This window comes from Acanthochromis polyacanthus, chromosome 3 (genome assembly GCF_021347895.1).
Source record: "Acanthochromis polyacanthus isolate Apoly-LR-REF ecotype Palm Island chromosome 3, KAUST_Apoly_ChrSc, whole genome shotgun sequence".
NCBI classification, from domain to species: domain Eukaryota; kingdom Metazoa; phylum Chordata; class Actinopteri; family Pomacentridae; genus Acanthochromis; species Acanthochromis polyacanthus.
Genome location: NC_067115.1, coordinates 5,822,256 through 5,961,539, shown reverse-complemented (window position 1 = coordinate 5,961,539; position 139,284 = coordinate 5,822,256). Strand labels below are relative to the sequence as shown.

At 39.9% G+C, this 139,284-nt stretch overlaps 2 protein-coding genes across 2 annotated transcripts; both read right to left on the bottom strand.

Annotated features, from left to right (window-relative positions):
- Window positions 1–78,874: 78,874 nt before the first annotated feature.
- On the bottom strand, window positions 78,875–117,918 carry vasna (vasorin a). The gene is made up of 2 exons (XM_051945814.1): window positions 117,641–117,918; window positions 78,875–84,145 (listed from the first exon to the last, which is right to left on the bottom strand). Exon 2 carries the CDS (start codon window positions 84,122–84,124, stop codon window positions 82,013–82,015), a length of 2,112 nt encoding a protein of 703 aa, XP_051801774.1. The 5' UTR covers window positions 84,125–84,145; window positions 117,641–117,918; the 3' UTR covers window positions 78,875–82,012.
- A 19,210-nt stretch (window positions 117,919–137,128) lies between these two features.
- LOC110967101 (beta-1,3-galactosyltransferase 5-like) lies at window positions 137,129–139,073 on the bottom strand. Its single transcript, XM_022216612.2, has one exon. The coding sequence runs from the start codon at window positions 139,071–139,073 to the stop codon at window positions 138,063–138,065; it is 1,011 nt and encodes a 336-aa protein (XP_022072304.1). The 3' UTR covers window positions 137,129–138,062.
- Window positions 139,074–139,284: the final 211 nt, after the last annotated feature.

Genomic DNA, 139,284 nt, shown 5'->3' with positions numbered 1-139,284 from the left:
GGCGTTGAAACCAACAGGTGACGTCACGGTTAGTTCACGCCTGATTTTAATGTTATAACACTTTGGTTCAATTGCTCTTAAATGGTCTTTATGAGTAATTTGACTTCAATTTTGACTTACAGGAACCTCCAAAGTCACTAGGGACCATTATACTTTAATTTAGCCAACACGTTATGGTCATGCACCAGATGATTTCTTTGAATTATGTGGCACGTAAGCCCGTTGTTTCGGTGTTTGTACAGATTAAATAAATGTCACATGAAATGCTTTAGAGGTGCTGGAGAGCAGAATGTTTTTGTACATTTGGAAAAAGTCAGGACAAAAAAAGTCTCCTGCTGCCAAGCTTTCTGCTCTGCAAAGCTAAGCAGCTGTAATATATTATATAATGGCATATTTTTGGTGAATATGTGATGCTATTTAAGCTTCACACTATGTTATATATATCTGCTCATATTTTTTTGCTTTGACTGGATGTGGAGCAGCTTGCACACTGCTGGGAGACCTCACTATAATGCAAAAGGACACTTCATCACAACGGTTGCCCGCTTACATGGAGCTTCAACCTGGTTCTACTCATCCATCAAGGCCTCACTGGAGTTCTTCTGCCATGTTAAGGTCTGACCTTCTTATTTGTTGTGATTTCTCAGGATGAAAGTGTCAGCTCCTAAATTCTCCAAAAGGTTTGGGATGTGTTTTATGACACCAGTCATCTGTGTGCTTTGGGACTGCAGAAGCAAAGGCCAGAGTGAGTAATCCAAAGCAGATTAGTCAGTGATTCATTCTGTAATCACAGCCTGCAAACTCGCATTTTTTCAGACCAACGGATATTGGCATCCAGGGACTGGAGGCCATAATCACAGGGGATAGATGTGCACAAAGCAGTGGGCCAAGTCACAGATATTTCACTGCTGATCCAGAAACGATCATTCTGTGGGAGTGTGTGCGTGTGTGTGTGAGGGTAAAGGGTAACAGTGGTTCCAGCCTGTTTCCCATTTCCCCTCAATCAGAGGAACCTCTCATCTAATTTCACCCTCCCCTTCCTTCCACCCCCATCCTCAGCTAATTAGGGTTCCAGATCACTACCACATGCATGTGGGCTGACAGAAATATGTGTGTGTGTGTGTGTGTGTGTGTGTGTGTGTGTGTGTGTGTGTGTGTGTGTGTACATGTGCACGCATGTATATTTATGTCCATCTCGAGAGGTCAAGGAGATGTTCCTTACCTCTCCGACTATTAAAAAGCTGACCCCAGATTTGGTATCAGATTACTGGATTCCCAAATGTTTCCCATATGCTCTTTCCATGTCAATCCGGGGAGCTTTGGCTGATGTTGCTGCGTGGCTCCAGTCCTCCCGCTCGCACCCAACTCCAGAAACGTAGTGACATATAGCACACACACGGATGACCTCATGACTGGTAATGCTTTTCAGACATTTCCCTCAGATTTGTAATACTGACTGAGTAGCCTGTTTGCTCTCAACCCAGCTACCAATTTGCCTGCTTGAAAAAACATACATTTTGAGGTTTTGGGCTGATTTATAGGCCTGCTGTGAAAAAAAAGGGCGATATCAGGGTGAAACCACAGGTTCCCGTGGATGGATGGTTATTATAGAAAACGGCAGCTCTTTAAGCAGGTGGCCTCTGGGAGATGATCAGTTTAGCCGAAAACAAAATGTGCTGGAATGCAACTGCGTGCATGCACCTAAAATGTAGTGTATTTTCAGAACATACAGTGTTTTATACCCATAATTACATCAAAATGCATGAATGATGTAAGTGTTTTTGTTACCTAAATGATTCTACCAGTGCTGGAGCAAGTTTTAACTCTATAAATTACTGTATTTATGTAGAAGGAGCTGTACAGAATGAGGAGATTCTTTGTAATGTTGTGCAGCACAGAGCAGAAAGAAATGGGCTGCATGTTTACCAAATTTCAAACATGGATGCTTTTACCTAAAGTGGAGGTTATTTAAAGGTTTTCACTTGGATTTTGTTACTTTTTATTGATGATATTAGTAATAATAATTAATTAAAGAAAATATTCATTAGACCCGTGATTATTCGTGCTTTCATTTAAAGTGGTTTCAGCTCATGTTGAAGTAATTTGTTGAGCAGAAGTTAATATTTACTTCATTTTTTATCAGAGCCATTTACTTTAATTTGCTCCAGCACATAATGACAACAACAAAAACATACAAACAGAAAAATATATACATTCCTCACACTCAAGAAAATTGAATTCCCTTGTAATAACTCAGTTTTTATTAATGTTTAAGTTTGTGTATTTGACCATATTTAACAAATTCCCTCACATTTATCATTTATGCACCACATCCCTTCACTATATTTACTCACTATATTAACTCTTTGTGTCTAAATAAACTTCAATTCCATTAAAAACTAACACAAACCTAATGATAATTTGCAGGTTGTAGCTCTGATATCTCACTGGATACGTGTAGTCATATGTAAATCTGTATAGTTCATTCTCTTTAAAATGCACACACACATGCGTGTCCAGGTGTGCATGCACTCCTGCATGTGCAGCACCTAAACATCATCAGGGAGAAGCTGACCAGACTGCAGTGCACAGCCCACACTAATCACTCAGTTAAGCAAAATCTCCCCTGCCGTCTCTCCCACCCAACCACTCGCACCCCTCAGCCCGTCTCCTCTGGTGGGTTTTGTTGGCCTCACGGCAAACAACCCTCGCAATAAATCACACCGTGTTAGCAGCTCAGTCAGCAGCAAGCACAGCATGAAGTTTTATTCCTAACTGCAGCCACTTATGGTAAATCTCAGAAGTCTGTCTGCTGTTTGAAGATGGATTGGTGGCATTTAGGAGGATTGTGTGTATGTGGAGGAGAGAAGGAAGAAAGGAGAACTTCAAATGCAACATTGTTCGACAAACCTGATACCCGAGACATCCAGGGTTAAATGTGTTGCAGCTCTGACAATGTATTGCACTTTCATTTGGAAACACATAATGAGGCCCTGTTAGAGACACAGTTATCAAAACACAGTTTGATGGTGCAGACTGACAACACTTATCATTCTTGGAACATGTTGTTTTTCCTAATTGCACATGATGGAGTGGATTATTCATATTTCAAAGTCAGTAAACCTCCTGGTCCATTCTTGTCCTTTTATGCAGCAGATGATAAAAGCTCCACCGAGCTAGAGCTGGAGTCTGGAGCTTTGAGCATAAAACAAGATCTTCATAAGTATGGAGTGAACTCATAAATTCTAGACATCAAGTTTCCATATTCCTAATGACTGCAAAGTTCATTTCTGATTACAAAACGACAGAACAACCCCACTGCAAAGCTTATTTAGGGGTAGTAGTTACTGCTGCTGCTGCTGCTGATGATAAAAAACAAAAAACAAAACTCAAAGCAGCAAGTGGATAGTCTCTAGAACAGGGATGTCAAACTCATTCCACAAAGGGCCGGTGTGGCTGCAGGTTTTTGTTCCAACTAAGCAGCATCACACCAGACCTGACTCATTTAATCAACCGATCTCAGTCTCCAGACAGATGATTGGTCAGACTGTGTGCTGTAGATATGTTGGAACTAAATGCTGTAGCCTCGAGCACACAGTCTGACCAATCACCCGTCTGGAGACTGAGATCGGTTGATTAAATGAGTCAGGTCTGGTGTGATGCTGCTTAGTTGGAACAAAAACCTGCAGCCACGCCGACCCTTTGTGGAATGAGTTTGACATCCCTGCTCTAGAAGAACAGGTCAGGATTTGGGGGAAAACATTTGCTTTCCAGTTGTCAGGTTGCTTCCCTTAGCTTACCCCATGCTTTCTGTCTCCTTATGTAACTACTGGCAGAAAACACGATCATATTCCAAAGCTTAAAGCTGCTCCTTTAGGGGAAATTGTGCCACATCCTTTTTTGGAAAAGAATTCGTTTGAAAAAAGGAACAAAACAAAACTTTGTGTAGCCTTCCAGCTGTGTGCATTACACACAGCTGGAAGGCTGTGGAGAGGATGCAGTGATGTCAGCTGATCATTTATTCACAAATAATGCATACTTTCCAGGCAATTAGGGCTGAGAACTCCCTTGCAATGCTGCTGTTTATGCTCTGTGAAGCTCTAAAAACAGCATGTCTCTCTGAGGGTATAAGTTCATCTTGTTTCTTGCTCTGGCTGCGTTCTAAACATCTCCATTTGAGCAGATAGAAACTGTAATCACAGATTTGCAAACTTGAGAGAGCTTAACGTCTTTTGGCAACCATTTATGCCAGAGAAAAGGAAGACAGCGCACAGAAATGTTGCAGCAGACGGGGCGGGTGGGGTCTGTTTGATTTATCACCTCTGCACCGAGCCAGAACTGTTCTGTTGAGGCAGAAATGCAACCCAACCCAAACCAATTGTTCCCATGCTGCAGGTGTGGTTCTGCTCCAGTATTGATGGATTTTTTTTCCCCCCCAGAAATTTACTTAACCTTTGTTTTAACCAGTACAGAGAATTAGGAACTAATTATATTTAATGACAGTCTGGCAAAAAGCAGTTGCTCTTGCTGGACAAAGAAAATAGACAAAAAGATAACAAAAAGCAGATTGGAACAGCAAAAAGTCAGAGTAAAGCTGGAAGGATACTTTGGGATTTTGAGACAGAAAATATCATGCACATATACAAAGGCATGCAGAGAGAAAGTTAGAGTAGTTGTTTGCCAGAGAGATAGATGCCCGATTTGCTTTAAATGTCTCTGTTAGAATCTGTGATGGATGGGAGTGAAATGAAATTGTCTGCTTCAAGGTTTTCTTTTTGAAACTTACTGTATTTAGTTACAGCAGTGAGGTGAAACAAAGAAGGACCAAGGGAGATTTGAACTCTGCTGAACTTTAGAGCGATAGGACAAGAAAACCCATCACTGTCCCTTTTTGATTTGGAAGTCAGACATGGAGTATAAAAAGCATTTTTTAAACATTTTCAGTTCACGTGCTCCTGCTGCTTTATCACTGTGGCAGAAAGACATTTAAAAGAGCAAATGTAACACTCAGTGAGTATTGTTAAGCCTCCAGCAGCTGTTTGTGTTGGGGAGAAAAAAAACGATGAAATGTTACTCTGAATAAATTCACAGATTCCAACAATTGATTTGTGTACGTCGTACAATAAAGTAGCATTAGCATGTTGCAATGAAAACAGGAAGTTATTTAGTCATTTTTGAAGAGCACATTACCAAATTTATACAAACATGTTTCAGGAACAAAGCCAGAACTTTCAATATACAGAAACATCTTTGCATGTGTTTATCTCATCAGGTCTGTATTATTCTAACAGCCTTTTTACAGACCTAAACAATACAACTGTAGACTGATTGGAGACAGTACCGAATGCTGCTGCCAGGATTTTAATCAGAGTAAACAGATTTTGATTTGGCACCTTACACTGACTTGCACTTTATTTCAGAATGTAACACTTATTTAGCGCTGACAAAGTAAAAAAAAAAAAAAAAAAAAGGGGGGGGGGGGGGGGGGGGCAATTCTTCTGCAACTTGATGGCAACACCTTTGACCAATCGCACTTGAAGCACTTTTTGCACTTACTACAGGTTTTTCCTTATGTCTGAATTCTTGCTTGTGCTGTACGTCGCTTTGGACAAAAGCGTCTGATAAATGAAATTGTAGAATTGTAGAATTGTAAATGTAAAAAAAAAATGTAAAAGGAAAATGCAAGACACTACATGATGTGACTCCTCAGTATATCTCAGGTCTTTATCCTTGTTGCACACTGAGGTCCTCAGACAGGAGGCTGCTGTTTGTTTCAGACTCTCTGCTGAAGCCCAAGAAGGCTTTTGAAAAAGCCCAGAGGCAGAGGAATGCCCTGTCCATGGAACACAGCAGACTGGGTCACATATTTATTTATTCTTAAAGTCTAAGCTGAAAATGCATTTATACCTCCATTCCTTTTCTCCCCCTGATTCTAGTCATTATTTTCATGGGCTTTGTCATTGTTAAATTAAACACAAATATCAGGTGAATAGCACTGCCGCCTTGCAGCTAGAAAGTCCCCGGTTTGTGTCTAGGTCTGGGCCTGCGATCTTTCTGTGTGGAGCATGTTCTCTCTGTGCATGTGTTGGTTTTCTTCGGGTACTCTGGCTTCCTCCCACAGTCCAAAAATATGCAGAGAGAGAATTAATAATTCTAAATTGTCTGTAGACTGGTGTCCTGTCCAGAGTGTCCCCTGCCTTCACCCTAAGTCAGCTGGGATGGAGTCCAGCTCCCCGCGACCCTGATGAGGATTAAGTGTTGTATAGATAATGGATGGATGGATGTTTACAGCATTTATTCCCTTCTTACTGTGTTTTAGCTCTTATGTTTTGGCTGCTGTGTGGTCTTTGCTATGTGAAGCACTTGTAAATCTTGTTTTAATCAGTGCTCTATAAATAAATATATTACTTTTTGCTAATACTCAGATTTTCTGACATTGTAATGAGCATTGAGAGATGGCAATTCAGTATTTTGCTAATGCTAATGTCATCATATTGAATATCAGTCTTCAGTTTGGATTTCCATATGACCTGAAGTAAAGCCTTGGATTTCAGTAAAATGCTCAAAAGAAAACACTCAGGGTGCATAAAGGTCAAAAAACAGAGTGTTTTTCAGGAAGCGAAAGTTGTCTATCTATTTCAGTGACTGCATGGCTTTGCTTCAGGGCTTCCCTCCATGTTCATGTGATAATTACTGGATTTGGAATGAAGCAATGTGCCAGTCAAACCAACACTTTGCGGGTTTGCTTTCGGAACGGATGGGAATCTTCCTCAGTTTGCCCCCATTTTGTCTTTAATTACAGGAACACGCAAAGCGCAAAGACACAAGTGGTCTGTAATTACTGGGAGTGGAAATAGAGCCACTCTGTGTTATTCTGAACAGATTACTTAAGACAAAGGTGTCAGAATGCCCAGTAAAAATATGGTCCTGTTACTTTCTCATTTTGGGATCTGAACTCTGTCATTTGGTGGTCAGGCATGTATAAATGTTAAAGTTGCTGACAGGGAAACAAATTCAACTTGTCAATGCAGTTTTGGGAAGCGTCCATCTCCTTGTTCAGGCACACTGACCATGTTCTTATTGAGATGTGCGTAAAGTGTTTGTTTTTTTTCCAGCTCACCAAATATTATTGATCCAAACTCTCATTCTTCATTTTCGTCTTCCCCAAATTCACCGATACACTCGTATTTTATCGACCCCAGTAGAGAAAACTGTTTCTATTGTCAGCTGGGAAGATCCAAGACCAGTATAACTTCTCACCACAGTGCTGTGCTGTCCCTGGCAAAAAGGAAAAGTCTTGCTGATGTCTCTAATTTATCTTTCTTCACCAAGCAAAGCACATTTTGGGTTAGCTTTGAATAAATGCTGTCCTTATGGGCGTGGGAATCCTACTGGCTGTACTGGGCAGTGGGACCTTGTAGCCCCCAAAGTGACCTCTTACCTCTGACTTGTTGTGCCCACAGTCGTCGTACATCATGGGTTATGGCTAGTGGGAAAAACGAAGCTCAACAACACACGTCAGTCACTTCCAGCCGAGACATCAACTGCTGCTGGTTTATCATTAATGAATGTGTGCACGGCAATATTTCAACTTAAATCACACACAGAGGAGTGACTTTATGATTGAGGTTGTATTTCAAGTCATAACTTAGGACAAGACCTCACAGCAACAAATGCATTGTAACGACTAAAATAGCCTTACGGAAGACTAACGGTGAGCTGCAGGTCGGGTGAGAAAAAAAGGACAAATTGCTGACTTTTTTAACCTATTTTATGAAGGAGATATCTGGTCTTGGAAACATTGCCTACAGATAAAAGTGATATACTTGAACAATACAGCAAGGAAAATTTCAACTTTGCAATTATCCGTTCAACATATTTATGATGAGATGCATTTTTTTCCATGCCAAAAGTGAGCTAGTATTGCCAAAAACCAGTCTCCGAGGTCGTCTTGTTGAAACTTTTCACAACTCGTCCTTCAGTTGCGACAGATTTGAGGGTTTTCTTGCATGTATTGCACATTTCAAATCTTCCAACAACATTTCAGTGGGACTGCAATGTGAGCTTTGACTAGAACATTTCATAAACCTCTATTTCTTCTATTATTTTGCGTTTTGCTTTATTTGTTGTTTTTGTGTGTCGTTTTGTGTTTTTTTTTTTGGCTCGCTTGTGTTTGTGTTTTTGGCTCGTTTTGTCGTTTTGTTTTTCTCTTTTGTCATTTTTTGGTCTCATTTTTGTCATTTTTTGTCAATTTTATTGTTGCTTTGTAACTTTTTCTGTCCAATTTTTAGTCTTTTTTTGTTTTGCTTCCTGTCGTTTGTGTCATTTTTCATCATTTTGTTCCTCGTTTTTGTCGTTTTGTGTTTTTTGGCTCGCTTGTGTTAGCTTATTCTTTGTCATTTTGTTTTCTCTTTTGTCATTTTTTGGTCTCATTTTTGTCATTTTTTTCCATTATATTGTTGCTTTGTAACTTTTTCTGTCCAATTTTTTTGTCTTTTTTGTTTTGTTTCCTGTCGTTTGTGTCATTTTTCATCATTTTTTTCCTCGTTTTTGTCATTTTGTGTTTTTTGGCTCGCTTGTGTTAGCTTATTTTTTGTCGTTTTGTTTTCTCTCTTGTCATTTTTTGTACATTATATTGTTGCTTTGTAACTTTTTCTGTCCAATTTTCTGTCTTTTTTTGTTTTGCTTCCTGTCGTTTGTGTCATTTTTCATCATTTTGTTCCTCGTTTTTGTCATTTTGTGCCTCATTCATGTAATATCTTGTGTTGTTTTTGTTGTTTTTTTGTCTGTTTTTGGTCTGACTTTTGTCATTTTGATCATAAAAATAAAACACTATATCATTCAGATCCAGGTACCTGATAGATGTTTTGTGTCTTTGTAGAAACACTGATCTGTAAGCTGTACTGTGTAAATGATAAACTGAGACATAATGTTGTTAAAATTCAACTTATTTTTCTTAAGTAATTTCAGATTGTTCATAACGTTTTGTGAAAAGATAATTCCATAGATTTTTTTGCACTAAAACAAAGGAAAAATGTGAAATCGCTGTTATTTATTGGTTATTATGCTGGGATTTTACTGGTCACTTGAGATCAAATTGGGCTGGATGTGGACCCTGAAATAAAATGAGTTTACAACCCTGACTTTGATGAAACAGATGAAGCCTGAGCAGAGCAGCTCTCCAACAACACTACCTAGTACTGTTTGCTAAACAGTTCAGATGTCTAGAATGCATATGAATGTCAGTCAAATTTTTGGTATCTGCCTTCATTGACCATAATGTTTACACCGCGGTGTGACTACCAGCACACTGTGGTCTCTATAGAAACTATAGCTCAGAAAACACAAACACTCACAAAGCGCTTGTGGTTTCACTGTTGAACACCGAGTGTGTGTGCATGTTTATGTGAGCATGTGTGTGAGAGTTTCTTCTTCGAGTCCACTTTAAATGTCACCAGCTTAAATGGAGGGTGTGAGTGTTTCAAGCTTGCCGACTTCCTGCTGCAGAGTGTGTGTTTCTATCGGAGCAGTAAGAGCTGAGGTTAAGAGGGTCCTGCTCTCCTTCTCCCGTCCTGTCAGTTTTACAGCAGACGCCCGCCTTCATCTGGGCTCTGCGGAGCGCTCTGGGCAGATTCTGTTTGGGTGAAGTGTACACAGATGTTGACAACACGGTGTAAACACAACTGGACTGGAGGTTCACAGTGGGTCGAGCAAGGGAGGTTAGATGTGCTAGATGGATTGGTTTCCAGTTCAAACTGAGTGAACACAGATGGTGACATCCTACTTCACATTTATAGTTAAACCGTTCACACCTGGGGCCTGCTGTACTACTGTGGGTCACTGAGCAGCTCTACACCACAATTTTACAGTTAAGTGCCAACAGAGACACTCGTTCACTCAGCCAGCATTTTCCAGCCGGTATAAAAATTCTCTTCTAAAGAATATCTGTGTCATGTTAATTTGCAGCAGATTAAAAACACAATTACAACAGAAAAAAATGGAGCAAAATGACTTTACTTTCTGCTTTCTGCTTGCTCTTTTGGACTTTCCATATTGTGGCTCAGGTGGTAGAGCGGGTCGTCCAATGATCGAAGGGTCGGAGGTTCGATTCCCACTCTCGCCTAGTCATGTGCTGCATGCCGAAGTTTCCTTGGGCAAGATTCTGAACCCCGAATTGCCTACCAGTGACTGTTCCACTGGTGTATGAATGTATACTGACTGATGTTGCAGGCTGATTAGCAACCTGCACATTAGTGTGTGAATGTGTGTGTGTCTGGGTGAATGGGAGCAATTGTTGTAAAAGTGCTTTGAGTACTCTGATGAGTAGAAAAGCGCTATATAAGAGCAAGTCCATTTACCATTATAGTTGTGAAATGTTAAAGGTCCCATATTGTGCTATTTTCAGCAATTCAGTTAGTCTCACATGCTCCTAGAACATGCCTTTTTTCAGCTCAAGAAAGTGCAAACATGGTTCACTTCAACATGACTGTATAACCCCTGGTTTTATTTGTGCTGTGAATGAGGTGCTTCAGTGTTTGCAGCTTTAAATACAGTTGAGCTGCCTGTATTAACATCATTTGTCTTGGTATTATTGCCACATCGATGGGACCGCAGAGATAAGTAGGAGCTTCTACCGGATGCCAGTGTTCTTTTAACTGTTTCTCCAAATGTGCACCGTGTTCTTCACAAAGCGTATGACTTTAGACAAAGTCTTATGTTTCTCTGTTCTTCATAAATCACGTCCCCTTTAAATAAATAAACATGTTGGAACTGTTTCAAACTTTTTGAACTTTTCCACCATTCCCACCACTTTTTAACACGATAAGGAGACTTACCGGAAGACCAAGGAGGAATGCAAACACAACATAGCAGCGGTTAATCATTTTTATTCTATGTGCTTATTAACATCTAAAAACTTACAGTGGTAAATTCTATTTAAAAATATCTACAGTAACTGATGAATTTTAACGAATTAGTTTGCGTCAATTTGCGAGATTCAAGTTTAGCCATTTTTAATCTGTTGAAATAGTGGTTTTCATTGTATTTGTTGTATGTTGTTGACAACTTCAGAATAATTTTCAGTTTGTTGTATAGATGTTTCCTGAATTTTCTTAAATATCAGCCTGACTTCAATCATTTAACTGGTCGTCTTACTCGTGTCGTCTCTTTTCTTAGTGGGTCTGGGGTGCCCTTTGTTTGATTTTGGCCATGCAGTCTTTAGGAACATCCTGTTGACACTGGTATTGACCAACAGTCATTTGCACAATTAATAAAACTTATTCTCACTTTTCTGTCACTGTTTCTCCTAAATATTGAATATTAATGATATTATGATCAGACCTCAGCTTCTCCGGCTGTCTGAAATTGACGTCTCTTGACAAAATACCAGAACCACAAAACAAATCTCTGGAAAAAATACTCAGAGATTTGTGACTCTGGGCTGCTTTTGGACAGCAGGGCCATTGTTCACCAGCCTGACGGTCTCATTTGTTTATGAAAGATGTGATAATGTCAACAAGTTTTTCTTTTTATCCACAAGAGCAGCCCTCAGTTATGAAACTGTGAGAGCCAGCAAACATTAAATGAGCTGATTTCACTATTACCTCCCTCTCTTTTGTCTGCAATTTTAAATAAATGAAAATAGCTGCAGGGGTTTGGTGAAGATCTGCCATCTCTCGGGCCTCGACATCTTATTGTTGAGGACTGTTTGTTTAAAGTGTTTTTGTCTGCCTCGCTGTTTTGCCGGGTCTGGACTGGACGCCCACTGTCTGTGCTCTTTCTCCCCAGGCTTTGGTCAGTCCTGTGAGGTTCCAGACTTGCAGCCGGTCTTGGCTGGATAAGGTGAACTCAGTGTACCGCTGTTTCAGCAGGGGGAGGAAGAAGGCTCGCGACTGTCGTGTGTGTGCTGTGCACAAGCCTGTCTGCACTTTAGTGTGTATTTCAGGACATGAAATGACCACAGATTTCTAAAATTGCAAGCCGTGAGTGCGTCTTAGTTACAGACTCTGCTTGAAACATAGCTGTGATTCTGTGTTGGCAAGAGAGATGGGGTCAGGGTTGGAAGACAGAAGGTGGGAGGAGGGAGGCAGCCGGAGAATAAGTCCTGAAACCTGCCCAACATTTCAACATTTCTCCACCGCCTCTGCTGCGCCGCTTTGGGGCCTGTTTATTGAAACAAAAGAAGGTGGAGCTGGGGATAAGAAAAGAGAAATGTAAGAGTGCATGAGTGTCCGGTTGAGTAACTGTGTGAGATCAGTGAGTAAGAGGGAGAAAAGAGGCAAGTAGAGATAGGAGATAAATGTAGTGCATTTTCTTAACAGAACAGTGACAAAATGCTCAAACATTATTACAAGAGTTCATGTAGATGTACACATACAGTTGGTTGTATACAATCTTCTTCTAGATACTTTTAAAGAAAAAGTATCTCTTCAAAATTAGCAAAAACACCCACCTGAACATCTAAAGTTAAGTAATGAACATATTGTATCTTATTTGTTTCATCCATGCAAAATCCGAAGTATAAAAAGTATTTTGTATAAAGTATTTCTTGGCTAGCTATGCTAAGCTAACTGGCTCCTGGTGGGAGTTTAATGCTCACATGTGAGTGGTGTCTCATCAAGAAAGTAATAAGTGTTTTCTTAAATGTCAAATTCGACCTCTCAAGTAGCCAGATCTATCTCCATAGTGCTGTTTCATGCTGGAGTACGGTCTGGCTGCACCTCATTATCATCACCAGTTGCAGTAGTCTTGGGTGCTGCTCAGCCCAGGATGCAGCAGTGGTGCTGATGCAAAATAGAGATGGGATGATTGGTTGGTGGAACATCTAGATGCAAGGAGGCTGGCACTATCATTAAAACGGCTAATTCACCAAAAGAACCAAGAAGGCCAGCCATATCCCCGGATGAACTCGACATTTTCTGTATGTAGTTTGCATACATATAGAAAGTGGACACTGGACACAGCTACATACAGCTGTGTCAGACTATCTGACCTAACACAACCCTCTAGTAAGTACTGTGTGTGATGCAAAATGAAGTACACCAAACTATCCTGGAAGTGTTGCAAGCAAGCTTTTAAGATCTGACAGCATAGAGAGAAAAATGATTGAAGACAGACTGGTGTGTTTGCTAGCTCTGCAAAATGCAACTGAGAGCGAGTTGTGTTAACTTCTCACTAAAGTAATGCAGTGTAAGCATGACTGATGATTCATACTATGCAGACTGGTTTAATATTAGATTAAAGGTTGCCTTCTGCTGAGAAGAATGCTGGTATTAACCTTTTGGAAGTGAACTTTTGAAATGGTGAGTGCCTTGCTGTTGACCTTTTTGGTAGAGATTTCATAGCAAATCATCAGACTTGCATGGATATACATGAATATGACAAAGTAACCAAAACATGGATGTGGCAACAAGTCAAATGCACAAAAGTAAATAGCAGATGTAGAGATGTAAGAAAGAAAGAAAGAAAGCAGGATGAGAGAGGAAAAATGTGCTGCATACTGAACACAGAGGGGGTTTATTTTCTCCCGTGTTGTAACAGCTGTGGCCGAGCAGAGACAAAGTCATCACCACATATTAACATATTGCTGCTCTGGACATTCATAGGGTAAACGTGTTGATTATCACAAGTGCGCATGAGGAGGGGAGAGACTTTGTAATATGTTTATGCAGTGCACATTCCACCAACTCCCAGCAGTGGATGATTTTGTCTCTGTAAATGGAGTGTGCAAAGGCTACATGTTAATTACAGACCATGATGAAAGAAGGAATGAATGAGGAAGAAAGAAAGTAAGAAAAGAAAGGGAACAAGGGATTCAAAGCCCTCCATCTATGTCTGCAAGCTCCAGCTCTGACCCTGATGAAAAGCAATGCTGTCCATTTACACCCTCACTGCAGGGACCGTAGCCAAGTTCTGCCTTGAAACAGCTTGGATAAAGGTTTGTTGCTGCAATCAAGAGATGTGAATGTGAGATTTGGTTGGACCCTTGTCTCCCTCAAGTCATAACACAGATCTTTAGACAGGCAGTGGCTTTCCACTTTTGGAAAGTAACAAGAGCTTTGGTTCATAGCGCTACAACTTTTTTTTCCACTTGATTTTCTTCTGCCATACTTAATGCTGACTGTATTCTGCCGCTCCAAGTCTCCTGCTGCTTCATAGATCATTATGCTTACAAGACCTAGTTCATCATATATAATGAGAACCAGCTGTGTGTTGTGAAGGTTGTAAAAGTAGTCCTTGTTTTTATACTTTTACTTCTCAACTTTTGAAAAATGCGAGGCTTCATGCATAAGTACCCATAATCCTGCTGTGTCCAGTGTAAACCTCCAGGTACAGAGCATAGATTGATTTACTGGTCACAAGTCAGGCCTGGACTGTTTGTCTTTTGTTTCTTAAAAAACATCTGTTTAATGTGAAGCAACATCAGTTTTGGAGCAATTATAAGCTATGATCCACTAGACAAATTAAGGGGAAAAAAAGTCTGTACTTTTACTGGAATTTATATGAGTGTCTTGTTTTTATTTTAGCCATTTTTGAATTTATGTTAATGTAAAATAACACCAAAAATTTGGATCTGTAAATAAACAGAATTGTTTTAAAGATTTTTTTTCCCCATAGAAAGTACACTTGAAAATGTATTGGAATTTCACAAATATTTCTTTTTTTAATAAATGAAACTGCTAAATTTAACATTAATATTGTAAATGTGAGTTTTGAATATTTTTAAAATTCGCTATGAGTGGCTATGAGTTTGTGAAATGAGAGATATCTAAATTAATGCATTTTCCCCACTACATAACCTCTTTGAGCATTAGTGATGTGTCAAAATATATATTTTTTGTAAACAGTATTCTTTTATTATTCCACATTATAGGCATTTTTTTATTGTTTTTCATAATAAACATTAAAAAAGGAACAAAAGCAGCTTACACAAATGACCTTATATACAATTAAGACTGGGAACTGAATTAAAAAATTTTTAAATTACCGTTTGTAAAAAATTAGATGGTTATTTTGTAGTTTTTAAACAAAACGTCTATGGAAAAAGTGTCATCCACAGAGACAGCTCAGCCTTGCTCGTTGCCACAGTGACCAAACCGAGCCGCTTTACAGCCCACCTCGTCCTCCTGTTTGTGAGACGAACGTCTGCCCTTCCTCTTTCCAGTCAGCTATAAACACCAGGACACAACAGTTCTCACAGCTTTAAACTAAATCCCAGCGTACTGAGAAGTTTACAACCCCTCCTTCTTCTGTTTACCGAGCCGTCCCTCTGTTTGCTCTGATCACATAATCCAGGATTCATTTGATACCAGACCACACGCAGGTGGAATTCATAACACCGCCGTAATAGTGCCTATCTCAGGTGTCTGTGTTTGTTGATGAAGTTTTACGATTTTCTTTGAAGGACTTGCAGGTGTTTGGTTTGTGCACGGCTTGACAGTCAGACAGGAGGAGGTCGGCTGATGGGACTGTCTGAGTCTGAAAGAGGAACTAGTATAAAGAAACTTCTTCACCTCACCTTGCAGTAAAACATGTTCAAATCTGTGCGGAATTTTGTGTGTTTGTGTTGGCTGTTTTTGGGTTCACTGTTTAAAGTACGAGTTGAGTTGAATTTGTCGTTCTCTGACATGCATTACTTTCAATTTATAAAAAAGCCACGGAGAAATGCATTCTTGACTTTTTTTTTTTAGCTCAATATCTACTCAATACTGTAACACATACTGAGTATAAATGAGTGGATTATAAATGCACAAAAAAACATGCATATGCCATTTTCCACATGCAAACTGGTATACCTAAACTATACATGGCAGACATTTTTTTAGTAGTCTGGTTTTATCTTTCCTGAAAGCATCACTGAACCCCCACATTTTTGCATCAGCTCACTGTTAATATTTTTGAGAGTGGAAACCACAGTGAGTTCCAAAACAGCAACAGCATATGGGAAGAAATTTGGGGTTTTGAGGAGTTGACTCTGAGCTAAACAAAACCAGGCAGCCTATCCTCAACCTCTTCAACCTCACAGCTAGTCAGTAGAAGCTCTGCAACACTGATCATTTTAGGTATTTCCAAGGTTTCCAAGCATACTTAAGACATCAGGCTGAAATGTGGAAAATCTGTACGAAATTTTGCACTGGACATTTGGAACAATTTAATTTAATTTAATTTAATTTAATGGAGCTATAAAAGCATGGAGCTTGGATTTTAATAGTGAGTCAGTGCAGATGCATTTAACATCAATCAACAGTTGAAACAAGACGGACAGATTTAGTTCAACCCTAAAGTTTCTGGAGCTGTGCGCCATGTCTCAGTGGTGTAAATACATTTCTTTAGTCATAAAACCTTTCACAAGGCCCTCACACACACCAAAACAGAAGCCAAAACAGTAACAACCAAACAATAATCAGGGAATCCGCTGCTGTGCAGAGCTTGAAAAATCCCTTTGTCTTTATCCTGGCATTTCTCACAAGTTGTGACTAATTCGGATTTTAATGTTTCCTAGAATACACACAGAGACTTGACCTCGAGCTCTCTGTGAACTCCTGCTGAACTGAAATGTCCTTTGGGGATGTCTCAAATAACAGCACTTCATTTATTGTCATGGAGTTCTAACTGAACAATGGCTACGTGTTGAATTTACTGTTTTGACAGATAAATGTCTGTGTGCTTATGAATTGGAATATTTTAGAGAAGAGAGCAAAGTTATACAAGAACTGCAGTAAATACATATGTGCAGGTGTGTGTGTGTGCAGGTGTGTGTGTGTGTGTGTGTGTGTGTGTGTGTGTGTGTGTGTGTGTTAGACCTCTTGTTGGCCCATTCATTCTAGTCTTTCACACTAACTCTGGCCAGATGTGACCGTTGCCCTTCACCGTCGTTCATCTCATTCTTTCCTTCACTCTGCCCATCTTTCTTCCCTTCTTTGGTAAACCTTGGACTTTCACTCGCTCATCACCTTTCCCTCGCTTTAACCTTTCCTGCCAAGTCCAATCATTCTCAAATGGCTCATGGCAGAAAATGTGACATGTAGTAGTACATGGAGGCACACACACACACACACACACACAAAGAAAGCTGCATATCACAGCTCAGTAATAGATAATGAGAGGACTGTATCTGTAACCAAACTGAAAACTTCTGGGTTTAGATTTTGATTACAGGCTGAGTGTGTGTGTGTGTGTGTACTGTCGGTGTGTTTACAATGGGCGTTCACATGGTAACAGGCCCGTTGCTGCGACTAATCCAGCTAATTTCCTCTCCACAAAGACTCATCTGCTATCATCTGGTGGGGCGTGGGCTTCTTGTGTGTGTAAAGTTTAAACATGTGGTCTGTGTGTGCGTGTGTGTGTGTGTGTGTGTTTATGCATTAAATTGTGTTCATATCCATACAGATACAGTATGAGCAGGTCTGTGTTGTGAGAACTGCGTGGAGTCTCTGATGTCAGGTTAGTGTGCAAAATGTTCAGTATTTGGTTAAAGGGTGGTTTATTTTGGTTTTATTATGAAAAGGATTTTGAATGCATGTCATCATCGTTTCATGGTTAATTACAAAATAAAAGCCTCCGTAAACATAGGAGAACTTCCAGTTTATATATGACAACAACAGGCCCGATGTTTTTTAAACAAGAATTACACAGTGAAATGTTTATGTTGCCAGATTTCTCCTAAACTATCTGACAAAATCCATTTAGTAATAAACTGTAGAACCGAGCCTCCGTTTATATCACACAATTCTCTGTACATGCAGAAAGTGTAGGTTTAGCAGTTGTTTGAGAGATTCACACACTTCTAAGATGATTCTTAGTGGATGTTTTCCAGACAAACACATATATGTGCTGGTGTGTGTTTGTGTGTGTAATTCCTCTTGGTGTGTGTATTCTCTGGAAGGTTGAAGGGGTTTGGCCAACTAAATGCCTGGTGCTTTTCGGGATATATACAATAATCCTCAGTGATCAGCATGGATTTCCCCCATACCTGTGATGGGAACTCCCCTTTGGGTTTTGTTTGACTTTTGTTTTTTATTTCCATACTTTAATACACTTGACTACACTTTTCACACATGCATGCACATGCATACCCTCCTACACAAGGCAGGCACGTTAGTCAGTAGGTTATACAACTGATGCCACCTACTAGTTGACATTGTCACCACAAATCCTGTCTTAAAAGAGGTTTTACTCGTGCAGACCATGGAAGCCAACCAGTCCAACTTTCACTGGCTAAATGCCGACTTATTCGAAAGATTCCAAGAGCGACATGTGATAGAGAACAGAAGCACGCCAGGCTTATGCACTCAGAAATTAGGCCTTTTTCACCATTTGAGTTCGAGGAGGCATTATTTTGATGTTTTTAACTGATGTACCAATGTTTCAACCTTGTCCATGTGCAACTGCAACATTCACACTAATAATGTTCACTTACATTAATGCAAGCTGCTCAAAATCAGGTAGCACAGCATTCAGATCAACAGCACCTATTGTACACCGAACAGACAGAACATTATGACCACCTGTCTAATATCGTGTTGGTCCCCTTTATGCTGCTAAAGCTCCTCTGATCCAGTCGGGCATGGACACCTGGACCTCTGGGGATGTACTGTGGCACTGGGATGGTGGCAGTGAATTGTGTGGGTCCTGTGGGTTGCAGGGTGGGCCCTACCTAGATCAGACTTATCCTGATACATCCCACAGATGCTCAATAGGATTTGGATCTGGGGAGTGTGTTCACCCGGGTGAACATCTTATCTCTGTCGTGTTCCCCGGGCCACTCCTGAGCAGTTTTTGCGGCGTGCTAAGGTACTGAGGGTGGCAACTGGCATCAAGGACTGCAGTTGCCATGGGGGATTGGAGGTGTGACTTGACTGGTAATGTTTTAGTCGGTGGTACATGTCAGACATCCACATCAATGTCAGGACTCACGGTATCTTAGCAGAACATTGCATTACAAAATGACTGATGTTATTCACTTCACTGTCAGTGGTCATAATGCTCTTGCTAATCGGTGTAAATGATCAACTGAATTCCTGCAGAAACAGTGAATTCAGGGGTATTAAAATGTGCACTAAAGTACTGCTGCACTTTTTTCTACAAGCTTTGAAGCTTTTAAAAGCAGCAGTCTGGTGTGAAGGCGGACAGATGTGAACATGTAAAGCGCTAATCTTACTTCAGAGCTCCTCCCGTTCAGATTAAACATGAAAATTAAGAACTCAGAACAAAGTATTTAGATGAATGGTACGGGTTATAGTGACATCGACTTGAATGGCAGGACCCAACGTTTCCCAGATGGACATTGCATCTGTCAGTGGATTTATTATTGGGATGGCTGGCGATGAAACATTTGCATAGAAGAGTAAATTTGGACATTTAAGCTCCTCTGCATGACCGATCTCTGTCCAAGTAGCTGCTTGACTGTACACACATCAACACAAGTCTCCCAGCTCGCTTCCTAGACAAAATTAATGGAGCTCCAGTGACTTGTTGATCATCTTGCTCAGTGTGTGGCTTTTGGGAGTCGTTTGCTTGAGGAATGACGTGTAGGAGTACGGGATAAGTGGCTCGTCCTGTTGCTCAGCAGCAAACAGCAAAAGAGTTTGTGTACAGTGAAGCTCCCAGGAGTCAATGTGTGTAACTGTACAAGAGGAATTACACTCCTCATGCTCCTGGGAAAGTTTGTGCTTCCTCAGCAAGAATACCGATTCCTTGATGAATTAAGGCTAAATGCACCAAACTAGCATGGCTCAATTAGTGGCTTCACCAAAACAATGACAGCAGATCAGCAAGTCCTGTTTGGTACCGTAGTCGTGTAATTTACAGTGTTCCAGTCGAGGTGTTTACATCCCCAATGCGGGTCAGTGGTTGCATTACAAAGAGCTGAAAGACCTCTAATGACTTTACTGCATTTAATGCCCATTTGGATCTTGTTGAGGTTATGTTTTGTGGTTTCAAACATGAGACCACCCTTTCTCTCACTCAGCTCACAAATAGTCTCACTCTCCTCAGTGTTTTTTCCCTTTGTGCTTCTATCGCCCTTCTGTAATGGGTTGTTGGTTCATTTTTAAATGTTTCCGTCTCTGGCTTTTCTGATGTTGGTTGGGAAACATGAGATCTAACTTCTTCCATTACAGATGAGCTTAAAATTACAAATATATTCCAGATAATGAATGGTGACAGTCTCTCATTATGGCTCCCCTACATATAAATTTACAGCAGCATGATCAAACAATACATTAAAAAATTTCCATCATCTGTTATGTATAACACATTTCCTTGCGCTAAGCTTACCAAACTTTGCTTATAAATAAAAAATGAAATAAAAGCGGACAGTTTTATGTCAACACCTCGTAATATAAAGTCCCTGCCTGCTATGAGTAAATAAATAAAACATAAAAACAAACAATAAAACACACCATAGTCAGTACTGGATGACTAGTAGCCCTTTAAGCTGCAGTCAATTCCAGCCATTTTCAGTACAAAAAATCGCTAATATTTTATTTGTAAATAAAAATATGACGAGAAATACAGGGAATATTGGACGCGCATCGCGAGGTGCATTTCCTCGAAAACGACCGATTCGTGGAGTATATACCGACTTCAAGACATGTTTTGGACAAAATAGTTTACTGGCTTGTTTCGTCTGAATGTCCAAGGTTAGATTATGGCCGTTTTTTGTGGAATATTTTCATCTGTGTCTAATAATGAACCCGCAAATGTGAGTCGCGCTGTGTATGTTAAAGCCGTGTATAGAGAACGGATGGATGGATATTCGTTGTTTGTCGGACAAATGTGTTTATATTACCCGCTGTGGTAATCACATCTGAAAGTGGTTTATACCGGCGGATTCGTGAGAATCTAAGCTTTCGATCGGTGTATAGTGTTTCTATCATCAAGTTGGCAGTGTCGTTCTATTTCGAGAAATGCTTATGTAGATTTCAAAACGGCCCGCCCGCCCCACAGGTTAAAGACACTATGTGTACAATTTCCATGCAATCATTGCACATGCACATGATCTGACACCACCAGTAGGAGATGCCATATTTGATTTTTTTTTTTTTTGGCCTTTTTTCCTTTATTATTGTAAGTGTCGTGGGTGTTTGGGCTGCATAAAACAATCACTCTGGACACGTTCTGGATCTTCTCGTAACTTTTAGTGAGATCTTCACGTAACACCTCCAAGTCCGCTCTAGCCCCTGGTTACCGCTCTCCTCTCTTCTTCCCTCTTCCTTACACCAACCCTCTGCTATCTGCACAGCACCCCCAAGCCTCACTATCATTTCTGTAAACTCACCTGCTGCAAATGCAACCAACAGCACAAACATAATGAAGAATAAATATGTCTCCAGCATTGCAACATTTATATCTAACATTAATTACAGATTAACTCTCATTCTTACATCATGTTTAGGACAGTGGAGAGAGAAAGGAAACGTGGGTAGAAGAGTAGGGGAATGACATGCAGTAAACAACCATGGGCTGATTTTGAACTCATGACTGCTGCATCGGGGACTGTAGCCGATGTTTAAAGGTGACCCACTCAGCCAGTTGAGGTTTCTGGGCACCCGTTTGTGTTAGAAAACAAGAAAAAAGAAAAGCCAAAATTATGTAAAAGAGAAGAGAAAATCAAATGTGATCTGCAGTTCCATCAGGAAAAATGACCGAATCTAAGCTTAAAATCTATTTATTATTCGTGTCTCATCTAAAACCTTACAAATATTAAAATGCTGACACTAACCAGATTCTGTAAAATAAATAAATAAATAAATACAATCAATAAGAAAGACGTCAGTGCTCCTCTTCAAAACCATGGAGCCATTAGTGCCTCAGCTGTGACCAGAACTGTTCGGCTGAATTGCAGGCAGTGTTCACAGAGAGCAGACAGGAGACAATAACAGAAAGAAATTTAAACAGTTATAATTACGATATTTATAGTATTGTATACCAAGTACTAGAAACACTTGTGTACACTTCAAAAATGCTGTATTTTTTTTTAATTTTCCCAAATAATCAAAGAAATTCAACTTTATTGAGTTTTTGCCTTTGGTTTATGGGGTGCTAGCCATGGTTGTGCTGGCTTCTGTAGAGATGCAGGATTTTATATCGCAGTGAAAAATTATCACAAAGTGAGCAAAGAAGTGAAATTAGAAAAACACACTAAACCTCTAAACCTGCTTTAGGTCCCAAGGGTTAATTTACTAAAATTTTCAGAAGTAATCAGAAGCCATCAGTCTGTGTTTCCTGTTTGTGTACAGCTGTGATTTGATTTTACAGATAACAAAGCTTGCTGAGTGCAAAAAAGATGGTGATGCATCCAACAAAGGTCTTAGGTCTTGGTGATTCTTCAGTCTTCAGTAATAGTAACTTATTTATTGTTCCTGTGCTTGTTAAAACACTTACAATGTCCTGATAATCTGATGAAATATCTTTGATCATCTTTTCATGCTGACACTGTCTGTTACCAATTTGTGTCAAAAATGCCGCTTATCTATAATATTTTCTCATCAGTACAAAGTGACACAACCAACGAGCCAATTTCCCAAACTCCCATCCTCTGTTAATCCAACACACTGATATACACTGCGGGAATAAGTACCGAGTCACTCTTTCTTCATGTCCTCCACAGACACCAGAGCAGAAACAGCTCCTCCGTGATTCAGCAATATGAGGCTGGTGGTCTACTTCAGGGCTCTCTGCCAACATTTGAAAGACAACACTGGTGAGAAAGCAGCGCTGGCACCGCCGTCGTATCAGCAGCACAGACCACCCGCCTCCGACAGACCGCCCGCTCTCATACGAACAGGTATTTTTAGCAGCTTAGGGAGAAATACAGCCTGGATCTTACCTCAGTGAGCTTGATTGCTCAATGTTGTTCCCTGGCTTGATCCCTCTCCCCTTTCACACGCACATGCACACACGCACACGCACAAACACGCACGCACGCATGTACGCACGCATGCACGCAGGCACACACGCATGCACGCACATATACAATGAATCCAGCCACTAACTTTCCTGAAACTTGTTTGTAAGAGTGTTTATCATAAATAGGTTTAAATAATAGGGCACAAGTCTAGTACTTGAGAAAGTAATAGGTTACAAATCAGAACTGTGGTGAATTGATTTAGGTCAAATGTTACTTGGAAAACAATGTCCAAAAGAAAAATGTTGAAGAATGATATTCCCTCAGCTTTCACAGCATAAAAATACTGTATAATCATAATAAAAATGAACATTTCTTGCCAATTATTTAATGATTTTTTTTTACATATGTAAAAATAATTTTAAAAAATTGCTTAGTATTATTGTACACTGATGAATTATATTCATTCAACAGTTTTGCTATAAAAACTCCCGTAATTATGTAAAATATCTCTCATTTCACAAACAAATGTGTCATATGGGAGAACCAGTGCTTCCTTTCTGCTGATTGTTACTAATTCTGTCAAATTTTAGAACAATATAATAAATTGGATTTAACTGTTCAATCTGCCAAATAAAAAATTAAATATTTGTGAAATTACTATAAATTTGTATAAGTTATGATTTCTCTTCATTTTTATTTTATGTAAAAAATAAATTCTTTGAATTTTTCTTGAGTTTCTTGGTTGTTTTTGAACATTAGACATTCACAGCCCATTTTGGTAATTTTTTGGCTTCAAAGTAAAGGTTTTTAATACACACACACACACACACACACACACACACACACACACACACACACACACACATACAGATATATATATAGATATAGATATAGATATAGATATATATGTAAAAGTTAGACATGTACGTTTATAACCGATTTTAAATCATTTTATTGATAATTTTGTGCATTTCAGAAATACAGATTTTTTAAATTTTACAGCGTGGGGGCCCTGCTTTTACTATACATACAATGGTAAAATAAAATGTAGTGCAAAAATCAAGACTACATGTTCCATTGAACCTGTAGCGTCTCACTCTGTTGCTTTATATCTACTGTAAAGTTACAAGAGTGGTATCAAACTTCTCATCTAACTCTGTTTCCTGTTTCCCAAAATTCTTTTACAAGCGATTAGTCCTGTGATTTTCTCTTTCTTCTGGAGTTTTGTGTCACATTGTTGATGCTGAGTTTTCAGTAGTCCTTGTAACACCAGATGTCTGGGAAAGTGAATATCAGATAAGTAGGCAGTCAAAGAGAGTCGATATTCATGATGCACCACCACATTTATACACAGTCTGAAACACATTTTGCTCCAAATCTCGCTGTTTCTCCTTTTCCAACAATAACAGGCCAGGCCTTGACTCACTCCTTCCTGCCTGCTCGTCTCTCTTCATCTCCACCTTTTGGGACTTTCCCTCATCCTCCTCCTGACTGCTCTCCCGGTTTATGATAAATCCCTACTCTGGACTTGGACATCTCTTCCACCCACACAATCCTCCACCCAATATTTCCCCCCTTTGTCACTGTTTTCCCCTCATAGATCTATAAACAGTACTAATAGATGTATCAGTCTTGGCCAAAGGTGTGATTGATATTCTTTTAGAAACTGATGTCAGAGTTTTCATTACAATATATGTATTCCAAACAGCTAATATGGGTGACTTATTTTTAATTTGACACTTGCATATTGCAGGTAGTGGAGTACAGCATGAAGTCTTTCCATGTGCCGCTGCCCAACATGCGTTTGAAAGGTTTCATTTCACTGTGTGACAGAAGAAAATCTCAACTCCACCCGTTGGCAGGAATAAATCACATCTTAGTTAGAGTTCAATCTGAACTTTAACCTAACTATAAAATAGCAAACTGGCTCCTTTCCTATACCTCAGCTAACCACAGGTTTTCCCCAAAGTCGAGGGGAAAGTTAGTCAGTTTCCAGTGGTTTGCATTTGGCCCTCAGACCCAGTCCTACTTCAGCTACTGGACAGAGAAAAGCACTTAACCTGTCTGCCTCAGTAAATATCCAAGTGTTTCCTCTACGGACTGTAGCACAACAGTAGGAGGCTGCATGTCACCCTGAGGTCTGCTGCAAGACAAATAAACTCTGGTTAGGCTTCACTATAGAGCAGGACTGTTTGACGTTCAGTGGACATTACTGTATTTACAATTTAAAATCTGAAATTAGGCTGCGGTGGTAAACCAAGTTTGCAATTCTGACTTTCCGGGACTGTGTTAGAGTCATAAAGTCACAAGAACAATCTTATGCCTTGTCCACACATCCATCCATCCATTCTCTATACACCGCTTTATCCTCACTAGGGTCATGGGGGGTGCTGGAGTCTATCCCAGCTGACTCGGGCGAAAGCAGGGGACACCCTGGACAGGTCACCAGTCTGTCACAGGGCTACATATACAGACAAACAATCACACTCGCATTCACACCTATGGACAATTTAGAGTAACCAATTAACCTCAGCATATTTTTGGATTGTGGGAGGAAGCCGGAGTACCCGGAGAAAACCCACGCATGCACAGGGAGAACATGCACACTCCATGCAGAAAGATCCCAGGCCCACCCCGGGATTGGACTTGCTGCAAGGCAAAAGTGCTAACCACTACTTCACTGTGCAGCCCTTGTCCACAAATACACAGCTATTTTTTAAAATAGAACTTTCGCTTTTCCTCCTCACACAAATGCAGTTGTAGGTCACTAAAAATGGACCTTTTGGAAAACTGCTTACTTAGATTAATTTTATTGTCATTCAAGCTGTACACGACAGCGCACATCTGAATGAAACTATGTAGCATTGGCTCATTGTATGTTTCAGTCATTTCAGGGTGAAGATTTTCAGAAACTCTATTTGTACTGTTGATGTGTAGACAGAGAAAAACAGAGAAATGAGGACCCAGACATCCAGTCACACTCTGACTCTGCTCCTCATCCTTGTCCTACTGGGCCTTCCTTTATTTGTCACACCCATATCAAGCGACACTGGACAGAGATAACTTTAATTTCAAAACGACATTTTAAAACCGTAAGGGCTTTCCATCTGAAAGAGACCAAAAATAGTTCCCACAGCATAACAGAGCCACTAGATCCTGTCACTGCAGGATCAAGGGTTCAGGTTTTTCCTTCACCTTGTCACTGTTCTGAATCTATGACCGTGGAACAACTGAATTTCGATTGTACTTCTTCAGATTTTAAATCAGAGGAGGTTGTAAGCACTGAAGAAGACTGAAAGGTACAAAAGGCAAACTGAGGTAATAAATCCACCAATTTAAGAAAGAGTTACCGTTTGGGTTGTCTTTGTAGATTAGAGATGAATGGGGAGATTATGCCACAGATGATCTGCTATTCTGTACACACGGTGATTTTACCTATGGAAATGGAGTAAAAACACTGCATGAAGACTTGAAGTGTATTATGTCCCATTAGTTGGCTTTATAAATGATGGCAATGACAAAATTTTAAACAGGCAGTGCATCTAAATACATAAATGCATGTTTGGTCTTTTTTAGTCAAAAGTAAAGCATGTCTACTTCCTACTCTTTAAAGTAAATATTCTATTTAAAATGTTTGTATCATGTTATTTGCTGCAGGTTTTTTGAAAAATATGAATATATACTAGAGCCACGCTATTTTCAATCCCACTTGAAACGTTATCAGTCATAATGTGAATGGGGCGATGAGCTGGAGCCAGTTAGAAACACGGCTCCGAGATGAATGTGTGAATCCACTGGCTTACTGTCAGTGTCATGGCGATTTACAAGTGTGTGTGTGTGTGCATGCGTGTGTGTGTGTGAGAGATGGAGAGAGAGAGACTCGGGGTGAAAGGAGACGACTATTAGCGGCACGTGTCCTCCTCTCTCCACCCCTCTGACAGCCGTTGATCTCAGCCCTGCTGGCTCCATCCCAGCCGGATCGTGGGAAGTTACCCCTGGCCTGAAAACAAAAATAAACTGATAAATAAAATAAGAGAAAGTAAATAAACCAATTCAAACACAACTGAAACCCATTCAATCAGCCTCAGTTCCACATTTAGATTCAGATGGGAATGGGTTAGGTATCTGTGTTACCGTGTGAATTATGGAAGAGCCTTTTCATGAAAGTGTATGAGTGAATGTGCAGCACTGGGCAAAAGGATGTGGCAACAAAAGCAAGGAGAGGAAGTTTTTACAAATAACGCCATAAATGCTCGAGTTACATGCAAAGTGCAGTAAATAGTAAAAAAAAATGATTAAATCCATATTTGGTGTGAATGCATTTCAGCTTTAAAAAGCGTGCACAGTTTTTCAACCTTGAGTTTAGCATCTTAGAGTTTTCTGTTTCTTCAAGTAATTCCAGGCTGACTAAATGATGATCAGGGCTATAAAGAATGGGTCACCCTGTTCTTGTTGTTGCTGAAGATAGTTAAAGAATTTATTTGGGAGTCATCAGAAGTCAGAAGCCTCCATCATGGTATCACACCACAAATCAACGTCTAAAATCCACATTATAGGATAGTGTTACTTTTAAACCGACAGTGGAGAAAGAAAGGATGTTTTAGCTTGCTGACATGTTTTGATGACATCTGCCGTCTTCTTCAGAGCATCATCTGACGTGTGACGTGCCCTTTTTATCACTTTCTTACTGAACTGTCGGTTTAAAAGTAATGCTATCCTATAATAATTCACAAAAAAATGAACATAATCCAACTAAAATCCACATTTCCAAAAACGTTTGTTTGCTGTATATACAGTATGTGTTTATTTTAGTGTCTATAACACTTTAATCTCTGGGCTAATTTACTTTTAATTCAAATCAGTTTCATCTATACAGTGACAAATCAGTGCAGTATGTCATCCAACTTCACCTTACATAGCTAATTAAGCACAGATCTGAAATGTGCAGCTGCATTATATCACACATGAACTTGTTTTGTGACTGTTTTCTCCTGACTAGATCCTTGCTTGTGTTGTATCTACTCTCAGATGTACATCGCTTTGGATAAAAGCATCTGCTAAATGAAATTGTAGAGTTGTAGCTTGAGACCTCGAGATAAATGCAGAAAGGTTATATAAGTTTGATTTATTCTTTTTTTAAACCCAGTCTCCCAAACTGGATGCAGGTTCGACAACAGATTAGCTATGCTTTTTGCATAGCCGTTTGCTGGAGGCTCTGACTCTCTTTGTGGTTTTGGAAACTCGAGGAACAGAGAATGAATGGTTCTGTTGAGATAGAATGGTACTCTGAGGGCTCTAAGGTGAAACAGAGCTTAGTTGGTAAGAGTTTTATATGAAATTTATATTCTTACAGGGAGCCAATAAACAGAAGGTAATACAGAAGATCTCTTTCGCTGGTCGCTGTCAGTACTTTCACTGGAGGCTTTTTGTGGAGTTGTTGGGATATTCCAACAGTCAAACCCTAACTCTGTTTTGGACGAGTTCTTCAGCATTATTTTGTGACAGAATGTTCCTAAATTTAACAGTGCTGAATTAGTGAAAGAGTGCTAAATACTTGTTTTATGTGTGAGTTTGAGACGATGCCAAGTTTCCTCACATTAGTTAGACTCACATATATTTAATACTAGTTGTTCTGTTATTCTATAATTGCAATATACAACAATATAAATTTAAGTTTCATGGTTGTAAAAGTAAGTTATTTTTGCACTGTGCTTTTGTTAGTTGTATAACTAATGAATTTTCTCTTGCAAACTTCTCTTTGTCTTTGCACTGTTGTATTAGTTTCTGTTACTGCTGGTGGGTGTTGCTGTTGTACTTATGTTTGGCTTGTGAGTTCAGTTGTCTTATTTTGAGTTTAGATAAGTTTGGGAAAACTCTGTTAGCCTTCATTTTGTTATATTATGTTTTTTGATTGAGCAAAACTCACCAGTCTTGTATTCATTGTTGTCACTTTTATGTTCCTTTGCCACTAAGCAATAAATCCCTTCACCTAAACCAACAACATTCTGGTTATTTTTGTTACATCCATCCACCCCCTACAGGTTGGATCGTAACGATGATGCTTGACTGCAGGCTTTCAGCAGGAAACGTTGTTGACGGGTGCAGAGGTGAGAAGTGAGAGAGAAATGAAAATAATGAGGAGAGAAAAGAAAGTAGGTGTGGAGTGCTGTTTCCAATTAAAGGGAGACTGAAATAGGAAATGAATGGGCGACGTACGTGGTCTGCATATAGATCACTATCTTCTATAGGTCTGGAGCAGCTGAACTGAAACCAAAACAAGCTTTGCTGTTCACTGGCAGAGAAATGTGGTTGGCCTTCCTCTGAAGTCGAATAAATTAAATGTTTAAGCATTTAGCGTCAAAAATCGTGTTGAGTGTTGTAGAGTCATAACTCAGTAACAAATTGGATCAACATGATGCCACACCCCTGGAAACTTTGTGATTCTTTTCAATGAGCTTGTCTGTATTACGAAAGTCTACAAACCTGCTCTAAAATCATATAAGAAAAAAAAGCACAGACACTATCTTCAGATCTCGCCATGTATTCATTAGATTTACTTTTTTCTTGAGTGTCAGATATGCAACTTTACTGATATCTGAAGGCCCATCCAGGTGGAGATTAAAGGATTATTCCACTGCTCTAACTGATTAAGTAGTCATGGTCAGTACTACAGCACTTCAGCTGTGAATACAGTTGTTTCATGACCTCTGTCGACTGAGATCCAAATGTGTTTCAGACTGAACGGACTACAGTATGAAATGAAGTTTGACAAAATGCAGCCACTCCGAGTCTGGTTGTCTTGGAAGATTGTTGAAAAGGTTGCTCGTGGGGATTGTTGGGTTTCCCTGCCCATTATGGGAGGGTTTGCAATGGATTTCCTGTTGTACAGTCCCTTGAGATGGCATGTTATGATGTGCTATTTAAATAAAATTGAACTGAACTACAAAGCACTAAGGAAATGTGCTATTGAATTTCATGTAGCATTCAGTAGTTCTGAAGCTTGACTGTACCAGCAGATTCTGGACATTTTTCTCCACCTTTCACTTAAGCATAAAGTGGTCCACCTCTGTGGAAACAGCACAACCATGGTTTAGGTTTAAAATGGCACCTGTGGAGTATGACAGATATGAAATGCATAAACAACACACTGAATTTATTTGCTTCTTTATTTTTATAAAAATTGAAAAAACATTGAATCAACATGAACAATATTGTTCCAAATGTGTTTTAAGAAAACTGGCAAAAAAAATGATGATTCTACATACTATTGATATTTCTTTTCTTACAGAGTCTGCTTAGTTTATCTGGTTTGTTTTTGGCAAACTTTAAAATAGACATGTAGAATAAAGTGACTTTGGTGAAATATCACGGTTGCAAGCTTAGATTTGGTCGTTTTTTCAAACTGAACAATTATGTTTTTACAGTTTCCAGCTCAGATAAAGTGTCATTTGGTATTTTTTTTAAAGATAACATGCTTTTCAAATCCTCCAGCGAGTTTTAGAGTTCAGACGGGGTAAAAGTCTGACTATCAGTGCCACTGCTTCTTTGAATTCTTTGAATGTCTTTTTGAATTCAGCCCCTCCATCCTTCACCCTGAGTTCATGACTTTACAGTTTCTGTATGCATCAAACAAAATCTTATAGGAAGTAAATTCTAAAAAGACACTTTAAATTTGAAAAATAAGTAACAAATACATTTTAAAACCTTGAATTCAGCACAGATCAAAATATGACATAATAAAATACTCATACATACTCTGTAAAGTTTGACAACACAACAAGGTTTAAAATCTTAGAATCTTAATGCCGACCACAATACATCCCAATACATGCATTTGTGCTGTGCTGAAAACATTTGCATCCACTATGTTTGCCAGGATGTGTCTGATGGACCACCAGCACATCAGAATAATGTCACCTTTGAAGTGCCTAAAACAGTATATATAGCTTAGCCAAGACTTCTTTTGATTCTGGTGAAAGACTGGGAATACATGGAATAAAGAAGCTGGAACCCAGGTTCAGTGTAAGTTTTGCACATGTTGCATATGCATTTTTGAATTAGCATGAACAAACAAGCCGAGATGGCTTTTTCAGACGAGGCTCCTCTCACGGACACTCAAACCAAAGAACAAGATTTCTCATTACCTCCCACACCGTTTGATTGACAGGTGGCTGGCTAATGGGAAGCGCGGCATGAAATGAGAGCTTGGCACAAAAAAAATTGGACATGAAATGACAAAAAACTCGACTATTGTGGATTGCCACTTTAAAAGACCGATTTGAATGTGAAAGACAACATCCTGTAGGAACCCTTAGTTTGGTCTCATTTCTTCACTCTTCACCATTCATCCGCTGGTCTGAATCACACAGAGAGATGTGGTTGAGAAGAGCAGCAGAGAAGCCAAAAACAAGACCCTAACTAGACACAAATGGTGCTCATTATGTGTGTGTGTGAGAGAGTGTGTGGAGAGTTTCTGTGTGAACAAGCAGTGGGGAAAGAGTGGGCGTCGGAGCTCGAGGGGAGTGGGACAACTTTCCAGGGGAGTTTAGAGGGAGAACAGAAAACGAGGGCAAAAGTGAAGAAATAGAGGGATGCAGGGAGAAAGAGAGGGATTGACGCAGTGATGTGGATTAGGAGGTGAGAGAGAAAAGAGAGGCCTCTGTCGATCCAAGAGTAAATATTGAGCCAGTATATGAACGTGTGCGGGGGCGCCAGGGTGAAACTTAAAAAAAAAGGTAAGATTGATGGAGGGCAGGAGAAAAAGAAAGTTTATTATACAAACAGGCCCTGTCCTCATTTTCTCTCTGTCCACTCCCCTCTCTTCCTCTCTCTCTCTCACACACACACAGGGAGGTAGAAAAAGATAACACAGTTATGAAAGTTACCACAAACTGGCTTTGTGTTCTTTTGGTCCGTCTCTCTCTCCATTTAATACACACATTTCATGCCACACGCCTCCTCTCAGCGGGCCACACACAACCACATGCCGAGGCCACATGTGCTGAAAGAATCCAGAATTCAAACCATCCACCTACACACACAAACATAACCACACACACACTCACTTGCACAAACACACAAAATATAACACTCACAAATACCTCATCCACAAAAGCAAGCACCTAAATACACACACCGGCAGCCAAGCTCAACAGGCACGACCAGCCTCACGCACACACACCTCCCCACATGCTGAACGCTCATGTTCATATGCACACACTCGGAGGCCCAGCGCTCAGGACGAGGGGATTTCCAGCCTGATGCTGCACAGCTGCGGGACGGCACCCAGCGCGCCGCCAACCTGACGCACAGTGATGACCTCATCAGATGGGAGTAACTGAGAAAACAAACCGCACAGGACCAGGAGCACAACTTTGACTTGGTGCTTTATTCTAGAAAAGGCTAAAAGAAGGCATACAAATATAGCATTTCATGAGAAAGGGCTGCAAGGAAGCAAAAGGCCATGATGGCATTGAGCAGTGTATTCTAAGTTCCATACCTGGAATCTTGAAAGATTTCTTTTTGATTTCAAACTCGGATTACTGTAAAGAAAAGAGGTGATCATTTAGATGGAAAGGTAACGGTTTTTTGCTGAGTGATACTGTGATCATGCAGGGATGTGAGGTGCTTAACAGTTATGACTCTAGGGTTAAATAGAGCATGATCATTTGTAAAGATTTGTGACTTTATCCTCTGTAGGGTCATGGGGGGCAGGAGTCTATCCCAGCTGACTTAGGGTGAAGGCAGGGGACGCTCTAGACATATCACCAGTCTATCACAGGGCTACACCTACAGAAACAAACAACCGATCACAATCACATTCACACCTACTGACAATTTAGAACTATCAGTTGACCTCAGCATGTCTTTGGACTGTGGGAGGAAGCTGGGGAACCTGGTGAGAACCCACAATGCACAGGGAGAACATGCAAACTCCATGCAGAAAGACCCCAGACTGGGATGCAAACTCGGGAGGATGGTGAATTCTAGCTGTGAGGCAACACTGTGCCACCCCCAAACAATATTTAATACCATGCATATTAGTTCAAGTGTTAGCATAAGTGATGTACTGCAATACTTGTCCCATCTTACTTTCACTCCATGGATCCCTACACTGACATTACCCACTCTAGTGCCATTTACATCTACCAGCCGCAACATTTTCCAAAAGTCTCCTGTGGTGTCTAGCAGTGGATACTTTGGGTCTTAGGCTTATTCTGGTGCATCTTTTGCAAAAATCAATCTGATCAGGATTTGGGGAATTTGAAGGGCAAGTCAACGTCTTTGGGTTTTTTGTCATGCTCCTTTAGCTGTAGCAGACAGTGTTTGTGGTGTGGCAGGATGCATCACTGGATGCATGCTCTGCAACAATATAGGTGGTACAAGTCAAAGGAACATCCACATATTCTCTGCTTTTTGCACTGCATCATGCAATTATCACTTGTACTAGTGTTTATATATTCCTTTCTAGCTGTACATTTGTGTATATATTGAGTTATATTTCATTTTATTAATATTATTATTTCCTACCTGCTCCTCTTGCTATAGTTAGTTTATTATTTATTATTCTCTTCCATATTCCTAGGGTGACACCAACAGCCAGAACCAAATTCCTTGTGTGTTGTGTACGTATTTGGCCATTACAGCTGATTCTGATTCTGATGAATGCCAGGTTTCCAAGCAGGGCATTGCAGTGTAATAAGATGATCAGTGCCATTCGCTGTTGTGGCTGGTTGATGCACATTTAGCACAAGTGCATTAATGAGTATGTCCTTTACATAATGCAGCAAAAAAGTCTGTGCATTTGACTGTTATGCAAGACATTGTGTTTGTGTTGTGTCATGGACAAACTGCTAACATTTGTCCTTTTATTCAGCAGTGTTTAGCATGTCATTTGAAATAATCAAAGATTTTGCAGTATCTTCCAAACAGTCGAAATCAACCTTTATCTTTAAATTAAACAGATAACTTTATAGGGAAAAGCTTGTCTTCATGTGTGACATGATTCCCCATAATGTGATAGACAACCAAATAGATGTTGTACTATTCCATTTTACTCCCTGATTTAAATATTGGACGTATATTTTGCTGCTGAGAAGAATGAAGACTGGAACTTTCTTCCGGCCTTTAGATAGCTCACTCCTTTGCGAAGACTACTGAATCTTTGCGTAATGCCCCTGCAAACTTTCCCAGGTCAATAAAGAGAAAATAGTGTGCTGTGAAATGGGAATGCTATGGTAGGGATTATTGGTGAAATGGGAGAGGGGGAATAACAAGCTGCCTCCCCTGTTAGCCTTAATTCTTGACTGCTGAGTTTTCTCAGGGAGGTTGGGTTGATGATTCTCACCATCTTTGTCAGCAGGAGGTTGCTCAGTGGCCTGATAAACAGTTAGCTGTGCAATATTTCACTCTGGCAGCACTGAATAGAAAGTCCTACAACTTTACTACTGAATAAACCTTCACCAGTGACTGAGAACGACTGAAAACAACGATGAGTGCGTTTGAAGGGTTTATAGATGCAGAGGTTGGATTTGGGGTGAAAATATGCTGAGTGTTAGAGGAATGATGATTGAGAGTGGAGGATAAGACAGACTCACTGGGTGTAGCCTTTTGGAGCAGGACTCGAGAGAGACGAACAGGAGAGGAGAAAAAGGGGGTATTATGCAGAGAAAGCATCGGCATCACCTCCCTGCTTTGCTGATGTTAATAAAGCAGATAATCCCCGTAGAAGCAGTCAAATTCCAGGGTAAATAATAAAAAAAAAGAATCTCTCACTTCTCAGTTTGCACTTTAGCCATTCAATCCCCTTTTCTTTTCACATCTTTTACAACCCGGTGCTTCTTGGACTTACTCAGCATGTTTTTATGAAGTCTTTCATTCGCAGCTCTGCTGTTTTGTTTTCAGACACTGCACTCAAAGAGCTGCCAGAAACAATTTAACTACTCACATATGTCCAGTTCTGGCTCAAGATGTCCACCTCTAGCTGAGAGTTGCTTAACCATTTCACACTGTGTTCTATTCAAACCCGAGCACCATATGTCTCTGATACTCTTCTCATCCAACAAATACATATTTCTGATTGACAGTTTTCAGGTCAGAAGTAAAGAAGACAAATAAAATTGAAGGGCTTGTTACTTACAGAATACCACACCACCAGGTCGTCACTGAGTGGAACACTCAGAGCAGCATGGATTGAAATTTATAGATAAATGACGAATAAAATAACTATATTTGTGCAGACAGACTCTTTTTTTCACAGTGACAAACCCATCAAGAATTATCACACGCACTTTTTCTCAGCTCCACAGAACATTTTCACATCTTTCATTTCATTTTTTTGGTTTTATTCAATCTTACCATTTCCTTCAACATAGGGTAGGCAGCTATTCTAGCTCTGATTACTAGTAGGACTACAGCTATTGTGTATTTTAGTAATCCTGTAGTCTATTGGTTATTCAAAACACCAGTAGGCTAGTTGATATGATCTAGCAGTCACATGGATTTAAATCATATGCTAGTGTATTTCACGGGTCAGCTCTGTGGACTGGACGCTTCCTGTTCCGACAATGTGTTATTACAGTAGGCTGGTGTGGTTTTAAAGCAGACACATTCAGGGTTTTTACCTGCATGAAAATAATACCCAATTGTAGGACACTTCTCACTCTGTTGTTTCCTTCAGCTTGCCTGTTCTCTTCATTGTGCATTCCTTGCCAAACATAGTGAAGCTTTGTGCAGTTATAACAAAGCTACCATTCCAATAATTCACATCGATGCTTTCTAGTAATTTCACGACTGAAGTTTCTTAAGGAATCACCTACTCCCTACCCAGCATGAAGCAACAGACTGGAGGCATCTTTACCAATCGACCACTTTATTTTCTGCTACAAAAGAAATATTTTTCCTCCATGTGCCTCACTCAAATCATACCACACATTTTAGAAATGTAGAGAGATTTCTGAAGCAAAGATCACGTCTTTCGTCAGGCTTCAGGTGTCCAAGGCCGACATTCGTAGCGGTTATAAGCTCTTAGATTAGAAATCCATTTCACCCACTCTGCTCCAATGTTATTCTGTTGGCTGATTCGGACAATATTTGCGCTTTTTTCCAAATTGAAAATCTGACAAGCACTCTCACTTAGAGTGAATGTTTCACTTGTACGGTTGTTAATCAGGATTTTTAAAGCACAGAATGCTCAGAGTACAATTTAACCACAAAACATTTGGTCTGAGTGCAGCTCTCACTGCTCTTTCCATTTACTGGCAAACAGCAAAACATTGGACAGCAAAATTCAACACGTTTCCACACCAGTGTGTTCAAAGGTTTTCTGGAAGATAGATAAAATCACAACTTTTAAATGGAAACAGATATGGCACATTGGAAAGTGGGTGTGAGAAAGGGAAAGTTTTACTAAGTAGCTGTTAGAATCAGTGATATACATTCTCCAAGAACATTCGGTGGTGGAATGTTCCTCTGAACCCCCAGTTTCTCCAAGAAGGTGTTTCAGTGGCCAAGACTGTGGTTGAACTGGGGAGCTTCCAAGTATGAATTCATCTAACTCTATGAAGTACTTTGGTACTAGAAGAGGTATTTACAAAAATAAGGCCGGTACACGGTCACTGCACCACAAACACATCCAGAACGAATCAGGTTGTCTGCTCCCGTGTCGGTCAAAGTGTCGGCTTGATGCCAAAAGATTTCCATACCAGAGCATTTAGTAACCATTAGGACTGGCCATTGCAGTGATCAAAGTCTCTATTTGGGAAGCTTGTGGAGGCCGTTGTTGTCTTTGGCCAGTGGTTTCACAGAACATTGAGAGTAATGTTCAGTCTGGACAAGCCATTACCAGGCAGCATCAACAACCTCAGGACACAGAGCGCGAAAGGAGAGAGCCGAGCAGAGGTGGAGCTGAGTCAGAAAAATATACCAGGTTTGTTGACAGAGATTACTTAAGAAGATTGGGGAGATAAATGGGGAGACGGTGACAAAGACAACAGAGAAAAGAATAATATGTGAAAAGGTTGAAAAAAGCGGAGAAAAAGGTCAAAATGCAGAGATTGAAGCTATGAAGACTCACCAGTACTTGTGTTCTGAGTGTGTTCTTTGTAGGGATGATCAGTTTCGGTTGTATTGTCAAAAGACTCTGGTCAACTTTTTAGGCAAAGAACGAACCCAAAAGTTCAGATGACTGTGAAAGTTAATTGTCTCTATAGTTCTTTGTGTTTTTGGAAGATTAAAAATTAGATGAGAAATGACTCTCATACCTTCTTCTTCAAAAGCTACAGCCAGGAGAAGGTTAGAATATCTTTGTCTAAAGACTGGACACAAGGACATAAACAGGCTACTGATTTAATTGAAATGTGGTGGAAAAGTTAAGTATCTAAAGTGAAAATGATATATAACCTCGGCTCATTACACATTAACTGAAATATTTCGAGCCTTTATTTGTTGTAGCTTTAATGATGACAGCTTACAACTCACAAACCTCCCCCAAAACCAATTTGAAAATGTTAGAATATTTCAAATCGACAAAGGGTGGTGTTCAGCAATTCTTCTGCAACTTGATGGCAATACCTTTGACCAATCGCACTTGAAGCACTTTTTGCACTTTTTGCACTTTTTGCACTTACTACAGGTTTTTCCTTATGTCTGAATTCTTGCTTGTGTTGTACGTCGCTTTGGACAAAAGCGTCTGCTAAATGAAATTGTGGAAATTGTAGAAAAAAAGGATTTATTATGCAGAAATATCCAAACTCTGAAAAGTATGTTCATGTATGCTCTGTCAATAAATGATTGGGACTCCCTTTGCTGGAATTACTGCAGCAGTGCAGTGTGCCATGGTGGCAATCCACCTGTGCCACTGCCGAGGGATAATGAATGTCCAGGTTGCCTTGATAGCAACCTTCAGCTGTTCCTCATTGTTGGTTCTGGTTCATCCTCTTGTCCACTTGACAACACGCCACACATTTTTTCATGGGGTTTTGGTGAGTTGGCTGGCCAACCTACCACTGTAGTACCATGGTTCGTGAAGCCTTTCTGAGTGGCTTTGGCAGTGTGTGGCGATGCCAGGTCCTGCTGGAAGAAAAAATCTGCATCTCCGAAAAGTTCTTCAGCAGACGGAACCATGTAGCACTCCAAAATCTGCTGGTAACTGGCTGTATTGGTTCTGGATTTGGTTATATATAGTAGACAACACCCAGAGATGACATGGCACCCAAAACCTCACTGACTGTGGAAACCACACCTGTACTTCAAGCAGCTTTAATGTTGTGACTCTTTACTCTTCCTCCATATTCTGAGACCGAATTTCCAAATGAAAAGCAAAATTATCCTGCTCTATCCCCCCCTCCTCCTCCCTTCTTTTTCCTGTCTTCTGTCTCTTTTGTGCTTCTGTCACTCATCCTGTCTTCTCTCTCTCTGTCTCTCTTGCCCCTGTGTCTCTCTCTCTTTCTCAGTCACTCTCCTGCATCACCTGTCTCCATTCTGCTGATTGCTATGACAAGGTTCAGCTGCAGCATCCTCCCATTCAACTCACCTGCATACAATCTCACCTCCAGGTATTTAAGCCTTGCTGTTCCGCTTACATTCTGCCGGATCATTAAGACTCATACCCTGTCTTGGACTCAGTTTCTGTCTTTTGGATTCTTGCCAGTTCATGTTCTCTGTCTCCTCAGTATTTTCTGACTCTGTGTTCCTCAAGCCCGTCTCCTTGTTTTTGTGAGTACCCCAGTTTAGCCAGTCCAGTTGTTTGTGTTGCTTTAGTTAGTGGTAGTGTTCACTTTTAGGTTTGTGGTTTGTTTAGCTGACAGTTTAAGTCAGCCCTGAGTAGGTTTTGGTTTAGTTTTCCCCCTTTTTTCATTGTTAATTCTGTGAAGAGCTTGGTCTTGGTTTCCCCACAATTGAGTTTCCCTTTCATTGTTGTAGTTTTCGTCTGGTTTGATAAAACCCCTTTTCTTTATTCGCCTGTCTGCTGTTACTCTGTCTGCACCTGTGGTGTATAGCTCACCCTGTAACAAAGGGTACTTAATGGATAGACTGCGGGGAATCTGTGCTGGACCAACAAGTATTCTGGCACATCTGCTGTGTAAACCCAATGCATTTATGTTATGTTTCACTTCAGGTTTAGATTTGGTTTAACATATTAGTAAATTTCAGTGGTGTTTATATGCATTTTCTAACCTGTTGATGACACAAGCTGCCTGTTTGTCCCTACTGTCAGTCTTCATGCTAAGCTATAACAGTCTTCAGCTTCATATTTATTTGACAGTCGTATCTTCCAATGTTGCTCTTTGCCAAAAATCTAACACCTTTATCCCCGACTTCTTTATGCTACTCTTCCTTCTGCATGACAAACAGTTTTTTTTTTTTGTTTACACCTATGACAGGCTGACCTGTTGTGTGCAGCAACTTATGGCTACACAATTATACTTCATAATGCGTGTCATATGTGACCCTCCAATTGAATTTACAAGATCTTTGATGTCCAGCTTTACTGGATGAATACGCAGATTGTTTCTGGTTCACGATGACTAATCTTATGTTAGAGAAGACCCTTGTGGATTTTACTGTTTTGACCTTTTATTTAATGTCATTAAATTAGTTATGATAGTGGGCCTGCAGCTGTCAGATGATGGGGTTATACAAGCAACTATAGAATGTTAAGACATTTCAGCAAATTAAAGGCCTGAATCTGAAATATTTGTACCGACTTTGTTCCCCTTTAGCAAATTTTAAAATGAACTATTTAGAGTCTTTAGACCAGTTCACTCAAATTCTTCGGGAAATTTGTCCTGACACTGAACTTAGTGCAAAATGAAAATGACAATAAGAACAGCGATAAAGGTGAAGAGGAGGGATCAAGGAATGGATGTAGAAAATGAGAAGTCTTGAGGACATTCACTGAGTTTGGTATGTAAGTATTTGGCCACATGCTTACGCATTAGCTCCATGTGTTTCCATTTTTTACAATGCAGACCTTAATTAGCAATATTCATAGAGATATATGCGTGTTTATATTTATATATATATCTGCATACAACGAATGTGACCATGCTGTACATCCATTTAGCATATGCTCAAATGAGTTGAGCATATGCTTCTCAGCTGTTTATGATACTTTTTATTATGCAGCTTTGAGAGAGTAATTGTTTAGATAAACGTGCACAGTCTGGTAAACTGTTATCAAGAAATAAAAGGGAAAAATCAGCACCATCTGGTTTCATCACAGTGTTCCCTCCAAGACAGATTTACCAGTAAAAACATCTTCTCAACAAATGTGAATCTTTCGCTTTTGTCTGTATTGTTCTCCTGTCACTGTATACTTGTCAGTGGATAACACACACGAATCAGAAAATCTTGTGCAGCTTGTGAAACAAACCATAGAGAAATCCAGTGGATTTTTACTGAAGAAACAATGTGTCGGTGTGCATGTTGTAGCGTATTTTGCTACAGTTTCTGACCTGTTGAAAGGAATCCAAGTTAAACAACACTGGTGGTCTTCCTGTCTAGCACTGCATGGGGGGGCATACTTGTTTCATTCCAGTGCAAAGATAAAAGGAACCTGACCTACCATCATGCCCCGAGGCTGCAATTTATTTACACATTTCTGTACAGAAGTTTAAAAAAAAAAAAACCACAGCAGGAGATAGTGACAGATTACATTCATCTACTGTCAGTGTGTGAAGCTCTTTTCATCTGCACTGCACAAAGGAAACTACTGTTGTGCAGATGATATTGTTTTTATTTCTCTCAGATACTCTTACTCTGATATCAATCTGTGACCTTCAAAGCATTCCAGGATGAGTCATCTAAAAAAAAAAAAAAAAAAAAAAGTACTTTTTCAGTCTATATTTTTGACTTATGGCTGTAAAGCATCAGTATTTTACATGATTTTATCCAGCCTTATTACCAGCACAGAGCGATGGCGGGGTGAGAATCACAGAGGCCTAAAACATCAGCTCATCCAGAGTACAGAAGCATTTGAGCTGGTTGCCTGAATTACAGCTCTGAGGGCCTTGTTTCATTTTTACTAGTTACTACATTTCCTCAAATGCATTTTGACAGCTCCCATGGAATGGGAGTGGACAGCACTCAGCTGTGGATAATATCAGTAATGAGCAACAGCAGTAGCAATAGGACAGATTCCATCTAAACTTAGATGTTTTATTTTGATCCTGTAAATACGACATTCAAACAAATTCTACATTTGAAACTAGGCCTCCTATAACTTTCTATTTTTTCCGATTTTGCTGATGAGGCTTTTCCGATCCAGGAACCGTCCTTGTAGCAACCAGAGGTAATAGATGGTTGGTTGTAGTGGTTGGTGGGTTTATAGAGCACTGAACTCTGATCAGTGTTCATATCTCGTGTATTAAGTTTAGCTTAATTCCAAACTTTGATCAAGATTAAGGTAGGATATTAAAATGACGCATCCTGTCTTCAAGTCTTTTTTAACTATTGAACCATGTAGAGCTTGAAAAGGCTTTTAGTTAATGGAGCTATTTATTAATTTATTTGTAAACAGAGTTTATTGTAAGACCTAGAAAAGTAGTTCATAACTAAGTTTGATATTGATTATGAAGAAGCAACTGTTTATAGTTGCATTTTCAACATAAAGTGATGTTTTGAGTGCAAAATTATTAGCAAATAGGGAGAATGCCAGTGGTCCTGGACCAGATCCTTGAGGAACACACCTCTGGCTGTATTGTCGAGGTAATTATTAAACCAGGAAGCAGCAGGGTCATCAAATCCAACTGTGTGTGACTAGTAAAAGAGATTATATTTCATACTTCAATTAAATCAGAGCTGCATACCATATTTCTCTGATGAAATTTCATCTTTTAACAATTGTGTGACAGCTGAAATAGTGTGAGGTGATATCCAGGTCAAACACTGGATTAAATTAATATTAACGGATTAAGGTTTTTTTTAGTTTTTATTCCAGCATTAATTCAGTGCCACAGAGAGATATACTGTATCATACCTTTGTTTTGTCCTGCAGTTACTGATGATCAGTGTGGGGTTTCAGTGATTCCAGCTACTTGAGAAGAATCAGACCTGTCCTGGAAACAGTTCAGAGTTGTCCTGACTTTATCACTGCTTGATGAAATGTCACCCCAGTCACATTTATTTCCTGTCTTTCTTCAACTTTCATCATCAATCCAAATTTAGCCAGTTGATGTGTAGATAAAAGATGGCAGGATATAGAAAATGAAACAAAAAAAAACTGTCATCACTGTTCCTTTTCCCCATCTTCTTCTCATTGTGTGTCTCTTCTTCAGAAACACTAATAAGTCAAAGCTGTTGCGAGGAGTCTGTTTAGTGTGTATTAAGAAATATATTGTCAAGTTTACACTTGCATTAAAAATATGGCTCTATAGAAACTTCCATGACCTGGGGCCTCATTTATAAAACACTGTGTAGGATCCATACTAAAAGTTTGCGTACGCCGAAAATCTGAAATGGACGTATGCCCTTCGCCACTGATTTATAAAACTGTGCATAAGCCTGTTCACCCACAGTGTAAGGAAACCTGATGTACTGACTGGTCATGTTTATAATGTCATCCAAAACAGCTGGCATTATTGCGCTGAGGGATGGTTGTGATATCCCAGACCTAGAGGAAATCATTTAACTGTATATCAGGCTCAGATAGGATTTAGACAACAAATGTAACCTCATATATTCTTCATACAAAACACATACCTGTCGGCCACTTAACGTTCGTCAGCTCCTGTGTCTGTACCGGGATGGCGTGGTTTCGGTGGGTGGGTCGGTCTAAGACAGCCCAGTTCAGCACATAGATCCAAGAGTACTTCTCCAGGGAATCTGAATCGGCTTATTAGCCAGTCATCGTCCAGGAAATCCCCGTTATCCCTAAAGTCTCTCTCTATTCTTAACGTGATCTTCCAGCAATGCCAGCGCATCCATTGTGCCACATTACGCACGGCTGTCACCCGCTATTTATCCGCTTGATCAGCGATTGGACTGATTGTCACATGCTTTTTCCAAATTAGTAATCAATCAGTGCCACTCACTGCTCTATTATATATTTTGAAGATGGAAGTTTGATATATGAACATAGTTCTGCAAATACAGTCGTAGGCCGAATGACGCACTATATGAACATCTACAACAATGAGGGTTTCTGATTATTCGGCTCAACAAGTCTAATATGTGATAATAAAGGTTTGAGATCAATCTGGTTTCAATTCACCACTTCACCCTCCGGCACTGCCATTCCCTCTGTCTCCAAAATGTGCTAAAGCAAGCATCAAAGTTGGCGCACCGGTGCGCACATTCTCACGCCAAGTTTGTTTTTAGAAATCACAACGTACACAGCGTACACCACTTTCTACGCAAAGGTTGTGATTTACGCCACTTTCTAGCCCTGTTTTGTGCGTACGCAAGCTTTATAAATGAGGCCCCAGATTTCTTCTCAGCAGGGTTTTTATGAAAATGCATAGTCTAGCTTTTTTGATGAAGAGAAAATCCAACCCAATGTCTGTCTGGTAAACATGAAGCTATAGTCAGCAGCTTAGTTTGGCTCAGTTTATCTTAAAAAAGTGTTTAACAGCTACCTGGCTCTGTCCGGTGGTAACAAAACCCAACTGCAGAGCTTAAATGCCAAACTATTTTTTTACAACTTATTTTGTCCACAAGTAGTTTGCATTGCTTGTCAAGAGAAACTTTCCTTGACACCGGTCTTTAATGATCTTTATTCCATCCTCTGAAACATGAGAAATCTTTTCATCTCCAAGGTCCTGAGTGGCACAAAGCCCATAAATCAAACTAAAACTGTTGGGACACAAATGGCAAGTTCATTGTTGTCCTTCAGTAATTTTAGCTCTAACCGTTTCTCCAGAATTATCCTAATTTTAGGGGCCGCTGCTGTAATGTTGCCAATTTACCGTGTTCAATCTAATTTGGGGGAGGTTTATTGTTTTTGCAGCAGAGTAGTTGATGGAATCAGATGATGGTCAGGGAGCTTGAGAGCTGACAGGTTTGTCAGATTGATGTTTCTTTGAGCATTTTTCCAAGAAAACGGTGCTGTCGTCCGGCCTGTATTGCCTCTCCACTTTGTTTTCAAAGATAAAAATAGTGGAATGTTGTTTTTTTCCTGATCATTCGGAGCAACACAGAAACTCTCCTGGTCTTTGATCCTTTTTTAGAACAACCCTGAAATACTAGGAAGCTGACCCTGCAGGTGGTACGGCCTCGACCTCTCAGCAGGAAACGGTTCCAGAAAAGAGTTCAGTTTGCTTGTGTGGAAAATGTTGCCTTTTTTAAAACATATTTGAACAAACAAACACTCTTATTTGGCACAGTGACATAGAAAAATATGGCATACTTGCATACAAAACGTAAAATTAGCATTTTCAGTCATTTATTTAACAAAAATATTAAGACTTTTCTGGGGCCGTAAAAGCTCGTATTGTCCGTTTAGCAGCAAACCTACTTGTAGACATCTTGCGTAACTGTCCACTAGTCCCTGACATCATCTTGCTGAAATTTAAGCGAGCACTTTGGGGATTTTGATAACACTTCATTTCTTCTTTCTGAGTGATTCCTTTCTGGATTTGTTTGTGTGTCATTATCCTACATGCTGAAAGGCTCAGATGTCCTCACATTATCTTCAAGCACTTCTTGGTATGATCCAGAATTCTTAGTTGAATCAGTGACTGCAAGCAGCCCAGTCCCTGAGGCAGTGAACAAAACCCAAACTCTTACATTTCCACTGGCATGTTTCTCAGAGGTTCTTCTCTAAGAAAAGGCCTTTGGTTTGTATGAAACATCTGGCTGTCACTGTGAATGCATAGCTCTGTCTTTGATCTATCAGTCCACATCATGTTATTCCAAAAGGCCTGCTTTTTGAGTGTATGATCATGAAAGTCACTACAGTTTTTGTTTTCTTGACACGCCTCCAGTGCAGTTGAAATTTGCACGATCTCTTTCTGATTGTAGATGCACTTTGTCACCAATGGTTGCAGTTACCTGCAGATCATGTTAGGAAGTTTTTGGTGGTTTTTGGCTTGAAAATGTCCAAGTATGTGTCATTTCTTAAATCACCTTTTAGGCACAGTTTCAGCAGATCAAATATTTACTTGTCCAGATGTGTTGGAGGAGTCAATGTTTGTAGTATTATGTAGAGGGATTTCTAAATGCACTTCACTGCCTTTGTGCTTTTTTGTCTTTCTTTACTCAAGGGTAAAGAAACATCTTCAGCATCAAAACATGAAATTTGTGAGCGTATATCTTGTGTGTACATCCGTGTGAGGTCCGTCCCTCCAAAAATAACCCAGTGCCATACAGTGGCAGTTGGTGTTGTTTCAGCTCCATCATCATTTTGGAGTTTGCAGTTTGAGATGATGGTAAACTCTGCTGCACATTGAAAGGTGCTGCGAATACTTCATTCACTCCATTTACACCAAGAATAGAATTACTAGTTAGAATACACATCTAAGTGTATAGGATTTACACACTAAAATTTTATTTTCTGGCAGATAATTGTAATGTTTAGGATCAAGGTTTGGGGATAGAAATGTGTGTGCTCTTCTCTGAGCCACATAAATTCTTGTTAAATTAAAGCAATAAGACTTTACAAATCACAGAAATATGCTATAAAACCGCAGTAATCACATACCTCGTGGATTATGCAAATTGGCTTCAAAAAGTTTTAGATTCAACTCAACCAAAACAAAGAAAATTACCATTTGCGGACACATTTTCTGCAACATCTGTAATGTTCAGTGAGTTGCCTGTGAGACTAAAGATCACTTTTCCACCACAACAAATGTTTTTTAGAGGTTTGGTGAAGCAACACTGCCATTTGTTTGCAGTGAAGAAACAAACCACTTGAATGTGTGCTTAATCAAGGCAGCATGCTGACTTGGCAAGAAACAAATCTGAATTTATTCTCAGTTTTAGTATAAAGAACCAAGTGTTGAATACATGCAAACTCAGAGCTTATAAAGGAGGAAATAGAGAAATGTTTGTCTTCTTTTGCTGCATCTCGGAGCACCGGAGACTGCAGTACTTAGTATTAATCTTGTTTTAGTTAACTTGAAAAGGGAGATGAAGAAGAGAAGGCTAAAGAGACAGATCCAAAAATTTAATCTGCAGATAATTTATTAGTTTTAATGGAACACATGAACTCCCAGGAATTTCCTCTCTGATTCTCTTCCAGCTAGTCGGAACAAACAGACAAATGAACTCCTGTAGCAGACCTGAGTCAAAACAGTTAAAGAGGCCTTTAATGCTTCACATATCAATGACAACCTGGTGAATTGTGGGTGTAATCAAAGAAAAATCATTACATTTATAAAAACACACACACACACATACAGTGATTAGTGTGTAGCGTGTAGCTTGAATTCATGTTTAATTTGTTGTCAGTGGTTTCCTTATAGAAATTTATGCCGCTGTGCCAGATGCGTACTTTGCGATACGCCCTTCAGCAGTATGGATCTGGCTGTTGTTAGATGCTACAGATGCTTACCAAATGGTGCAACATTTCACATCTGTTTATTCAGGATGAAACAGAGTCTAAAAGGAGATTTCAAGAGTTGTAGGATTTATGAGGTGGTGATACTGTGATGTTTATCTTTCACTGTGACTATCACATAAAAGAAACAAAAAAGGCCAATAAAACGAGAACATGCCATATGATGAAATAATGTAAAGTCGACCGTGAAAAACACGATAGAGCAGTTTCCTTTGAAAAAAATCATCATGAATTTTGTCCAAAAAAAACCGCCAGAGCATACTATGTCGAAAAAAAATGCCATTTTTCCAACATGTCGTAAAAACATATCATATGATGGTACCCCGTATAGCTCAATGGGTTAAGCTGGTGACCCATGTCCAGGTGCTGGTCCCTGACACAGTGGGCTGGGTTCAATTTCTGTTTGCGGCCCTTTGCTGCCTGTCTTTCACCATGACTATCACATAAAAGAAAAAAAGGCCAATAAAACAAAAACATGCCATATGATGAAATAATGTAAGGTAGGCTGTGAAAAACACTATAGAGCAATTTTCTTTGAAAAAAATGTCATCATGAATTTTGTCCAAAAAAACGCCATAGGAAACAGAAAAAAAATGCAATTTTTCTAACATGTCGTGAAAACATGCCATATGATGAAATAATGTAAAGTAGACCATGAAAAACACTATAGAACAGTTTTCTTTGAAAAAAAATCATCATGAATTTTGTCCGAAAAAAATGCCATAGTAGAGTATGTCAAAAAAAATGCCATTTTTCAAACATGTCGTAAAAACATGCCATATGATCAAAATACTGTAAAGTAGGCCGTGAAAAACACGATAGAGCAGTTTTCTTTGTAAAAAAAAATCATCATGAATTTTGTCCAAAAAAAAAAAAACGCCATAGTATAGTATGTCGGAAATAATGCCATTTTTTCAACATGTCGTAAAAACATGCCATATGATCAAAATACTGTAAAGTAGGCCGTGAAAAACACTATAGAGCAGTTTTCTTTGAAAAAAACAATCATCATGAATTTTGTCCAAAACAACGCCATAGTATAGTATGTCGAAAAAAAATGCCATTTTTCCAACATGTCGTAAAAACATGCCATATGATGAAATAATGTAAAGTAGACTGTGAAAAACACGATAGAGCAGTTTTATTTGTAAAAAAAAATCATCATGAATTTTGTCCAAAAAAAAAAAACGCCATAGTATAGTATGTCGAAAAAAAATGCCATTTTTCCAACATGTCATAAAAACATGCCATATGATCAAAATAATGTAAATAGGCCATGGAAACCACTATAGAGCAGGTTTTTTTGAAAAAAAATCATCATGAATTTTGTCCAAAAACATGCCATAATATATGTTGACAAAAAATGCCATTTTTCGAACATGTCGTAAAAACATGCTATGTGATGGCACCCCGTATAGCTCAATGGGTTAAGCAGGTGACCCACGTAGAGGTGCTGTTCCTTGACGCAGTGGGCCAGGTTCGATTCCCCCTTGCAGCCCTTTGCTGCCTGTCTTCTGTTTCCTGTCTGTCTTTCACTGTGACTATCACATTAAAGAAAAAAAAAGATCAATAAAACAAAAACATGTCATCTGATGAAATAATGTAAAATAGTCTGTGAAAGACACTAAAGAGCAGTTTCCTTTGAAAAAAAAGTCATCTTGAATTTTGTCCAAAAAACGCCATTTTTCCAACATGTCGTAAAAACATGCCATATGATGAAATAATGTAAAGTCGACCGTGAAAAACGCTATAGAGCAGTTTTCTTTGAAAAAAAATCATCATGAATTTTGTCCATAAAAAACGCCATAGTATAGTATGTCAGAAAAAAATGCCATTTTTCCAACATGTCGTTAAAACATGCGGTATGGTGGTACTTCGTATAGCTCAATGGGTTAAGCAGGCAACCCATGTTGAGGTGCTGGTCCCTGACACAGTGGGCTGGGTTCGATTCCCACTTTGGCCCTTTGTTACCTATCTTCCCCTGTATCTTCTGTTTGTCTTTCACTGTGACTATCACATAATAGAATCAAAAAAGGCCAATAAAACGAGAACATGCCATATGATGAAATAATGTAAAGTCGACCGTGAAAAACACAATAGAGCAGTTTCCTTTGAAAAAAAATCATCATGAATTTTGTCCAAAAAAAGCCATAGTGTAGTATGTCGAAAAAACAATGCCATTTTTCCAACATGTTGTAAAAACATGCCATATGATGAAATAATGTAAAGTAGACCGTGAAAAATGCTATAGAGCAGTTTTCTTTGAAAAAAAATCATCATGAATTTTGTCCAAAAAAAAGCCATAGTATACTATGTCGAAAAAAAATGCCATTTTTCCAACATGTCGTAAAAACATGCCATATGATCAAAATACTGTAAATAGGCCATAAAAAACACTATAGAGCAGTTTTTTTGGAAAAAAAATATCATCATGAATTTTGTCCAAAAAAACGCCATAATATATATCAACAAAAAATGCCATTTTTCCAACATGTCGTAAAAAGATGCTGTATGACAGTGCCCCGTATAGCTCAATGGGTTAAGCAGGCAACCCACGTCGAGGTGCTGGTCCCTGACGCAGTGGGCCGGGTTTGATTCCCACTTCAGCCCTTTGTTGCCTATCTTCTGTTTGTCTTTCACTGTGACTATCACACAAAAGGCCAATAAAACAAAAACATGCTGTATAATGAAAATTTTGTCCAAAAAAAACGCCATAGTATAGTATGTCGAAAAAAATGCCATCTTTTCAAAATGTCATAAAAACATGCCATATGATGAAATGACGTAAAGTCGACCGTGAAAAACACTATAGAGCAGGTTTCTTTTGGAAAAAAATCATCATAAAATTTGTCCAAAAAAACGCCATAGTATAGTATGTCGAAAAAAAATGCCATTTTTCCAACATGTCGTGAAAACATGCCATATGATGAAATAATGTAAAGTAGATCATGAAAAACGCTGTTGAGCAGTTTTCTTTGAAAAAAAATCATCATGAATTTTGTCCAAAAAAAACGCCATAGTAGAGTATGTTGAAAAAAATGCCATTTTTCCAACATGTCGTAAAAACATGCCATATGATCAAAATAATGTAAAGTAGGCCGTGAAAAACGCTATAGAGCAGTTTTCTTTGAAAAAACAATCATCATGAATTTTGTCCAAAACAACGTCATAGTATAGTATGTCGAAAAAAAATGCCATTTTTCCAACATGTCGTAAAAACATGCCATATGATCAAAATAATGTAAATAGGCCATGGAAACCACTATAGAGCAGTTTTTTTTGAAAAAAAATCATCATGAATTTTGTCCAAAAACATGCCATAATATATGTTGACAAAAAATGCCATTTTTCGAACATGTCGTAAAAACATGCTATGTGATGGCACCCCGTATAGCTCAATGGGTTAAGCAGGTGACCCACGTAGAGGTGCTGGTCCTTGACGCAGTGGGCCAGGTTCGATTCCCTCTTGCAGCCCTTTGCTGTCTGTCTTTCACTGTGACTATCACATAAAAGAAAAAAAGATCAATAAAACAAAAACATGTCATCTGATGAAATAATGTAAAATAGTCTGTGAAAGACACTAAAGAGCAGTTTCCTTTGAAAAAAAGTCATCATTAAATTTGTCCAAAACAACGCCATAGTATACTATGTCGAAAAAAATGCCATTTTTCCAACATGTCGTAAAAACATGCCATATGATGAAATAATGTAAAGTCGACCGTGAAAAACGCTATAGAGCAGTTTTCTTTGAAAAAAAATCATCATGAATTTTGTCCATAAAAAACGCCATAGTATAGTATGTCGGAAAAAAAGGCCATTTTTCCAACATGTCGTTAAAACATGCCATATGATGAAATAATGTAAAGTAGACTGTGAAAAACGCTATAGAGTGGTTTTCTTTGAAAAAAAAATTATCATGAATTTTGTCCAAAAAAAAGCCATAGTATACTATGTCGAAAAAAAATGCCATTTTTCCAACATGTCGTAAAAACATGCCATATGATCAAAATAATGTAAAGTAGGCCGTGAAAAACGCTATAGAGCAGTTTTCTTTGAAAAAAAAATCATCATGAATTTTGTCCAAAAAAAAAAAACGCCATAGTATAGTATGTCGGAAAAAATGCCATTTTTTCAACATGTCGTAAAAACATGCCATATGATCAAAATACTGTAAAGTAGGCCGTGAAAAACACTATAGAGCAGTTTTCTTTGAAAAAACAATCATCATGAATTTTGTCCAAAACAACGTCATAGTATAGTATGTCGAAAAAAAATGCCATTTTTCCAACATGTCGTAAAAACATGCCATATGATCAAAATAATGTAAATAGGCCATGGAAACCACTATAGAGCAGGTTTTTTTGAAAAAAAATCATCATGAATTTTGTCCAAAAACATGCCATAATATATGTTGACAAAAAATGCCATTTTTCGAACATGTCGTAAAAACATGCTATGTGATGGCACCCCGTATAGCTCAATGGGTTAAGCAGGTGACCCACGTAGAGGTGCTGGTCCTTGACGCAGTGGGCCAGGTTCGATTCCCTCTTGCAGCCCTTTGCTGCCTGTCTTCTGTTTCCTGTCTGTCTTTCACTGTGACTATCACATAAAAGAAAAAAAGATCAATAAAACAAAAACATGTCATCTGATGAAATAATGTAAAATAGTCTGTGAAAGACACTAAAGAGCAGTTTCCTTTGAAAAAAAGTCATCATGAATTTTGTCCAAAACAACGCCATAGTATACTATGTCGAAAAAAATGCCATTTTTCCAACATGTCGTAAAAACATGCCATATGATGAAATAATGTAAAGTCGACCGTGAAAAACGCTATAGAGCAGTTTTCTTTGAAAAAAATCATCATGAATTTTGTCCATAAAAAACGCCATAGTATAGTATGTCGGAAAAAAAGGCCATTTTTCCAACATGTCGTTAAAACATGCCATATGATGAAATAATGTAAAGTAGACTGTGAAAAACGCTATAGAGTGGTTTTCTTTGAAAAAAAAATTATCATGAATTTTATCCAAAAAAAAGCCATAGTATACTATGTCGAAAAAAAATGCCATTTTTCCAACATGTCGTAAAAACATGCGGTATGGTGGTACTTCGTATAGCTCAATGGGTTAAGCAGGCAACCCCTGTAGAGGTGCTTGTTCCTGACACAGTGGGCTGGGTTCAATTCCCACTTCGGCCCTTTGTTGCCTATCTTCTGTTTGTCTTTCACTGTGACTATCACATAAAAGAAACAAAAAAGGCCAATAAAACGAGAACATGCCATATGATGAAATAATGTAAAGTCGACCGTGAAAAACACGATAGAGCAGTTTCCTTTGAAAAAAATCATCATGAATTTTGCCCAAAAAAAAGCCATGGTGTAGTATGTCGAAAAAACAATGCCATTTTTCCAACATGTTGTAAAAACATGCCATATGATGAAATAATGTAAAGTCGACCGTGAAAAATGCTATAGAGCAGTTTTCTTTGAAAAAATAATCAGCATGAATTTTGTCCAAAAAAACCCACCGTAGTATGAAAAATGCCATTTTTTCAACATGTTGTAAAAACATGCCATATGATGAAATGATGTATAGTCGTCCCAGAAAACCACTATAGAGCAGGTTTCTTGGGGAAAAAAATGATCATGAATTTTGTCCAAAAAAAACGCCATAGTATAGTATGTTGAAAAAAATGCCATTTTTCCGATATGTCGTAAAAACATGCCATATGATCAAAATAATGTAAAGTAGGCCGTGAAAAACGCTATAGAGCAGTTTTCTTTGAAAAAATAATCAGCATGAATTTTGTCCAAAAAAACCCACCGTAGTATGAAAAATGCCATTTTTTCAACATGTTGTAAAAACATGCCATATGATGAAATGATGTATAGTCGTCCCTGAAAACCACTATAGAGCAGGTTTCCTGGGGAAAAAAATGATCATGAATTTTGTCCAAAAAAAATGCCATAGTATAGTATGTCGAAAAAAAATGCCATTTTGCCAACATGTCGTAAAAACATAGCCTAGCCGCGCTATACAACCCACGGCAACGAATTTAATTCTCTTCCAGTGTCGGTCTAGTTATCCTCGGTACGCCTCGAGGTTGGATGCTCTTAAAACTGGCTGACGAATCACCATGAAGTGTAGAGTCAGAAGGCGGGCGTAACTAAGTGATGACAGAGGCCCAACGATTCTGACAGAAACAACCAGAAACAACCATAGAAACAAGGATAGACAAGAATATGGCTGCACACAATAGACAGTTATCTTTCGACTCGGCTTTGGCCACAGGCCTTAAAGATTTGATGCTAAAATTCAACTTGAAAGATAAACAAAGGACGGCACTGAAGTGTTTCATTGAGAAGAAAGACGTATTACCGAACTCCCGCATCCTCTGATTTTCGGCGCTCTAGGAACTACGTCAGCCTGTTCGCTGATTTGTTGTATACCTACCCAATTGCTGCAGAGTGATTTGAAAGACAACCTTTTAGCCCGCCTCCCTCCCTGTCGAGAGTTCCTAGACCCTTGTGTCTTCAGACCTAGGTCTAGCGTGGCTAGGTTAGTAAAAGCATGCCATATGATCAAAATAATGTAAAGTATGCCGTGAAAAACACTATAGAGCAGGTTTCTTTGAAAAAAAAATCATCATGAATTTTGTCCAAAAAACGCCAATTTCTAGCCTGAAATTAAAACATCAAGTTGTTTTTTCAAACATTTCCTCTTTCTATATTCTTGGTTTGATTGTGGACAGATTTACTCAGAACTCATTTCAGAAAACTGCTTTCCAGATAAAGTCTGCTAGTAATTGAAGGCATCGATCAAACTAATGTTACCTTCTGATCTCCACACCGTTACTGTTCAGTGAAGAGAATCAAAGTTTGTTTAGGATTTCTAAGAAACCCACAGGTGAAGGTCTGAGAAGAACTCAGATGGATGGTCTAAATGTGAAATCAAGACTCATGGTCACAAGTTTTAGAACTGAGGGTTCAACCCTCCAGCACAAAGGCTGAAGTCCAACCTCCTGAGAAAAACGGTCGAGATGAGACTCGAATTAAAAATAACTCGAAAACGACAAAAAATAGATGATAAATGCGCAAAAAAAAGTATAACTGGTCTCTGAGTGAGTAGCTCAGGGGGTAAGAAGAGAGACTACTAAGTGGAAGGTAGCAGGTTCAAGACCCACCACAGGCATTTTTCTGTCTTTGTCTAAGTTTTTCAAAAAAATTTAAGAAGAGTTGGGTCTTGAACCAGCAACCTACAGCTCTGTAGGCAAACCTTTAACTCACTGAGCTACAGATCACAGAAAGTGAAAGAAACTCGTCGTCCCTTTGACATCGTAGTTTCTGTTCCTGATAAAGTGACCACACGGGTGGAGCCAAGGCGGAGTCAGGGTGGAGTCTGGGTGGAGTCAGGGCAGAGAGTAGGAGGGGAGGTGGGTCCTCCATCTCCCCCCTCTACCCCCCCCCCCCCACCGTCCCCCTCTATTCCCCCACCGCCCACCACACCTTCCCCCGCCCGACGAGTTTTTCGAAAATCCGAGTCTCGATGGGTTTTCCCAAGTTTCTCGAGTTTCCACGAGGTCAGAGGCAGAAGAACTTGTCATGCAGAGGTGTTGAAGAAGGGGATGGAGTGACAAGAAGAGCAGGTCTTTAACCAGCATCCCTAAAATCCATGGAGTCAACTCCAGAGAAATGAAGGAAGGTCAACTTTTATCAGCCTCCATCCAGATGTTCAACTTGATATCTTTACTTTGAGATTTTTAGCACCACAAACCTTTAGTATCATACTTTATTATCATTTATTAGGAATTTAATGGAATCCACCAGCAGATTTAGTTCTTGTGGACAAACTTTATTCTGGTCGTCGTGGGACTGCAGTATTTAAAACTGTTCCTTCTATTTGACCTCATGTTTATTAGTTTTAGTGGAGAAAGCTATTTTTAATTGTCGATTAGTCTCTATTAAACCAAATAAAAAATTGGATTGGTTAAGAGGTATAAATTTCTTGTCATATTTTAAATATGACAAAAAATAAAAAAGTAAAGTGTCTTAAATGGTTGCATTTATATAGCGCTTTACATGATATGTCACATTCACCCACTGATGGTGGAAGCTGCCATACAAGGCACTAACCACGACCCACCAGGACCAATTAGGGGTTTGGTGTCTTGCTCAGGGACCCCACACAGGGACCTTTGAATTGTTCAGAAAGGAAAACAGGGAACCCATTGGTAGTTTTAGTTTAGGGTGCTACTGCGGTATGTTTTTGGGTTTTAAGAGGGGAACAGGAACAGTTTTTTTTCGTATTGATGATCTTTTACTTTGTTCCTGGTTGGAATGCCCATCAATGTCAACGTGAAGTTCGCTTTTAGTTCTGTTCATTTATTTTTATTTTACTAACACCCATTTGCTTTTAACCTCCTCACATGTTGTGTTGTTGTAAACTTATTCTTTTCCTTTCGGCTTTTCCCTTCAGGGGTCACCACAGCGAATCAGTTGCCTCCATCTAACCCTGTCTGCTGCAGCTTCTTCTCTCACACCAACTACCTTCATGTCCTCTTTAACCACATCCATAAACCTCCTCTTTGGTCTTCCTCAAGGCCTCCTGCCTGTTGTTGTAAACTTACTCTTTCCAATAAATACTTGTCTTTGGACTGTCTTTGTGTTGCTCCGCACCTACTTCAGACAGCCGGGACAGAACAACGTTTTCTGGAATAAAGGCTAAACTATGACATTTTTAGAGCGACTTGCTATACTATAGGCTTTTTAAATTGTCCAGAATATGTGGAAAAAACATCATAGTTTAGTATGTCGTCCAAAAAATGTGGAAAAAACATCATAGTTTAGTATGTCGTCCAAAATATAATAAAAATGTCATAGTTTAATATACCATCCAAAATGTGGGAAAAGAAAAGTCATAATGTAGTATGATGTCCAAAAAATGACAAAAACATCTTAGTTTAGTATGTTGTCAAAATGTGGAAAAAAACGTCATAGTTTGTCATCCAAGGTGTGGAAAAAATGCCATAGTTTAGTATGTTGTCTAAAATGTGAAAAAACGTCATAGTTTAGACTATGACGTTTTAGTGAACTGAGCAGCCTTGGCGGAGTACTGCACTCTCTGAGTGCTTTTCTAGTTCTTTCTGGCTTAAATAAATATGCTATTTTGGCAACTTTTTTTCAAGATATCATGCCTTTCAAATACGGTTTCCCCAAAAAAACCCAAAAAGAAAAAAAGGCTATACTGTTTATGACTTTAGGTAACAAACAAACATAACATAGAGACATATAGACATAGACATATATGGACATATAGACATAGATATGTGTTTATATGAATGCCACTGTCTGAATGCATATCATTCAGCCTATTGATTTGCCTCATGCTCCTAGAGCTGCCCCGCACATGAGAAGGAGTAAGATTTTTAAAAAGGGGAACTTGTGACCATTTGAACTTGTGATGAATTGTGTTCAGGTCATTGCAGACGTAGATCTTTAACAAAAGGCGTGGCTCGAAATAATAGTTTTTTTCTGCCTCAGTGTTGTGAGATCTTTTGTCAGGTGCTGATATTTGAACAGTAAGTGTAATTTACTAATCAAAAAGAACCAAACAACTGAGTGATGAAGCTGGTGATGGAAGTGGCTTCGGTGTGTGTTTAAGAGCAAGAAAGACCTGTGACCTTCACTGTGTGGGAAGGAGAGTGTGTTACAGTCCCACTGCAGTAAAATAACATTCTTACAGATGAGGCATGACAGGACTGACAGCAGTGGGCGTCTTTGTTATTAACAGCATCTAATAAAACCATATCTTTATTTCTGTCCGGACTCCTGCAGGGTCTGCACAGTTACATCGACATATATATTAAACCAGCATCATTCCATCCATCACTAAACTACGAGTGGGGAAACACAGATGCTGACAGAGTGACTTCATAGTTTAATTAATATCTGAGTCACCAGATCTCAGCCCAAATTATTACATAAAGCAGATTCTGGAGCCACATGTTGCACAGTGCTTTTCAAAGCTTTCATCAAAACAATATCTTTTGGATGAGTCCTCTTCAGTCCTCCAACTCAGTTTAAAAAACTTGCCAAATTGATGCCAAGTACTGAAGTTGTTTTGAAGCTCATCTTGGACTATAAGAAATACGTTAATTTATTTTCTTGTCACTAGTCTGATAAGGCGGGCTGCACAGTGGAGTAGTGGTTAGCATTTTCGCCTAGCAGCAAGAAGATCTCTGGTTTGTGTTCCGGCTTTCCCGGGATCTTTCTGCATGGAGTTTGCGTGTTCTCCCGGTGCATGCGTGGGTTTTCTCCGGGTACTCTGGCTTCCTCCAAAAATATCCATCCATCCATTCTCTACACACCGCTTTATCCTCACTAGGGCCGCGGGGGGTGCTGGGGCCTATCCCAGCTGACTCGGGCGAAGGCGGGGACACCCTGGACAGGTGGCAGGGCTGGAGCGCCATAATAAAAGACAAATCTATTGCAAAAATAAGGAAATAAATGTGTAAATAAAAAGAGGACTAGATAAAAAAAAAACTAAGTAAAAAAATACATCTGTTTAAAAAAATAAGGAAATAAATGTGAAAATATTCTGAGGAATAAATTTAGAAAATAATTGATTAAAAATATGGACATGCAAAGGTAAATTTTGTCCTTGCTTTTCCTTGCTTCCTTATTTTTAATAGATTAACTTATTTATTTATTTATTTATTACTCTTTGTATTCATTTATTTCCTTATTTTTTTAAACAGATTTATCTTTCATTATGGCACTCTTGTGATTCCATAGAAACAGTGGTGAAGAAAGCTGTTTATGTTTATTATACAGAATAACTGTAGACATGCAAACACACACATAAAATCATATTCATAGTACACTTTACCTTTTCTCAAAAGCCTTGTGAAGACACTGTTGCATAGCTGCTATGGGGTTAAAGAAGGAGGAAAAAATGGAAAAACAAAATCCAAAAGGGAAAAAGGTCCTGCTAAAAAAAAAAAACATAAAAGACTTCTGGATATGAAGTTGAAGGAAACAGAAATATGATTTTCAGATCTTGGGGTATAAATTAAACAGGAATAGATTACAGACCCAGGAATTGTTTCGTCATCTCTGAATAAAACCTTTCAGATGAACAAATTATGACAGCAGCCCTGGATCACTAGGCAGGGCGGCAGTAAATCCTTCCCTCTTCCACCTTAGATTTACAGCAGGAACACTCCAAGGAAAACTGTTCCATCGATTTCAGTGCACTCCCTCTTTCCAGCTTATAAAACCAAGAAAGGTTTCCCTGGATGTTGTAATACTTTTTATACTTCACTTTTACACAATTCATGCATTCACACCTTTGGGAAACCCTGTGTCATAGCAGCATTTGTTCACAGAACTGAAAAATGAACAAAAATGTGTACAAACTGTACAGTTATTGCCTCACAATAAGCTTCACATTCAACATGTTTTAAGCCAAACATCGGTTTTAATACTTGTTATGGCACACAGCTACATTATTAAAGCTTACTAAGATCACTGAATACATATTTGTGTCTTCTCTGTTAGATGGTACAACAATCCAGTTTTTCTGCTCTGTTATATCTCATTGTCCTCTGACTGCAACAGGTGATTCTAAAGCAATTTGGCATACTAAGTACAGGAGGTCCTCGATTTACGTCGGAGTTCCATTCCTACAGCCTGATATAAGTCGATTTTTGTTGTAAGTCAGAACTCCGGAGAAAATGCAAGCAAAGTCGTTATGTGCATCATGATATTCATCAGTTCTTCTTAAAAGTCATGAATACCAACGACTTTCATGCATGAAGGAGTCATTTTAAAAGAAGATAACAGAATATGTTCCACTGTTTTTACAACTTGATTCAATAATGTCGATGTTCGTCGGTGTTAGCCACAGATCCACCTCCCATCACCAGCGGTGATCCTCAACATGAAGGTAGGGCCGTCCTAGCAGCTGACGGACAGAATGTGATGGTTGCACCCTGCTCCAGTTTAAGGTCCCATCTCAAATTTGCACCTACCAGTGGTCACTAAAACGTGTCCTACAAAGTCCTGCTGTTGATATCTATGTGCACATGCACCATAAATTTTCTAATCATCCCCTCATACATCCGTTTATGGAGCCCAGTGGCTGCTTAAGGCCACATTCCCGTAATATTTCCTGAACTGTGCAAGTAGACAACAAGGTCAGCAACACCTGTAATGCATTATTGAATTGATGTCTTTGCTTTCTTTCACATAACAGGAGCTGGCCAGTCAGAGAACAGTACGTCAGTGTCCCAATATCCATAAAATCTCTGTTTCTGTGACCCAGACTAAAATGCAACCCTGACAGGACCGGGATGATCATTTTCAAAAGTCTCCTTTTTGGGGGCCCAGATTATAGTGTGTAACTGCAGTTGAAATTATAAGCTTTAGAATGAAAACATGTCAGTTAGAATGTCGTCTAATGTCCTGAATGCTTCTAACTTGGATTTTACCATGCTTGTCTGTAAAGGTTAAGGGTTTTATTTTTATTCACGAAAGGTCACAAAGAGACGCAATAAGACAAACTTAAAAAAAGTAAAACAACAAAAAAATCCTGCATTTATAAATCGTTTTAGTTTGTTTCCCCCTGTCTTTTCATCTTATAAAGTACAGCATATTGCCATATGGCATGGAAAAATTTAAGAACAGACAATTTAGTTTAGCTTCCTGCTTCACCTAATAAGAATGCACCATCCATTTGTCCAAACCATATCTTACCTTCCTCTATTTTCACTGGCAAAAACCTCCGCTGCTGCAGCCTTCTCCCATGAAACCCCTCCATGCATTAATTAAGACCTGCAACGACGTCCGACGCCCACAGAATGATGGCTGATCCTCTCCTGGAGAGTGGGAAAGCTGGACTGATTTGACAAGCTCAGTAGGAAGAGAGAGAAAAAGAAGGAAAGAGAGAGGGAGACTTATAATGCAATTTTCAAAAGGGAGTTTGATTTCATCCTGCAGGTATTTGGACAGGAGAGAGAGAGGCAGGCTCCAGGGATAAGGCTCCCCTTTGTGTAAACTTTCCACTGTATGAAAAAAGATCAACTGTGGGGGAAAAAAGCACTGCTTTAATTTCTGTTTGAGAAAACTGGAAGAGCTGCGGTGGAAAAGTCGGGGGCAATTGCCGGGCATGGTTTTGATTAAACGTTATGAGGTACTGCAGGGAGGGTTGCCAGAGAGTTTGCACGTTCGTAATTCCGGCCGTCAGTCAGCACTCACTCTGCTTGTACCTCAGAGGGGGAGAGGCAAAAACAGTGAATGAGAAAAGCAGATCTGAGTTTTAGGTACAGAAACATTACTCAGATAGTGAATAAATCTCAGCAGTGAATCTGAACCAACACTGCAGGACTAAAAGCTGCTGTAGAGCACATGTTGCGCACAGATCCTCAGCATAAGTATAATCTAAGAATATATATATTTATTTATGAAGTAGTGAGGAGCTAACAAGTTATGTTAGGCATTTCTGATATCATAACAGGGCGGCAAACGTAGTCTCTCAACAAAGCGTATTACTACTACTGTTGCTGTTCTGGCATTGTCTAATTTACTACATGTTCGTATCAGCAGATCTCATTCGCCCAAATGTCACAGAGCTGAAGATGTTCTTTTATTTTCTAATATTATTATTATCATTCACTTAAAGCACTAATCTCAATAATCTAGTTATTTCAGTTCGCAACACATGATGATTCAAACTACAATCTTACAACACCGTCTCTTTGGAGGCACCAGATTTTGAAAGTACCGCTTTGGCCAGGGTCAAGGCCCAACCATGCTTTCTGTGCCCACATGTCTGCCATGGTACGCGTGATTTAAATTTCATCATCTACCCACAAATGAACTCAAAATTTGCCCAATGTCTTTGACTGTGTGTTCTGCACATGTGCCTGGGAAGCACATGATGCTCAGAACGAGTGTTTGTGTTAAAGAGAGGAGATTCTGCATCACCCACACCTTTAAAGTTCACAATTAAAAGAGCTGCAATGAAGGGAGCCACTGTCTGACTTTAGAGATACTTTGATTTGTACGTGATTTCCACATTGGGAAGTTTTAAGTCAAATGTTTGCCCACTGTGCAACAACATTATGACCACTGACAGATGAAGTGAATAACATCGATCATCTTGTTATAATGCAATGTTCTGGTGGGAAACCTTGAGTTCTGACATTCATGTGGATGTTTGACATGTACCACTAAGGGGTTAAGACAGTGAGGGATTATTTTATCAGAAAAAAAGTCTAGATAAGCAACTTTAATGCATAGGGATGAGTTTTAAGGTACTAACTTTTAACTTTATTCATTTGTGGCGTTTACAAGTCTCAGTGGTTTGCTGTTTGAGATATAAAAATATCCATTCAGAAACATTCACTCTGTTTCCCAAATCAAATGTCACAGCTACTAATGCATTATAAAGAATCCAATGAACCAGACAAGTGATTCTATTAACATCTTCCTGCTAAGCTCTCATATTTGTCAGAAACAATACACTGAGTTCATTAAGGAAAGAGGCTGCAAACTGAGCTACATTTGACAAAATGATTCATTTGTATGGTTACATTACAAAACACAGATTTTTAAAACTAGATAATATGGGTAAAAATAGACTGGAAACTCTGTTGCAAAAAAATGAGAGAAGGAAATGTTTCCACTGTGTGCGTGTGTGTTGTGTGTGTTCGTGCTTGCTGGATCGCTTGTGTTTAATTCTTTGTCAAACAGGTTGCCACCAAGAAGAAGCGGGAAATTTCCACAGAGCTTTGCCATAGGCCTTAAGATTATGTTGTCATCGCAGCGCTAGTTGTAGCCTCTGTTTATTGGAACACACTTCTGTTTTTCCTGTCTGACTGCTTCAGTTTCTTCCACTGTTTGCTGGAGCTGAATTATGCAGGTCTGGCTTACGAAAATGACAGACTTATGACCAGTGGAAGTTTTTCTTTGAGACAATTAACTGTGTTTATGTGAGTCTGTTAGGAGGCTGTAGCTTGAGCAGGAACATGAGAGGAAACTTGTGCAAGGTCAGACAAATACACAAGCCCACATTGATGAGGTTGAACTATAATTAGCACAAGGATTGTTTAGAATGCAGAGACATTTCGATGGTTGTGGAGGTTCACAGAATGTTTTCACCCAAATTATACAGAAAGAACATCAGAGATGAGTAGAAATAACAGAGGAAATGCGGAATACAAGATGGGAAATGCAAATATCCTCCACCAACTCATTGTTATGCTGGAGGTGCGGTAGAATAATGATGGACCACGCCCATGCACTCTGGTCTTGTCCCCTTATCAGGCTGATTTGGGAAGAAGTCTCCAAAGCAATCTCCATAGCATTAAGCTTTGAGGTTAATATGTCTTTCCCCACATTATACCTCGGACTTCCACCAGGTGATCTAAACAAGAATGACACCTATTTACTGATAGGCAGCCAGTGAGAAAGCTAACATGAGGTGCTAGCTTCAAAAACACGGCTTGTCTGTGGACACTTTCATAAGCATTGTGAATCAGTTACATCATATGGAGCAGATTACTAAAAATCCGAGGCTACAAAAGGACGTAGGGGAAGGTTATTTAAAAAACTGACTTTTTCTTAGCCCAGTGACTTCAAAAATGCTATCTGCTTAAAGCTGCCTAAGCAGGTGTATATACAGACACATCTATACTGTGTGAGAATGCGTATAGGTAGACAGATGTGGATGAGTGCATTTATTTTATTATTATTATTATACTTTCCTATGTAAGTTGTGACTCCCTTACCTTGTTGTTTGTGTTATGTATGTTTAACCATGTTTGTAGTAAAAATGAGAAAAATAAAGTTTTTAAAACAAAAGAAAAACATCTTATCCTGCATGACAATGATGCGGTAAATTCTCTGTTTCTGTTCTGTTGCTGTGTGTCCTGCATCAGCAGCTTAAACATCTTGTCATTAGTTTCTCCCAGACAACCTGTCAACACATCCTGGTGGTTTCTCAGTGTGATTCTCTCATACTGAGCTTATGACTGTGTGGGATCAGCAGTGGGCTGTGTGAACTGTGAAAAGCTCGCAGGTGGGAGATTGAATATTAAATCTCAGCAGCAGGTCGTGTGGAAACCGCTGAGAGGAGATATGAGTGCCGGAAAGGGAAAGTGATTAGTCTGTCCAGAGAGGGCATGTATGTGTGTGTGAGTGTGTGTTTGTGAGGTTTGGTTTGGCACAATGCATCCAGAGAGTTCTGTTTTGACGATTTTGAAATTTTCGATGGAAAACAGATTGTAAAAAAAACAAATCTTCTCAGCATTTTTGTTCATAGTTTTACTTAAACAGCTATACGTTTTGAGAGGAAAACGGTCCTAAGCATGTTTAAATAGTAATATACATTTAATATTATCAGTTTAATGTTTTGTTTTCTCTCTGGATTTGCTGTTTTATTATCTATTAACTACAAGCCAAGCCCATCACAGTGAAGTGACACCTAATTTGTGCTTTTTTCTATGCACCCTTGAATATGTTGTAAGTCGGGAGCACTCAAATTTCAAGAGTCATCCTCAGACTTGGCAGAGTTTTAGAGCTGTTGTAGGCAAAATAAATTAATAAATAGTGGGGGCAATGGAGGATAAAACTCTGACATTAAAAAAAACTATGGTATTCTCTGATGATAAAGACATATATTTGCTAATTACGTAAATAAATAAACAAAAACCTATAGGGACCAGTCACAAAACTGTGAGACAATTCTGTTCTTTTTGTTGCTGCCGGACGCCTCAACCAGAACGGTGACATTTCTAATTCTACATTTTTGTTCTTGGAATATTACCTCTCTCCCAGCTGCTTACAGTAAACCTGTTGGCATGCATATGAAGAATATTTGAATTTAATTGTAACTTTTTTTTGGTTTGTTTTCCGTTTTGACGATCATTTCTGTGGATACTTGAAAATTGTGCCGTTGCAGCTCTATTCACAGATCTCAGCATATAAACAAACAGATATCATCCATGTCACAATCCTACTTAATTCTTTTGCATCTTTTTTTGATTCACCTTCTGCTCAGCTGGCCCACAGCCATGCCAGCACTCTGTGTGCCTCCATAATATTCACAAACACTTTTTAAAATCAACTCCTAGTAACATCTGAACCCAACAGAGCGAAACGCGCTGACTGTATTTTTAGCCTATGAAAACAGCTCGTGAGTGTTGCTTGACAGTCATACGGGAACCCAAAGCCAGCGCCAGAGGAAGTAAAGCACAACTCGAACATGTCTGTGTGTACATTCAGACTTTGTGTGTGATTGTGTTCCTCTCACAATGGGAGCATAGCCGACCTTGTCTGTCTGGTCTCCGAGGTGAAATCATTGTGGTCTGGTCGGACTGCACCTGCTGACCAAGTCTGTTCTACACGGCGTCTAACAAGATTAAACATTTCATCACACTCAGTCATTTCAGCAGAGGGGAGCACATTGTCTTTTGTTTGAGGAGGAAAAGCTCATATCTGAGAGTGGAGGTCACTCCTTTGTGTGGAGGCTCTTGGGGACTTCTCTTTGTGGAAGGAAATGAAGTGGTTTCTGTCAGTCAACAAGTTTAAAGTAGCCAAACATGAATAACTGATTTTTAAATGTATAGAAAAGTGAACTGCACTGTGTGTTATTAACGCCTCTCTCAGGATAGTTTACACATCCTGAACTTGGCTGCGGTTCATCACAGAACGTTTTTGCTGAGCCAAGAAATGAAAAAACTATTTCAAATTTAACTAGAAGAAACCAAAAGAGCACAACATGCTCATAAAAGTGCATGGAACAATATGGGTTTTATGAAATATTGGAGACAGGAGACAAACTCCACCCTATATGAAAACTGACATTTCCTGCTCTTGCTAGAGGAAAAGTTCAGTCTGCATGCAGTATGGCTCTCTGAGCTATGATTCATTTACTAATCTTGTATTCCACTGAACTTTGTAAAATGCCACTCTTTGGGTTTCCTTTTTTTTCTCCTCACCTCCACCAACCATCACTCACTAGGGCCACAAAAACACAGCGTCAGCCATCTTCCATAGGAAACTGTGAATATTGAGAAGACCGGCTCAAGGTTTGGTTGCAGAAACCACACCGAAAAAACTTAATCCACCCTGATGTACAAACAAATAAGGATTATGACGAATGCCCATCGAGAAAGCCAACGGAAAATCCAATGAATGGAGAATAACCTGGGAGTAGTGCAAGAGCCTCTTCTCTTCTCTTCTCTTCTCTTCTCTTCTCTTCTCTTCTCTTCTCTTCTCTTCTCTTCTCTTCTCTTCTCTTCTCTTCTCTTCTCTTCTCTTCTCTTCTCTTCTCTTCTCTTCTCTTCATGGTCCATCAGACTCCTGAACTCAAAACATCCGTCTACCTGAATGCAGTGTGTCACTTTCAATGGTTCAAATGCTGCTTACGTGTAACTTCCTGACCAAATTTATTCTATTTTATTAGTTTTTATTTCATTTCATTTACCTCCCGTATTGTATATATCTGGTCTCCTTTGCATGTGTTGTCATTTTTAATATTGTCCTGTTTTATATGTACATTTGATTTTCTTATTTACAGTTTTTTTCGATTGCTAAGACATATTTCTGGAAAGCTGCTCTCCTTTTCCCTAAACTGTGAACACAAAACCCAATTTTCAAGCTACATTCAAAAAAACCTCTGACTCTTGTTGCAAAACCAAACTTTCATCCCGAAACAGTTCAGTCTGTGCTCAAAACTGAACTTTGCTATCAAATAATGCCTCAAGTCAATCAAAATTAAATACTCTATTGAGTAGCCAATAAACACTACATAGAAAAAAGGAAAACACAATGCTCAGGACATGAAGTGGTAGAAATAAATGTTTATTTAGGCTAAATGCATGTTACAAAACAAAATACCTGAGCATTTGTAACATTGTACATGGAAAAAAGAGTTTGCAAAAACCCCCAGAAATCCTGTGCATTTACATGTAGCACTTGTACGTAAAAATCTTCTTTTCTTTTCCTTTCGGCTTTTCCCTTTAGGGGTCGCCACAGCGAATCAATTGCCTCCATCTAACCCTGTCCTCTGCATCCTCCTCTCCCACACCAACCACCTTCATGTCTTCCCTAACCACATCCATAAACATCCTACTTGTATGTAAAAAATAAAGCACAAAAAATATACAAATGAAGTACAAAGAAAAGAAGTGCATTACTCTGCCACAGCATCATTTCTCCGTACTGGGTCAGGCCACAGGACTTCATCTACATCACAGGCCACATTTTCTCTGGAAAGAAGGACCTCGTGTGTCTGATCCAGCCCTAACATGCATCAACAGAAACATCAGCACATGTCAAGATCATTGATGGCAAAAGATTTTCCCAAACTATGGCTGCTGCTCATAAACCTTCCACCTCCATGTAGAGAATAATTCTTCTATAGGATTCAGAAAGGGAGAATATGGAGGCAGAAAAATCACAATAACTTGAGGGTTCATATTGAACCATTCCCAAATCAACAGTCCTCTATGAAAACTAACATTGTCCCAGGTGTATTTATGTGTATCATCAAAATCCAACTGAAAAACTCTCTGGAACAAACACACACAAAACAGAGGGAAAAGTCAGTCATGTACACTTTCTGTAATTTTACCAGCACTTGTGAAGCAGAATTTTCTCTGGCCAGGCAATGGGGGAAAAAAACCCTGGCATGCCGTATCCATGCTCCTCTTCTTAGATTTCTATCCATTGTAGTGCCTCACAAACCAGTGCTTTGGCTTAAATGTACCCTGACATCATTAGCCAAAAGTGTGATCAATTTTGAGTTGTTGTGTTCAACCGGTGACGCCTGAGCTTTAACTGTGTTTGACTTTTGCCACCTGTGCTCAACATTATGCAACACAAGTGCACCGCAATGAGAATGTGGTGACAAGATGTGTGAAAAGTGCTTACGGTTGACTGATTCAATAAGTGGGTTCAGGCAACTGAGAATTTGGTTCAGACAATAGGGTTTAGTGTTTTAGCAATTGAGAAAAGCTGTAATATCATTTTGTCTTATATGTACATTTGATTTTCTTATTTAATGTGATATTTTGTTACTTGTTGCTTCTTATCAATGCTCCATCCAGCAGAAGCTTTTTATATTTTCCCCGCGTATGATGACAATAGAACTATTCTATTCTATTCTATTCTATTCTATTCTTCTTTTCTCTTTCCATTCAGCTGGTTAATCTGCTGCTATTAAATGAAGTTTAAAGGATTTGTTTGACATTGTGGAAAATATACTCATTTGCTTTGCTGACTCACTGACTCATTATATCTCGATTTTAACTGCCCTTTAAATTGTACAAAAACAACCAGTTTGAGTCTTACAGGATTAAAAATGTGTAGTCTAGCTTCTGAGGCGCTGGTCGGTCGATACTGGGCAGACAAACTATTTCCGCCCTGCTTTCATTCAAAGCTAATTGGCTGCTGTGTGTAGCTGCATATTTAACTGTATCTAACTGTCAAACTAATTCTCTAAGTCGTGTAAATTGAAAGGCCAAACCTTGTTGTTGTTACTGTTAAAGATCTTTTAGATAGCAGATGATTTAACCATTTATTTAAACAACTACATGTAAACCAGTACCACACTGTCAAGACGGATAAACTGTTCCCCATTTCTTTGCTACACAACTGGAAATCCAACGTGTGGTTTGTCAGTGGTTACAGTGGGTTCTGCAAACTTCTCTGCTCCAGCTTCTTGTCACAATAACAGGATTTTTTTGCTCAGTTTTGACTGATAGGAAACAAATACTAAGGGCAGATAAAAGCGACATATGCGGCTTCAGCTGGCGGACGTTTTGATCAGCGCACATGGTGGTGCAGAAATGAGAATCCACACTCAGCGCCAAGAAGGAAACGTGAAAATAAAACTAGTCTTGAAATAATAAACAACACTGTGTCAGCCAGAAGTCTTTCTTTTACTCCTCTCGTTTCCTACATTCACCATCAATAACATCTGATCAAACGTTGCGTTCAGCCTTTAAGTACTAAGTTTAGAGAAACGGTCAATTCTTGTCAGTGCATCTCACTTTTAAAGTCCTTAAAAAACACCAAGAAACACTAACATAATGTAATATCATGGTCCCACTCTGGAATCCTCCTGACAGTTAGTGTGGATTACTCCCTAAAACAAACAAATACCACGTGATAAGAGAAATCAACATGCCTAAAGTTGTTCGCATACATTTACTCCTCCTCCTAACCTCCCCTCCAGTTTCTCCCCCGTCCCTGTTCCCCTTCCTGCCAGGACGTGTTCGAACCTGCTTCACCTCTGGCCTGACAAACACCAATAAAACAGAGCTCTTTCTTATGCGGGTGGCAGTTCAATAAGACCATTGCTATAAGCTTGATGAAGGGAGAGGAAAAGCCCAGAGGCTCCCCAGACCTTCCTTTAGGCCAGAGAGGGACAGATACAGGGAGAGAGGAGACCAAGATACCAATGAAAAGTGTTTAAGATGCTACAAATTGGATGTAACTTCTGCGTTGCCATGTAGCGGAGAGCCTGGAAGACAGAGGATGAGTAAGATGAAGAGAGTCTCATAAAATTAAGTAAAACATGCTGAGTGGGATTACTAACGGGAGAGAAAATTAAAAGCAGCAAACAGAGGGACACAGAAAGGAGGTTGACAGAAAGCAGGTAATTAAAGTTGACAAGGAGATGAGATGTGTTGCTGAAAATAGCTAAATAGTCCAAATACACCGTTTCTTATACAAGTGGGCATAAAGAGGCCGTCATTGCCTATTCCTGCCAGGGGTCTAAGGTCAACCATTGGAAGGCGAAGGGTCAAGAGGAAAAAGCCCTGCAGCAGTCAAGAGTTTAGAGAGGAGCTTTGTGCAGGAAAACCGAGAGGTAGCATTAGGAACGGATTTAAGTGCAACAGCTGGATGTCAAGTCAGAAATTACAGGAATAAACAAAATCAAACGAACACTCACTGAGTGACAGGGTTGAAAGGTGGACCTGTAGTCGGAGCTTGGGTAGATGGAAGCTGTAATTAGCAGTTAATTCACAGCACTTACGATAATGGAAACTTAGATTCAGCATTCTCCCACCATGCCTACATCGTAGTCTACGTTTTCAACATCCTTCAGTGTGTTCCAATCCATCATCTCTTTGACAATAGATTGCTTATTATGGTCCTGTCCTTTAGTAAAGCAGAAAGTAAAGGTTTATACCTGCCATGTGTCTCAAGCTAATGCCTTTTTTCCTAACTGCAACCACAACCTTGCTCTACATGCTTTTTGTGGCCTAAAGATAACCATACCTTAAAGGCCACAAAAGGAACAACTGCTATTTAAAGACATAATAGTAATGTGATTCTGGGCAGATACTGAGACCACACTCTGCTGCCCATTACTGCATGTTAGTGCATGTGAGTCCCTCCCTTTGAAACTGTTGGCTCTCCATGCGCTAAACAGGCCAACAGTGACCTCGGCCTGTTTAGGAAAGGCAAATGAAAAGGCTTAAGTGCAGTCCAGCATACAGCTAGTGTGCTAAAAAGTCAAAAAGGTTTAAAAACAAAGTAGCTAATCTCATGTATGTTGCTTGTTTAATTTATATTCACTTCCACTGACCATGAAAACAGACATACACAGAGTGGAACAAACCCCAGCAGAGAAAATGAGAGAAAGATAAAACTGACAGTCAATGTATTTTACAATGTTAGCATGAGAAAATAGCTGTGTCTGGACTATTTTTTGTTGTCTTTCATGTAAAAAAAAAAAGCTTTCTGGCTGCAGATGAAAGTGAAGGGAAGGGAAGGGATATTCATTAGTATCATCATACCTGTGACACAATATGAAAAAGTACTTAGTTACACTTTTAAATTACAATATTAAATAAACTACATCTCGTTGCTCTGCGAGATAACCTGACTGTAACCTTGGAATTAAAAGTCTTTTGTTGGTTCTAACAAATGCTCTGGTGTTTTCATCTTGATTTTAGTTCAATGTAAGTTTAAAAGGGCCTAATTTGAATAAATTTTCCACAGAGTAGCAAGTAACTTTTCCACACTGAAGCCAACTCAGAACTGAGTCACACAGTTTTCACCTGACAAAACTGAGAAATCATAGCCTCATCATATTATGTGTTTACAACCTTTATCAGCGCTGCTCCCTGCATCTGTGCTTCAGACACATCTGCACGCATGAATGAGCCTTTCCCATGTTCATGCATGATTTATGCCTCCTGCACACTATATGCATGTTTGCAAGCATATGGTTTACAGACTTGTATCCCTCACCGTGCTGTAGTATTAGTCTTGCCTGTTATGCTTTGCAGTGAAGGTCTAGAAAAGTGCAAGCCCCTCGTAATCCCCACTCTGTGCAGTCATGTCATCTCCTATCACAACATGACCCTGCCTGGCCCTCAGGGCCTATTGTTGGACCACAAAAATACTGGAGCCCAATAAACCCTCAGCTGCTGCTCCAAGGCCCCAGTGAGCACAACTCCTCTCTCCATATACCTGCAGGTTACCCCTACACAGTGCATTTCTCTTTGGTTCTCTCTGTTCATGCGTTTATCCTAATTTCACATTTCGTTGCACTCCTTTGCTGCTATTCTTTTTTCTTTTCTTCTTACATTTTTCTTTTAGAAACCATTTGCCTTTAACCAACAGTTTCATTTGACAGGGAAATTATGATATAACCACACAAACATTCAAATTCCTTTCTCTTCTGCTCTCATTTCGGCTTTCTTCATCGTCATCACTTCATTTAATCTGTTATTTACAGCAGAGATGGCAAGAACTCCAGTATGCATACTTTTAGAAAATGTTTTTAACTAATGGACCCACAGATCTGTGGGATCTCGGGTGGTCCTGAGACATGCTGTGTTAAAGACTTAAATTTTAACTTCTGCCTCAGGGAACATGGAAATCATTAAGGGCTCTGGGTAAGAGGAGACCTTTGGGTTCTACGGGCAGATGAACGGCAATTAAAGCTAATTCAATTAAACCTTGTATTGCATTTCAGAGAGGAAAAGAGCCATCCACAGCTCTACGCACTGTGTTTTTCTCATGAGAATAAGCAACATGAGCTCTCAACCCAGACAGTGTGGGAAGCCATTTTGGACAGAACTCCAAAGTGAGTTTGTGCTGCGTCTCTTTAACTGATCCACTTTGTCTAAAAGCAGTGACGTAAGTGATCTAAGTTCCACTGAACTGGAAAGAAAGATACAGAGAGGTTTTTCTCCAAGACAGCCCTTTCCTTGTGTGTTTTAATTAAATCTTAGACTCAAAGTCCCAACTGAGTGTCGGCGCAAATCTAGGTCAAGACACAACTCTTTATTAGCAGAAAAAGTTAAGACCAACGTTAACCACCACACGATGGAGTATTTTAACATTTCCCTTTTGATGGTCTGTTAATCAGAGGGTTTTTTTTTTTACACGTTTTGTCATTGCATAGGCCGAAGGATTAAATATGCAAACTGTGTGGCTAAGGCTACAGATAGCAGAGAATGTCTGCTCTGTAGTTCAAAGTCAAATATCTTGACAACAATCAGATGGACTGCAATTAAATTATCGTCACTTATTCAAGGTTTCAGATGATCCCCTTGACCTCGACTTTTCCTCTAGCATCACTAGGAAGGCTTAGACATTCAGTGAAATATGTTTCACCATTCACAAAATATATTACTGCTAATTCTTATTCAGACGTTCATTGTCCCCAGAAGATGAATTCTAACTTGATTTTGACCTCATTTTTGATCCCTTGACTTTTATTTTGGCATCACCATAAGGTTTATCATTGTGGGTCTTGAAGGAAAGAAATGTCTCACCAACTAATTGATTTTCTAACTGATTGTTATGTGAACTGAAATTTGATTTTCTCTTAACCAATCAGGAGGAACTAACGAATCTGCTCAAAGCTTGGCAGCACTTGAAAACAGCTTAAGATCAACACTACTATCACAAATGGCAATGATGGGTTGAACATTAGTCCTCCTGCAGCACTGACTGGACTGAAAAACAGCCGTTTTATATTTTCACCTCTTTCACCTCATAGAGTTCATGTACTCTAAGGTCTACTAAATGGATTATCATGAAATTTGATACAAATATTTATGTTGCACTCAGGAAGAATTTTGATCTACCATGATCAGGTCAAAATTTCCACTTTGTCCAATATTTTGATTCATAATTAAATATCTACAAAATGAACCAACCTCATCTGTGTTTTATTGCTCATATTTTATACATTGATTATCATACTCAAATATAACACCTCTATTGACACTGTGAGCATGTTAGCAAACTCACAGAGCTGTTGCATAACTACAGACCATAACTTCAAAAGGCATATGGCCAGTGTAAGTTTATCAATAGTCTCATGAATAAATATATTCAGTGCATTTGTTGGGAACTAATTTCTCTTATAGGTTAATATTTGGTGTACACAAAGACGATGAATGTCAAGGCTCAGTCCACAGGATGTGTCATGTGTTCACATTTGTGAGAGAATTTCAGGTCTAAATATCCAGCCTTAGCTTCTAGTCTGAAATTTCTGAACTACATGGTTGCCAACTGTATCAAATGCATGATTTAAGCAGATCAACTCAGGGAAATTTTGTTGCTTAAGATAACACAATGGAAACTTTACAGATAAACTATCATCATGAATCATGATAGATACCGAATATAAGCGAGGTTTTCAGATCCTGTTTTACACAGGTTTTTGTCCTGTCACTTGGTTACTCCCCACACATATCAGTGAAAAATAAACTAAACATTTACAAACTGAAGGTAAAGCATTTAATTTACAGAGAACACGGTAAGCAAACTGTAGCTGTCCATCATGAGGGAACGGACGTACATAACTCCTGTGAGCGGGGATGATCAGGATTTACTGTGACTGGAACTTCCTTTTCAAGATTAGAAACACATTCCAGCAAAGCACCGTAGATCTGTGTTGTGAAATAGTGCTAAAAGGTTTAGTGCATTCATAAATGATTTTAAATACTATGAAGTATGTGAACTCCTTTCAACAGAGGCGTTCAAGCTCTTTTGTGCCAGAACTTTCTCCTCAAAAAGCATCAGTGTCCAAAAGACATAAACCATGCTTGTGCTCGCAGCTGCAGTAAACATTCTCTCTATCTCCCACTGGCTCTTATATGTCAAACAGGTATGTCGGCATTGATAGAATGGTCGTAATAGGGTAACTTGGTCACAGTATATACACAGAAGGATGTATGCACATGCACTCTGAGCCAGGGAGTTAAGAGGCTTGTTGGGTCTGTTTCAGCCATTATCAAGTTCAAAAATCTGTCTACAGTTGAATTTCAACCCATTCCCTCTTTCCTCCCCATTCTTCTCTCTGCTCACTCCATCTATCCACCCCCAGCAAGCCTTGACTACTTTCATTACAACCAGATTGTTCAAATAAATCAAACCTCTCCCCCTTTCTCCTGCCTCCCTTTTTTACTCTGGGTGTCTTTCTTTTTTTCTCTCAGCACTCTAAACAAGAAGCATATTTAGGGAATAACGAGGGTGATGGGCTGTGAAGTTGAGGTTTGTTTAAATTTAGGGCCTAATAGTGGCTTCAATGCATATTGTGCATGGTTGTTCACAGCAAATGACCCAGATTTGCTGGTTCAACTGAGCTGAAACTGTAGACACAATGAATGTGAAAACTAGATGTGCTTTAAATGTTTATCTTGGGTTGTGATTAAATGCATAGCAAGGTCTTCTGAAACTAGCCTGCTGTTCACTGCCTCAGTGGTTGAAACGATTTAGCATAAAACTGGACTTATTGGTGTTTTTCCTACATATTTCTTTAGGAAGCAAGAGCAATACGTCGATAAGCATTAGTAATTACAGTATGTCTAAAAATGACTGACCTCCCTTGGAAGTTTCCCCTTTTATTGCTTTTCAACATTGAATCATGATCCATATAATTTGGCTTTTTGGACAACACCTTACCTAAAAAGAAACTCTTTTATGTGAAAGTGAAAACAGATTTCTACAAATAATGTTAGTTAGGCGGATAAGACCGAAATTTGGGGTCGATAGTTCACTTTTTCAGGAAAGCACCAAATTTGGTACAGACATAGTATATGATCATACAATTGATTTAAGAGGAGTACCCCAAAAATCTAAGCCCCCTGGTGGCCGCCATCTTGAATTCAAATATGGCCCCCTTGCTAAACCTATTTATGTAATGTCTCCCTTAATACGGCAGATACAAAGTTACTTTCAAGACCTACCCCCATTGTTTAAGTCTGCGGATTCAATAAAGCCATTTATAACAATGTTATATATAACAGCCACCAGGGGGCTTAGATTTTTAGGGTACTCCTCTTAAATCAATTGTATGTTCATATACTATGTCTGTACTAAATTTGGTGCTTTCCTGAAAAAGTGAACTATCATTTGACTTATCCGCCTAACTATGTCAGTAAACTGAAACATCTAAAAATCTAAAATGAGGAATTGTATTCACAGTCCCTACAGGAGCAGCTGATTGATGCTAGAGGTCATTGTGTCTCAGTGATTTTAGAATATATAGACACTGATATCTAGAAGATACTGTCACTGATGAATCAGTATTCATTGCTATAACCACACAGTGAAGAAAAAAGAACATTCTAAGAAACTAATAAGATTACTGAATATTCCTTTGAGTTAAATCCATCATTAAGAAATTGCCAAAATGTGGCACATGTGTAGACCTGCCTACAGCAGAGCAGCCTTAAAACCTGAATTCAAAAAAGACTAGTAAGGGAAGACACCAAGACTGTACTAGAGGGTGTATTAGAGGGCTGAACATTTTTAGAAGAGAGCCATCATGCAGTTGACAAATTGACAGAGGGACATACCTTACCTCATGCACAGGAATGCACTTTAAAGCCTGTAAGTCCATGAGTTTGGAGGTTGTGATAGGCCCAAAGATATTTTCCCCATTATATAAGCAGCTGGTAATCACCAGCTCTGGATAAAACCCATTTCTGATCTGAAAACTTTAAGTTTTTTCACCTAGCTTCCATTAATCATGTTTCCATAATGTATTTTTATGCACAGTTTGATGCATTTCACTGGAAAAAGTTAACTGATAAAATCTGAAGAACTTACCCAATTTGGCAAACAAGTTTTCGTGCGCATTTTATCTGTTTTTTTAACACCTGTTTCAAATAAGTTCCTCAGCAGGGAACAGCTAACTCACCTGGTTAATCAGATGTTGCCACATCTTTCTTTGCCTTCAGCTAAGAAATATAGCTGATACTAGTTCCTGAAGACTCCTCAGTTTTTTCTCTCCTATGATTGTCAAAATTGTGTTTTTTGTCTTCTTCTTTAAAGTTTATTCGCACTCGGCAAACAGCTGTTTTTGTTTCTTGCTTCTTCTTCTACTCTGTTTATTCCAGTCATGTGCAATGTAACCTATACTGCCCCCTTCTGACAACACCACACAGCCCAAACTTACATGGAAACACAGGCATGTATTGACAAGCTGCTAAAGATATGACGGCCTTTCTAGTGAATTTGTATCTTCTAAACATTTTCTGTAACACAGTTTGTAAGAAATGTCTGAGTCATTGATGTTTGGTTTCTCTTTATGATCCAGTAATTGTAGCAGTCATATTTCCATTTAACTGATTTGCAACAGGGAATATTAATGGAAATGTAAGTCGCTTTTGAGCATAATGAGACCATGTCTGCCACATATTTACACATGTAAATGCTCACTAACAGCATGCCTAATTTGTTGTACTCCAAAATAGCCAATGGTCAGATACAACATCCAAGAAGAAACGATAGGGGAAGTGGACCTATGAGTAAATATGTTTTATGTACATGAGTTATTGTGTTTATCTTTCTGTAAATGGGAGGAAGCAAATGTACAATTTACTGGACTTGGGGTTGCAGCCAGAACTTGTTCTGGACCAAGACTAGGCTATCTGTTAGCTCAACGGGAGAGTGAAAGGAAGTGAACTGCAAACAGCCAGTGAGAGGCATTTTCTTGGAATGCAATGCAATAAAAACAGTTTCAGCATAGACTTGCTAGCTGCTGCTTTAGTGCCACTGACCTCATCTGTTGGATCTGTTACTGGAATCTAGAAGGTGCTGTCAAAAATATGTTTTCACGCCTCATCACAGCATATTGTGTGCATCTATGTTTTTGACAGGTTCAGACAGCATAGAGTTGAATGTCGTCCTAGCGTAGCAATGCGGTTATGTCTGACTGTCATTGGTAAAATCAGTTTAGTCTGGACAACTTTTTTTCATATCCCTGATCAAAAATCAGAAGTAACTGGCCCAGCTTTCATTTGATCTGCGGCATTTTTCAGTTCTAAACACACTTAGCATGGCTCATTTTTAGTTCCTTCATACACCCCCTGTCAAAAGTTTTAGGACACTGTCTCATTCAAATAAAGTAGAACCTGTCCTACAACTTTTGACAGGGGGTGTATTTCATCATATGGATGTGATCAGGGCAGGACTCTGATCATACATGTAAAGTTTCAGGCAGATTGGAGCATGTTCAGGGCATTAACACAGCATTTGAAATTTCATGGCGAAGGATCAGAATTCCAGAGGCTGCCACGGACACGCCCTTTGACTCTGGAAAAAGATTTTAATAACTTTTGCTCATTAAGGCCTCCTGTATGTACTGGTTGAATTTGAGGTGAATTGGAGTTTCCCCCTAGGAGGAGTTCGCTCTAGAAAAAAATGAAAAATGGGCAAAATCTGACATTCAACGCAAAATAGCTGCCTTCCTGTTGGGTTTGGAAAGTGGCTGTCACTGACTTTTTTGTTCAGCCTGATGTGCTGCATATGTGTACCAAACTTGGTAGATACACCCCCTGTCAAAAGTTGTAGGACAGGTTCTACTTTATTTGAATGAGAAAGTGTCCTAAAACTTTTGACAGGGGGTGTATATCACCCTCTACTGTTATGGCATTTTATTACTTATATTGAATCTCGCATGACACAATTTTGCGGAATTCTAAAACAGCAATCTGTCTTTTCTTAGTCTGCCATATGAGGCCACACCCGTCAACTGTGGCTCCTGCTTATCAGACACACAAAACATCCAAAGAAAAATGCTGAACCCCTGGTAATTTCTGTGGAATTCATAATGATAATCTAAAAAAGCCACAGTGGCTTCATTCGACTCTCCAGCTCTTTGAAAGAGTCCCCCGAATTCTAATCCTTCATTTTTTAAATACTCTAAGGGTATAATCTGTTCCATGAATGTATAATTAGGTATTTGCATTGCTGTGTAGACTTTCTACTGTTTTTAAATGTGGTCAGCTGGCAAATCCGCAGCGATGCAGACCTCAGAAATCTGAAAGCATTTAGTTTGTGTCCATGTTTTTGAAGCCAAGCAAATATTTCAAATTTAATATTCAAATCTAATCATATTCGAGTCTTCAAAAAAAAAAACACTCTGCTCTTTTAACTTGATCCAGATATTTAGCAAATTTGTAAATTAAGCTATAACAATTGGATGCACTGACTGGAAAAGGTCCCACACACTGATTTGTTCCGCTGAAGTTTGGCTAAACAGGCCCTGGCATTAGCCGGCTCACTGTCATAGCTTGACAGGACTTTGAAATGATAATAAGTAGCTATGTTTTCTGCTTTGACAAATCAAAATGCCTTGTGTTTTCATATCCGAACAGACATACCTGAAGAATGAAGTCACTAGTCTTCATTTTCCTTGATGGATTCTGATCACTGACACAGCAGTGAACCAGGACTGTCATATTTTTATTATCTGATCGGAAAGACTTATCAGATGCTCAGTATTCTTTATTGTAAGTTTAGCCTTTTAGCTTACTGTACTGTTTTCGTTTTACTTTGGCTAAAATGTGAAAATCCGGTGATAAAAAGTAATAAAAACCAGCCTTCACCAAAAAGCAGCAGAGCCATGTAAGCTCTGTCATTTGGAACCTGTGTGTTATTGTGTCATTTTTTCCACTTGCGTCTGTTCTTGGCTATTAGCGGGAAATACTGAAAATGACCTCTATCCACAAACCAGCGCCACGTCACAAAGTAATCATGCTGTGGTTGAGGTTGGTGCCAATGTGTGTGTGTGTGTAATGAGGTAATGAGGAGATACAGGGTGTTTTTAATCAGCTTCTGTTGTTAACGGCAAACTGGTCTTTGTTGTTTTTGTTGCTTAGGCTACATTCACAGTGCAAGCTTTAGTGCTCAATTTCCATATATTGCTCAGATGTGATCGTCTTTGCTTGGCTGTTCACATTTTTTTAAGATGAGAATAACATCAGATTCCATTGCTTCCTCGTGTCTCGCATTTCTATTACAGGTACTATGATGGCAACTTAAGCAAAATAGGGGCATTGTGGTGTAACATCTGCTTGTCTAGAGACTGGATCATGTTGATAAAACCCTCTTTGGTAACAGTAAGCCTTTTGCATGGTAAAAAGTCATCACATCAGTAATTTCTCTCTGCTGTTGGGATTCTTTCTCATGTGGTGTAACACTGGTAGGGGCATCTGAAACAGTTTCTTGCTTTGGATGGCATTCAGATCTGGCTTTGCGCTCATCATGCAGAGTTTCATTGTGTTCATCTAAATGTCAAACAAATTAGTTGTGCTGCCTCATGTGGTGGAAACAATCGCAAGACGCTGCCGACGGAGTACCTGTTTTTGATCAACATCATTCTTTTCTGTAGCTAAAATATTTACATAAAACTGATGATTTCTTTCTACAACTAAAACTTCCTTTTTAGTGTTTCTTCTCCTGCTTCTCACTCATTTTGATGTGCGAGTGTGGAGCCTGCACTTCAACAAAACTTGTGCATTTTAAATAAACTTTTAAAAAAAATCCATCCAAGAAAGAATTCAGAGTAAACGATGTTCTATCAGATTTCTCTAATAGATTACTGAAGAAAGCTGTGCACACTTTTTTTGTACCAAACACTGAAAAACATTATAAGATGATGTGTTTGAGTTCATTTACTTTACTTCATGTTACATTTTCTGAATATTGCTCCGTCACACATCACAATGTCGATCCCGAAAAACAAAATATCACGCAGCCGTAGAGTTTGTGATTTCATTTATACGTTCAAGTGGAATGGAAAGCAATGGTTTTGTGTCACCCAAAACACTTGAGGTCTGCATTCACTGTCCTACTCCTGCCAGTGCAAGATTGTGATTAATGTCAGTCTAGAGTCATGTAAATGTCATAATGTTTAGGACGTTATCTTGTAGAACCACACTGGCATATGGCCCAGATCTGACCTGAAATTATCAGATTTTATGTGACTAAAACTGTTCACACTATTGTGAAAAAAATGCGATTTCGGTCACATATAAGAAAAAAAAATCTGATTTTGGTTAATTTTGCTGGCAGAACATAGCATTATAGTCACACATGTGCTTAAATTCCTCAAATCTGCAATGAGGCAAAGAAAAACTGCTAAGGCCCTAATGCACTGACCACATTAACATGCGCCATTAAAAAGCCATATAAAAGTGACTTGAAGCTTCAGCCAGCACCATTCTTGATGAAACACAAAACCACAAGCAGATAAACATTAGGGAATTTTAATACTGTTCTTTTTCTCAGCATTGCTTTTCTGGCAAAAAAAAAAAAATGTACACAGAAATTCTACAGACAAACTACTTAACTGACAGACATACAACAATAAGAAAAAAGACAAGGTTCCCTAAACGAACAGGGAAGGTACTGTAACAAGCATGTTGAAAATATTTCAAACATTTCCTGCCCCTCTCACTGCCCAAAGCAACACAGAGAGTCTTCCAGTTGATATGTTGGAGGAAAGCAGATATATGAGCATCTGTGTGTGTGTGTGTTTGTGCTGGAATATTGACAGGAAGTAGTGATGCCAAAAGTGGTAAGTTGATTCTCGACAGTGCCGGAGTGCTGTGCACGGACTTAGCAATGTGTGGGAGTAGAAGCAAAAAAACAGGCGCACTCACACACGCATGCACACAAATGAACAAGCCAACTGATAACGCTCAGTCATCTGAGCTTTCTGCGGTTAGATAACCAGGCATTGAGTAAGGTCATTGTTTTAAAGCCTGACTAAATTCATCAACATTTCATGATTCTTCATTTTGACTTTATAAAGTAATATGATACAATGAGTTTAAGACAAAATAAAGGCCCCTTTGTTCTGGAAGTACGCATCAGCATGCAATATGACACTAAAAGATGTCAATAAGGCTCTGCAGTAATGTTGCTAAGGCACGTCTCTGTAAACCTATTACACTGAATGCTATCAAATTATTTTCCTGATTTTTTTCTAGGGAAAAGATAGAAAAGGGAACATGAAAAATACAGAAACGTTGTCACATTCCCAGACCCAGACAGCAAAAAGGGAACAAATACACCACAATGTTGCATTTAGCCTGCACATTTCACAGTCTGGATGGAAGAAAACAAACAAAATAGTCTCTCAGTTATCAGTGTGAACCAAAAACACACTGGATGGCGAGCAAGACGATATTAGGGAAGAAAAATCTGGAGGGGAGCACTATTTGAATCATATCTCTGGGACGACAGAGAGGAAATTAGTGCCAAAAACTCACTGACACTGCAAACTGCCTTGAATCTCTTTGAACTTACTTTCTTTTCTTGGCACGTGTGTGCTGCTTTATAGGAGCAGGCTCTGAGGCAAAAGGCCTTTGAACACAGTTTTGGAAGCTTTGGTGTTCAAAAACAGTCTGAGGCTTGTCTTAACCATGTCTTTATGGAGCGTCGGCAGACTTGGCAGGGAGAATAAAGTGTCTGACAATAAACCGGTACATTCACTTGGTGAGTTCTTCAGGCATATGTTGGCAAAAAAGCATTTCGTACTTGATGTAATGATGAGTTTTAAGTTTAATCTTTACCTTTATACGTGTTAGCCAGCACAGTCTCATAAAAAAAAATTGTAACAGCTACATTGATTCACAGTGCAAAGCAAATTAGTCACACAAAAAAGGCGGTAAAACTGTGAAATGTTTGCGTGTTTTCGAGGCTATTCTGAGGTCTGGTCACATAGTTTCAGTGCTTAACTTAACAAAACTTAACTTAGTAATTTTGTAGTGTAAACAGAAGACCAAAGCAACTGAAAATTACAGAAATCTGTGACTCAAAGCAAAAGTAAACATCAACTGAAAAGCATTTGCATGTGTGTATTTTAACCCCAAACAATGACACTTCCGAAATGGAACCAAACAATTTTTGCAACTAACCTGAAAAATTTGTTTTGTCGAGTAAACAATATCAAAAATCAACTGAGAACAGCATGCAAAAGTGCCACAAAACAGTGGGCAAACACTAGACTTGAACCACGACATGAAACTTGTGAGTCACATTCATTGGATGCAAGCTAACCAAGCCAAAGAAATGTCGGCAGCTCACAATTTTTGGTGCTGTGAACCAACATAGCTGTTACACACTGTGAGACTTCACTGTTTTTTAAGTAGATATTTAACTACTGCTGGTTGCTCTGAGATTTGGTCTTCCAAGAACTTGTATTAACTTCTGCATTCACTACAAGTAGCTCAAAAAAGTTTCAACCATGTGTAACCTAAAATGCAAACGGTGAATGATCAGAATCTGTCATAATTTATGTAGGCTTCTTTAAGCAGGAACAATTAACATTTCAACTCACAACAATGCAAAACTAAATTAACGTGAACAGCAAAAAACAAGATAAAAATACAAAAACATGTCAAAAACAGAGTATCATGACATCAACTAGACAAAACAGCATGTCCATCACGGCACAGAGCAATGCAGGCAAAGTCCATTCTCATTTATCTTTCACAGCAAATCTCCCATAAAGCCGAAAGCTATGGGAAGTGAGAGAATTATCGTGCATCTGTTAAGGCTGAAGAATCCAAATCTGGGTGAGAAGAAACTTGGAGGTTTCAGATTAGACAGTTTTCAGGTCATCAATGTATTGCTAATTTTCAAAAGTTTTCTTTTATTGCATTTCCTTATGACTATCAATTTTATGGCAGTCTGCAAGTGGGACACTGGAGAGGAAAAATAGTCTTTCTTTCAGTGCAAGTCATTTATATAGTCCCCATGGAGTGGTCGGAGTTGGTTGGAACAACATTTGTACTGGGACATGTGGTCCAGGCAAGTGTACATCTGCATCATTGTTTGCATTTAAACCACTGTCACACCTCCAGTTCTGTAGCCCCAACACTGAGGCTCTTTCTCCATACCATGTCTCCCAAATCCAGCAACAGGATTGCAGCTCATTCACATCGTTTCTTCTTTAATACAAAGACTTTTTTTTATTTTTTTTTAAATGAGCTGTCAGGTACAGTTGTGTCAATGCGAAAAGGCACTTCCGTTTTCAGTCTGCTACTAAGACCCTTCTAGTCGATTGCACTTAATTTAATCACTTGGTTCAGTTTCACCACCATCAAACTCTGCTCAGTGACTTTAAACCACATCCTCTTCATTGTTCCACAGTGGTTTTGCACATTTCCAATGTGCTGTAATCTTAAATCCATCATTCAGTGTCTCTGAAACAGATCATCCATTGCGTAGTGTCATCATTTGAACAACAAAAGACATTAAGTGCCACTTCTCAAATTGTGGATATCTGAAATTGGAATGAAAATTAGATTTTAACCACTAAGTTAGCCATAGCCGGATCAGAAAGTCCTGATGGGTACTCTTTCCAAAATCTCCCCAAGTGTTAGAAATAAGATGGCTTTAGAGATGCTACGTTGTTATTTGACGGACAATGACCTTGCATCAAAGGTGCTTCATAGTCCAAACCCCCATTTTGTTGCAAGAACTGGGGTTGCTGAGGAGTGTGACAACAATCAATCTCAGGCTGCTTGAGAGGTAGTGTACCATTCCCCCCATTCTCCAAGCAAGCCTTTATCCCTTCCAATTCCATGGGATCAGGATCAGCTGGACCTAGTTCTAGCTCCATTCCTGCATTGGCCTGCCTCCTCTTTCGTAGACAAATGATCGTCCCAGCCACCACAGCCAATCCCAGCACCAGTGCTAGAGCAGCCAGAGCAGAAATGAGAGTGTATGTCACCGAAGTCTTTGTTTCCACCCAGGGCTCTAAGGATGTCAGTGGAAGACCTTCAGTGCGAGCCTCTGTACATGAGCTGTTGGCTCTAGAGTTGATTCTCTCACCAAGGGGGCTGGCACAGACTGAGTAGGTACAGTTGGGTCTCAAACCACGCAGAGTGTACTCGGGGTAGGATGCCGGTACACTTAGTATCATGGGGCGGCGGTCAGGCCCTGAAAGGTTACGGTAAGTCAACCTGATGCCACGGATATGTGGCCGTGTCTCGATGAATCTGTGAAGATCAAGAAGGATTGATGTTGAGGTCACCTGCCGGGAGCTGATGGCATCAGGTTTATCAGGCAACACAGGGGCAACTTCAGAAACTGTTGTTGCTGAAGGTTTTGGTGGCTCAGGGACCTCATCCACATTTTCACAGTAGAGGCCAGATGTTCCTGAGGGACACATACAGCTGAGTTGACCAAGTGGGTCAAAATTACAGGTACCCCCATTGAGGCAGATGTTTGGTGGGCAGATGTGCTGCTCGTATTCCCCACTAGTGGAGCTAGGAGAGACTGGGGCTTCTGGTGGAAGGGGGTAGCTATCTGTTTTTGAGGAGATGGTTTCTTCACTAGGTGGTGGAGGAGGAGGAATAGCATTAGTATGGGTGGCTTCCGGAGATGTGGTTGGCATCTGGGGAGCAGGAGTACTTCCAATGGGGGGGGCAATCAGTACTGTTGTGGTTGGTGGACATCCAAAATCTTTGTGCTCCAGCGCTGAAAGCATCTTCCCAGCATTAACTAGAGGAAAGTGACATCTGGTTTCCTCTGGCCTCCCAAGTGTCACCTCATTCTCTTTTAGCCAGACAGGGAACCATGCTAATGGACATAAGCAGTTGAATGGGTTCTCAGCTGCTGTCAGGTGCACCAGCTTAGGGAAGGTTAGGAAAAAATTCTGGGGAAATCCCTGGAGATTAAGCCCACTGAGATCCAGTTCTTGAAGTCCAGTTAGTTTCTGGAAGTCCTCTACCCTCAGCTCGCCCAGTGGGTTGGCAGCCAGGCTCAGCCGGGTCAGCCCCTTTAGGGAGTCCTGCTTTAAGGCCTGAGGCACCTCAGCTAATTGGTTTACTGAGATGTCAAGCTCATGGAGGTTCTTCAGGGATGCTATGAGATCCTCATCCACAGAAGTAAGCCCCAAAGAGGCCACTTTTAGGGCCTCTAGGTGGGGAGTCTGGAGGTCTGAGGGTCCCAGCGTTGGAATGTTATTGTAGCTGAGGTCTAGAAGAAGAAGCCTTGGGAAGTGAAGGGACGGCAGGGAGGTGAGCTGGTTCCCTTGCAGTTTGAGTTCCAGTAGCATATCTAAACCTTCGAAAGCTTCCAAATGAATGCTCTGAATGCGATTTGCATGGAGATACAGCCTCTCCAGCTGCACCAACCCGGAGAAACTGTCTTTAGAAATGTGGGTAATGTGGTTAGAGGACAGATCTAAGTTCTTCAGTTTGGACAGCATCTCAAATACACCATCTGGAATCTCTGCCAGCTCATTCTGGCTCAGATCGAGCAACTCCAACTCCACTAGGCCTTTGAAGTCATCTTGAGACAAAGTAACAATGCCATTCTGGAAAATATAGAGATTCTGAGTGGTGGTGGGTACACGAGGCACAGAGCTAGAGCGTCGATGAATGCAGAATATCATCGCCTGGGACTGGCAGGAACAGTCTGCCGGGCAGTCCGAGGATAACACCTGACCAGAAGAGAGCAGGAACAGCAGGAAGTAACGCAACATGGTGATGACGGGCTTGAGACTCTGAAAGACATAAAGGAAAGAGAAAATGGTTTGTGTTAATCACAGTTTGCTTGCTAAGATGGTCAAACTGAAAGTTAGGCTTTACAGAAAGAAACAAATAGAACTTAGAAACATAAAACAGACTGTAAATAGATTGAGTATTAATACAAATCATTCACTTATGTAATTAATTAAAGGTATGTGGAGAGTTATTTTGTCACTCTAATACATAAAACCTAATTCTATTACCTTGAATGCAAACATGATTTATTTCTTTATCCTTTTACTAAACATGTTCATATGATCAAAATAAAGCACACAATCACATACAAATACAACATAGTAAAATAGGAGAGTTTCAAGCACATTTGCTTGATCAACAAACTTTTTTCCATATAAGCAAAGGCATGTATATGGATATAACCTATAACACGGACTGCTTCATCATAGTAGATTTACTATTCCATATCCGTAATGAGCAGACACTCCAGGGATCAGGGCTTATACGGCAAACCAGAGGTTAACAGAGCCCACCCAGGGTGACCCTTCCTGTGTAAGTAAGAAAACCTATTCCAACTCTTCCTTGTGTTTATGACATGGTCTTCAGCTCATGAAACCCAGTCTGAAGTAATGCAGCAGGACACCCGCAGCCACAAGGCTACTACATACAAACATATCCAAGACAAATATGGTGTGAAGGCACACACACACACTTGCTAAAAACATGGATGCCATACACAGGACTGCAGGAAACCGGAGGCAAAGAGGAACTGGTGGGGGAGTGTATATGTGAGTACAAGAGAAGACATGTGTTTGGCAGTGCGGGAGACTGGAGCAGGGTGTAGTGACAAACAAGGCATTCATTTTAAAAATCCAAAGTCTAACACTAATGCAACCCCAAACACAACTTTGAAACCTCATTACCACATTGCAGCTAAAAGATTTTAGAAACGTGTATGCACTGTGAACGTGTGGCTCAAACTTCCAAACTTTCCCTCCCTCTCTTTTTTCTTTTTAACCTCTTCCCTTGTGGGAAGAATAAAGATAAGTTATGTCCATACAGCTGCACCAAAAGAGTAGGATCCAAGAAGCGTTGGACAGATTTACTGCCTTAGGCTACGTCAGGAACAGTGTCTCCTCAATGTAATAGATGTAGTGATTCACTTCACTGTTAGATAAACAATCACAGCCACTCCTAATCTGACCTTCTTTAAATATGTTCATGCCTTTATTTAGAGTTGATTGTGCAGTGATGAAGTTAACAGTTTATATATGTGTTTCTACCAAAATTATGTGCAGAAATACAGTATTGTATCACACATCTGAGCTATGTTTGACTGGAGTCTGACTAAACTGTTCTTCAAATGGTGGTTTGATTTTTTGCAAAGCTGCTACGAAAATCAGCTTGTCCTGGATAAACTGAAGGTTGTTTTACTGTATTAAAGTATTCAGCCTTGGTTAGAATGGGATGCAAATAATGTTGACGTAAGTGAAAATACTGCTGTGTAGTCAGCATAGATGATCCAGCACTGGGCCTGGACTGGAGTACGGAAAGTGTGATCTCCAACTCCAGACCAACTGGAGTCCAAAAAGAATAATTTAATGAGACTCATTTTCGATGGGTTTGTGTCATGTCAAAATGTCCAGAAGTCACAAACACTGAAACTTGAGAGAGAACCAGGAAGAGCGAACAGTCAAAGAGAGTTTAACTTGACATGAAAAGATAAATGCAAGTAGAACTGAAGAGACTGAATTTAATTTGGAGGGATAAAAATACAACATAGCATAACATGGCAGGCTTTAAAGACTTGGAAGCATTGCTGTTTCTGCTATGGACAAAGGAACGATGCACAGATTTAGATGACTAATGTAGTAGATCATTTGTCATCAAGTACATTACTTTCCATTCTGTGCCTTGCATCATCCTCTTTTCTTTCCTCTCATCTCTCCCCTTCTTTGATCAGGTTTCTGTAAGTTTTCCATTTTACTGTTGCTCTTTCCAAGACTCCTGATGGGGAAGTTGAGGAGAAACCTAAGATGCTTTATTAAAGTCAGGGGGGCATCTCTTGCTCCATACCTCCATTCCCTTACTGCCCTCTGTCCCCTCAAAACACACAAGGTCTGAGCCCTTCAGCCGGGCAGCAATTTGCAACATTCCCTAAAAATCTGTCTTTATGAAGGGAAAGTAGGGAAAGACAAGGAGAGAAAGAAAACAGAGAGGTTACAGAAGTGCGTGCTGACAGAAAGTGCTCCGATCTTCTAGTGACCAGCCAAAGGTTTAAGTTTTTTTGAGTGAGTGTGTGTCTTAGAAACCAAACCTAAGCTACCAAGTGGAACTTCACCCTCAGCTTTGAGTCTAAGTCCATCACAGTGTAATTATGGGAGGGGGTGGGGCAGGAGTGGTTCATTCCATCCCCGGGCCAGAGAAAAATTGAAAACATTTTCCAAAAACTTGGAGTGCCACAGACTCGCTACAGAATTCCCCTCTAGAATCCCGAAGTGGACATCAGTGTGGTGGAGGGCCATGGCGGTCGCTGACTCCAGCCCCAGAAAGTCCAGTAGCTGGAGCTTTAAGAACCGAAGCAAGGAAGTGCAAAGTCTAAGAGAGAGTTGGTGAAGAAAATTGCAATTGAAAGCTGCAGATCAGTAGATATACTCACATTTTAAATGTTGGACATTTTAGACTGAAAATTTAACAGAACCACTTCAAGACATGTTTAAAGACAGTAAAAACATTAAGTTTTTCCATGAAGAAGAACTTCATTTACGTGGTGAAAAATTCTTCTTAATTGACATCTACTAACTATTTTTCATTGAAAAATCCACATTCTACAGATATCCAGTTCCTTATTGTAAATGTTTAACAACCAGACACAAGACGTCTCCTTGGAGGAGGATGGAAAATTTCCTCCTACTTGCTAGTCTACATTAAAAAATGTCTGGAATGACTTTGCTAAAGTCACCAAACCACTCTGTCACATCAGATAGGAGAAGGAGCACTGTTATTATTCACATTAGTCAAACACATGAAGCTACAAACTCAAACAGTAGTGCATACCTTACTGCACACACGCACACAATGAAAATGTCTACAGTCTGACAGCATGCTGTCACACTGATGACAAAGTTTTCTTGCTATGACGCGGCACAGGGCTGCTTTTGTTTCGGGTAGATGTCCCAGTTTGAAGACACGCTCAGCTCTAGAATCCGGATCTCTCTTTGTGTGCGGTTGCCTTTTGTTTATAGAATAGCAGAGTTGTTTGACAGTCCTTTAAAGGTGCTACTGCTGACACACTGCATAAGAGAATCATTTTATGACAGGAAAGGTGAAGTATGACTGGAATATGAATGAGAGAACATCAGTGTTTGAGAGCCAAGAAAGAAAGGGAAAGAAGCTAGGATGGCTTTTCTCTTGACAAATTTTACAGTTTGCATAGGAAAATTAACAGAATCACACAAATTTAAGATGTATGCCTTTATACAACATGTGTCTGTAATTACAAATTCCAAGCAGCGTGTATGTGGTCTGAGGCTGTGCTGCTGCCAAAACACCAGAGTCAGAACACGCACTGGAGGCGAGTCCCTGACAAGATGTGTCATTTACAGCCTCTCTGCGAGTTTAATTCAGGAAAACGCAGTGCTGGGTGGTACAGTAGACACACCTTCCATCTCAGAGGATAAGTATTCAGACCTGCCTGACATCAAGCACCCACTCTGCTGAAGAGCTTTGTTTAAGAACCCGAGATGCTGTTCTGAAGATGTGACACATTTAGCTTTTTAAGGTCAGAAAGCAGCTTACTGTAAATTTCTCCTAAGTCTTACAAGAATATAGTTTCACCTTTTAATTCTTCATTAGGTAATGTAATTTTACTACTTTGTGGTCAATTAGAAGACATGTTACATAAATGTACAGTAGTGTCTACACATCGGGCACGGAAACTATAACACCGGCCTTGTGCTCACATTTCTCTAGACTTTGTGTTGTTCATGGAGGCATTTCACAAGTTGCTCCTATTTAGCATATTTCACAATAAAATTTTTAAAAAATTATTGCTTAAATGCATGGTCTAAACTTTTGTGTTCTTTAAATTATGTTGTTCTAATGCTTCACCAGCGTCTCCATGAATTGTCTTATTCTGTTTTAATGGGCAGTGCCTCAGTGGTTAGCACCGTCACCTTGCAGCTAGAAGATCCCAGGTTCAAATCCCGACCTGGGCTTGGGATCTTTCTGCATGGAGTTTTCATGTTCTCCCCGTGCATGCGTGGGTTTTCTCCAGGTACTATGGCTTCCTCCCACAGTCCAAAAATATGCTGAGGTTAATTGATTATTCTAAATTGTCTGTAGGTGTGAATGTGAGAGTGATTGTTTGTTTCTCTATGAAGCCCTGTGACAGACTGGTGACCTGTCCAAGGTGTCCCCTGCTTTCACACTAAGTCAGCTGGGATAGACTCCAGCTCCCCCATGGTGCATAGATAATGGATGTTTTCATGGTATGTTACAAAGCAAGACAGAAATTTTCCGCAATCATGTAACTCACCTACGCATTCACATATTTCACAATCCATCCATTTTCTACACATCGCTATGAACCTCAGCATGTTTTTGGACTGTGGGAGGAAGCCAGAGTAAATTCTAAAATTAAGTTTTGCATTTTGACATTTTTTTTTTTTTTTAAGTTTAGACTTTGAATAAGATAATTATGCTGTTATAGTTATAATGGCAAATGCAAGGAAGCAGCAATGGTAGTTTTTATGTTCTAGCTGTGTTGGGCAGGCTGCTTCAAAAAGCGAGCAGAGCTAAGCCAGCAGTTACTCTACGCTAAATGAAGCTTCTCTACACCGAAGTTGCCCCCCAGCAAAACGTAGCAAGCTAATATACAGCGCCCTCCATAATTATTGGCACCCCCCTGGTTAAGATGTGCTCTTCAGCTTCTAATGAATTCAGTTTTTTTCTAAATAATATCGGACCACAATGAAAAAAAGAGGAAAATCCAACCTTTAATTCAAATGCATTTATTCGGGGGGGGGGGGGTGGAATCACACATTAAGAAATAATTCTTTTACATCAAATCATGTGTGCCAAAATTATTAGCAACCCTGATGTTAATATTTTGCACAACTCCCTTTTGTCAACAAAACAGCACCTAATCTTCTCCTATAATACATTTTTTCTACAATTTTCAGTGTGAGAGTATGCTTCTGCAATAAAAATTGAATTCAGTTCAAGGCTTTTAACACATCTTAGCCAGGGGTGCCAATAATTACAGAGGACGCTGTACAGGAACAAGGCAAAAGTAGTTTATTTACTGTTGCTGTAACTGCCGACCTACTCAACCAACAAAGGAGCTTTGCTAGTGAAAAGCTGTTCAATTCAGAAAACAGCTTTGTTACCGCCAAGCTACTGAGAGAGGCAGTTGAAAGAAGTAATGTGTTACTAGCACTTGATTTGTGCAAGTAGTACTATAATTTTCAGTTCAGTCATGTCAGAGACAAAACTGAAAGTGTAAAAGGCTTTATAAAAGTGTATAACAACAGAACTCCCCAAAATGCAATATTTTCAAAGAACTGACAGGAAGGCACATCTATTCCTAAGTTTGATCACAGCCTGCTTCATAAACACCTCCTCTATTTTGGACTTGGTTCAGCTTTCAAAGGAATGAAGTGGGAGGGAAATAAAGAAAGCTAACAACTCAATCCATGCAGGCCCATCTTAAGTAAGTCTCTGGGCTTCTTCTTTGGTTTGATATTGTCCGGGTGCCCACATCATAAAGCCAAGAATCTGCCATGCACCATATCAACTACAGCAGCTGAAACATGGGGAGCACCTACACTCTGCGTGCAATCAATCCTGCATTGGACCGCAATCACATAACTTTCAGTTGTGAAATCAGTTCTCTCTGCTCTTTCATGGACTCATAGTTAAATGTGAGTTTTCTGGTATTATAGTAAGACTTCATGGCACACAGTATATCCTCAGCTATTTGTTTGAGATAAGGCTGCGTGATGAAAGATAAACATCACTGTCAAAATGACATGAAACAGGTCAACACACACCAACAACCTGCAGAGCAGCACAGCACACAGCCATGAACACACACACACACACACACACACACACATTCCAGCACATGCTCACACCACCACACACACAAACACAGAGTCTACAACACAGCTGGATTCTGTTACCCACAATACACTGCAGCCATCTCTCACTGTGAGACAGAATGAGAGGCCCACATAAACCTTTGTCCTCCCCTGTGATAAGAGAAAGGTAGCGAGATGGAAGAGAGAGGGAGGCCAGTAGACGATGAGTGTGAGAGGTAAACCGAGGGGGGAAAGCACACAAGAGGAAGACAGGGAGAAAAATGTGGTGTTTTAATAGCTGGTAGCTGATGACTGCCTCCATTCATCAACGATCTGCTGTAAACAAAGGCTGACTCCTTCTACCTGAGGTACACCATAAAACCCAGATATGACAGTGTTGTATATTCTCTCAAACTGGAGGACGCCTGAAAAATCCTGCACAAGCAAAAGTACTGGTGCTACTTGACTAATACTTAGGAGAAAGGTAACATTATTTTTATAATTTCGAGTCCAGGAACCATGAGCAGAAAATCAAACAAGTTTTAAGCAAACCTCCAGGTTAGCTGAACATATTTGGAAGAGAAAAAATGTTACATTTCGACAAATCTGTCCACCAGAGTTCACAGACTGACTTTCTTGTACAATTTGAACCACTATATTTGGTCATAACTTTAAAAAACAAGACGACATGGTCATCAATATCCCCCGCCACATGTGATGTCTATGAGTCTATATCCAAAATAGTGATCAAGGGCCATAACTCTGTTAAATATTATCGCACAGGTCTCATTTTCAAACTTGATCAAGGTGTCCATGGTGTGAAGCTACACAGTAAATTTCGTAATCCTAGCTGTAATAGTTTCCGAGAAAAGCTGTCCCCTTCATGTCGGACGGACGGACGGACAGACGGAGGCCAAACCTATAATAATTAAATAAACAGGACATTAGACTTGCACCACAAAAATTTGTCTTTTCTTCCACCACGTTCAAACAACTCAGGAATTACCTCGATGAGTGCAATGCCATCAGAACTGATACGAACAACGAAAATTAAAACCCAAGCTGTAATAAATCAGATATATCCTTTGAAATGATGTGTTCCCCAGGACTGATTAAAGCACAGATCATCTGATGACAACAGCTAATTGAACCATCATCAGACTAGTATGAAAACTTGTGAGTAGTTCATGTTTATTAAAGGTCTCTTCAAATCACATTGTCTGTCCTTCTGTTCTCACATACAAATGAAAAATCTGCATTGTTTACATGCAGGTATCATACCTCTTGTGATTTTTATGTATGTTACAGGAGATCTGGTAAACTCAGGCTCCCGTATGTTGCACTGCTAGTGTTCAAAAACTCCAACAAGACACCCAAGTAGCAGAATAACAGTGTAAACGATGGACTTTGCTACAGGAAAGAGACACAGTTTTGTTTTGACAACTTGGAAATTAATGTTAACTTGTTAATAGCAAGGGTTAGGGTCAGTAGGGTTCGGGTTAGTAGGGTCAGGGTTAGGGCCAGCAGGGTTAGTAGGGCCAGGGTTAGTAAGGTCAGGGTTAGGGTTAGTAATGTTAGGGTTAGTAGGGTTTGTAGGGTTAGGGTCAGTAGGGTTTGGGGTAGTAGGGTTAGGGTTAGGTATCAGCTTTGAAAGTTGTGGCGATCATGTTTGTGTCTCCTGGCTCGGTTAAGGTCCATGGCTTGCAAATAAAAAATGGATCCGGATTAATTCGACATTATGGAAATTTTGGACTTGTGAAGGCATCTGCTACATATACTTTATATGGTGAAGTCTTTGGAAGTTTGAGTCAAAACGCATTTAATTGCAGTTGTTGCTAAAGAAGGTATAGTTTCCCCCTGATGTGCTGAGAGTCCATTTGGAATTTGTATTATCAAGACTGCTTGTGTTGAAAACTACTTAGGAAAATGGCAAAAACATTTCCTCTGTAGACGTCTCTAACTACTTCGAAGAACAAACACCCACTAGGCAATGAGATGGCAGATTTTGTTTTTCTGGACCAATGGGTTTTACTTCAACTTGTCCTAAATTCCCAACCTCAGCTCTAGCATCTCAGTTTCAAACATGTGAAATTGATCATATTTCAGCATTAAATGTCTTCCATAATGACTGTGTCATTTTCCCTCTTCACCTCTGTCATGAGAGCACTCAGACATCAAAGGAAAGCAGCACAGCTAATGGGTGAAATCTTGCTAGGAGCTGATCTGGTATTCCTTATTTATTTACATTTCATAACAGTGGGGAGCATTGTGAGGATAACAAAATTACTAATGAAAACTGGAAATGCTAAGAGGAAAATCATCCACACCAGCTGCATTGAAAGGGCAACGGAAGGAGCAGACATTTCGGGTAAATTGTAAAGGTGCAAACACCACTATCCCAATTGAAGACGTAAGTCCAACAAGGCAGTAAATGCAATGCTTTAAAGTACATTAGATGCCTAGTAAACATGCATTTTCTTCATGGAAGTGGTGTGCTTTTCTTTTCTAGTTTTATTAGAATAAAAATAAGAAACTTGAGAAAGTATGAGCAGCAATATCTATGTGTAATAGCAGACAATGTTCACAAAAAGTTAAACATTAAAAAAATACAGTGCTGAGTGAAAGTACTAAAGCAATATTCTTGAGTCACTGCCAATGAAACCAGAATCAACTCATAAGAGATTTCCAGGATTACCACTTTAAGCAAAAAGTTTGAGGAAAGATTTGGAGGGACTGTGAAAGAGGGAGAGTCAGGAATGAAGGTGCAAAGAGGCAGAGTGGGGAACATAAATTCTGTCAGAAAGTTGGTCTGTGGGGAGATTACTTCATTTTCATGGAGGAAAAAAAAGGGGGCCGTGTCTTAGTGGTACCAACTCCCAAGAGTGGAATATCCTGTTACCTCATGCCTGAAAAGCTTACCGGTAAAATCAGTTTAACGACTTCAATCTTTCAAACACTCTTAGGCCCAAAACACTATTGTGTAAGCAGATAAAGTCTATATGTGTGCTGCACTGGGGTTGAACACGCACAAACAAGCATGTGTTCGGATATTATAACACCTTATAATTACACACACAATAAATAGGAACGCTGACCTGAACGGAGTGTTATAAAAGGTCAAAATTAATTTAGTAGGGATTGCGGATATCTCCACCAAATTTCGGTTTAAACAAAGTGTGAAGGTGTGTTAGAGGAAAACCCAGGTTCCAAAGTAATTAGGGTACATCATCTGGAAACCATGAGCGGATGTAGAAGACCCAGTGTTAATCTGGCAGGTAGGTGTTAAGATATTTGAAGTGAAATCTTACGTTCTTAACTTTTATTTCAATCTGATATTTGCTAAGATGTTTCAGGATATTCCTGTCTCTAACCATGCAGACTGCAAAATATTCTCTGGATTATGTGTTTACATGACACAACTGAGTAGACGGTATTTTTACGCAATCATTAAATTGTTGACGGTCAAGGTCTGTGGCTCCTTTTACACAGTGGACATGTACAGAGCATTAATATCACATGGATCTGGGCAGTGGTTCAGACATTCAAAGGTGCTCTACTTGCAACTGTGGCAAAACTACAAAGGCCCGTTGTTCTTTATTTCCATTCTTCGAGCCCAAAAAATCCAAAGAGCTGTCTGGTGTGAAATACCAATTTTTTTATGATCCAAATTAACCAGAAACATCCCCACCAACTTAGTCATCCTCTGTGCAGTAGCTGACGCCCAGATTTTGTCAGCTGTTGTCTAGACTGGGCAGTCACCACTGTGATATGATCTATATTAGGATGAAGAGGACAAAATTAAAAACATCACAAGACAAAAAGTACATGGAATTCTCTTAATGAAGCTCATTAAAAGAAGACACATAGGGAGCTGTGGAGCGGGACTGTTGTGGTCTTCGCTCCAGATGACAGTGAACCAACTTCAATACGCATACATGCAGTCACCCCCTGACTCACAACAGCAGAACATAAATATGTCACACTAAACCGAGCGGAGCATGTGAAAGAAATAACAAACACATACTAAGTATTAGTCTAAAAGCTCAATTTCATACACAATTTACATTTCTGTCTCTTCCTCCGTCTCCCTGCAGGCGCATTGACAGCTTGACCTCATTGCTATTCATTTTGGCAAAGTACACATTCACACCAGTGCTGTCAAACACACCAACACATAAAGGGAGCATGACCGGTCACCTCTGGAACAAATTAATAACAGGGTGTGTGACAGCCCATCTCCTCCTGTTATTTGAAACTACAGTAAACCTCTTCAAGCTTTCCTCGGCTGCTGGATCCTGATCTGATTCGAGTCTTACCTGCTATATTTTATTCTCCTTCTCCACCAGGTTTCCTTATTTGGTGCCTTTTCCCAACTTTCTCAGTCGACTTCTCTTACTCTCTCCCCCTCTTTTACTCTCCTATCTCAGTGCAACACAAATATCTGCAAACTTGCTGAGATGTATGAACAGACGACCTTGTTGTCTGCAGCAAAAGCAGCTTCAGATACAGTGCAAATGGTCTTTAATCTCCATGGAGAAGTCAGAGGTCACAGTTCTGAGGAGGGATCCAGGGTCTGCCTTAAGAACATTACAACAGGTGAGTTGTGATCTACTTTAAAAAAGATTGAGAGTCTACTTGGGAAAGCACTGTGACTGCAAGTATGCTGGCACAATGATAATTAACCAGGTTACTCCTCAGTATCGATGGAGCTGATGCAGAGGTAATTATATAGAATGGCACGATAAAGGCACCAAGCAAACGGCATTGCTGTGCACTAATCATCATTTGACAGTGACCTCAGTCAACTTGGTGTCCTCTGTGGTGGCGTCAGCGATGCCTTGGTGTTCTGGTGTTTGACTCAGGAATTACAGCGATGCCAGCTATGCTTCTGCTGCTATGATGAAAATGCAGAGCGGCATTCAGGTGTGCTGCTGCTGCTGTTGCTTATTAGACCTCAATTCTCGTCTGTGGGTTTCAGGACCGATCCCAATAAAACGCTAAAACCTTCCTACTTATGTTATTATCTGTGATGTTATTATCGAGGTGTTTGTGGGCAAAAGTCAACACATATTTTGATTTCCTGTTGAACGTGATTCCAGACAGAAAGGTGCTTGACATTGGAGTGTGTGTGACAAATTGTGACAGTTTGAAAGCTCCTCCCGACAGGTGGAGTGCTGCTCAGTGCACACTGTGGCACTATTTTTTCTCCAGTGAGGAAGTAGAATATTTGCAGTCGTGCATCATTGGTTTTTCTGAACACATGTTATGCAAAAGAGACAATAAAAACAAATGTCAGAGTCATGACATTGACATTCAAGGTGTGTTGATTAATTCACAGTATCGACTCAGGCATTGAGCAACAAGAAAGAAAACATTCCACTGAATAGCTGCTGGTAGCTGCCAGTTGCCTTTAGGCCGTATGGTGAAAACATAATATCCTTTTATGTTTTTGGGAAGTTAAAATAATTATAAAATACTTAAAACTTATTTGAAGCCCCGAATTATGCCTATAGATCTCAATAATGCCCAAGTTCATAGCTGACGGGGTCTAAAGTTGCATTGCAGCACATGTACGAACAAAAGTGTCTTAAATTAGCTGTTAGCTCACAGTCTGCAATTAAACATTTAACTGTTCAAAAGAGACAGAGAAAATTTAGAAAACATTAATTGTATAGATTAGTTTTAACCTATTTTTTAGCAAATGAATGTGTTGCAACGTGATGCCTTCATGAACACACACAGCTTTTACCTCAACCATATCTTCAGTTTAGGGTCGAGGTATTAACTCTATGAGCTTAGCTGCTTTACATTTAAACTCTACTTGAAAAGACGTCACTAGTAGAAACATTTTGAGTAAACAAACCTTTCTTTCAGCACACACCACCGAGGCTTACTACATGTTATTGATATCACTGATACTGGCTGCACTTTTTTTTAAGTGTTTTTGTGCCAGAACTCTGACATTGTGCCTCCCGGCTCACTGGCTTCCCGGCACACCTAAATGAGACGTGAAAATCATCAAGGTTATTAGGTCAGCCTGTGTTTAGCAAGCAAAGTTGAAAGGTTAATGTCAGAGCCGTACATCATAAGAGTAAACTATGAGTCAGGTTTCAATGTTAGCTTATACTTTTTGTGTCACATATCTTGTCATACATGTATCCAAATGTGTGTTGTGTTTTCCTTGCTCTCCCACCCCTCCCTCTTCTCCTATCCCTCCCCCTTGCCCTCCTCTGTCCCTCTCAACCTGCCCGGCCAGCAGGCAGATGGGTCCCCCCTATATAGAGCCGGGTTCTGCTCGAGGTTTCTTCCCTGTTAAAAGGGTGTTTTCCTTGCCACTGTCGCCTTTGGGCTTGCTCTGGGGGTCAGGCATTTGGGTTCTGTAAAGCGTCTTGAGACAATTTGACTGTAATTGACGCTATATAAATAAAATCGAACTGAATTGAAAGGCCCACCAAACATCACTGAGCATTTGTGGTGTTATATTACCACATATTCTGTTCCATGACAACAAGTTAGGGTGCAAGTCTGATGAGCCAGCTGATAAGGTTCAAGAGACGTCAAAGGTAGCATAATATCTATCATCACCAGAAACAAATCAAATGTTTTACACATTCAGAGCCACTTTCTCCAGTCTGGTGTGAATTAGCTGCTTTCATCATGGTTTTAACCTCAGTTGTTCACTCCACAGCTCCACCAGCTGACTCATAACATTCAGTCATATTTACACAATTTTATATACACAAGTGTATACAGGCATCGCTGGTTTGTGAAGGGGAGATTTGTTCTCAAAACTAAATCCTTGTTGCAGTTTGGATTCCTTGACAGCCCCCTCAAACTGCTGAGCTATTTGCTGTAAAGTAAATCTGAGAAGATTTAGAAGAGACAAGATTAGAACAGTTTATGTAAATGTAAGGTTTTTTTTTCAACAAAGTGCTGAATATGTACTTGGCAGCAGATCTGCAACTGCAGTTCTGAATGTTTAATGGCTTGCTTTCTGAACAGCTTGTATCTTCTACTGCTGAAAATATATTTGTTACGTTCTGTAGTATTCCTTTTCCTGCTCATTAGCATGGAAAGGAAAAAACATGTTCAAAACACCCCAACACATAATACGACCCATGGAAGGGCCTGCTCATTAAAACAGTCCTGTATAGTGCTATAGTGTTCAAAAACTCCACAAAGTACCGTTCATTCAGGTTTCCTTCCTAATGGACAACATGCATGAGAGAGAAGCTTTTTAAAAGACAGAATACATCTGCACACTGTCCACTCAGGAAGTGGTATTTAAGCAAAAATAAAATGTGATAGTGAGAGAGTTTATCCTGAAGGGTCACATCAGCACACAGTTAAATAACTGTGTATTTTGATTTTCTAAAACTGAAATGCAGCAAACATTTAACTGATAGTGTCCGCAAACATTCAGAAATGCACCCCTTTCTGCTAACTTCTGAACCTCAGGTCTGAATGAGCACCACGACTTTTCTACAAGTCACAAACGCAACTAAGTTGAACACAGTAATATTTATGTCGCACTTTTAACACAAAAGACAGGCAAGCACAGGTGATAATACAACAAGTTTTGAAAACTGATTTGGGGAAGGCTTTTTTTTTTTTTTTTTTTTTTTTTACATTAGAGTGCCAACTCTCTGGTGCAGAGAGTTTATATAGTGTTTATATAGTGAACAGTGCAGAGAGCAACAGCCTGTTTGCATTCAGAAACCGACAAAATGCCATCATTTTTATACACTGATGCACTGAGCAATGTCACGTATCCTGAGTCAGAAACGGCCTACCGAGAGTGTACAGACAACAGCAAGTGGAAGCACAAACAAACCTCTATGTACTAGCAGAAGAATTAATCAACAAGGTGGTGTTTACTTGTAGCACAGTTGTTCACACACCTTAATTTCAGACGACTTTTGGTAACACCGGTTTTTCCACTGAGAGGACAGAAGCATAAATCCTGGCAGCGAAGCACCACAACCACAGTTTGGCATCCGGCATTAACAACAACAGCAGCGAAACAGTGATGAATGTGAAGGTTGTGTTTGAGTTTGTGCGCATGCGTCTTCACACCTCAGCAACTCTGATCCTGTCCTGTCTGTCAACAGCTGGAAATATGCATGTCACCAGCAGTTAGCTCCACATAGGTGTGACAGCAGACAACTGGCAACATGTCTGCTCTTTTTTCTGTTCGTACAAATTTCGTTAATCCTCCAAGGGAAGTTACAAGTACAGATAATAATAAAGTATGGCATTTATAGACAAAACCTGAGATACTTTCCTTTACAAGTCATACACAACTATCACAATTATAATCTGTTATTCACAAATCTGGGGTTGACCACTTTAAAGCACACAGTGAACTCCTTCTTTGTGTTTTTTCTTAAAGCTACAACACACAAACTTCTCACCTGGAAGCAGTGAAGCCTGTTATTAATCACTCAGATCTGTCAGTTCCTGGCTTGCCATCACTTGTTGCTCACCTTAATGAGCTGTTCACATCTGGAGACGGCATCTCTGAAGCGAACGTACTGACAAAAGCCACAAAAGCAGTAAACATCTTTCAACAGGATCGAAGGTACACTGAGGTCACAACTGACATGCTTCTCAATGCAGTAAACCTCCCTGCAACTTTTTCTCACTACATCCTGCCATCAGTGTTCACTAATATACATTACAGCTTCAATGTCTGATGCACTTCACTCATCACTGCTCTTTATTCATTAATCTCCTGCCTCCCTCGACCCATCCATCCATCCATCCATCCATCCATCCATCCATCCATTCATCCATCCACCTCTGACTGATGATCACCTGCAGGAATCTCACCCACACAGGGCCCCTTCATGCTTGTTAAGCCCAGCTGTCAGTTTCTCCACTGTGGCCTCTGGCAGGGTACAGGTTGGGCTGGAGGGGACGAGTGCCTCCTCTCTGGTTGGTACAAGTCTAGATGGATACCGCACCACTACAGCTTATCTGTACTTCAGCGATCATCCGGCCCACTTCTGGTTCTGACTGATCTCTGTCTTTCTTTCGGTCCATCACTTACATGCATTGCTTACAACTGAAACGTCTCTGAACTGTCTGCAAAGCATGCAGAGATAGTATGTGCTAACTAAGGTGTAAATGTCCACGTCCAAATCTGGACTAGGTCCAACCATTTAGTGGCAGAAATAAGGTCACGGCAGTAATCAGAGACCATGTTCATACGCACTCTACTGGCTTAGCTTACTATCAGCCCACTGAAACACATAGCAGATCAGTAATCAGATGTCTCAGTTACCCCCAGAGTGATCTTGGAAGCATTCCTTGCTTATTTTAACTATTTGCTCTGCTGCTTTAGCTACTGTGTGTTTTTTTTTTTGTTGTACTCACATGCTGGAGAAATGTGAGGATGTACAGTTATGTGGAGCGATCAGAACTTTCTGTCACTGCAGTACATTCGTCATTCTGCAAATGAAGCTGAGCCTGGCAGAAGGAGTTTTCCGTGATCCCCTACCCCACTTTCGGTAACTGAGGTTCTCATTTACGTGACATTATCAGCTTACAAGAGAAAGTGCATGTAGACACAGTGTTGGTAATGTTGGGACAAAGCCCAGCCAAATTTGCATTCAGAATGATTTTAACTCAAACCACTGCATGCATGTCTCCTTTGCACATTCCAGTTTGTGTCTGGGGCAGCCATTTATGAACACTTTTTTAGCCTTTTTATTTGAACACGACAGACACATTTTTATCAGCTGCAATTTACTATGTAAGCAACAGTTTTGCTTTTAGCGGACACTTAGTGGATATATTTTAACCCGCTGAACCCCAAAACCCACTGACAGGTTTGAAAGGCAAGGTTTATTTGATTTAATTTTATTTACGGAACCTTACAGCATTCATCACAGCAAAAAACTGTCACAGATAGAAAGAGATTTTCAGCTTTTTTTTATACAGTCCTTCAAGTAATCATGTTCAACTTTTGGTTTTGTTGGTATAAACAACCAAGCCTAAGCTAAGGTCAAATTTGAGAATTTCATCAAAATCACTTTACTCTGCAAATCATTAAAATTTTGCCACAAACTAGATTCAGTAAAAGCAAAAAACTCAGTCTCTACTGACTCATCAGTCACAGCATTGGTAAGATCTGTGGCTACTTGGGAAAATGCTGGACATTTTAATTCCATGTTTCTTTCAATTTTTCTAAAATTTTTCTAAAGCACTAAAATGAAACTTTTGGTGTCCCTTTTTTGTGATTTATGGCATTATAATGTCGCTATACCGCACAAAAGAGATTTGGAGTTGTCTACTTTTAGCTCAGGTTGTGCCATTTTTATAGACTTTATAGACTTTATATTGCAGTGAAAATGATCCTACAATGGGGAAAAATGTGACAGGAGCAAAAAATGCCCAGAAACTGCTCAGAGTTCAGAAGGTTAAGTGTGGAATTATAGATTCATTTGTACCACAGTGCATGATTTCCAGCCAAGCAGTGCATGACATTTGCACTAAAAATGTGTTCAGAACTGATTTCAGACCTCACGTAAGATACAAACTCCATGCCGGAGTGCTGCTTGCATTTCTCTGTACCATGACTGGACTTCTGTCTTCGCCAAAATCTGCTGAGTAATTTGTGTTGAAAATCTACAACAATCAGTCCTGGTATTTACACTTGCACGTCTCCAGATCATGTTTGTCTCGTGTGGACACAGCTTTACAACATGATGAACGCTGCATCTGCTACACCCAGCTAATCCCTTGCATGAACACACACACACACACACACACACACACACACACAGAAACTGAAACAGGCCCAAAGACCCTCTACCAACCGTCCCCTGCAGCTGGATCACCTCATTAACCCAGCGTTAGGTCAGGCAGTGTGGACGGATTTACTGCTGAGAGACTCCTACAGGAACCCCCTGCCAGTGAGGACACACACACAATTATAATTGGATTATAATTGGAAAATGAGTTCGACTTCTGAAAACTGTGAAAAGAGAGCGATTTTCATATGAGGCATAAACAGCTGATGCTTGTGTGTAGAAATGGATCCCTAGAGAAGGATGTTGTCTTGGCATGTGTGCAGGGTGGGTGTTTACTTTGTCACTTATCTATTTACTTTAACTCCTGACAGAGCCTTTAAAGTAAACACACACACACACACACACACCAGCTCATTCCCGTTTCTGCTGGAAGGGGAATCAATTAGCGCTAAACCGAACCGTGTTTGTTTGGCTCCGTTAAAGTCACTGACCTTGACCGGTTCATGACCCAGAAACAAAGACGGCATTTTACGCAGAATCACAGTTTTATTAAAAGAATTATTAATTCCCACAAGGATTTCCTTTAACTCTTTGTGGTGCTGTTCAGAGCCATGCCGGGCCATCAGCTTCTTCAGGTTTACAAGACCAGACCTGTTCCCTGCCATTATTTTCACAGTGTGAAAGCAGCTACAGACACCTAAAACGTGTCCTGGGACGGCGACTCTGCAGAGAAACCTTGGTGTCTGCAAGAGAAGGAAAATATGGAACTCATTTTAGTTCGGACAAAGCCTACCCTGTACTGCTTGAGCAACGAGTCACTGTCAAACAAAAGAAGAAAAAAGAAACTGTTTCACACTGCAGTACTTTCAAGTTTGCACTTCTGTTAGGAAAACTCTTTCACAACAGCAAACCATCACTGACATAAACAATGAAACAGCCCCGAATTTATTCTGAGATCACAGTTGATGGTTACTTATAAAGCTGCTCGAATCCAGACCACTGATTACATCACACACACACTAGAGTTCTTATCTCCTCAACAGATGATTAATCACGGCAGAAGCCAGGCTCCCTCTCTCTCTGTCACTGCACTCGCTTCCCTATCAGCTCTGACAGATATCAAACTTAGGAACACTCTGCGTAAGTAAGAGACAACTTCTTCAGAGTTACGATGATTACGGCGTACTGTTATGCTGCAAGAATTATGAATGTTATGCTGTTACATTGCAAGAAAAGCTGCTCAAGTTACCCTCCAAGTGATTTAGCTGCATAAGGTTAAAGGTCACGTTAACGCTCCATCTTGAGTCTTCTGTTTGTTTTCTTTTCAGAAGGAATGGGACGAGTGTTCAGCTGCAAACTACAAGAAGAACAGTGGCTGTTGCTGTGAAGCAGTCGAACAAAACTCTCATTTTCAGCACATAACCTCTGCACGGGAGTAAAAACTAGGAGCAGCTACAGTCACTGCTTTGGGGGAAACTACTCTTGTTACACATTACAGTTATGTTGAACTGGGTTGGACGACAAATGAAAAATATATTACAATAAAATGTTCAATGGAATATAATTTTTGACCTGTTTTAAATTTGACTTTAAAAATCTTCTTTTTAATGAAGTACTTTAGTGTTTTTGTCAAGGCGCGTAGGTGATAATTTGCACACATATATACAAATAAAAAAGGACAAAAAGATTAGTTCACCTTAATATACATTAAACAGCAAGTAAAACCCTGAAGTGCACAGAGGATTGACACGGCGAAGCAGCCACACAGAGTGGCTCATCAATTCACCAGCCGTTGGAGCAGGTAGGACTATCAAACATTCTTTCAAACAAATTTAATCGATGTTACTGTTCAAGTGTTAATTGCACATGATATCAGTATTGTTGCACTGCCAAGGCCCAAGTTTCACTGACTTACTTATTGAGGCTTTTTTTTGCCACCACTGTAAACAGCTACTATACTTTGCACTGCAGATTAACTGCTCAAGAAGCGTGATCTGCTACAGTATCAACTCTCACTTGCTGCTCCTGCTAATCAAATCGTGCATGCATGGAAAAGCAGAGGCACAGATCCACAAATGAAAAAGTCAATACACTCTAAAGTCATTAGTCCAAGCTAAAAATATGAGCACCGCGACCGGTCACATGACACTGCTGAGAAATAGCAGACACCAGCGCAGCTATTGGAGGATGGTGAACAACGGGTCAGAACTTATATGCACTTCTCAGAGTCCACTGTGACGAAGCCCATTCCAGTGCTTCTTTTTGATCACAAACATGTCGCTCCATATGTTTGCAGTTAAATTGCAAGCCTCACTGCAAACCGTGAACACAACCGGAGAAATGTGAAGGAAGGGCGACGACACGCTCCACTGGAGGCCAGGCGCTGACACACGACTCTGGAAAAAAAAAAAAAAGCCTCGAGGCCTGGAGGGATGTTTGGAGAGGGAATGGGGAGAAAAATGGTGTCCTGTTTATGTAGATGGATGGAGTGTACACACACAGACCTACAAACACACACACACTGAGAGCACACACAAAGCTTGCCTTGTTTTGCACCACATTACTGTTAAGAGTAGGGCGACTTGTTTATTTTTGAGTCATTTCTGATTTAAAATTTTATCAAGAATTCAAAGAATAATAACGTCACAGAAAAGAGGATCAGAGGGAAAAGAACAGAGAAAGTCATCAGAGTGCTGAATTAAGTTAAAGTGATGCCATGCCTCTTTCTGATTCCTTTAAAGATAGCATCTCTGTTGGTTCAATTTCATGGGAAGACGTGTGGCTGTTTCGCATACCAGGGCTCAGTTAAACACCAAACATGGCCTAAGGTTCTGTGCATGCGTAAGTTGGCCGATTTCCTCACATTAGCTTTGAGCACAGCAGCAGTGAGTAAACACATAGGTATGCATGTAAGCACAAATGAAACACGCTGTGCTTTAATCGCAATCATGTTTTCCAATAATCCAATCACAGCTCAGTCATAGCACGTCCATAAAAACCTAAATCCTTCCGTATAAAGTTAGATTGTTAACCCTTGTGTCGTCCTGCGGGTCAAAATTGACCCGTTTTAAAGTTTGAAAATGTGGAAAAAATACACATTTACACAGTGAAACTTCTGATGTCCACATTTTCAACAATTTTGGGAAATCTTTGAACATTTTTTGGTGGAAAAAAGAAATGTTAAGAATGTTTCTTAAGAACACTCACATAAAAATCAACCAAAATCCAGCGAATTTCGCTGGATTTTGGTTGATTTTTATGCGAGTGTTCTTAAGAGAAAATTAGATGTTTTACTGATAAATGTGCAATTTTTTTGAAGACTTTTACTCATTTTTGGAAAATATTTACAAGAATTTTCTTGCCAAATTTGGGGATTTTTTTTTTTAAATAAAACTTTTAAGGGAAATTTTAAAGGAATTATTGGAATTTTCTTCCTGAAGGTTTTGCAAATTTTTCAGAAATTTTTGCAGGATTTTTGGATTTTTTTTCAGACTAGAAAACAACATTTTTTGGTGGCTGTAAATGAGGACAACAGGAGGGTTAAATTAAGCGACTTCATGTTAAGACGTTTTGGCAAATTTGCCTCATCCTGCCATTTTAAAGCATCATTGTATTCCTGGACATCCTCAACTTCACTGGATACACTGACCAAATACTGAATCCACTTCAGTCACTTCAGATCAAGACTACATATGCTATAATTTCAGTTTTGGCTCATGAGAGAAGTAAACCTCTCAGTGGGTCTGCTCGAGTTCTTGTGGCCTAAATTCATGTGGTTTCCCCTCCATCTAAACCCTGCATATGGAAATATGCACTTTTTTTAGGGTTTTGCAAGAAGATAAAATGACTAAAAACACATTGTGCGTGAGCATGGTGGCTCTATAGGCTCAGCTGTTCTTCAAGCTGCCATTGAGAATAATATTCCATGTTTGTTTCAACACCACTGAGTCAGCTGAGAACGGTTCTCCCTGATGTTCGCTGTTGTTTGCTTACTTAGCTGCACCGTACTGTGCCGAGCCTGATGTCTTCATCTTATCTACACATTCCATTTAAAGGAGTGATGGGGTCACACGTGCACGCTAAATTTTCTGCCAAAGACAGAATAATTTCAGTATTTTACATGATGGATTTCTGTGTTTCTTTGATTTGTCTCTGCTCTTCTTGCTGGGGTTGAGCTGGAAACACAAAGCCACATACTTCTACGCACTAATCATTTTTGTGTCAATTTACAAGCGTTTCAGTTAGAAATTAGTTTTTTGCTGTGTTGAATTAGGTTAGATAACTACTCAGACAGCTTTTTTTCCCCCTTTTAATAGCTCCAAACACAAAAATCTGTATATGGGCAGATGTGCAGCTGAGATTCTCTAAACTGCAGCAGGTTGAAACAAATACAGCTAATTTGACCAAATCGAGTTTAGTTTGATTTAATTTAAACATAATATATACATGTAAACAGTTTATGGCATCTAAGATCTATGAATTAGCACGTGAGGTAAAGTGGTAGCGTTTCAATCAAGCTGTAGCTACTTTACATTGAAAATATTTGGCATCACTGGACATATGTTTTCCCTAACCGTACATTTGATTGTTACTTATTCATTCAGAAACAGTTGGGAAAATCACAATTGGATATTTTCTCTAAATTATCCAGCCATGTGCATTTTAATGAGTACAGCTGGCCTTTATATTGCGTTGTTATAAAGCAAAGGATAATTAAATTGTTATAAAAACAAGACGACATGGTCATCAATATCCCCCGCCACATGTGATGTCTATGAGTCTATATCCAAGATAGTGATCAAGGGAAATAACTCTGTTAAATATTGTCGCACAGGTCTCATTTTCGAACTTGATCAAGGGGTCCATGGTGTGAAGCTACACACTAAATTTCGTAATCCGAGCTGTAACAGTTTCCGAGAAAAGCTGTCCCCTTCATGTCGGACACACGCACGCACGGACGGACAGACGGACGGACGGAGGCCAAACCTATATCCCCCTTTTCCACTTCGTGGAGGCGGGGGATAATAATGCTGCAGGGTTACGTTGCTAGGAAACCTGGCATCTTCTCTGTCCAGGACCTTACAATCTCTTCTAAAACCAATGCATTACTGGTACACGAAAACTACAGAAACACAACAACCGATGTTAATGGTGAGTTTGGTCATCAACAGCTTTTATCCACTGGTGAACTCTTGCCATTGTTGGAACCTTAGGAGAATACATCCCTTCCTGATCCCTGCACTATAAACACACCTTCCCATTCTTTTGAATAATGGCAGCAATCAAATTTTAACGAGCTGGGAGTTTAGCGAAAGCCAGAAGTCACTGAACCCACCAACAACCCAATCAAGTCTTACACAGATATATTAAGTTTATTTTTCTATGACGGTCGAAACTGCTCCATCAATCCTTGCTACCTCAATTTGTCTAATACGTCCCATCTGTTGTAGTGGGAGCAGTCTGGTGTGTCTTGGCCTCATCCGAGTAACGTTTGTGCAGTTCACTGACCTGCTGACTGCTTGTTTTGGACTTGCATTGGTCTGTCTGTGTTTATAAAGCGTCTTGCTTTAGCTAGCAGCTATATCTAATGTAGTGGTACAGTACACATGACAGGCACAAATAAATAAACACAGTCTTCTTTCTAGACGTTTAAAACAGAGCCCAGCTAGGATCTGAGTACAGCTTAAATAAGTAAGCTGTACTGGACCCACTAGCACATCCATATAATGTATCTCAGTCCAGTTTATTAATTTATTCCACTTTTTTTTAAACACAATTTAGACAGACTACGACTTCAAACGTTTTAATTCCCTACATCCACTGTAGCATGTGTGCAGCTAGTTGTTTATAAGCAAGAGGTGATGAGGTAGACGAAATGTGGTCACATTAGATGTACAGTCCAACAAAGTAAGAAAAATGCAAGCTAAAGTGTGTGTTAAAGGAAAATGAATGTGGTAACTTAATAATATTAATTTGACTAATTAAATGAAGTACTTTGAGAGCTCTGAAAGCACAAAACAGCTGCTAGAGTGCTGCTAACTCCTAGCGAATGGACCAAACTCGCAACAATTGTGTATGATTGCAGTTTTCGGGCAAATTCTTTTTAAAAAATGTCCTCTTTGGTGCGTTCCAGGATCCATACGTTACTGTTTAACTTTGCATTATTATTAACTTTTGAGCATGCTCCCTGTTTTTGCTGACTCTTATAACCCACATTCGCAGCAAATTTCCACTCTTTGCTCCTCTTGGCACTAAAACTGCTGCAGCCTAATTTTTTGATCCACTTTTTCCGTCTCTCCGAAGCGGCATTCGGTTCTCATCTGTGAACAAGATGTCCCAATTAAAAAGCCCACAGACTCGCCCACAGCCACAGTTTGCTACGTTTCTTCATCTGATGTCTTAAAGCGCTGAGTTGATGCAAATGATGCATCTGGGTCCAATGAGACGGCGCAAACTCAAACACAGGGCCGGTTAGAAAGCTGGAGGGAATGTTAATAAATATTAATTACCATCTTTTCCCCAGAAAAACCTGTTTATATTGTTGTATTGTTATTATATTGTGCATTGTCTGTCTTGTGCACTTTTTTGCCAAAAATGTTAGTCATTTACACAGAGACAAGACCACACTAAAAGTTGTTTGTGTTCATAAAAAGCTCCTATTCTGTTGACCAGAGCTCTTCACCCTGCAAACACGCCATGTGGAAATGATGAGGAAATAACCAGCGCCTTGCTGACTCAAACAACTCAACAACTTTAAAGTGTTGAAGCTGACAACTCTTTTTGTGGACAGTGTTTGCTTTGTATAATTACTCTCAGCTTTCTGCTCATTTTAATATCTAAATTCCATTTTCACAGAAAACCAAGCACTGCAATATCACTCACAATGAAATAGGCACTGACTTTGAAGCTATGTTATTTGCAGAAACACCCTCCCTTCCACAGTAGTTTTATTTGGACGCTTTAAATTATATGGATCATTTACCCATCCCTTTGACCCCACTCCCCACAATCCCCCTGATTTTTTTTGCTCATTGTGGAGCAGTGAAGCTCAAGAAACCAGAAAGATATATTTTATACATTACAGAAAAATGTCAGAAATCAGAAGACATCATAACAAGTTTCGTCTGCTGTTTAGGTGGCAGAGAAACGAACACATGAAAAAATATCTGATTTGTTCTGTATCTATATTAATCGGCTGAAAACCAAAGAGAACCAGAATGTCTAGAGGACGTGTTGTCTTTTAAAAGACAGCTAAAATGACAGCATTCATCAGAGCTAGAAACTGTCAAAGCAGAAATAATCATCCGATTTTCAGCTTTCTGTCAGAACTTCAGCTCCTCACCTGCGACCTGAAGTCCAACCAGATATGAGCACAAATTCATGCTGTTCTCAAAACCACTATATTCTACATTTCTCAATTTCAAGTTCACCAAAAATAAAGAGACTGTAGATAGATTCTGTTTAAAAAGAAAAAAAAAAGAAAAACAATTCTGTGCTCCTCATTTCGACTGAGAAGCTATTAGTGACTCAGCTGTGACCAGCAGTGCAACGACAAAAATTCTGGGACTTCTTAAGTAGGCTGAACTCCATGCTGTGTTTATACAGAGCAGACAAGGAGACAAATATGGAAACAAATGAAAGATGTAAGTACTAAATGATCTGTAGCATGTAGAGCCACCATTTTTTCCAGTATTAGTAATACTTTTGGGCGCTTAGACAAAGTTTTTTTTTTAGATTTATGGCACATAACTTTGCAACACTTTCCATTGAGGTTGAAAATGAGCCCAGAGAGACAGAGAAATGCTCAGAAACTGATTGGGATTCAGGACATTTATACCAAATCAGCCTTCGTCTCATCTCAACATACCACGCCTTCAAAATGCCACACATTTTGTAGGATCTGTCATTTAAAGGTCAGTTGACTTTTGAAGTCACGTAGCTAACCTGTTCTCATTATGATAAGTGAGTAACAGTTCGAAACCATGCACTAGCCCTATCTTGCAGGTTTGATCAGTTTGTCTTTCTTCCGTGAAATGGAAACATGTTAAACCAATGTGTACCAGATTGTGCAATATCCGCTCAGTAGGGTCGATTTCTTCTCATACTCATAATCCAGACTGTAAGTTTGACTATGATTCAGTGACTCAGCACTCTGCCCGTTCTCTGCCTGTGTTTCTTCTGCTTCGTCAGTTTCTTGTCCCGGTCTGTGGGTTGACTGGTTCACCCTTTGACTCCTGACCTCTTAATCCCCTGCCAGCTGCAGTGAGGCCTCCAAGGAGGACTGTGTGTGTCAATGTGTGTGTGTGTGTTAGAGACAGAAAGAGGGGAGAAGATGTCTATGCAAGGCAGAACTGTGTGCTGTACAGTACATATCTGTACTCTTTGTTAAAATCAGCGTAGTGCAGAAGATTGTGTGCCTAACAGTGTCGATTGGCGAGTGTGTGTGTGGCATCAATCCTCCCTGCAGCAGTGTGTGATAAAGTATGAAGGATTGTGTCAGTTGACCCCTTTTGCCTCGAGCTATTTATTTCAGATTTCCACCACAAATAACTTCCCCAAATTTAGTCAGTAACAGCTGCAAAACTGTACGGCCAAAATTAACAATCTTTGGCTCTATGAATAACAGACACTTGGGAGCATTCTGAAATACAATAAGTCTCCTTAACCCGATCGCCGCTCCACAATGAGCATTGAAAAAACCTCCAGCAAAATATGACATTTGCACTTCTGCCAAATCATAACTATAAATCAGTGAGTTAATAACAGCCTCATCACAAGGAGTCAGTTCAAAAGTTGTTTTGTTTTTTTGACCTCAACTATGACAAATCTCACGCAACACAAATGAAGCTAGTAGCAGGCGTCTTCACGACATTTACCATGTTGGCAAGACCAACAATGAGACCAGTTCATTTCTGCAACAGGCCTGGTCCTGGTTCAGGGACCTCCAGGGGGAAGAAGGATATAATATAATGAGCTGCAGAGTGTTGCAGCATTACTGGTTATGGCAGTCCTAAGCACACACTCACAGTCCCTAAACTTGTTGTTAATACATTTCAGGCTGTTATTTAATAAAGAAGTGAACTTTCCTGTTGTGCATCTCTGAGCGTCTCACTTGTAAATCTGTCGAGGAGCAAGTTTAGCGTCACACCTGCAGTCAGCCGACTTTACCGTAACTTTGGTCGCTACACTTGTGCTGTTGCACAACTTCTTTTAGTGCACAGAGTTGTATCCCCAAAACTGTTGATACAATATAATCACAACACTCAGCAATTTAGTTTGATTTAGTCTTCTGATTTTTGAAAGCTGGAAGATTCTTCTTACCACCCATCAATGGCCATTTTATTTGTTTGGGTGGATATTCTTCTAACAAAGTTTTTCATTTCAATCATCTCATCCACCTCCATGTACTTGTTTTTGCTTATTATCTAAATTACATTAAAATGTAGATCATATCAAAATTTAGCACACTCATATCACAATATGGTATCATTTGAATCCAATGCAGTAAAGTTTCTAATCAGAGCTTTAATCAACCAATTATTCCACAGTTTAGCTTATATATTAAGCACTAACAATGTTATCGGTGCATTTTTTAGACAGGCCCAGTCACAGTCCGTAAAATGCAATCATGTGGTTGCATCAAGTTTATGTTGATCGAAATTTGACACGCGCATTTGCAAGCAAGCGGTGTCGAGACAACTTGTGAACTTGTTTTCCTGCTAGAGACCCCATCAGTGAGAGTACTGACTGAAAGTTACAAACCTGAGACCATAAAACCAAAGGAAGATGAAACTAAAACAACACAGGTAGCAGAAAGAGGTGTTGAATGCTCCAACAGATACGCTAGTGAAATCTTTCAGATGTGCTCTCTGCTTTTATTCTCCTGGTCACTGACAAACCATTCTTACTCTCGCTTTCAAATCTACATTGAACCATTCAACCAACACAGATCCACTACAACAATAGAGCCAACTGAATAATATTTAAAGGGTCCCCTTTGTGCCACAAGAACAGTTCTGATCCATTGGGGCAGGGACTTCTTGGGGTGTCCTGTCGTGTCTGGCACCAGGATGTTGGCAGCAGGATGGAGAGGATGCTCAATCAGACTGAGATGTGTGGAGCTTTGAGGTTGGGCCCAACACCGTGGGTTCTATGTTGTGTTCCTGGAGCCATTCCTGAGCTGTTGTTCAGTATTTCTAAGGTGGACTTGGGGAGTGCAGTTGCCATGGGGGAGTGTGTTTAGTCTGCAACAATGTTTACGTAGGCGCCACATGACAAAGTAACGTCCACATGAATGCCACTAAAATACTGCACAGTGATGAGATGATCAACATCAGACACTTCACAGGTCAGTGGTTGTAATGCTGTGGCTGGCTGCTGTACATTTCCATTGTATTACAGGTAAGATTTCAACAAAGCACTGATTTATCTACAAGCCAGCATATGTCTCAGCATCTAGGTATAGACTACATTAGATTTTCAGTGTCTAAGTTCCACAAGTTAATGTTTGTTTCACCAGTATTTCAACAACTCAACCTCTAGATGCAGAAGTTTCTGGCTGAGTGTTGTAATAGCAATTAAACATGACTGAATCATTTTTCCGGTTTTAGCATTATTAACATCTTAATCCACTAATTCACACAGCTGGCTGCTGCATTCCATCCACTACAACAACACATTTCTAAGTGCTGCAGTTTAAAAACATAATCTTGAACATGTGCACCTGAATGCACACGCACTGAGATCCGAAACTCATTTCCCAAAACCACCGCCTGAGGCAACTCGATGATCTCTCGCACGTCCTGACACATACAACATGTTACACACAAGCGTGGACTTCAGCGCACGGGTGGACGGTAACCAACGCTGCCGGCGAGTTTCTGTGTGTCAAACGCCATCTCTCCTCACCTGTTGTGCCTTCGAGTTGTTCAAAATATCACAGGTCCAGACCTCGGCGCTTTGAAGTGCTTTGTGAGGCCCTGCAGCCCCCAGGCCACTGTCTACATGCAACTTGAGTGCATGTGTGTGTGTGTGTGTGTGTGTGTGTGTGTGTGTGTGTGTGTGTGTGTGTGTGTGTGTGTGTGTGTGTGTGTGTGTGTGTGTGTGTGCAGGGGAATAAGGGCTGCTGAATGGGGATGAAAGGGTGCATGTGTGTGCAGCCAGACTATGTGCCCTCAGGAGAAAAAGACAGAGTGGGGCTCTGAAAAAGGGGGCTTGAAGGTGGGGTTTCCCTAATCTACCTCACAACCCCCCATCCCAACACACACACACACACACACACACACACACACACACACACACACACACACACACACACACACACATATTTGTACTTCTATCTTAGTGAGGACATCCATAGGCGTAATGCATTTCCTAGAGCCTTACCCTAACATTAACCATCACAACTGATTGCCTAAACTTAATCCTTACCCTGACCCTAACCAAACCTCAATTCATACCTGTTCTCTAAAAACAAGTCTTCACCCTCAAACATGGCTGTTTCAAAGTGAGGACCGGCCAAAATGTCCTCACTTTGTAAAAATGTCCTCACTTTGATAGTTAAATGCAGAAAATGGTCCTCACCATGTAGCAAGTACAAGAACACACACACACACACACACACACACACACACACACACACACACACACACACACACACACACACACACACACACACACACACACACACACACACACACACACCCTCAGGTAGTGGTTCGGCTGCTGTCAAAGGATTGGAGGAAGGGCAGGATATCTTAAAGACTTCAGACAGATTAGGTAGCAAGTATGAAAGCTTTCTTACATTCAATCTCTGCTCCTGTCAGCTCTCACATAGCAAGGAAAGCGCAATTGCAATTCTTGGTCAGTTTGTTAAATCATTTCAATATTATTAGACGCAGATGATTTGTTGACTGACTGAGGGAAAAAAACTGAAGCAAATTCTCCTCTTTAAAAACTTCGTTAAGGGATGCGACTCGCTGATTTCAGGTTATCAGAAGGTTAATTGTTGTAATCTCTGCCTGGTCTTTCTGCATTAGACAATCTGTCCATCTTGAAAGCATCTTTCCCTCCCGGTGTCTCCTGGTACCACAGAGGAATGTTACGAGGAGTCTGTATGTGTCACGCTCTTTACCTTCCTACTGAAGCACCGTGTTTATACAACACACTGTGAGGATGAGGGAGGGGGAGGTACTTAGAGACACGCTTCATGGGTTAGTAAAGGAGTAACAACCCCTAAACCATCCCTGGGGGTTGCAGAGGGAGGAGGCGGCAGGAATCGAGCTCTTGGAAAGTGGAGGTTCCCCTCTGCTGAGCATGTTAAGTTTCAGCCTGTTATGTGCTGTTTGAGTCTAGAATTCCTCTGGTGTCAAGGAAGCTTGTAAAGATGTAATGTGAGCCTTTTTATGTGCCTGAAAACAGAAACCAAATTTAGCAATAGCCAACTCCAATCATAGCTGTCCACTACCAATTACTTAGAGTACAGGGTTTGACTAATTTGTGGCAATATATAGAAAGAGCACAATCAGTGTCTTTAAACTCAGCCATGTAGAAACAAAACCATCTGACACCTCAGTTAATGAATTTTGATAGTCAATAAGTCCCTCTAGTCATTTATCAAGCAAAAAATGTCAAACATTCTCTGTTTTTCAGCTTCTCCAACATGAGTGTTTTCAGCGCTCTCCGTCTTTTATTTCAGATTTACTGTCTGTGGGTTTTGGACTGTTGATCCAACAAAACAAACAAATCAAACAAGTTACTCTGCGGTCTTGGAAAATGCAATTAATCAATATTCAAAGTGATCTCACTTGACGCCCCTAGACACTTCAGAGGTTAGATGGTTTAGGTACAAAGTGCTGGATAATGCAGAAAAATGCATTTGTCAAATGCTAAAGCAACTAGTGAGGAACATACCCAGAGGAGTGTAATGACTAAACTGAGCAGGATGATTTATCAGCAGTCAGGCCTGATGCTGGACGTCCGCTCCATCTGCGTGGTCCCTGCTTCCTTAAATGTTCCCAAATGAGCTTACAGCTCAGCCCAGCTATACATCTGCACAGCGATTACGTTCCACTTACTTTTATGTGCAGTTTGCACTCAAAAACTAAGCAATGGAACTCCATAAATAAAAAAGTCACATTTTTATGCCTGGCTAAGGCCAAAAAGTGGAAACAGAACAATCAGTTGCTAAAGAAAAAGAAAACAACGTAATTCCTTTTTGTTTGAAGCGACTAAGCTGGAGACTTTTTATGTGATGACAAATCTTACAATTCTTTTTTTTTTTTTTCAGTTCCAGAGAAAACTGGAACGTCTGCTACCAGAGCCACCACAGAAAGGAAATTTTAGATTGCACATGTGACTTTGAATAATGTCATTGCTGGACCTGCTTCCCCATCTTCTGCTTGTGATTTACAACTTCACTGGAATATTGCTGTCATCCACTGTTACATGATTCCTCCTTTATCAGAAACAAAGTAAAGCACAGCGGCATATACAGCAGGTCATGCAGCGCTAGAGTGACAATTAATGGAAATAATGGGATTTTTCTTTTCTTTAGACTCATATTTTGGAGGGAAACCTATGCAGAAGGCAATGAAAAACAGAAAGATGAATGACAGAGGAGGTTTTAACTGGACAAATCTGCAGCACACAATTCACATCCTGCACCAATGCAGGAAGAAATGTGCCTCAGGTAAGTGTAACGTAGGAGTGGAGTACAGGCTGGTGCATGGACCCCATTTATAACGTCGTTGTTTAACTATGAGCACAATCCTTTCTTCACCTGAACCAAATTTTTAATATACCTACGTCTCCATCTCTGCTCTCCCCAGCCTTAACCGGGCCAATAGCTGCATTGCAAAGCTGTTGTAGAAGGAAACGGTCTCAAAAAGTTAGCGTTGGACATTTCATGCAATCCAGGGTTTTGCTGAATCTTTCCAGTCTGGTGATGGGGATGGTTATCACGAGGATTTCAGTAACAGCAATTGTGACAGCCTGTTCCACATAAAAGGCAAATCTGGAGAAAATATTAGGCTAACAGGGTAAAAAAGAAAAAGCCAAGATGGAAAACAGATCGAACAGAAACCAGAACAAGAGAGCAGAAGGGTGAGGCTGGAAACGAGCCTCTCTGCAGTGGTAAAAACGTCACATCTGCACATGTCAAGCACAGTAAACGCAGAGAGCAGGAAAGGAATGAGCGAATAGCAAAAACGGTCGAGACGACAACAGAGGGGAGACGCTTTTTGTCCTTGAGAGCCAAAAAAAACTTCACAGCCAGAGCATCGATACTTAAAACGTAGCAGAAAGATAAATAGAAAAATGTTTGAGGAAGCCGGACTTAAGTTACCAGCATCAGAAAATAAGAACAGCCAGACGTGCCAGTGGTGTTGTTTCCCTATAAAAAATCTACAGTGACCGAAATCTGACCTGAAGGGAGGAGTGTGTGTGGACGGCTGTGTGGGTGTGTAACATCAGAGCACCACAGGGCACACTTAAACTCCACTAAGAGGAGGGGCTTGGAGTTGGTGCGGCTGATAACAACACACACACACACACACACACACACACACACACACACACACACGGTCCAATCCATGACTCGATCCTCTTCACCTTGTACCTCTTAACTTCCTTCATGGGGTGATTAACTCTCTGATTGGGGAGCTTTCCTTTGGGTTCCCTCCTATTTAGTTGTCATGGTGGCATGACCCGAACACTTATTAGCTGACCCTTGGGATTAGTCCAAGCTTGAAACGGAGGGGAGTTGGGGTTAAGCCTTCACCTCAAGGTGCTCGCTGCTGCATCTCACAAAAACCTTAATTAAATTGCTGAGACACCGAGTCAGGAATGTTTGCTTAGCTTCTCCCGCTCTCCCGTACGTACCTCGTCCATCCCTCTGTCTCCACCTTTCTTTACTTTTCCCATACTCATACGCTGCATGCTGGGTTTGTTTTACTGCCTCCAACTCCTGGAGCAAGTTACAATGTAAGGTGAAGACAGCAGGTTATATTCTACATATCCCGGTCTGGATTTATTCGACAAAAACTCCATCATGCAACTCTGTCTTTTGATTGCTAGCAATACATTGCAATAAAAAGCATATTAATATGACTCTAAGCATGAAATCAACCATGTTTTTACAAAAAAAAGATGATCTGACAGATGGCTTTTATATTGTAAATGTATACCGCTGTCCTTATAAAATATCCGATTCCTATAGTTTGAGCACATGTAAATATCACAGCTAGAGCTGCAGCTAACCACAGTCATTAATGATCATTCTCTTAAATGTCATTCAGATTAATTAAAGATGTTAGAAAATAAAAATCTAAGTCACATCTTCAGATTCCTCATTTTGTGGGACCAACAATACTGAAGATACAATTCTTTAATACACAATGACATAAAGCAAATAAAAACAAAAATACAACACATACAGAAACCCGATTGCATCTAATGTTAGCAAGTTTCCTTGATTTATAATCCACTTTTTACGTCATTCTAACTTCTATTTATCAACTAATCAATCTATTGGTGGTTGCAGCTCTACACTGAAGAACTCAGAGTCATGAATGATAAAGTTTTGCTTATACTTGGTTCATGCATTTAGCCCACGGAACACTAGAAAGTGCAGTTTTAGGAGGTCTAGAGGTGGGGGGAAAATCCCTCTTTGTTCAACTAATGCGATCAGAAGAAACAATTGTTTAGAGTCCTAAGTAGTCTTAATATTTCCTAATTACTTATCCTCTAAAATGGCAGAAAACATTTCCTAGAATTTACTCGTTATGTTGGCCAATTGAGCCAAACCTCAAAGTATAGATTTAGTGATAGCTATAAAAAAAAAAATAAGAACGCATATCTTAATCTAATTATCACAAGTGTCTTCTGTCAGTCAAATAATCATTAATCAGCTCCTTTCAGCACCAATCAAAGTCATTTTTTTTGGTTAATTCGTTTCAATATTGCAAACCACAGCAATTAATTACAGACTGAAGCAGAATCGAAACTGCAAATAGAATAGCACCTATATAACCAGGTATCATCACTCCAAACTGTCAGACGGACCACATCCACTGGAAACAGCCTGATTCCTCTCTGGGGATCACCAATCAATCACACGGATTAAAGTCTCCCATCTGAGGTGAACACTAAAAGAAGCGAGGGAGAAGCCGCGAAGGGGCAGATAACAACCTCTAATCCGATACATTCGACACTAACACGGTCCGAAGCAACGAGCAAAGATAAGAGTTAATCCTGTTTCCACATATCTCCGCAGAGAAACACTCCTCTCTGTGTCTCTCCGCGCGTCCCCCCTGAGCGCGTCTGGTCGCCAGATCCTGACCCGAGATACCGCGACCTGTGCACCGGGACAGGAATGCAAGGAGACGCTGACAGAGTCTGTGTTCACAAGTGAAGCAGGCTGAGTAAAGGCACGACAGAGAGCCGAGGCTGGATCAATTATCAGCGCCCAAGTTTAAAGAAGAGCCGGTTAACTGAGAGCCTCTAATCGATATCACCGCATCAGCCAGATTTCAGACGTGAGAGAGGTTTATCTGCTGTAGAAGGCTGCAAAAACACGCTTCAGTTCAACTCAGAATCAGTCGCTGTGTAGCTGAGTTTGCACCAAAATGCGCACTGGAAGTTTAAAAGCCACAATAAAGGCGCACGAGAAGCTTACCTTGGCAAAGTAATCCAAACGTCCGCGGGAATACGCTCAGAGCAGCTCCCACTCGCAACTTTTATCCACTTTGCCGGCGTGTCTCTCCGATGCAAAGCCCCCAAAACTGTCCCAGAACTTCTCCCTGCACCGCCGCAGAGTTACTGTCCGCACAGTTTACAGCCCAGAGGTGTTTCCCTGCAGCGCACTCGCTCCGCTCGCAGACCAGGTCCGCCAGCGTTCAGCGGCGCACGGACTTTTTTAACAATACTGCTCATTGAAGTGAAGGAGGCGAGCACTTAAACAAGCTGGGGAAGTGGGAGGTGCAGCGAGGAGCCGGAGTGCGCAGACGTGCGCGTCCCCGAGGCACGCTGCACCTGCAAAAAAATACGCAGAGGAGAGATGGTTCGTGGTGCGCGACGGAGATCTTTGGGGCTGTTTTGGAAACCAGATAGCTGCATTTTTTGGAGCAATTTATTCAAACGTCAGAGACAGACACCTCAAAGCTGCCCTGCTGATAACATTTAATCCTTCCTCTGTTTTCTGTGGTTTTTGGTTTGTCTGCATCTGTCTGGTTTTACTCAAAAACTGCAAACCTTATGTTTCTCCATATTTTCCTTGATGTAATTATAACCAATCCAGCTCTTTATTCAAGTTGAAAAAAAAAGCTGTTTTAAGGATATATTCAGCTCATATAATGCAGTTTTCTACTTCCCAAAAAACTGATTACATCTCCTACATTGTGACTGTAAAGGTATTTATGCATTAACATGACTGAACTTCATGCAGGAGTTACATCTTAAAGGTTTTAGCCCATAATTACAGTCCAATCAAGACTATCACACACATACACATAGCACAACTTACTGAGTTTCTCTGTTTAAAATTTGTAAGGCTTGTGAATGAGCATTATATAAATAAAATTCAATTGAATTTAATTGATCATACAGCCCAAACACTGGAAGGAGCACTACAGTATTGTTGTGTTTTGTTACTTGCTTATGGCGAATATTAAAGTTTCACAGAGACACACTTTTGCTAACAGCAGATATAAAGTTCTGTGTATTTGCAGTGACTGACCGCATGATTGTTTGATCCAGATGAAATCAGCTGCAGATGTTTAGGCTCTAAATCCGGGAAAACAGCTTTGACAAGCAGCACGCTCAGTGTTTGGGACACAAGCGCTTCTTTTGTCACAACTTTTGATTGCAGGAGGCTTGATGGAGAACCAGAGCACAGCAAACAAAAGAACCGTTTAAACATTGGTGCAGATCTGGATCACTTTTTTTTTTTCAGGAGCTGGTCTTGAAGGAGGACTGTGCTCCTAAACACAGAACACAGTGTTTTATATTCATCGCCCTATCTCTGGAGGAAATATCTGGCTTACAGCTTCAAAATGCACTTCCTGATCTATTTTTTAATAGAACGGCATGATTCAGAGCAGCTCTAGATTTGGTTTGTTGTCAGTTTAAGTGGAAGATGCAGTTCTCTTTACTTCTCACAAGTAACTGCAGAGATTTGCTAGAAGTGGGAAAGTAATCCATAATCAACTCCATTAAATGACCTTGTAACACCAGAGTCTGCAGCTACAAAGAGAAGGATGTTGACATCTAAAAGTTAGCAGTTTCAGTCAACTTCACATTTTTTTCATTCTTAGCCAGAATTAGCCCAAAGCAAGTTCATTCCAAACAAGTACGACATGCTCAGACTGAGTAACAAGATGTTTGCATTGTCATTAATATGACATAGATCTCCTCATGTGTGATAGAGTATAAACATATTCAGTCCACTAAGTAATGTACTGTTCAATATTTGTCTACACGCCCCAGTAATTAGTTTACAGTAAACCCACCAAAAGCAAATTTTAAAACCCTTCCACTGCTTACATGTACTGACTTGTTCTGTTGTTGTGAACCTAAATGAGCGTTGCTGGCATCGATCCAGTGACTCTACTGTGGGCAACAAAGTAGGCTGTTGGGAAGACGATAACCTAGACTGTCATACCTCTTAATTTGCATTTAACATCACTTCAGAGACCTATAACAATAAAAAGCCACAGGTTCAGTCAAATGCAGGGTCATTGTTTCCTGTTTAGATGAACTCATAGGTCAAACAGTGAACCTGTTAACTCACTGTTAGCAGAGCTACAAGCATTCAAATCTCCAGCATATTATCAGTGGAAATATATATATAATATATATGTGTGTGTGTGTGTGTGTGTGTGTGTGTGTGTGTGTGTGTGTGTGTGTGTGTGTGTGTGTGTGTGTGTGTGTGTGTGTGTGTGTGTGTGTGTGTGTATAATTTTTTAACTTGTTAGCATGTCCATATGGAGTTTTTTTATACACTGGAAGACCTATCATGAGCAGAATGGTCAGTTAATGCCATGGTTGTGTGTTTTCACCTTGAAACTGTACACAGATTCAGACTTTTGGAGTTTCATGCATAACAAACATACAAAACCAATCCAGTTAACTTTCAGCATGGGACTTTCTGTGTCATGAAATGGGTCAATATATAAATGCAGGACTTTTTGTATCATAGTTGACATTTTTGCTGTTTTCAGGCCTAAAATCAACATGGCCGCCTATAACCAAACACCACATGGCATTTTTACAGAAAGATTCTTCTAAATATTATATATACAATTGAGTAAAATTGATATTGGAAGTTATTTATGAAGATATTGTAGTAAACCTATTGACATGCCATAAATCCACACTTGACACACACACTACTTTATGCTAAATAACTCAGAAAGCCTTGGAGTCTTCAGGAGGAAATGACATCATGTGTAGCAGGTCATGTTATCTGGAATCAACACTTCCTTGAGAGGTGTTTTTGTAATGGGTAACTTAGTTGAAAGTGATTTCTCAGACACAGATACAATTTGTTATTTTCTATATAAAATTTGATATATTGCTAAAATAAATATCTGTCATGATTATCGCAACTTAATAAAAAAGAACACAATAAAAACTATTTCTGGATCAGCTCATTTTATTATTGTTTAGCTAATTAGAAGGTGGTTGTTATTAAATTTGGATGGTTATTTAGTTGATATTTTAGTAATATCCTTTAATTTATTTTAATAAGTGACTGTTTCCATTATAAGTAATTATGGAATTTGTAAAGACACGATCGTAATGAACTTAAAAAAAACTATTTTTTTTAACTTTTAATAAAAATGTATGCAAGATACTGTATATCCCATGCACTTCCCTAAATCATTTATTGACCCAAATGGTTTCCTATTGGTTCGAACATGTTTGGCTGAATTACTGCAATACTACATCCTATGTGGTGCAGAGTAGTTTTACAGTGTATGAGCAGAATTGTAGATGAGTTGGTGTGTTCAAGGTGCCGTGAAAATGGCACAAAATGGGGAGCGGATCTGCACTTATTAGAGGCTACAATAACTGCAGAGTTAATTCTAAGCTGATTGAAGACATGAAGGGATTAACTTTAGAGGAAAAAACTTCTAAAAAAGTAATTTTCATACACAACGATTAGTTTCAGTGGTTTACTGAATAACCAGAGAGGGATTTTCTTCCACAAACAATGAGCATCATTCATCCAATACAAACTTTTCTTTGCTTTTCACCCGCTTTTCTCTTTTGAACATCATCATGACCAATCCATCACGAAAGTTCACAGACCTATCACATTTCTCTCTATTTACAGTTCAGTTTAAAAGTTGTCGTTTCCATTTTAAGCCTGTGTATTTATACACAGTCTTGGGAAAGCTGCTGCAGGTGCACCACTAACCAAATACTTCCGCCCGTCACCTAAGCTGTAAATGAGCTGTGGACGGAGACACTAAATACAAGTGTGGGTCTGTGCTGCGTTCACAGGAACACACTGAAACCTGAAACTTTGCTCGTTTTCCCCGGCCTGGCAAAATGAGTTTAACAGCATCGCTGACAGTGAAGTAAACCCGCTTGTGTCGCTCACACCCACGCACAAACACAGCTCCACAGATGTTATGAATCCACCAACACCAAACACATTCATGTAAAATACAGCATTTAAATACATGCGTGGTACATACATGCACAGCTGCATCACCCACGCACAGATGCCTACACACACATAAACACACTGCAGGAGATCTAAAATGAGACGGTCACTCAGACAAGCCAGGACAAGCACGAGCAATGTGCAGAGAAAATCCTGTTTCTATCTTTATTAGTCACACACAACACGTACTCACAGTTAGAAAAAGAGCTGTTCTGTTTTGTTTTTCAGTTCAGAAGTTAAAATTCTTTGTTTGTGGCGATATAAATAAAGAAAATCAAAATGCAACACAGGGCTGCACAGTGGCGTGGTTGTTAGTACGTTTGCCTTGCAGCTAGAAGATCTCTAGTTTGTGTCCCGGCTTTAATGGGATCTTTCTGCTTGGAGTTTGTATGTTTCCCCTGTGCATATGTGGGTTTTCTCCTGGTACTCTGGAGAAACCCCCCATAAAGACAGATTATGGTAAGCGTACAAAACAATTCGAAAAATCAAGAGGAATGAAAAGGGAGGAAGAAAAGAGAGCGGCCAGTGGATTACCATGAAGAGCAGATTTAGACGAGGTCCAGACATGAAAATATTCCATCTTGTTTGGTAAATTGTGATCTGAAAGATGGTGGCTTGGAGTTATTAATGTTCCCTTTAAAATGTCAGAAAGTTGTGATAAGTGAACATTTCAAGTTCCATAATGCAAAGCTGTCTGGTTTTGTAGAAAAAAGGTTTTGATCAGTTTATCTACAAAAATGCTTTCCATGTAACATTAAACTGGACGTGTCACAAGCATTCCTGGAATTCAGTGTGAGGAATTATGACGACACATAAAATTAGTTTATTGTTTGTTTATACCAGAAAATACTTTAGGGCTAAAAGCAGCAGCCTAATCAGTCCAGCATGAATTCCAAGCTTGTTAATAATTTCCACTGTGGTTGACCTTCAATGATAAACCTGAAAGTTGTTAGTGTTAATGTTTGTGGTTTTCTGCTCTTACTCTCATGTGATACAAAGCACTGATTGTACCGAGCAGCTGATAGGAGCATTTGATCTGGCAGCATGTTAACAAAAAAGGAAATGTGCCATTAAAAGAATCAGGTGTGTTAATATTTGATCTTATCACGTCCGTTCTTCATCTACTGTATGTGGCTGCAATCAGTGGCCACGTCTCTCATCGAGGTCAGCTGTTCTGTCGGATCCGTCCCGTTAAAGAGCTGCTTTGTGTTACATGTGTTTGTGCGCCTGCATGTGTGCGTTTGCAAGGCTGAGAAAGAGGAACCGATTTCGACGGGAGTGCGAGAAAACAAACACAGCAGTCCAGATCCTTCACAGCTATGTTTGATCTGCTGTTTGACAATGAAACACTAAAGTGGGATTTTCTCATGGGAAGAAATCAATGAGCCTTGTTGTAATTCAACAAGTATTTGGTATTCTCTAGTATGACCTGCAGGTATGAAAATGATTTTAGATTGGTACTCAGAGATAAACTTGACAAAAACATAAAGAGCATTCTAAAAATCAGGTCAGTTTGGTCATTCTGGTTAAAACTACAGTTGTACAGCAAGGAGCTCTCTAAAGCCTGAGAAAATAACCCTGCAGTATCATCTGAGTTTTCTAGAGTACTCAGAAAACTGTTAGTGGCCGGTCAAAAACCATTTTCACATCCATAAAGGGTCAAAAAGTCCTGCAGGATTCAACAGTGAATGGACATTTCCCTCTGCAACACTCTAATGGGACAGTACAAAGTGATGTGTAATAGGCTAAGTGTGGCTCCTGCTGCGTGAGCACCGGAGGAGGGCTGTAGTCGGGTACAAAGTGGGAGTGTTTCAGTCAGTGTTTATGTGATTCACACAGCCGGGGCTGTGGAAGGCTTGACCCTTCACAGACCTCCCCAACACAGCGGAAATGACTTCTGTCTATCTAAGGCCCTCGCTCTTCTGCTTTAGTCCCTCCCAAACTGCTCAACTTGTAACTTTAGAGGAATGTAAATAAGACAGGAAAACAAAGCTTGAGAAGCGGAGGGAGTGTTAATGTGTGTGTGAGCATGTGTTTGCACACTGTACAGCAGGCAGCGTGCTTCTGTGTGTTGGTGTGTGTGAGCCGGTTTGTATGTGACGAAACAGCATGTTTTACAACATTGTAGACATCGGTAGAGTTCCTTTAATGAGGCTGTTACACAGACTGTGTCTCAGGGAAAAAAATGTTGCGGCAGAGAGGAAAACATGAAATAACACAAAGGAATTCAGGCCTGGAGTTACTCTCCCCACGGGAGGCACTCCGACTCTGTGTTTGGTCCTGAGCCAGGAACACTAAAGGAAGACGAGAACAGCGACCATGCTTCTTTCTTTTCATTCCCATCTCTCTGTCTCTTAACTTCTCTTTGTTTCTGCCTCCTTTTGATTTTGAACAGTTACAGTACAATATGCCCTATTATATTTCTTCATATTCTTTAATATACTTTTTTCCTCTGTACTTATGTGCCATCTTTCCTACATGTGTGCGCTCTTCTCAGAGTCTGCTATATTTACAGTACCTTTCTCTGCTGATGATGAAGTTGCCACCTGTGCCGTATCACAACCACATCACACACACATAAGACCGCACACACCAGACCAGGAGGGCCTGAGAGGTGGTAATGTGTGTGTGAGCAGTATGGGAGTGGCAACTCTCCAGTCGTATTGCCTTAGAGGTATTTCGGGGCATTGCAAAGCGGTGAGTGCATTTCACTTACCTTAGCGGTACTTACACTGATACAGCAGTTCCCTAGCCTTGCCGCTCTAGACCCATGTTCTGAAGGCACAAGGGTCTAGGGCCGCTTGACAGGGAGGGAGGCGGGCTAAAAGGTTGTCTATCAAATCACTCTGCAGCAATTGGGTAGGTATACAACCAATCAGTGCAACGAATAGGCTGATGTAGTTCCTAGAGCGCCGGCGGATTGTGGCTAAGTCCCATTAGCTTCCCAACCAGTGGAGCCAACTGGTATATTAAGGATTTGCCATATCCCGTCGGCATAAGTCCAAATACGTCTTTCTTCTCAATGAAACACTTCAGTGCCATCCTTTGTTTATCTTTCAAGTTGAATTTTAGCTTCAAATCTTTAAGGGCTGTGGCCAAAGCCGAGTCAAAAGATAACTGTTTATTGTGCGCCGGTTGTTTCTGTCAGAATCGTCGCGCCTCTGTCGTCACTTAGTTACGCCCGCCTTCTGACTCTACACTTCATGGTGATTCGTCCGGCCAGTTTTAGGAGCATCCAGCCTCGAGCCTTATGGAGGGTAACTAGACCCACCCTGGCAGAGAATTAAATTTGTTGCCATGGGTTGTCTAGCGCAGCTAGGCTAGCAGTTCCCAAAAGACCACAGTGAAATGTATAACTTCTACCTCCCACACATGATTGTTCCGCTGTTCAAAACATATTCAGTTCTCCTAAGGTTTTGATCGTTTGCCTTTTACTCACCCATTGCATGCACACTCACACACTGGGGGCAGTGAATGCAAGCTGCTGGCCTAACCTTTGGCATCAATCCAGTTTGTTCAGGTGTAGAAACAGACCTCTGGATCGAACTACAAATCTTCTAGTTTCTGTGACCAGGCGCAGTCTGCAGGTCTTCACGTTTGCAGCTGGACAAGCTAGAAAAACAGAGAATAGAGAGCCGAAGATAAGGAGACATCAGTGGAAGGAAATGCCAAATTGCTGTAAGTGTACTAAGAAGAGCTTGTAGCACACAGAATACACACCATGCAGACAAGATAAGTAGTCTGTGTATGGGAGTTACGATGTGTGAAAAAAAAAGCCTTTATTTGTAAAGATTATTCACTATACTAGTAGAATTCCATCACAGGATTGTGACATCTGGGATTTATGTCCTGGAACCCAAACCTGAAAGCATTAGAGAGCCCTTGTTGTTGTGAGAATCACGTGTTTACCTTGTTAACATGTCCAAATTATGTTTTTTTACATGCTGGTGGACAAATCAGGAGTGCAACCAAGAGTAAACACCAGGGATGAGCATTTCCACCTTAAAGCTGCAGTGTACTAGCCTAGCCGCGCTAGACCCATGCTCTGAAGATCCAAGGGTCTAGGCACGCTCGTCAGGGAGGGAAGCGGGCTAAAAGGTTATCTATCAAATCACTCTGCAGCAATTGGGTAGGTATACAACCAATCAGTGCAACGAATAGGCTGATGTAGTTCCTAGAGCGCCGGATTGTGGCTAAGTCCCATTAGCTTCCCAACCAGCGGAGCCAACTGGTATATTAAGGATTTGCCATATCCCGTCGGCATAAGTCCAAATACGTCTTTCTTCTCAATGAAACACTTCAGTGCCGTCCTTTGTTTATCTTTCAAGTTGAATTTTAGCTTCAAATCTTTAAGGGCTGTGGCCAAAGCCAAGTGGAAAGATAACTGTTTATTGTGCGGCGGTTGTTTCTGTCAGAATCGTCGCGCCTCTGTCGTCACTTAGTTACGCCCGCCTTCTGACTCTACACTTCATGGTGATTGGTCCGGCCAGTTTTAGGAGCATCCAACCTCGAGCCTTATGGAGGGTAACTAGACCCACCCTGGCAGAGAATTAAATTTGTTGCCATGGGTTGTCTAGCGCGGCTAGGCTAGCAGTGTACTGATGACGGCCTCAAACACACAGATTCACACTTCTGCTTTTTCATATGTAACAAACCAAAGGAATCAATCCTGTGAACATGCAGGGTGGAGCTTTCTGTCATTATTTTCCTTCAGACATGCTGCATTTAGATAAATTACTCCAAACTTACAAGTAGCTTTACAGTGTTCGAGCAGAATCGTTGGTGAGCTGGTGTGCTTGAGCTGCTGAAAGCAGGAAGCAATTGTTGTTGTTTTTTTATATAGAAAGGACTTTAAATATGAAATTTTGTTACACAGAGATGAGTATTTAGGTGTTAAATCAATGACCAAAGGGGGACCAATTTATATATGTAACAAAAATGACGGTATTTCCTTCACTTTAGCTGAATGCTTTGAGCTCCCAAACATAAAGAACAAGACCGAAATTGAGTCTAATCAGTGTAATTTAAGATTTTAAAGTAAAGTAAGAGTGCCGTAATATTTCTAATTTTTATTTTTATCTTAATTTGTAAATAAACCAGACTGTGACACACTGAAGTCCATTTTTTTTGTTGATGCTAAACACTCCGGTATTAAAGCTAGCACCCACTGTCCTCAAAGTGCTCATGACTGAACAACCTCTGAGCCTCTGTTTCTGTCTTCTTTTTGTCCTCAGGGAGGCCAGGTGTCGAGCTAAACTATCAAACAAAGCTCATGCAGGTGCTACAAGTCTGGTGTCTTGCTTATGGACACAGATGCTGTCTGTTGTGGAAAGTCTGAAAACATTTTTCAGCACCTGGCCGCAGGAATGACCCACTTCTTATCAGGGAAGAGTGATTTTCTGAGAGAAGAAAGGGGAGGAAGAGCAGAAAGGAAAGAGACAGAGAGGGAGAGGAGATGAGAGAGGACAAGGGGGAGAGAAATGGGAGGCAAAAGTGATCTGATGAGGAATGAGAAGATAGTGAAAGAGATAAAGAAAAGAAGGTGAAGAGGAATACAGGGTGGGATTTAATGATGGACAGTGAGTGGGAAGAAGGGAGGAAGAAAAACAACAGGGGAGAGGAGAGGGCGGGTGAGACTAGAGGGGGAGGCGGGGATGACACAGTCATGGGAACCCATGTTTGGTTGCTGCTCCAGACTCGGCAGTTGTTAGTCTCGTCAGTGTTGTTGTTTTGTTTTCACATGGCCTTCAACCTCGCTGCGTGGACCGCAAACAGATGTTAATGACGTTCCTGCTGTAGTTTCTACTCAGAGTCATCAGTGCTGCTAATGGGCTGCGGTGAGACGCTTTGTGGGGACGGACGCCATCGCACAGGAAAAGAGAGCTGGAGCACTACTCTGAAACTATGAGCACACAAAAACATCCAGAGATGATACAAAATTATGTGGATTAAAAGTACATTCATACCTGAACAACAGGAGATATGAATCCATCTATATGACAACAGTGATTGAGGAAGTGTTCCACGTATGGCAATAAAAAAAAAGCCTCCATTCCACACACCCATATAAAAGTCTGTGCGGTAACAGGTAGGGTGAAATTCCATTCTTCCTGTTTATGGTAACAATTAATCTTACAACACATATAATTAACAGTGCTCAAACAGTCAAATACATTATAATTATAGATGTGTGACAAAGTAAAGAAAAGTCCAGTACAAGTGTCTCAGTAAGGTGTTAAGTTATCACAGGGAGCTACACACAGGAGCTTCAGCGCTCCGTACTGTTGATTCTCTTAAAGGTTAATTCCAGTTTATTTGATGTTAATATGTTGATCCCCCAACAGATTCTCAAAAACACATGACTTTGATGTGAATGATTTGAAACATCTAACTGAAAGTAAAATAGAAGAAAATCGTTTTTTATATCGTTACTGTTACAGAAAACAATGAAAATCAGTTTGACACGCTCTGTATTAGCAGCATTAACCCTCCTGTTGTCCTCATCTACAGCACCAAAAAATATTGTTTCCTTGTCTGAAAAAAAATCCAAAAATTCAGCAAAAAAATTCCCCAAATTTCTGAAAATTTGCAAAACCTTCAGGAAGAAAACTCAAATAATTCCTTAAAAGTTTCCCTTTAGAGTTTTTTTTAAAAAATCTCCTAAATTTAGCAAGATAATTCTTGTAAATATTTTCCAAAAATGTGCGAAAATCTTCAAAAAAAAATCCTAAAAAATATCTAAAGTGATTCCATATATATCAGTAAAACTTACAATATTTTCTTTAAGAGCATTCACATAAAAATCAACCAAAATCCAGTGAAATTCACTGAATTTTGGTTGATTTTTTTGTGAATGTTCTTAAGAAACATTTTTAACATTTCCTTTTTCCACCAAAAAATGTTCAAAGATTTCTCAAAAATGTTGAAAATGTGAACATCAGAAGTTTCACTGTGAAAATACATCCCCCCCCCCCCCACACACACACACACACACACATTTTCAAACTTTAAAACGGGTTAATTTTGTCCTGCAGAACAACACAAGGGTTAAAAGTTAAATAAATAAAGCAATATTAAACACAAATTTAAAAAATATGTACAACGAAATATAACCAAAAAGAGCAATACAGACCTGAGACATGAACATTCTATACAACCGTAAAGATTGCAGTTGTAGTCAAGTGATCATTCAGGTCGGAAGGAGAAGACATTTGACAGCTTGAGGATAAAAGCTATTTTTGAGTAATCGTCAAGATCCACAGAAGCACAACGGCTACATTTACAGAAAATGCCCCAGGTTGAAATCAACTGGAATCATTCTTTTGGTCCGTAGATGACGGAGGTGGAGAGTGCTGTCGAATACATCGCTCTCAGGGTTGAGCTCTTGAATTCTGAAGGTCACATCATATGATTCACAATATTTTTATGGTCGCTAAATGTGACTCTCTGTGCACTATGTGGAAGAGTGCACATCAGCCACAACATTAAAACCACTGTCAGGTGAAGTGAATACCATGGATTATCTTGTTACAACGCTCATTGATATTTGTGGGGAGTGAAGGCTGGCCCATGTGGTCTGATCTCACAGAAAAGCTACAACAGTGGCTACGATAGAGGAGTCAGAACACACAGGACATCACAGTTTGCTGTTTTTGGGGCTGTGCATCTACAGACTGATCAGAGTGCTCATGCCGACCTCTGTCTACTGCGGAAAACACCTACACGGGGCACATGAGTGTTACAACTGGATCATGAAGCAATGGAAAAAGCTGTACTGCTCTGATGCATCATGGGTGCAACATTAGTTCTCCTTTCTTTCATTCCAGATTTGTCCTTTTGTCTACCAAGCACAAACTGAGACATATTGAAACACACAAAGAAAATTTTAAAAACTGCAGGAAAAATGATAGATAGGTAATAAATTGGAGTTGAGTCAAAGCGCAGAAAGACATTGACTTAAAAGTTTTGAGCATATTGGGGAAGTGTCTTTTCTGGACAGCACAGATTGACTGAAGGTGGCAGGTTGAAGTGTTTCAGGGACTGTAAAGAAAGATTAAAATCAGGCGTGAACTAACCGTGACGTCACCCGTTGGTTTCAACGCCGAGAAAATGAAGCCCGGATTTTGCTACTTCCTGGTCGCCATTTTGGATTTTTTGGAGCCAGTGACGTAAAAAGCGTCATCAAACAGGCTGGACCGGAGAGCAACTCGGGGCAGGACCAGTCTATGGGACTGTCAATCAAGTATAGCCACGCCCCCTGGCTCCGCCAACTTTAACGATTTATTTAAAATTCAGTATTGATTTATTTTAAGATCGGCCACCTGATCTCTCATTTTGACCATGAAAATTAACGGGAAAAAAATCCTGAGCTGCAGAAAATCAGTCTATCAAATTGTATTTTTTCCAAAAATGAATTGGGGTCTATGGAGCAAAAGCTTTTTGGAGCCAACCCTAGCGGACGGCGTGATATTGCAAGTTTTTGACACTTCCGGGTTGGCTTCAATTTTGGAGCCAGATGCTACGTCCACTATATATACAGTCTATGATTAAAACGCAGAAACAGTCGTATTTGTAAAGAAAAAATAGGGAGCAAAAATGTAAAATCTGATGTTCTGTAAGGACAGTAGTCAAGCAGGGATAAAAAAAATCATGACAATCCCACTTCTCATCAATGAAAATTCTTGGCATTGGTTATCAGTCCAAAAAAAAAACCAGTCTGTCTAATTTTAAATATAAAAACCTTTTATGAATAAGTTCATAAACCAGTGAGTTTTAACAGAGAGTCATCATCAGCATGTCACGGCCCCATTTATAGTTTGTTACAGCATATGTCTGGCAACACAGCCTTCACACGTACTGTAGCTGCTCTAGAGATGCTGAAGCTGAAACAACCCCCTAAACAGTGTTGAGGAGCAGCACCACGACGTGACCGGATGAAGAGTGAAGAGCAGGTGGATGCTGCTGACAGTGGAAACATCAAACAAACAGAAAGAGTCTGAAAACTTCTGCTTCTCTCTTCTCACAGAGATCCAGTTCATGACTGCACAGCAACAGACGAGGCAAACCTTCCCATGGTAAAAATACAATCAGCTATAAATCAGCTCCTACACTGGAGGCAGTAATGGTGGGACCACCATTCACCGTGACGCAGGAGCATAAATCCACCTTTACTATCACTACTGCTGCTTCTACTTTACTGCTGCTTATATTGTTCTTGATAACTCTGTTGATATAACTTCCTCTCTGCTGTTGCTGTAAAAAAAAAATCACCAGGATCACCTTTATTATTTCAAATTGTTCCACTGTTACCACAGCTTTATTTAATGTCAATATCTATCCATCATCTATGCAATGCTTAATCCTCATAAAGGTCGTGGGGGGTTGGAGTCTATTCCAACCGACTAAGTGTTGGCATGGTCACCGGTCTATCACAGACAATCACACTCATATTCACGCCTATGGACCATTTAGATTGACCAATTAAACTCAACTTGTTTTTGGACTGTCGGAAGAACCCGGAGAAAACCGACACTGCACGGGGAGATCATGCAGAAAGATCCCAGCTTAGGCGGGGATGCCAGCCTGAGATCTTCTAGCTGTGAGGCGACGGTGTTAACCACAAAGTAAGGTGCAGCCCTTATTACTCCGCCAAAGAAGCAGAGATTCAGCGGAGTTACGTGACGATCGCCGTTGGTTTGTCTGTCTGTCTGTCTGTCAGCAACATCACTCAAAAACAGACCAACAGATTTGGATGAAATTTTCAGTGAAGGTCAGAAATGACAAACGGGCCAAGAGATAAGATTTCGGCAGTGATGCTTCATATAGTCTGGATCCACGGTTTAAAGATGTCTGTATCATTGAGAGATATCAGCACGGCGTCACTGTAACTATGACTATAAGTGAACACTACGTCAGCTGCCTGCTGCCTGGTGTGGACTCATCAGGACTTAGCCGTCGAAAATGATACAAGGAACAATTGATTAAATTGCGAGTGCGTTTCTGAGTCCCATCAATTCCCGTCACTCGCTGCATATTTTGGTCACATGATTTAGTATCCATACATAACGTACACATGCAGAACACACACCTGTGCTCAGCGCAAGGTCATTTTGTTTGTGAGTACATCTGTATTAAATGGTGCCGTGATTTCTGCCACAAAATTTTTCAAGATTTCATCCTTTGGAAATGATACAATGACTACTGCGCTCTTTCAGTGCTTTTTTTGTTGTCAATATAATATTGCTAATTTCCAGTACCGAAGTAATATCGGTACTGCTACTTCTGCAATTGCTTGATAACAGACAAAGCATCAAACATGCCCAAAGCTCTAAATTGTGACTACATAATACTGTATGTTTATGATCTCTGCTGTGATATACATACAGCACATTCATGTCATGTGCAGTGGAGCAGCCTGCACATCTGTGTTTGTTATAAGACCAAAAAGGAGGAGAGAGGATACTGGAGAGAAGTCAGGAGGAAGAGGCCATGCGCGCCATTATGCACGCTTGTTTGATTCTGTGTATATACAACATACGCCGACTTGTGACATGTTTGTGCGTGTTTTTGTTTGTGTCTGCATGTGTGCGCAGAGGGAGCGGAGCACAGCGAGAGGCCTCCGGCAGCCGCAGCCACTGATGGTTCTCACAGCCCACAGAGCGACTCTCTTGACAGGGATCGTGAGAACCTGAGTGGCAGGGGTCCTTGTGGTGAAGAGGAATTTGACAAAATGTAAAGAGAAGAAAAACAGCAGTGTTCAGAGATGTCAACAGTATCACAACACAGTGCGAGAAAGGCATCACACAAGGCTGCTGAGGCAAACATAGACACATCCTTTGACTTTCTTCCATTGCCAGCAAAGCATCTTTAGGTTTTTCATAAGTATTTGTCTAAAAAGTTTGTTTCTATATTGATAAATTCTGACAACTAAGCACATTATAGGTATGTCTTTTCAGTACAGTAATGCAGATGAAAACTGACAAAGAGCTAAGATGATTAGCTAAAATAATAAACAGTCATGAGTTCATTTTTTATTTATGATGATTTTATTGAACATTCATCTTACATACATTCCACACATACATACAAGTTCTTTGGTTGTTTTTTTTTTTTTATAAAGCTTTGATTATAAGTAATTGAACAACATTACTGAACAACTATAAAGCAAATTAGGAGAGAGAGAAGGAAAGAAAAGAAAGACATAAGATTAAGAAAAAAAAAGGGGGAGAGAGAATAGAGTGGAGTGGGTCTAGGATGTTTTAAGTATAATATAATATAACAGGGGTGTTGCTATTTGATAAGTAGATTCTGTGTTTGAGATGGAGATCTACTTGTATCTACACATATGTAATCATGTATATGTGCATCCATATATGCACAAATTTACATACATACATACCCATATGAGTTCATTTTTTAGATCAGTTATCAAGCAAAAACATCAAATGTTTGCCAGTTATTAGCTGCTTTCATCTTTCAAACTGTATTGAAAAACTGGTGTTGAGACAAAACTAACAATTGAGGACCAAGAAACGGTCGTGTGCATTTATTTTGCTGACATTTTCCGACCTCAATGAACAAAAACACTGAATCAATGAATTCATAATGATCATAAAATGAGTCACATCCTAATAAACACAGCTGCAATGTCTGACTACATTCCTTTGTGATTTTTCTGAACAACATGTGAACTCCCAGTCCCTCGTCTCTCTCTGAGCCGGACCTGGAAGCAGCAGGACGTCTGACTTTCTCTCTGCTCCCACACCTGTCTTCTGTCCCTTTGCTGCTCTTGCTCTTTCTATCAGTTCATCAAAAGAAACCACCTCATCTCTGTCTTTTCCCCCCCTCCATCCTTCATCTCAAACTGCAGCTTTCCTCATGTCAGCATGTGTCTGTGTGATTATTTATGGGCTGGTGAATGGAGGGAGATAGTATGAGACCCAGAGCTTGGCCTCTACCCTCTCACTGTCTGCTACTCCTAAATCACCACCGAGTCTGGTTTACTTTCACATCAATGGCTTATTCGTGGTGTTTGTGTGTGTGTGTGTGTGTGTGTGTGTGTGTGTGTGTGTGTGTGTGTGTGTGTGTGTGTGTGTGTGTGTGTGTGTGTGTGTGTGTGTGTGTGTGTGTGTGTGTGTGTGTGTAACGCAGAGAGAGAGACAGATGGAGACAGAAAGAATGAAATGTCGTTTATGCGTCATTTAAGTCTTAACTTTTGACTTCAGATGTCTTTTATTGGCGTTATACTATCTGTCAAAGTAGCTGCATCAAATGATTGTGACGCGGCGCAGACAGCAACACTTGCTTACATTTTTTCTGTTATATCTGTTTCCTTGAACATCACTAACTTGCCTAGTGTCTATTGTTGTTTTATGTGTTGCCTATTTGTTTCTAATATCCTTTTGTCTGTCTCCTTTAAAGCTCCACAAAGGTAAGAACAACTGCAGATACAGGTAAGTTCAGCTCTCATATTGTCACATTCTTTTCACATTGTCACCTTGAGAAAAAGACTGATTTAAACAGAGGATTCAGCAAGCTGATCCAACAGTTTCTTTGATTTTTTTAAAAATTCTATACATTAAAAGAAAATGAACACAGTTGTAGATGTCAAATGTGAATGTATCAAAATGTTTGTAATAGCTAAATGTTTAATTAAAAAGCTCTAACATGATTTGAGCTTGCTTCATTAAAGCATCTATGAACTATCTTGGCATTTTCAATATCTTCAAGGTATTAAACATAGGAATCTAGTGCAGTATACTGAAAACAACAGACATCCAAACAGCCATGATAGAGTTTGGTTGCAAATTCTTTAATTTCATTTACAGTGACTCTGTCTTTGTTTTGTTACAATACTTTGCAGGGAAAATGGATTTAGTTTAACTTCCTGGTAGTGTCTGGCAGAGTGATGGCTGTGCAGTGCAGAGAAAGGCTGGTAACTTCAGGTAAGGTGAGGTACTTATGCCTGTAACTTTAACACATCTCATGCATTTTCATTTTACATATTTTGATCATAGCCACATTAAAGCAGCTCAGACAAACAAATTTGCTTTGCTTAAGCTCACTACTTTCGTGTTAGGCACTAATCATGACGAGTCAATAAAAATTACTGTACTCACTGTAAAAAGTGTGTCTGAGCTGCAGCTGAAGCACTGTTTCAAAAAATGTCTTTCTGCTTTGGTGATAGCAGTTTGCTTTTGTCAACTGTATCAACTTGTAACTGTCCCTTTAAACTGCTATTCTAATCTAAAAAGTGCCACAACTTAACCACCATTATCTTCAAGCAGGGTAAGTATACGTAGCAAAGAAAAGCAAAAAAAAAAAAATGTAAGTCTAAGGAAGAAATCATGTTTTATGTTTCACATTTGGGTAAAGTGGATATTTAAGTTGAAATAATCGCAAACGTCAAGCTGACCCTCCTTAAATTTAAGTTGCATGAATACTCATTTGAGAGGAATCAAATGATTTAGATAGATATAACTTAAACCAACGGACTTAATATTATTTGTTAACTTAATTTGGACAAACATAATTTAATTGCATGTTTTCAATGGAAGCAATTAATCTAAATTGGTCCGACAATTTTATTTTTTCTGTGTAATCCTTCATTCACATGTTGATTGTTGGGGGTATTGATGCAGTTGAAGACTACAGTTCTGGGCTTCATATAGAAGTGGACGTCTGAGGGGGTGTGTGTCTGTCTGTGGCCAAAACAGGACCAGCTGAAGTTTATGACCCTGCAGTGCAGTCTGTTTTGTCAGGGTGATGGAGAGGACAGCCGGTCTGCAGGGGGCAGAGCAGGGGGGTGACATTACAGCAACACCTGGTCTGTGAGCACAACTGGAGAGTGTTTCTACATGTGCCGAGTTTTGAAATGTTTAGTGTGAAAACCTCAGAGAAATTCTGGCTGCTGTTCATGAGTTAGCTTAAAACAAAATCTACGCAGTCATTATTATCTTCCTGTTCTATTCTATAACTATCTCAAGCCATTTTTGCTGTTAAACAAGTTGTCTGTTTATGATTAACGGTTCAAGCAGATGTTTCTTCCTTTGCTGTGTCTCTCATGTTGCGCTGGATCTTATTAACTCAGGCCTTCGGTACAAACTTTCCATCCTTCTGCACTAAATTAGCTTTTAAGATAAGGATAGAAACACAAATAATATTCACAACCAGCTACACACACAGAGAGAGATTTAACACACAATAAGTAATAGAGGAATCCGTCCACTCAATCCTGTCTGAAAGCATCAAAGGAAGGGAAGAAGATGAGCAATTTCCTCTGCTGCATGTACAAATTGGAAAGTCTGTGTAGTCTCACAGAGGGTTTGTGTTTATACCTGAAACAGCGACGTAATAAGTGGACCCCGGTAACACACACACAGACACACACCCAAACAAACTGTCTAGTGGGCAGAGACAGGAAGGAGGCAAAGAAATATGTCTGTAAAAGCACAAGGATGAAAAATGACCTTGTGGCTCAGCAGTGGCAATAATTGTTACTTTTCAGAGTTGTGGCCTTGACAATCAGAAGTGTTTAGCACCACAATTGTGCTAAAGCAAGACACTAAGCTCCAAAATAGACGCTGCACTGCATCATTAACTGGATTCACACAAGCCAATATTTATTTACCAGGTCTAAAATGCCACTTATGCACAGTGGATAAAGCCAACAGTAATGCTGCCATAATGCCAACCGCTGAGTTGGAGCTTGGATTTTACATGACGGCAAAAACAATAAATCACGTGGATCCAGCGTTTGGGTTTTCATCTGTGTGATTTATGCAGAGTGCAGGCAGCAGGAGGTGGTGTAGGGCCTCGACGGAGGAAGAACAGATCATACAGAGCAGCAGATGAATGACAAGACAGAGGGAAGGAAAAGTGAGGTCACGGTGAGGGCAGTGTCTTCGCTATTTCAAAATTATGATTTTAAGTCATCCATGTCGCACTGACTGCTTTCACTTGAACTGATTGGCTGATTCTCAGGGATGCAACTAGAGCGCACAGTTGTAAATAAGGCATTTTATTCAACATTTTTATATTGTTTTCAAGTGTGGAGAAACAGGAAAAGTAATGAAAATAATACAACACAGGTAAATGTAACTAATGTTGCTGACCTATCATGACAATGAATATTTACATAAACAATGAAATGCAAACATTTTCAAATAATGACTGAGGCTTTGCACATGTTGTCTAATGTTAGCCTGCCCTCTGCTGGACTGATGACAAACTACAAGTGTACAGGGACTTCATTACAGTAAGGCATTACAAGTACAATGTCGGTTCAGTTTTACAAATTAAACACATTTAGAAACTTTGCTAATTTTAATATATGGCTACATCACTTTTGTGAGACACATCTTGTCTCCCTGTGATTCTAAGAAGTTAATGTATTTAATTACAACCCCCTGCAGAGAAAACCTTTAAAAAATATAGTGTTATTTTAAATTCAGTCACATACTAAATGAACATCACAAAAAAAAAAAAAAACCTAAGGTCATTTCCAAATCTTACAACAAAGTCTGTCTTTTAAAGTAGTGAGTGTTGTGTTGATTACTCAAGGAAACTTTAAGCTAATTTGCTCTAGGATCTGTCGTGGTTGTTCACTTTGAAAATAACTTAGTGTTCATTAAATGCATACATACACAGATTTACCTGATGTCCACACACATGTTTATGAGTAACAGAAAATACACGTCAGTAACTAGAAGTTCCCAAAGAATGTAGCGGTTAGCTTGATGCTATAACAGTTCTCCCAATCACCATCAAAGATCCCAAAGAACCACTCTGCAAAGTTGAGCTGCTTACTTTAACACACCAAGAAAAATACTTTGTGCAAGATTATTGCCCTTTTCTAAAGTTATAAAAAAAAAAACTTAGGGGAGGTCAAAAAACTATGTGGCTGTATCATCAAATCAAAGTGCACTTTCACTGGGAGGCAGAGATCACAGCCATCCACTCCCACATATTACAAAAAACAAATCATCAAACTATACACACACTCTTATTGTAAAAGTGAAGTGTATAGAAGCCTGTTGGAACAATGAATACTTATTCACTTTTGCCGAAACAAATGCATATAGTTGAATGAAAAATTACAGACTGTGTTTATATTTTTGGTCACTTGTAACAGATGAGAAAAAAAAAATCTCTTTGTCTTGCTAACCTCTTCACACTCTTACGCAAAATGGCCAAATGTGATGTTGCATAGCTCAGATTTATAAAAAGAACAGCTTCATACTGACTGCAGACAGAAGTGCTGACAGTTTGGCCTTGCTCATCTGGCTCGACAACTTCTGACCTTTCCTATCAAGATACAAGGTGCTGCTATGTTGCCTGCAAACAGATAATATTCTCCAGTTGACATCATTTTAAGAGTCGCTCTCAGATTCAGTTCACACATTCTACAATCTAAACCAGTATAACTTCAACACTGAACTTTCTGTCTGATCCTCTCCCAGTAACTCGTCATCTGTAGTGTGCTTGTTGTCGTCAATGCAATCACCTTTGAAAGACTGCAATTGCTCAGAGGATGCTCAGGGGTGACGAGAAACATTGCTTTGTCTGGAGGGTCGGTGGGAGAAATGCCCAGGCGTTTCAAACACATGCCCAGGTAGGCGTCTTCAATGTAGATGGGTTTGATCTGATGTGAAACTCCCAAGATCTTCGCAGGAAGGTCCAGAGACATAACGTAGGCCATGCCCAGAGGATATGGAGGGTATTCTGATTCTTCAATCACACTTCTTGGCATGTAGAACTTGATGAAGGGATTTCTTAAAACAGGGCTGTGCCACCACACCAAGCCTGTCATGTAGTTTTGTTTAGGCGTACCAAGATCGAGCAGCAACCTAACCAAATTCTCGACATGAAGTACAATATCCGAGTCAATCTTCATGACAAAAGCAGAACTGGCACAGTGCTCAGCCAGCCACTCCAGCATGACCATGGTCTTGATGGTCAGATTGTGGTAGCTGTCCCGAAAGTTACTCTGAATCAGGTCATGGTGCAGCTGATTCTCCTGTTTCAGTTTGTCCTGCTGCTGCTCAGCATCACTTCCTCCAGGCAGTCCCACAATAAAAACAGTCTCAACCAGCTCACCCAGGACCAGTTTCTCATTTCCCCACGTCTTCCGGATGATGTCCCGAGTTGCCACGTCATGAGGTGCAACAGGAACCATCAGGATCAGGTAAGGAGTTGTGGTCCTACACGTTGGTGTGTCATCCATAATGAATTTGTAGTTTCGCGGATAGGTGACATGATACGGCCCGGGATCCTCCCACTGTGGTTCTGCTGCTGACGGTGATGCTGAGTGTTTCCTGTAGGTTGGAGCACCCGTATTCCCGAATTGTCTTTCAGTATTGAGGTAGAGGAAAAAGACCAGCACTGCTACCAGAGCACAGACAGCAGTGCGTTTTAGATCCCTCCTCCCGCTGTCCATTAAAACTACACAGAGAAGAGACTCTTGTTAGCACAGAGTAGAAGAACTCTCACAGCATTTATGATTAAAAAAATAGCAACTCACAGTTAATGACAAAAACATGATTTGAATCTTTCAAAGTGTACTAAATTCTTGGTCACATGCTAACGAAAACAAGTGACTTTGAGAGAGGTTTTTTTCCATTAGACCCTTCTATCCGTTTCAGGTTGAC

Coding starts and splice junctions, on each gene's coding strand:
- LOC110967101 (XM_022216612.2), bottom strand. CDS start 139,073: ATGGACAGCGGGAGGAGGGATCTAAAACGCACTGCTGTCTGTGCTCTG.
- vasna (XM_051945814.1), bottom strand. CDS start 84,124: ATGTTGCGTTACTTCCTGCTGTTCCTGCTCTCTTCTGGTCAGGTGTTA.